Source organism: Narcine bancroftii, chromosome 6 (genome assembly GCF_036971445.1).
Source record: "Narcine bancroftii isolate sNarBan1 chromosome 6, sNarBan1.hap1, whole genome shotgun sequence".
Classification (NCBI taxonomy): domain Eukaryota; kingdom Metazoa; phylum Chordata; class Chondrichthyes; order Torpediniformes; family Narcinidae; genus Narcine; species Narcine bancroftii.
Genome location: NC_091474.1, coordinates 97,007,237 through 97,151,415, shown reverse-complemented (window position 1 = coordinate 97,151,415; position 144,179 = coordinate 97,007,237). Strand labels below are relative to the sequence as shown.

Here is a 144,179-nt window from a genome sequence, read left to right as displayed (position 1 = left end):
AACCAAATCTCGACACAACCCACCTGAACGCAACCAAATCTCGACACATCCCACCTGAACGCAACCAAATCTCGACACAACCCACCTGAACGCAACCAAATCTCGACACAACCCACCTGAACGCAACCAAATCTCGACACAACCCACCTGAACGCAACCAAATCTCGACACAACCCACCTGAACGCAACCAAATCTCGACACAACCCACCTGAACGCAACCAAATCTCGACACAACCCACCTGAACGCAACCAAATCTCGACACAACCCACCTGAACGCAACCAAATCTCGACACAACCCACCTGAACGCAACCAAATCTCGACACAACCACCTGAACGCAACCAAATCTCGACACAACCCACCTGAACGCAACCAAATCTCGACACAACCCACCTGAACGCAACCAAATCTCGACACAACCCACCTGAACGCAACCAAATCTCGACACAACCCACCAGAACGCAACCAAATCTCGACACAACCCACCAGAACGCAACCAAATCTCGACACAACCCACCAGAACGCAACCAAATCTCGACACAACCACCAGAACGCAACCAAATCTCGACACAACCCACCAGAACGCAACCAAATCTCGACACAACCCACCAGAACGCAACCAAATCTCGACACAACCCACCAGAACGCAACCAAATCTCGACACAACCCACCAGAACGCAACCAAATCTCGACACAACCCACCAGAACGCAACCAAATCTCGACACAACCCACCAGAACGCAACCAAATCTCGACACAACCCACCAGAACGCAACCAAATCTCGACACAACCCACCAGAACGCAACCAAATCTCGACACAACCCACCAGAACGCAACCAAATCTCGACACAACCCACCAGAACGCAACCAAATCTCGACACAACCCACCAGAACGCAACCAAATCTCGACACACAACCCACCAGAACGCAACCAAATCTCGACACAACCCACCAGAACGCAACCAAATCTCGACACAACCCACCAGAACGCAACCAAATCTCGACACAACCCACCAGAACGCAACCAAATCTCGACACAACCCACCAGAACGCAACCAAATCTCGACACAACCCACCAGAACGCAACCAAATCTCGACACAACCCACCAGAACGCAACCAAATCTCGACACAACCCACCAGAACGCAACCAAATCTCGACACAACCCACCAGAACGCAACCAAATCTCGACACATCCCACCAGAACGCAACCAAATCTCGACACAACCCACCAGAACCCAACCAAATCTCGACACAACCCACCAGAACCCAACCAAATCTCGACACAACCCACCAGAACCCAACCAAATCTCGACACAACCCACCAGAACCCAACCAAATCTCGACACAACCCACCAGAACGCAACCAAATCTCGACACAACCCACCAGAACGCAACCAAATCTCGACACAACCCACCAGAACGCAACCAAATCTCGACACAACCCACCAGAACGCAACCAAATCTCGACACAACCCACCAGAACGCAACCAAATCTCGACACAACCCACCAGAACGCAACCAAATCTCGACACAACCCACCAGAACGCAACCAATCTCGACACAACCCACCAGAACGCAACCAAATCTCGACACAACCCACCAGAACGCAACCAAATCTCGACACAACCCACCAGAACGCAACCAAATCTCGACACAACCCACCAGAACGCAACCAAATCTCGACACAACCCACCAGAACGCAACCAAATCTCGACACAACCCACCAGAACGCAACCAAATCTCGACACAACCCACCAGAACGCAACCAAATCTCGACACAACCCACCAGAACGCAACCAAATCTCGACACAACCCACCAGAACGCAACCAAATCTCGACACAACCCACCAGAACCCAACCAAATCTCGACACAACCCACCAGAACGCAACCAAATCTCGACACAACCCACCAGAACGCAACCAAATCTCGACACAACCCACCAGAACGCAACCAAATCTCGACACAACCCACCAGAACGCAACCAAATCTCGACACAACCCACCAGAACGCAACCAAATCTCGACACACCCACCAGAACGCAACCAAATCACGACACAACCCACCAGAACGCAACCAAATCTCGACACAACCCACCAGAACGCAACCAAATCTCGACACAACCCACCAGAACGCAACCAAATCTCGACACATCCCACCAGAACGCAACCAAATCTCGACACAACCCACCAGAACGCAACCAAATCTCGACACAACCCACCAGAACGCAACCAAATCTCGACACAACCCACCAGAACGCAACCAAATCTCGACACAACCCACCAGAACGCAACCAAATCTCGACACAACCACCAGAACGCAACCAAATCTCGACACAACCCACCAGAACGCAACCAAATCTCGACACAACCCACCAGAACGCAACCAAATCTCGACACAACCCACCAGAACGCAACCAAATCTCGACACAACCCACCAGAACGCAACCAAATCTCGACACAACCACCAGAACGCAACCAAATCTCGACACAACCCACCAGAACGCAACCAAATCTCGACACAACCCACCAGAACCCAACCAAATCTCGACACAACCCACCAGAACCAACCAAATCTCGACACAACCCACCAGAACCCAACCAAATCTCGACACAACCCACCAGAACCCAACCAAATCTCGACACAACCCACCAGAATCCCAACAATCTCGACACAACCCACCAGAACCCAACCAAATCTCGACACAACCCACCAGAACCCAACCAAATCTCGACACAACCCACCAGAACCCAACCAAATCTCGACACAACCCACCAGAACCCAACCAAATCTCGACACAACCCACCAGAACCCAACCAAATCTCGACACAACCCACCAGAACCCAACCAAATCTCGACACAACCCACCAGAACCCAACCAAATCTCGACACAACCCACCAGAACCCAACCAAATCTCGACACAACCCACCAGAACCCAACCAAATCTCGACACAACCCACCAGAACCCAACCAAATCTCGACACAACCCACCAGAACCCAACCAAATCTCGACACAACCCACCAGAACCCAACCAAATCTCGACACAACCCACCAGAACCCAACCAAATCTCGACACAACCCACCAGAACCCAACCAAATCTCGACACAACCCACCAGAACGCAACCAAATCTCGACACAACCCACCAGAACGCAACCAAATCTCGACACAACCCACCAGAACGCAACCAAATCTCGACACAACCCACCAGAACGCAACCAAATCTCGACACAACCCACCAGAACGCAACCAAATCTCGACACAACCCACCAGAACGCAACCAAATCTCGACACAACCCACCAGAACGCAACCAAATCTCGACACAACCCACCAGAACGCAACCAAATCTCGACACAACCCACCAGAACGCAACCAAATCTCGACACAACCCACCAGAACGCAACCAAATCTCGACACAACCCACCAGAACGCAACCAAATCTCGACACAACCCACCAGAACGCAACCAAATCTCGACACTACCCACCAGAACGCAACCAAATCTCGACACTACCCACCTGAACGCAACCAAATCTCGACACTACCCACCTGAACGCAACCAAATCTCGACACTACCCACCTGAACGCAACCAAATCTCGACACAACCCACCTGAACGCAACCAAATCTCGACACAACCCACCTGAACGCAACCAAATCTCGACACAACCCACCTGAACGCAACCAAATCTCGACACAACCCACCTGAACGCAACCAAATCTCGACACAACCCACCTGAACGCAACCAAATCTCGACACAACCCACCAGAACGCAACCAAATCTCGACACAACCCACCTGAACGCAACCAAATCTCGACACATCCCACCTGAACGCAACCAAATCTCGACACAACCCACCAGAACGCAACCAAATCTCGACACAACCCACATGACGCAACCAAATCTCGACACAACCCACCTGAACGCAACCAAATCTCGACACAACCCACCTGAACGCAACCAAATCTCGACACAACCCACCTGAACGCAACCAAATCTCGACACAACCCACCTGAACGCAACCAAATCTCGACACAACCCACCTGAACGCAACCAAATCTCGACACAACCCACCTGAACGCAACCAAATCTCGACACAACCCACCTGAACGCAACCAAATCTCGACACAACCCACCTGAACGCAACCAAATCTCGACACAACCCACCTGAACGCAACCAAATCTCGACACAACCCACCTGAACGCAACCAAATCTCGACACAACCCACCTGAACGCAACCAAATCTCGACACAACCCACCTGAACGCAACCAAATCTCGACACAACCCAACCACTGAACGCAACCAAATCTCTACACAACCCACCTGAACACAACCAAATCTCTACATAACCCACCTGAACACAACCAAATCTCTACATAACCCAACTTAACCCTCTATTCTTTCACAATTTGTCTCAATTTGACCTCACCACCCTGACCCCTTTCCTTGAGAAGCGGAAAGAGTCAGTGAGCCAGTAGCATAATGAGAAATGCTGGAGGAACAGTGTCCACAGGTGGTAAAGATATATTATCGACGTTTCGAGCCAGATCCTTTCTTCAAGGTCTCATCCACAGAGAGAAATGGTCAGTCAATATTTCGGACTGGAACTCTATATCGCGACTGAACTCAATAAAGAGTCCAATCCAAAGATTTGATCTTGGAGAGGACCCTCCAGCTTCTCTTTGCTCATCCAAGATTCCAGTGTCCACAATATATCTGCTCCTCTATCCTTTCCCACTCAAATAAAAACATCCCCATGCTACTTCCGCCAAGGCATTGATAGAATCTTTTAAATACCTGAAAATCTGGAATAAGACAAAATCCCGGAAACTAAGCACACCAGGCAGTAACAACAGAGAAAGGAACCTTCAACAGAATATCTCTCAAGAAAGTGCCTTTTTAAACCAGAGTGTAGTTTAATAATACTGTCAGAAATACACGTGCAAAAATCCTGTTCTTCAAAATAGTCCCATGGAAACAGACTCTACTAGAGGAGATGACAACTCTTCACACTCCTCTACTATGGCCCTGCACAGCCAATCAGATTATTTTTGAAACCAAATCTTTATTCACAATAAATAATTTACAAAAAAAAAATTCAAAGACTTTTTACCCCATAATCTCAATCATATCTATACATACTCATCGCTGTACATTGTTACACCCCATTCCACCACTGTGGCACTTTGCTGTTTCTGCCCCCTCTGTTGTTTGAGGGACTCCTCTTGGTCTGAGCCCCTTGATGCCCAGTAATGGGAAGACTCTAGATCCTTCCCCTCAGATTGGCTACACCAGGCCTCAGTGCATCCCTCAGCACATACTCCTGGAATGGGCCAGTTGGCAGCGTTCCCTCACTGACATCTCTGCGTGCTGAAGGACCAACAGGTTTCAGGCAGACCAAAGGGCGTCTTTCACTGAGTTGATGGTCTCCCAGCAGTTCTGGACGTTGGACTCTGTGGGCGTCCCTGGGAACAGCCCGTAGTCCTGTCACACTGCTGCTGGGGATGAACCGTGACAAAGCCCCCTGCATCCTTCGCCACACTCCTCACGAATCTGCATTCAGCGTAGAGGTGGGCGACTATTTCCTCTCCACCCCAGTCATCTCAAGGTCAACTCACGTGGAGGGTGATGTTCCAGGTGTACAGGAAGAATTTGACTGGGACAGCTCCTCCCACCACCAGCCAGGTCAAGTCCTGGCACTAGTTCATGAGCACTGGTGATGAGCCATTCTGCCAGATGACATAGTGGGGGGGGGGGGGGGGGGGTGGGGGTGGTCTGCTCAGGGAACCATCCCACCAGATCCAGCGATCAGAATCTTGCAAACCAACAAATAGATTAGCCAAAGCCAATGACAAACCTTCCCTCATCACTCCAGCCCAACACTGTCACCTCACTACAAACAGTCCTCAACCACTAGCCATGGCTCACAACGTGGACATCCTACTGTTGCACTCAGGACAGTCCTCAAGTTGACTCAAAATACTCTTAACTTCTAAAGATTCTGGCTTGAGCCCTTCCTCAAGGTATTTCTCTCTTTGCTACTGTTTGACCTGCTAACTTTGTCCAGCATCGTGCTTTTACTTCAACCACGGTATCTGCACTCTCGCGTTTAACCTCCGGGGTTTTGGGCTCCCCCAGCGGGCTCCGTGCCCACAGGGCCCCGTCTCACCCCCTTACCTGCCAGGGTTGCGCTCCAGGCTCCACACTCCGGCCGCTGCTGCCTCCCGCGCCTCGGATCGCCCCGCTGTCACCCGGTGTTCCTCCGGCCGCAAGGCCTCCTGACTCCACCGCTGGTCTCCGGTCCCTTGGCCCCGGCGTTGGTTCTCCCCTTGTCCCGCTGCTGGTCTCCGGTCCCCTGGCCCCGGCGTTGGTCCTCCCCTTGTCCCGCCGCTGGTCTCTGGTCTCCCGTCCTCTGGCCCCAGCGTTGGTCCTCCCCTTGTCCCGCCGCTGGTCTCCTGTCTCCTGGCCCCTGGCCCCGGCGTTAGTCCTCCCCTTGTCCCGCACTGATCCCCGACCTCTCGCCGTGGAAAGTCCCTGTAGTTATTTACAGAGCGTCAGCGCGGGGATTTCCCATGACGCCCCATCACGGACCGTGCGAACGCTCATTGGCTGCCCGGGGGAGACATCGCTGACGATTGGTCAACATCGCAAAAGGATACAAATAGACCCAATCCGCTCTCTGGGCTTTAAAGGGACAGGCGCCCGTGACCCAATTCCGTCACCCCGCAGGGAAACGGCCGGAGTTCCCCGTCTTGCCAGTCTGGAATGAGCGGGAATTGCTCCGTGAGCCGCCTGCGGAGGGAACGGGATGATTGGACAAAACTGATTGTCCCGGGCCGGCGACGCAGAGCCTTGTGCCTTTTGGAGGGTCTCTTGATACTTTTAAATCTTAAAAACAATGTAGCTACGCTAAAAAAAAGTAAACTGGGACATAACAACACCTCATCTGTGTGGGTATCAACACCGACTTCTCTCCTTTCCATTTGCACCCCCATCTTTCCCCTTCTCTCTCTCTCTCTCTCTCTCTCTCTCTCTGCCTCCTTTCACAGAGCCAAAATCTTTCCTCTTATCAGATCCACCTTTTGTCTGTGGGTCTGGTCCCCTCGCCCTCCCATCCTTCCCCTGGCCTTTTTAATTCACACGCCTGTGTATTTTTTGAGGAAGGGCTCTGGCCAGGCCAGGAGCCTGTGCTGCCCAATGACATCCAATTGACCTCCTCCTATGGAGGCCGTGAGCTGAGTTCCTCCAGCACTTGGGTCGATTTTTCTTTACTTAACTCTAATCTGTCCAGGCAGTTCCATCCAGCCCCAGCAAACACTCCAGCAGGTCAAACAGGCCCCTTGAACCCTTAGGTCAGAACAAAATTTCGGCAGGTACACAGGGATCCTCTTGAAATGAGTGATCATTGTTAACGATGAAACCCAAAATGTTGATCTTGTATCTTTGCTGTATAATGGATACTGCTTGACCTGCTGAGTTTTTCTAGCATTATGTTTTTATTCAGATGAGCAAAAAAATTGAAGATTTTTTTAGGGAACGGTTGAGTGACGGGAAGAGAAGAAACGTATGGGCAGATTGAGAGAGGGGATTCCCCAGGTTGCACTATTTGGGAGGGAGGGAGGGAGGGGCAGGAATTTAACTTTGACTGCTCTGGACATTGACTTGAAGCACATGAGCAGACATTCTAATTGGAGGAAATTCTGCCCATTCCCCTGTGCCTTTGTGGTTGAAGTCAAAATCTCTGAGGATGCCGGAAGAACTCAGCCACAGAAACCAGTTCTGCTCAGCATGAGAGGAACTGCAGCTTCATATGCGCTTGGCCCAGGCGCTGATGGGTGAAGCTGCTCCATCTGCCTCCCCCCTCCACAGCCGTGGGTCCAGCACTTCTCTTGTGTCTCTCATCTCAGCAAGTGCAGATTTATTTGTTTTCCACTCTGAAGGTAGGAGAATTAGATCCAGAATTGTGGGGTTTGTGGAGCTCATCAAGAAAACAAGGGCAAGGCCATGACCCCAAGGATGCTAATTTGGAATTTGGGGCACTCTTGGTCTGAACGTGGTTACAGAACCAGAGGGAGGAGGGGAGTGGGCAGTGAGAGAGGGACTGCTTTCTGTCTATCCAATGTTTCAGACTGAGATGACCCACATATTGGAGGAAAAACACCTTATATTCCATGTGGGCATTAACATCAACTTCTCTGGTTTCTGTTAACCCCGCCCCCCCCCCCCCATCTTTGTCCCCTGTTTCCTTTCCTCTAGTTTTTTCTCTCTCTCTCTCTCTCTCTCTCTCACTCACCCCTCCCCTTCCCTCTGAATCCTTTCACGGAGCCAAAATCATTTCTTCCTTTTCCTCTTATCCAATTAACATCTTTTGTCTGTTGGTCTGGACTCCACCCCCCCCACCCCCATTCCTTCCCTCTTTCTCTCTCAGTCTACACCTTGAAAAAGGGCTCAGGCCTGAACCATTGGTAGTGTACACAGGGATCCTCTTGAAACGAGTGATGTCCATGTTCGGACCAAACTCACTCCCACAGCCATGAGTCCTTCCTCAGTACATGTATGAAACTTCCTCTACCCCACCACTGATTTTGTCTCTGGCCTCTCTCTCTATTTCTGACACCTGCCAATCACCTTTGTATTGGTTTGTCACCCTTCACCCCTCCCTGATTCACCAAACTCCCACTGGTTCCTATCTAACCCCTCCCACCCTGTTCTCATTGTACTTCTTCTCCCTCCTCCACACTCTGGGTCTTTGTAGTGAACCAGGATTCACTAGAAGTGTGTTGTACTGACAACAGATCCTGCCTCCCGGCTCCTCCCCCGGGGCCCATATATAACCCTGGTTTCCCGCCTAAACCCAGAACCACCTCTGAAGCCTGTTCATGAACCCTACCTGTGTTGTAACCTAATAAAAGTGTTAGTTCTCCCTCCAGTCAAGTGTGAGCTTTTATCTATGCTACAATTTTATTAACTTACAAACAAGGATGGAGGCGTTACTCAAGCCTCGTATTCTGCTAATAGACCCCCAGTCCCCCAACGCGGCTGAAGAGTTTGGCTAGACTGCTTCCTTGTCTACCTGAGCGCGACCAGGGACGTCTTCCATACTGACGAGCTCCGGAGGTTGGCACTCATCACAAGGGTAGGGATGAAAGGGTACACAGTTGACTGACACTGCTCAATGTACGAGGCCACTGTCGAGATGCTGAAGGCCCGCTATATGAAGGCCCTGAACGAGGTCGCCCTACACCACCAATGGTCCGGAGAGTTGATTAACGACTACCTGCTAGACCTGGGGACACTGGGTAAGAAGTGCAGGTATGAGGTTGCTTCAGGCCACGTCCAGGAAGATGAATAGGTCTGGGATCCTAGTCGCAGGGATCCGCTCAAGGTACGTGAGGCAGTGACTGCTTGAGTTGGGAAGGAAGGACCTTGCTAGCCACGTCGAGCTGGCCAAATCACTAGAGAAGGCCAGGTCTCGAGAACGACGACCCGGAGGCCAGCGAACTTGTGCTAGCAAACTCACACTCTCAGGTGAGCACCTCCAAGGACCAGCTGCTCCCACTAAGGTGGTCCCCGCTCTAATGGCTGCCACTTCCAGAGACCAGGAGTGCTTTTTCTGTGGCAAGGGACATCACCCTCGTGCCCACTGCCCGGCCAAAGACTCAGCGTGCTCCAGCTGTGGGAAAAAGGGACATTGGATGAGGGTCTGCCACGCGAAGGGAGGTCCAGGGAAGTCCATGGTCTGTCCTCCTGGATCCGATTCCAACCCCAGGCTGTCTGCCCCGGACTCGCCCAAGATTGCCTGCTGTGCAACCCACTGCCTACAGAAACGGCGCAAAAAGGCTCAACGGCTATCTTGCAGTGACCTGATTTTGAATTCAGCACCATATCATCAGAGGAGGAGGAGGATGGAGGGCGGCCATCTTGCTGCGCCACAAGGTCGGCACCATCTTACCTGCACAGGTCGACTCAGGATGGAGGGGGCCACTTGAGGGAAGAACACGACAACCTGGCATCGTTGGTCCTCGACCAGAACAGACCTCACCAGCTCAACAACTCGATGGTGAAGGTAAATGGGCATTCAACCAAGAATCTGATTGACACAGGCTCCCCGGAAAGTTTCATAGACTCACGAACCGTGCAAAAATATACCTTAAAAAATGTACCCTTCTAATTACCGAATCTTGCTGGCGTCCCAGCCCCATTTGGCGCGTGTACAGAAACATTGTATAGTTTATCCATCGTTTGAAGGGGTGGGGGGGGGGGGTGGGGGGAAGTTTTGTAAATATCACATGTACATTTTAGATGAATTGTGTGCTCCAATATTGTTTGATCTGGACTTCCTGTGTCACCTTAAAAGCATGACATTAGAGTTTTCTGGTCCCCTTCTCCCAGTAACGGTTCAGAACGGAGGGCCCTCAAAACCAGGACCCACTTGCAGCCTCTCCACATTGAACATCGACCACCCCCCCCCCCCCCCCACCACCTCTGTTCCCAAACCTGATGACTGTAAGCCCATTGCCACCAAGTGCAGGAGGTACAGCACGGCAGACAGGGAGTTTATTAAGACAGAGACCAAGCACCTGCTGGAGGAGGAGAATCATTGAACCCAGCACCAGCCCGTGGAGAGAGGGCAAATGGTGGTGGTAAAGGGGGAAAACAAGTCCAGGTTAGTGATTGACTATAGCCAAATAATTAACAGATACACACTCCTGAACGCATACCCCTTCCCTCACATTTCGGATATGGTGAACAATATCGTGCATTATCAGGTCTATTCAACCATCGACCTGAAGCTGCCTATCACCAGCTGCCAATCCATTCCTATGACCGCCCGTACATGGCATTTGAGGCTAACGTTCGACTCTATCAGTTCCGGAGGGTCCCTTTCAGTATTACCAATGGGGTATCTATTAGAGTATAGGTTGAAGGCTACCTTCCCCTACCTCGATAATGTCACCATCTGTGGCCACACCTCGAAAAACCATGACGCCAGTCTCCAAAGCTTTCTCCATGCAGCGAGAGCCCTGAACCTCACTTAAAATTCTGACAAGTGTGCATTCAGGACTACACGACTGGCTATCCTTAGCTACGTGGTGGAGAATGGCATCATTGGCCCTGACTCTGATGGGATGCGCCCCCTGTTAGTGCTTCCCCTCCCAGGAACCACAAAGGCTTTGAGGAGATGCCTGTGGTTTTTCTCATATTACGCCCAGTGGGTCCCTCAATTCGCCAACAAGGTTCGTCCCCTCTTAGAGGCCACCATTTTCCCCCTTTTGGCCAAAGCCCAGACGGCTTTTAATTACCTCCGAAGTTACATTGCGAAAACTGCCGTGCACGTGGTGGATGAGTATGGAGGAGGGGAATCATTGAACCCAGCACCAGCCGGTGGAGAGAGGAAGTGGAAAGTGGCACTTCGGACATAGCCCACACCATTACCCTCAATCAGGTGGGTAGGCTGGTTGCCTTTTTCTCACGGATGCTTCAAGGCCATGAGCTCCGGAAACCATTTGTGAAAAAGGAGGCTGTTGGGTACTAGCAGTTGCCCCAATAATCACAAGGACGAAGACTGAGGGAAACAATAGGCTTTATTGTACATAAGACTTGAGCTGGCCTGGATCCAAGCTAGGGAAATGCAGAGAAGGGAGAGGTGGCCTGACCTTTATGGCCTGGGTCCCAGGCGAGGAGTCCAGGTGATAGTGTCATCAGGGGGTGGGCCAGCCCGAGCCTTTGCCGACCAATTAGTACATACAATCCATACCATTACATTCACCCCCTCTTTTTAAACAGAACCCCCCCCCCCCCTCCGCCTCTTGACACAAGAGAGAAAGAGAAAAATTATCAAACTAGAGGTTTAGCCGCGCCGGCGACTTCTTCCTTCTGCAGGACTGCCGGGGTTCAGACGTGTCCGTGCTCTGCTGTTTTGGAGGGGAAGCAGTCCTGGGAGGGGGGGCAGGGGAGGGAACAGTCTGGGTCAGGGTGATGCTTGAGGACACCTGGGAGGAAGGGGAATCTGATGCCTCCCGGAGAAGAGAGTTGGGTGGCTTGGCCTCCGGTATTGTGTTCCCGTGTAAGGTGGTCTACTCCGTGGGATGGACGGTGGCAGGCAGGGCGGTTTCAGGATCCCTGGCCCTCGCCAGGTCTTGGATAGGCACAGTGTCCTCATGCCCATCAGGGAACCTCACAAATGCGTATTGCGGGTTGGAGTGTATGAGGTATGAGGCGCTTTGGGCAAAATGTCCGGCATGTTTATGGATCTAAGGGCCAGGAGCACCGCCTTCCAGATGGTGGCATTCTCCCTTTCCACTTGGCCATTACCCCTGGGGTTATAGCTGGTCGTCCTGCTGGTGGCTATGCTTCTAGCCAAGAAATACTGTCGCAGTTCCTCATTCATGAACGAGGTCCCCTGATCACTGTGGATGTATTTGGTGTACCTGAACAGGGTGATGATACTGCCCAGAGCCTTGATTACCGTCGCCGAGGTCATATCTGGGCAGGGAATAGGAAAGGGTAACCTAGAGAACTCATCCACCAGTGTCAGGAAGTAGGCATTCCTATTAGCAGTGGGTAGGGGGCCCTTGAAATCGACACTGAGCCATTCAAAAGGGCATGTGGTCTTAATGAGATGTGCCTTTTTGGGCCGGTAGAACTGCGGCTTACATTCAGCGCAGATCTGGCAGCATCTGGTCATGGACCTGATGTCCTCAATGGAGGACGGAAGGTTCTGAGTCTTGATGAAGTGGTATAATCTTGTGACTCCGGGGTGGCACAGGCTGTCATGGAGGGTCTGGAAGCAGTCAAGATGTGTGCTGGCGCACGTTCCCTGGAGTAGGGCATCTGGGGGAATCATTGTGTTTACCTGGTCGGTACAAGATGTCATAATTATAAGTGGAGAGCTCAGTCCTCCACCTAAGAATCTTGTCATTCTTGATTTTACCCCGCTGTTTAGTATTAAACATGAAGGCCACGGCCGTCTGGTCTGTCAGCATGGTAAACCATTTACCGCCCAGGTAATGTCGCCAGTGGTGCACCGCCTCAACGATTGCTTGGGCTTCCTTCTCGACCGAGGAGTGATGTACCTCAGGACCGTGCAGGGTGTGGGAGAAAAATCCTACTGGCCTGCCTGCCTCGTTAAGAGTGGCGGTCATTGTGAAATCGGAGGCATTGCTCTCCACCTGAAAAGTGATGGACTCGTCCACGGCATGCATTGTGGCCCTTGCAATGTCTCCTCGGATCTGGTAGAATGCAGCTTGGGCTTCTGCCGATAACGGGAAAGTTGTGGACTTAATCAGGGGGTGAGCTTTATTGGCGTATTTGGTCAACCATTGTGCATAATAGGAAAACAGCCCCAGGCACCTCTTCAGTGCCTTTAGGGTGTTTGGGACTGGGAACTCCATAAGGGGTCGCATGCGGTTAGGGTCTGGGGCAATGACACCATGTGCCACGACGCATCCAAGAAGGGTCAGGCGACACGTATTGAACACACACTTGTCCTTATTGTACATCGAGTTGAGATACTTGGCCATACGTAAGAACTTGACAAGGTTTGTGTCGTGATCCCATTGGTTGTGGCCACAGATGGTGATATTGTCGAGATATGGGAACATCGCCATCAGCTTGTGTTCCTCCACCATCCGATCCATGACCCTCTGAAAATCAGAGACACCATGAGTAACACCAAGGGGCCCCCGCAGGAAGTGAAAAAGTCTGCATTGGCCTCGAAACCCATGCAGAGCCGGTCACTCGGGCAAAGGGGGAGTTGAGGCCGGTCACTCGGGCAAAGGGGGAGTTGAGGTCAGTGGTCAAGAAGGCTCTGTATTGTGTGACCTTATTGACCAAGCCGGCTATCCAGGATAGAGGGTACGCATCCAACTGGGTGAAGCGGTTGATGGTTTGACTATAATCAATCACCATCCGGGGCTTGCCCACACTTCTGACCACAAGGACCTGTGCCCTCCAGAGGCTGGAGCTAGGGGTTATGATCCCCTCCGCCAAGAAACGCTGAACCTTGGCCCGGATGGACGCCATATCCTCAGTGCTGTAACGAGTGCTTTTGGTGGCGATCAGCTTACAGTCCAGAATGAGGTTCGTGAATAGTGAGAGAGGGGCCACCCGCAGGGTGGTGAGGCTGCAGGTAACTGCTGGAAGCTGGGTGCTCAATTGGGTTGGGGAGTCTGTAAGCGGTGAGCGGTGGTTGGGGGCCCCCGAATGCCATCATCATGCTCCTGAACTGACTCTGGAAGTTGAGGCCCAGGAGGATCAACACACAGAGCTGGGGCTTGACCAACAATTTTTCTGCCATTGACACAGATCCGGTCATTGGCCAAATGGGTATCGAGAGTCTACGGGCCACCTCGGGGTGGATAAAACTTTTGGCACTGCCATTATCGAAGAGGCAGTTCAATTTGTGCCCATTCACCTCGATCTGCATCATGGAGTTCATGATCGGGTGAGGACTGGCTTGGTCCAAGGTGATCAATGCCAGGATGGGTGCATCATCTTCGTCATCAGTGGGGAGGCCCGATGCCCAAGATGGCAGCCTCCATGTTGACCACGCTGCCAATGCCGTTGAAGTAGACAGAAGTAACGTCATTGGGGGTGGAAGTGATGTCGCTGGTGAGAGTTGCCGCAGCATAGAGGATGGAGGTGGGAGCGGGTAAAATGGCACCCCCCTAACCATGCATGCAGCTAGCACTGGAAGGTCGTCGGCCATACACGCCACGCTGCTTTGGGATGGGGCTCTGGACCTGCAGACACATTGATAGTGGCACTTTTTCCTGCAGCCCGAACATGTAGCACCTTTCACAGGGCAGAGACGTTGTGGGTGACTTGCCTGCCCACAGAAGTTGTACCTCGAGGATCCTAGTGCCACTGCAGCCACAGTCAGGTCGGCTGTTCCCAATGCCAACTCCCAGGATGGTGGCCCTCATGGTGGCACGTACTGGATAGGCCCGTTTCTGCCCGTGATCAACTCTGCGTGGTGTTGGGCTGAGTCTAAGGTCCTGGCCAGTTGGATCACCCATTTCAATGAGAGTTGATCCTCCTCAAGGAGACATCATTGTCGGATATAGTCCGACCTCAACCCTAACACGCAAGCGTCCCGGACCAGGTCTTCCACGCACTGGACCCCTGGCACATAAACGGTCTTTTCCCAGTGTGATCAGGGCTTGGACAAACTCTTCCACCGACCCACCCAGGCTGCTGTTTTCTGGACGCCAGGAGGTAGCAGAAGTAGACCTCGTTGATCTTGGGCTTGTATAGCGCCAGTAGCTAAGCCATCGCCTCGGTGTAGGTCATGCAGCTTCTGATGGCCTGCAAATCCCTCTGGCCAACTCTTGCCTGTAGGACTTTCAGCCTCTTCTCATCTGAGTCGACCACTCCAGCAGCAGCCTCCAGGAAGTTGTTAAAACAACTGATCCACTGTTCAAAGAGTTCCAATGCACCCGGGACTTGGGGATCCACCTCTAGCCGATCGAGGTGTGGCAACTTCACCATTACTGGAGATGTTAAAATTTTATGTATAATAAATTGATGGGCACTACCAGTTGCCCCAATAATCTCAAAGACAAAGACTGAGGGGAACGATAGGCTTTATTGTACAGAAGACTTGAGCTGACCCGGATCCAAGCTAGGGAAGTGCAGAGAAGGGAGAGGTGGCCTGACCTTTATGGCCTGGGTCCCAGGGGAGGAGTCCAGGTGAGAGTATCATCAAGGGGCGGGCTAGCCCGAGCCTTTACCAGGCAATTAGTACATACAATCCATACCATTACAGAGGCTCAGGCCATTGTAGAAGCCGTAAGGCACTGGAGGCACTTCCTGGCTGGTAAAAAGATTTACGCTCCTCACAGATCAGTGCTTGGTCGCATTTACGTTCAGCAACACCAAGAGGGGCAAAATCAAGAATGACAAAATCGCTAGGTGGAGGATTGAACTCTCCACCTACAGTTTTGACATCGCCTACCGGCCAGGGGCCCTTAACGTCCCTCCAGATGCCTTGTCCAGGGGATGCTGTGCCTCTGTGCTCACTGGTCAACTGCGGACCACAAATGGCTCATTTTGTTCAATCCTGCAATTTTCCCTACTCAAAGGAAGACGTCAGAGAAATGATCAGGTCTTGCCAGGTCTGCATGGAGTGCAAACCGCACTTTTTTTGCCCTGTGAAAATGCACCTGATGAAGTCATCCAGGCCCTTCAAACAGCTCAGCGCCGATTTTAAGGGACCTCTCCCCTCTATGAATGGGAACATCCACTTTCTCTCAGTCATCGATGAGTACTCCTGCTTCCCAATCGCCATCCCATGCCCAGACGCGTCCGCCTCGTCCATTATAAAGGCCCTAGACTCCATTTTCACCCTGTTCGGGTAATCCCGGCTATATTCATAGCAATTGGGTGACGAGTTGCGTCAGTACCTGCTGGTGAGGGGCATCGCATCCAGCAGGATGACCAATTACAACCACTGGGGGAATGGGCAGGTTGAAAAAGAGAATGTCATGATCTAGAAGGGTGTCAAACTTGCCCTGAAGGAAAAAGGCCTTCCAGACTCACACTGGCAGGATGTCCTCCCCATCACTCTCCACTCAATATGGTCACTACTCTGCACTGCGATCAATGCTACTCCTGAGCTCATGTTTACATTCGACAGAACGTCGGCATCAGGGACTACACTCCCAGCATAGCTCACTAGTCCTGGTTCGGTCCCTCTCAAGAAACACGTGAGGAGAAGCAAGATCGATCACCTGGTGGAAAGGGTGAAATTACTCCATGCCAACCCCACATACGCCTACGTGGAGTACCCAGCAGGGAGGACACCATCTCCATCAGGGACCTGCCACCTGCCAGAACAGAGGGTCCATGGCCTCAGGTGCCCCATGAGCTATTGAGCTCTTTCTCCCACTCCTGCTCAGGGCCTCAGGGGACCCGGTTCAGGGGGAAAGTGAACCCCCCCAACCCACTACTCTTCCATCACAGGCAGACCAGGGGACTCAAGGAGCCCAAGGCTCCCTGGTGCTAAGGTGCTCCCCCTGGATCTCCAGACTCCCGGACTGCCTGAATCTATAAATAGTATTGTAAATATTTATCTTCTGTGTTGATTATCAGTTTCTGATCCTTGTTCTCTTCAACCACAGACCCTAAATTCTGAAGGAAAGGGTGAATGGATTCACTAGAAGGGTGATGTACTGACGACTGGTCCCGCCTCCCGGCTCCTCCTCCTGGTGCCCATATATAACACTGGTTTCCCGCCTAAACCCAGAACCCCTCTGAAACTGATTCGTGAATCCTACCTGTGTTGTAAGCGTTTGTTCTCCCTCCAGTTGAGTGTGAGCCTTTATCGACGCCACAAGTCTTGATGAAGGATTCCGACCCATTCTTTGTCTCCCACTGACACTGCTTAACCAGCTTTCGTTCCCAATTCCAGCATCTGCAGTCTTGGGCTTATTCACTGAACACTGCTCCCTGATGCCGGATCATTCAGCTCTGGATCTCACTGCTGCTGTGTGTTCAGCACAGACCAAAAGGCTGAATCCCAGAGGGAAACTGACAGTTACATCTGGTTTGAGTGAGGGTGACAGCAAGCAGGCCTGATCAACTGCATTCTCTATTAAACATATTCTATTACAGTAATATCTTATTCTGTAAAAAAAGATCTAAACCTACTACCAAAAATGAAGTTGTTTGGCAAGGAGAGGTGTTATGAGCCCAAAGGACCCCAAAACCCAGCAGCAATAGACATTCACCAAGACAAGTAGCTACTCAAACAAAAGTTGTTTTTAATTATCTTTAAACATGAAAACAGAATCAAACTTTAACTTATCTCTATTAACTTAACTAACCCAACTTAACCCCCTTCTAATTCTAAGTGCATGTGTATGATGTGTGTGTAAATTTAAGAAAAGTTATTTGGTTCACAGTTCAATCTCACTTCTCACTCCTCCAAGTTCACTGGTTGCAGGCAATTCCTATACTGTGCACACAATTTAACATGTATAAAGATCACTAGGCTTTGGTGCTCGAAAGGTAAATGTTTACCGCTCAGGAAGGTTTTTGTAGGTTTGCAGAGAGAGATTTGTTGTTCCAGGATTTCCACAACTGAGGTACCACCATTAGTCACCTCAATGTCTTGCTGATGAAACTTGGCCCGTCAGAGTTCTCCAGATAATAGTCTCTTTCTTTCAGGCTACTACAGAGATCCTTTCTGTTCCACTTATTCCAAGAGAAACATCAGACAGATAGCATTTCAAGCCATCTGCCACTCTGGAGCTTCTGTTTCAGTTCCAACAAGTTTTTCCTGGTTGTTTCAGCTTTGACTCTCTCTCCATCTCAGATTCCAACTGCCAGCCACATGTCCTTCTCTCTCTCACTTGCAAAACCCCCTCCTTCTACCGCAAACAATAGGAGTTAGTCTTCTGCTCCTATCTGTTGTTTTTAGGTAAACAAGAACCCAGGAGTGACCTTTGAGTGAGAACTTTGCAGAAAGGTCAAAAGTCTTGTAAAAATGTTCAACACAGATGACCTGTCTCCAGTCCATTAATTTCATGGCATCATTTCAATTAGCACCTATTTGGGAAATGTGCATAACCTTCTCCATAGTTCTGTAAAGTCACTGAATATGAATTCTTCAGTATTTCAAATAAGATCTGTTTTAAAATGTGTGTATAAGTATGTAACCTAATCTAATTTTACCAATTTATCTCCCAAATACATCAAATATTACATCACAAATGAAAAAGGAATTCCTTATCAAAGTGATAAATTACCTTATTAGTCAACAACTCTGCATTCATATCAAATCAGGGATTCTGAAAATAATTCATAAAAGGGTCCCCTCAGTGTTTGAAAATTTAAATTCAAATCGGAAATTGAGCATCTAATAGTTTCTAAGTTTAAACATGACATGACGTCATGTACACATTGAGTATGATTAGGTAGGGTAATGTCCCTCTGGCTAAGCAACAGCTCCTGCCTGGCCAGAAGAGAAGTAAAAACTAATACATGGTGATAGAGTTATGCCACTCTCTCCAACAATAACAAACAAGGCACTTAAAGGATCAGGCATAAAATTAACTTGAAAAAGTACAGAACATTTTTGAAATACTTTGATCCATTATTTCTCAAGGATCTAGGATGTCCAGATAATAGGAATTAATGAAGCATCTCCATTGTTGCATTTATCACAATGAGGAGTAACATCCATATAAAAATGAGATAGTTTGACTTGGACGTGTGAGCTCTATGGGCTGCTTTAAATTATAGGAGGGAGTGGTGGGCACATAAAGAATTTGAAAATTACATTCCAAGTTTCTTCAAAATTAAAAGTTCCAGGTCCTGTCCCCAGGTTTTTAAAAATTTTTATCTGAAGAAGCTTCTCTTAGTCTCAACAACATATCATAAGTGTTAGATATTGAACTGCTGTAAATTAAAAATTACATCTATTATTATCAGTGCTCTTAAGAAATGTTTATAATTGAGATCGTAAAAATTCTGTAAATAACAAAAAAATTAATATTTGTTAATTTATATTTAACTGACAGTTGTTCAAAGGAAGCAAGACATCTTTTGATAAATAAATCTTTAAAACATTTAATGTCTAATCTACATCATTCTTTAAAAGCGATGTCAAATTTAAATATTACCTTGTAGCGGCCCATGGCCTGTGCCTTGGGCCAACACAGGAAATGGCCGTCGAACATGGCAACCAGCAAACATCATGTGGGCTGAATTGCCCGTTTCCATAGGCCACTGGCAGAGTGGTGAAAATGGAAAAGTTTTGGGAAGATCTAAATCAGGAATTAAATAAAATCACAAAAAGCAACATACCAAAAAATCCAGAGATCTTTCTTCTAAGTAATATAAGAAGTAAAGAACTTGGACTCGATTTGGATGGAGCACAAAAAAGATTTATTATGATAGCCTTAGCTGTAGCAAAAAAAAATGTATTATGTCAACCTGGAAATTAGAAGATAGCCTGAGAATACAGCAATGGTAAATAGAAATGAATAAATGTATTCCATTGGGAAAAATAACATAATTTAAGAAACAACATTACAGTATTCGAACAAAGTTGGGAACCGTACATGGAACACAACAGAGAAGTCCTACCCCGGACCTTCACCACCTAAAATGACAGAAGGAGAAGAAGACGAAATGAACTGACCCAGTATGTAAAAGTAGATGACATAAATTTCTTGTTTATTTTCATTGTGTGATGACATTGTTTAATGGGTTTAATGTATCATATATGTTGAACGTTGAGTGGGTGGGGAGGGGGGGGGATGAAGGAGGGAGGGAAAGGAGGGGGGTAAAGGGAAGAAAATTACACTGTATATTCAAGAGGGAAATGTTTGTGTGCATTTTGGTCAGTATGGTTCATAGTGTGAAAAATAAAAAAAATTTTAAAAAAGATGTGGGTGAACATGAGAGATGTCCGAACAAGAGGGGGAAGAAGGGAGGGAGGGGGGTGGTGAGGGTGGGAGATGATAGATGGAGGGGAGGGGAGGACCATGTGGTGATATATAATTACATCACTAGGTCACCAGGGATCATCCCAGTGACCTTGTATATAAAGCAGTCCAGAGCTACAGTCTAGCCTTACAGGTTCATCTTGTAGAAAGATAAGATGTCTTGCGGCTGAGGCAAAACAGTTTTGGAGGGTTACTCTAGAAATCCAGGGTACAAAATACGAAGGGTTCAAATTACTAGTGCTCCCTCACCTCTGTGCCCTGGTACTATTGAGGTTAGATTTTCAGTACCAGTTAGAAAGCATTACAATAGTGCACAACGGGCCTCACCCCCCCACTACGCCTTACGAAGAAACAACACTGCAGCCTGTCTGTCCTGAACATAGAACCCCCTCCGCTGTTCACACACCTGACCCCAGAATGCACACCGATAGCCACAATGAGCAGGAGGTGCAGCCTGAGGGACAGAGCCTTCATTAGGACAGAGGTCCGCAGGCATCATAGAGCAGAGCACCAAGCCCCTGGAGAGCCCAGGTGGTTGTAATATAGTCAGGAGAAAAACTGCACATGGTAGTGGATTACAGCCAGACAATCAACAAATTTACACAACTAGATGCCTACCCCCTGCCACGCATTGCAGACATGGTCAACAACATTGCACAGTATAAGGTGTTTTCTACCATAGGCCTGAAGGCAGCAAACCACCAACTGCCCATTAGAAACACAAATGTACAGATGTCTACGGATCAACAAGGAGCGCAGCAGCAGTCACTAGAACAGTTGTCCATCGAGTCACCCCAGAGGACTAGACCACCCACCCCGGAAATCAGGACCCTGGGTACGCACGCCCCACAAAATATCACCACCCTAGACTTGCCGGCAGGACCTAATCCCATACAAGAGGATCCCCAGCCCACATGGCCATCTAGTACTTCCCACTCCCACACCTCCACCAAGAAAGGCCAAAAGGCAGACCGCACTCCCCACCCCTATACCACTACCGAAGAGGTAGTTTTGGACTTATGAACTTACAAACAAGGGAAGGGGGGGGTGGAGGTATAACAATTTTTTAAGGGGGTGGTGAATGTGGTGATATGTAATTACACCACTAGGTCACCAGGGGTCATCCCAGTGAGTCCAGAGCTGCAGTCTAGCCTTTCAGGTTCGTCTTGCAGAGAGACAAGACCTCTTAGTGTACATATTAGTTTATTAAAGCTGTCTTACACTTGCACTGCTGGTATGGTTATTGTCAGTACATACCACAGGAAGGTGGGGGGGGGGGGGGTGGAGTTTAGGCTAGGTGGAGAGAAAAAGGAAGTAGGAACTGGAATGACTAGTTAAAAGGGAGGAAAGAAGAAAAAGGCAAGCTGATTAGTGGAATGCAGTGAACTCAATGTTCATACCCTGGGGTTGGAGTGGGCCCAGACAAAAAATGAAGTGTTGTTCCTCCAGTCTGTGGGTGGTCAGGGTGGGGTAGTGTGAGCTTGAGAGTGTGACTCAGAATTGAAATGGTTGGCTGCGGGGTGGTCGCTTTTCCTGTGGACAGAGAGGAGGTGCTGGGCGAAGTGATCTCTCTGATGTAGAGAAGGCCACAGAGGGGGCACCGGATGAGTTCTTTGGAGGTACAGGTGAAGTGTTGCTTCACCTGAAAAGTCTGTTTTGGAACCTTGACCGTTGTGATGGAGGAGGTGTGAGTGCAGGTATTATAGCTCCTTACCACAGTGGAAGGTGCTGGATGGGTGGGGAGAGAAGAGTGCACACGATGAGTTACGGAGGAAGAGGACCCTCTGGAAGGCTGAGAGGGAAGTTGAAGGAAAAATGTGTCTGGTGGTGGGGTCCTGTCGTAAATTCTGGAAATCCAGCGGATAATGTGTTGGATGTGGAGGCTGGTGGGGTGGTAGGTGAGGATGAGGGGGATTTTGTGTTGATTGTTTCTGGGGGCGGGGGGGCTAGGGTAGATGAGCGGGGAATGGAGGACATGCGGGTGAGGGCCGAGTTAATAGTGGTGGAAGGGAAGCCTTCTTGGGAGCAGATGCTGCGGTGACGGAGAAATTGAGAGAAGGGGATGGAGTCCTTGCAGGGGACAGGTTGTGAGGACGTGTAGTCCAGGTAGTTGTGAGAGTTAGAAGGTTTGTAATGAATGTCAGTGGAGAGAAATGGAGAGAATGGCTGCAAAATTGACGAGCTCATCGCACTCTACTGGTGTGTGTGTGTCTTTCTTCTCCAGTGGATTCGAGCTACAGCCTGAGGGCTATAACAGAGCTATAACCCAGCTGTAGCCATAGCAACCTCACCACAGTGGTTACTCCGACTGGTCCAAATGGCGCCTTGGACCCAAAGATGGAAGAGCAACCTCCGATCAACACCATAGCGTTGAAGCTGCCTGGCTTCTGGACGTCGCAACCATGGGTGTGTTTCCAGCAGGCTGAGGCGCAGTTTGCCATTCACCGGATCTCCGCCAATGAAACGATGACACCACGTGGTCAGCGCCCTCGATCAGGACACCACAGCCTGCATCATCAACTTCCTCCAGCAACCCCTGGAGCAAGGAAGGTATGTGGCCATAAAAGAGGTGTTAACCCACACTTTCTGGCTTTCAAAGCACGAGCGCGCGGCCCAATTGCTGCACATCCATGGTTTGGGGGACAGGCCCCTTCCGTCCTCATGAGCGACATGCTCATTCTCAACGATGGCCACACCTCTTTCCCGCTGTTACAGCAGATCTTTGAGGACATCCGGCTGCTCATCGCGGAGGAAGACTTTGATGACCCAAGAAGGTGGTTGCCCGTGCAGACTTGCTATGGGCGTTGAAGAGGGATGCCTGCACATTGCTTGAGCAGGGCCCAGCCAGGAAGACCACCCAAATGCCATGCCTCACCGGTGAGCAGTACAGTTTCTATTATTGGCGGTGGGGTTCCGAGGCCTGTCGATGCTGCTCCCCACTGTGTTCAGTGAAACACTCAGGCCAGCCGTCATTAATGTCTGTTTCGACCAGCCAACTGCATAGCTTGCTACACATTCAAGACGTATCTTGGTGGACAATGGAGCACAATATAGTGTCATTCCCCCGACCAGCCTGGAGGCCCGCTGTGGCAAAGTAGGCTAGGACCTCCGAGTGGGAAATGGCTCCAACATCCGAACATTCAGCACCCATACCATTCCCCTACACTTTGGGGACAGACAATTCACATGGAGGTTTACGGTGGCATCCATGCAACAAACATTACTGGGTGCAGATTTCCTGTGGGCCAACTCACTCCTAGTGGATATTAAATGGCGCTGGCTGGTGCACATCCGGATATTTCAGTCAAGGGCACTGAACTCACCAGCCCCCACCTGCACTCAGTAAGTACTGCCGACAATGAATTCGCTCGGGTCCCAGCAGAATTCCCTTCCATCACCACACCTCACTTCCATTTGGGAGAACCCAAACATGGGGTGAGGCACCAAATTGTTACAGAGGACCTTCCCCTCCACATCAGGGCGTGGTGTTTTCCCCAAGAAACTCAACCTAGCCAGGGACTAGTTCAAAAAGATGGAGGAACTCGGCACTGTGCAGCACTCTGATAGTCCTTGGGCCTCCCCTCTCCTCAAGGCAGCGGGTGGTTGGAGGCCCTGTGGAGACTACCCACCTCAATGAGGCCACCATACCAGACAGATATTCCATGCCCCATATCCAAGACTCCACTGCTAACCTGTAAGGGGCACAGATATTCTCAAAGGTGGGCCTCATCAGGGGCACTCACCAGATCCCGGTTCACCCCGAAGACATTCTAAAAACTGCCATCATAACCCCCTTTGGATTGTTTGAATTTCTCCGCATGCCCTTTGGGTTAAAAAGCGTGGCTCAGACTTTCCAGAGGCTGGTGGATGCAGTGGGCCAGGATCTGCATTTTGCCTTTGTCTACCTTGACAACATTTTAATTGCCAGCCACATCCACACTGAGGATGCCGCCCACTTAAAACAATTATTCTCCAGGCTGAGCAATTTTGGCTCACCATCAACCCGGCCAAGTGCCAGTTTGGCTGAGAGACTATTGACTTCCTGGGCCATCGTATCAATTAACATGGAGCCAGACTGTTACTCGCTAAGGTGGACGCTCTTTCCCCAGGCCATTGATGGTGAAGGGACTACAAGAGTTTGCAAGTATGGTCAACTTTTATCACCACTTCATCCCTGCAATGGCCCTGCATCATGGGCAGGACCCAGTAAGGACATACAATGGACTCAGGAGGTGACCGAGGCCTTGCAGGCCTCCAAAAACGCCCTAGCCAATGTCACCCTCTTCATGCACCCGCGGACAGATGCCCCGACCGTCCTCATGACAAATGCCTCCAACAGAGTGGTCGGGGGATATACTTGAGCAGCTGGTGAATGGACAATGGGAACCGCTGGCCTTTTTCAGTAAATACCTCAGGCCACCAGAGCTCAAGTACAGGGCCTTTGATAGAGAACTGTTAGCCTTACACCTGCCAATCAGCACTCTTGTTACTTCCTGGAGGGCAGGAAGTTCAAAATTTACACAGACCACAAACCCCTTACCTTCGCCTTCAGTAAGGTGTCAGAACCGTGGTCAGCCAGGCAACAGTGGCACCTGTCCTACATTTCCAAATTTACGATCGACATTCAACACATAGCCAGCAAATCCAACATGGAGACTGACGCCCTATCCCATCTGGCTATCTTGACGGTGACCCTACCCCTGATATCGACTAGATGACCCTGGCTGATGTGCAGCAAGCAGACCCTGACATTCTGGCGTACTGGACAGCACTCACTGACTTACACCTGGAGGACATCCAGATCGCCCCTGGCAATTGCATGCTGCTCTGCGACACCTCGACGGGTAAGCCTTGCTTTGTCATTTCCACGGCAGGTTTTCAATTCAGTCCACAACTTGGCTCACCAGCCCATCAGGACTACAGTCAAAATGGTGGCGAACAGGTATGTCTGGCAGGTCCTCCGCAAAGAGGTCACCCTGTGGGCCAGGACTTGTACTCAGTGCCAGTCATCCAAAATCCAGATTCGTATCAAAGTTCCACCACAGATATTCGAGCCAGCACGTCATCGCTTCAACCACATGCACGTTGATATTGTGGGGCCTCTACCTGTATCCAGAGGTGCATGTTACCATCTCACGATGGTCGACCAGATGCCCAGAGGCGGTGACACTATCAGAGGCTTCCACAGAAGCATGCACACGGGCTTTACTCAACACTCGGGTAGTGCGTTTCATGGCCCCCGAACACCTTACATTGGACAAGGGGGCCCAATTTATTTCCAGTCTGTGTACCACACTGGGGACCCAACTCCACCACACCACGGCGTATCACCCACAGGCCAATGGGTTAGTGGAGAGGTTCCACAGACATCTTAAGGCAGCCTTAATGGCATGGCTCACTGGACCTAACTGGGCTGATGAACTCCCTTGGGTCCTGTTAGGCATCTGCACCACACCCAAGGAGGACCTCGAGGCATCCTCTGCCAAGTTAGGGCACAATAAGTGTGGATACTATGGCGCACCCTGACTTATACCTGTGAATTTGTGACGGTCCCTGAGGACTTAGGGGAGCCCCCGGTGACCCCATTGACCTGTCTACGTGAGTGCCTAGGCACCCTGGCCACTGCTAAACCTAAACCCCATGGCTAACCCTGCACTTATGTCCCAAAGAACTTTACTGACTGTAAATACGTGTTTGTTCAGCACGAGGCTCAACGGCCACCTCTACAGATGCCTTACGAGGAGCCATACCGTGTTCTCAGACACAATAGGTCCACCTGTGTTTTGGACATTGGCAGCAGGGAGGAGACTTTCACACTCGACCGGTTGAAACCGGCCTACTTGGACATTGACCAGCCCATCACTCACCCGACCCCTCGGCGCAGGGGTTGGCCTCCTAAAAACAGTGCCCTGATTATCTGTTCTGGGGGGGGGGGGAGTTGTGTAGCGCCCGTCAGCAAATGGCCGTCAAACGCAGCGACCGGCAAAACATCGCGTGGGCTGAAACGCCCGTTTCCATAGGCTGCAGGCCGAGCGGTGAAACTGGCCGATCACCACTGTTGGATTGCAGAGGGCCTGCTCAAGCCATGCCCCCGGTGGTGACATGGCCAAGCTGACTATAAAAGGCAGAGCTGCCAGTGAATAAACTCAGTGTCAAATACACTCCACTGGTGTGTGTGTGTCTTTCTTCCCCTGCGGATTCGAGCTACAGCCTTAGTGCTATGAGTTTCCCATCCAGATAGACAAGAGAATAATTTGAACTAAAACCACTATATTACAAGAGGATGAGGGAAAAGTTGTGGTGCCAATTGGGAACGTGGTGCAGATTGTGGACATAAGTGCAGATTGGGAATGTGGTGCAAATTGGAAATGTGGTGCAGATTGGTAGCGTGGTGTAGATTGGAAATGTGGTGCAAATTGGGAACACAGGTGCATATTGGGAATGTGGTGCAGATTGAGAACGCAGGTCCAGATTGGGAATACATTGCAGATTAGGAGCGTGGTGCAGATTGGAAATGAGGTGCAGATTGGGAACACAGGCTACATGCAACGACTGTTGAGGAACAGTGAAAGACTTTCAAAGAGCTTTCTCAGAGCTCAACAAAAGTATACAGTATTCCATTTAAAAGCAAGCACGGTGGGGGTGAGGGTGAGTAGTGCCAGCATTGGACAACAAAGGATTTAAAGGAAGGCAATATATTAAATTCACATGCATACAAAATCTCCTGGAAGATTCAGAAAAAAAAACACAGCAACAAAGAACCACAAAGATAGCAACAAAGGGCCGAAAGATCTGAAAGTAAACCAGCACAGAATATAAAAACGGATCGTAACATTTTTGTAATGATATGAAGTGGTAAAGCATGTCTCAAGTGAATGTAGACCAGAGGAAAATAAGGGTTGATTAATCTTGGGTAATGCAGAAAAAGCTAAGCTTGGAACAATGATTTGGTGTTCACGACGAGAACATCCAATGTACCTAAGGGTGATATAATGGATGTGAAGGGAAGTGAGGACCTTGGCCCCACACAAATACACATGAGGCAGTTCTAAGTAAATAGTGGGTCGAAAGGTGAAGTCCCCTGGACCTGAGAAGTTCGCTAACATTCATGAAACTGAAGGAAATGGCAGTTAAGGTTGTGGAAATGAGCTTTGGTCAACACCTGATTGAAGAAGGGAAGTAGAAAAATCAGAGGCAGAAGGTCACAGCATCTTCAACATGAGACCTCACAACATGAGACCTCCTGGCAGTGAATTGAAGTGAAAAATATAATCGTTTGGAGACCGCAGCAGAAACTCTCCCTCCGACATCAGCTGGTTCTCACTGCCTTTGTCCAGGGGTTTTGGGCTTTCATTCCTTCATGTTGATCTCCTGTGCAATGTACCTGACCTCTGTCTGGAACATTTTCTCTTTTCCCAGTCCAAGTTCCATTTCATTTGATATTGGAGGGAACAGACATCTCCCACATTCCCTCTCACAATTTCTCAGTGTCTGCTTGATTGGCTGCTCTTGTTTGATGCCCAGCAGGATGTTCACTGCGACAGTGGCAACTGCCTCTCGACTTCTTATCTTCAAATACGTCTGTACCTCAACTCTCAGTAACATCCATAGCTCAGTACAGCACAGTATGGGCCCTTTGGCCCTAACTGTTGGGTCTGTTCCTTGTCAATCTCACCCTTTCCTCCTTCCAACCTATCGCCCTTCATTTTCCAAATTCCACGATCTACCCCATTACCCAGTTCCATCTGTCCCTGCCAATCAGTCCCAGGCAGATTTCAGTTATGGCTATTTTTAATCACCACACACATGAAGATGCAATTTTGTATTCACGTAGGTCTTTCCAAGTTCCCTGCCCCCCAGAGCTTCTCGATTACTTTCTCAATACACTGCTTTCTTTCCTCGTACGGTGAAAGTGCTGGGGCTTTCCACCAATTTGTTCCGACATGGACAGTGGAAGTGGGAAACCCCAGATCCTAAAAGGTCCATCATGTAATGATTGTAAAGTGGGTACACGTCGCACGTGAAAGTTTCATGGTGCGGAAAAACAGACTATTCAGCTCTCCGCGCCTAGGCTGAACACCAAATCTCCATCAATGCCAACCCCATCTACCAGTACTTTGACCATAGCCTTTTCTGGTTGCCTTGTCAAAAGACTTTTTTAAATGTTGTGAGACCCTCACCACCCAGCACATGCTCTGTTCTCGCTGCTGCCATCAGGAAAGAGGTCTAGGGGTCACAGGACATGCACCATCAGGTTCAGGAACAGCTGCTATCCCTCCACCATTAGACTCCTCAACAACAAACTCAATCAGGAACTCGTTCAAGGGCTCTTACTTTTGCACTTCCTTGATTTTTCTCTCTGAATTGCACTGTGTGTTTACATTTCTGTATTTGTTTACACGCTGAGTCAGGTTGTTTTTGAACTACCAGTAAGTGGTAATTCTGCCTTGCCCACAGGAAAAGGAATCTCAGGGTTGTATGTGATGTCATGACAATAAATCTGAATCTGATACCTGCTTTCACCAGCCCCTAGAGAGTGTAACCTCTGTGCTCATTCTCAATCCATTCCCCCCAGTGTTGATATGTCTCTATGAGGGAGAGTTTCCTGTTCCTGAAGCCTCTCCACATACAAAGTCTGCCCACAGTTTTGTCCACTTCCAGGAGAACAAACTGAGACCGGCTACTCTCCTGGAATTGAAATGTTCCATTCGATGGAACATCAGAATCAAAATTGATGGTCATGAACATGCCACAAAATTTGTTGTTTTGCAGCAGCGTCACAGTGCAAAATATTTCTACAAATTGTGCGAGAAAAAGACAAAGTGGGGTCGTGTCTGTGGCTCATTCAGGAATCTGATGGTGGAGGGGAAGAAGCTGTCCTTGTATGACTGGGTCCTCAGGCTCCTGTACCCTTTATCTGATGGTAGCAGTGGGAAGAGGGCATGCCCTGCGTGGTGGGAGTCCTTGAGGAGAGAGGCTGCTTTTTTAAGACACCACCTCTTGCAGATCTGGTTGCCTCACCAGGATGTTCTCGACGGAGTGAAGGTCGACACCCGTGATGTCGCTGGCCGAGTGTTTTCTCTTGTCCTGAGTATTGCTAACTCAGTCTACGACATCACAGGCACCAGTCTTCACTTCATCGAGAACATCCTGGAGAGGCAACCGAAACTGCACACACTCTTCCAGATGTGGCCCTACTGTTACGAGCCCAGAGGACCCATAAACTCAGCAGAAGTAGATATTCACCAAGACAAATGATTACTTAAATAAAAGTTGCTTTTAATTATCCTTAAACATGAAAACAGAATCAAATTTTAACTTATCTCTATTGTCTTAACTAATGTAATTCTAAACGCATGTGTATGTAGTGTGTTTGAAAGTTCAGAAAAGTTCTTAGGTTCACAGTTCAATCTCTCTTCTCATTCCTCCAAGTTCACTGGTTGCAGGCAATTCTTATACTGTCCACAGAATTTAACATGTATAAAGTTCACCAGGATTTGGTGAATGGTAAATGGTTACCATTCAGGAAGGATCTTGTCAGTTTTCAGAGAGAGATTTGTTGTTCCAGGACATCCACAACTGATGTATGTCCATCAGTCACCTCAGTGTCTTGCTGGCAAAACTTGCCCCGTCAGGGTTCTCCAGATGATAACCTCTTTCTTTCTGGTCACCACAGAGTTCCTTTTTGTTTCCCTTATTCCAAGTGAAACATTAGACAGCCAGTCCTCTCCTCTTGCAATGACCACAAGGGCTTCGACCAGGCCATCTTCCATACGGGTTTGCCAGCTTGTCCTGTTCCAGTCCCAGCTACTTCTGCTGGCTGTTACATTGTACAAGTTGTTAGAGATAGAGAATTTAGGTTAAAATGGCTTAAGTTAAAATGTGATGATTAATCATAAAAAGGGAAGCCAGAACGGACAGGGAGCTTACTAGCAGCCAAAGACAAAAAGTTCAGCTGGATATGTTTTTTTTTAAACATATCTTTTCATGGTCATAGTGAGAGACATGCAGGAGACAAAAGATTGATAAGAAGGGTGAGAAACAGAATTTAGTGTATGTAGAGTTCGCAGCGTACGTAACGAATGTGATAATTAAAAATGCAGTTGTACTTAGAATGCTTTTGCAATACTAACCAATTAAAACAGTATTAATAAGAAGGGGAAGGGCAAACAACAAGGGTATAAAAATCAATGCACTGTATGTATCGGGGCTTAACTGGTGAGAAGCCAGTTGAGTCCAACTCTGCAGACTTGTAAATAAAGCTTGTCGTGTCATCAGTTTTAAAGAGACTCATGTGTGAGAAGTTTTATTTCTGACAAATGGGGGCTCGTCCGGGATCTACACTCCAGCCGTGAGGGGAGGCGAGAAGAGGGACATCGGAGGCGGTGCACCCCGCTGAGTTCAGCGGCTCCTAGTCCCTTGCTCGTCGCTTCGGGCGGCTTGAGCGAGTGGTATCCGGACAAGGTGACACGACAAGACGGAGAGGAGAAGGGTGACGGTTCAATCCCCGGGAAGACACCGGTAAGTGACGACTTACGATTGTGGTGTGGGGATTGGGTAACAGGTGTAACGGGATACACCTGTTTGGATAAAAAACCTAACGTAATAGATCAGGTATAGAGCTTTTGTCGTGGCGTGAGGACCCTGTCGTGGGACTCTAGGATAGACCCCAGGGAAACCTCGGCGGTAACCGAAGGAGGGACAGCACCTCCGACGAAGTGCCGAGAAGAGAGGGGTCAACCCCAGGGAAACCTCAGAGGTAACCGAAGGAGGGACAGTACCTCCGACGAGGCGTCTGAGAAGAAGGGAGTAGGGTCCAGAACAAGAGAGTCCTCAGCAACGATAAACAGATCTAAGTGGGAAAATGGGAGGATCAAAATCTAAGGGCTCATCTGAAAATTCAGGACAATTCCTGGGAGTTCCCCTTGACAGCCCTTTGGGGAGAATGTTTGAAAATTGGGATAGTAAAAGATATCGAGACAAAAACAAGAAAAAGATGGTTCAATATTGTCTCCTTTGGTCGAAACAACCTATTAAAGGTTCCTCGGTCTGGTGGCCGAAATTTGGATCTGATGAGGATTGGGTTAGACAAGCATTAAACATATATGTAAATTCGAGACCAAAGGTGAATCAAGAAGAGTCAGCATATGCATTTTGTTGGGTTCCCTGGCCAGGATCCTTAACAAAATGTTTTAAATTGAGGGTAGCGGGAGAAAAGAAGTGGGAACCTCTGGACAACCTTCCCCCTCCTTATATTCCCCCGGTGCCTACTGCGCCCGAGGAAAGCTCATTACCGGAGGGGAAAGGTGATGAATCTGATTGCCCCGAAAGGGGCCGGGAAAAAAAGAATGAATTAAGGGAGTCGGACCCTAAACTTCCACCGGTAAACCGACCCTGGACAAGATCCCAGACTGGTCCAGGACCATCAAAGTTTTCAGTAAGCCTAAATCCCCTGAGGGAAGTTCCTATGGGAGGACCGGGAGGGGGAACGGGATATGTGAATGTTCCCCTAACTAGTACAGAGGTGCGGGGATTTAAGAAAGAAATGAAAAAGTTATTGGAAGATCCTATAGGACTGGCCGAACAGCTCGACCAATTCCTGGGACCAAACACATACGTGGGAAGAGATGCAGGCAATAATGGGAACATTATTCTCACCCCAGGAGAGGCAGATGATTCGACGGGCTGCCCTCCTCATGTGGGAATATGAACAACCTGGGGACCCCAGACCCCATGAACAAAAATATCCCTTAAATGAACCCAGGTGGGACAAACGAACACCCGAGGGATTGGCAAGTATGAGACAATATAGAGAGTGGACAATTGAAGGGATACGGGAGGCTGTGCCAAAGGGTCACAATTTCACCAAGGCATTTGGGAACCACCAGGGGAAAGACGAGTCCCCTACTGATTTCTTGGAGAGGGTGAGAAAGAATGTCCAACAGTATGCGGGCGTGGACCCTAGTACACCAATGGGTGAACAGCTTATTCGAATTGAATTTGTTTCTAAATCATGGCAGGACATTAGAAAGAAACTAGAAAAGGAGGAGGACTGGAGCGAAAAACCCCTAAGCGACCTGTTAAAAAAGGCGCAAAAAGTATATGTGCAGAGAGAAGAAGAAGATCAAAAGAGGGCGACAAAGGTTATGGTACAGACTATCCGACAGATGAATGCCGAATCCAGAGGGGAAAGAAAACAAAACCTTCCTCTAAACAATCCAAGATATCCAAGAGAGGGAAGACCTCGGAGGTTCGTTAAGTGCTATTACTGCAATGAGGAAGGACACTTTAAGAGGGAATGCCCCCGATACAAGAGGGAATTGCGTGCCCTCGAACTTATGGAAGAAGATTAGGGGGGTCAGGGGTTCCAAATGTTGGGGACCAAGTATAAGAGGGAACCCCTGGTAAAACTAAAAATTGGTCCCAAGGGAGAAGAGGTGGTGTTTATGGTGGACACAGGAGCGGAACGAAGTAGTGTAATAACTGTGCCAATCGGAACTGAACCTGTAAAAAGTAATTTGACAATTTCTGGGATAGAAGGGGCTCCCAGAATGGTATCAATAATTCCCCAAGTAACAGTGAAACTGGAAGAAAGAGAAGGGGTACAAGACCTCTTGTTGTTACCGTCGGCTGGATTTAACCTCCTAGGAAGGGACTTACAGGCTCTCCTAGGTTTGGGTGCTCTCCCTGTGGACGGAGAAGTGCGAGTCCACCTCTGTGCTCTAAAGGAAGAGGATGAACGGCAGATTGACGAGAGAGTCTGGTATAAGGAGGGAAATCGAGGAGGTCTGGACATCCCACCTTTACATGTCACATTAATACCAGGTCATCAGCCGGTAAGGAAACGTCAGTATCCTATTTCTTTGGAAGGGAGAAAAGGGCTACAGCTGGTAATTGAGACTCTAATATGAGACGGACTATTAGAAGAATGCATGTCACCTTATAACACCCCTATACTCCCAGTGAAAAAGTCAGATGGATCCTATCGCCTAGTTCAGGATCTAAGAAGTTTGAATGCTATTGTTCAGACCCGCCACCCAGTGGTGCCTAATCCCTATACTATTATGAGTCGGATTCCCCCAGACCATGAGTGGTTTAGTGTTATCGACTTGAAGGATGCCTTCTGGACGTGTCCATTAGAAGAGGAAAGTAGAGATATGTTTGCGTTTGAATGGGAAAATCCATGGACAGGTAGACGGAGACAGCTTCGGTGGACTGTATTGCCCCAAGGGTTCACTGAATCTCCGAACCTGTTTGGACAAATGCTAGAACAAATCCTGGTGGACTATCCACAATCTGATGATTCCCAACTAATGCAGTATGTGGACGATTTACTATTATCAGGACCCAAGGAACAAGAAATGAGGGGAGATACAATTAGACTCTTGAATTATCTGGGGAAAAAGGGTCTACGGGTGTCCAGGAACAAGTTACAGTTCGTTGAGAGAACTGTGGTATATCTGGGACACCAGATAAGTAAAGGACAGAAACGGATTACCCCTGAACGGATTGCGGGAATCACTAGAATGCCGTTACCCCGTAATAAGAAGGAAATAAGACAATTCCTGGGACTCTTAGGTTACTGTAGGTTATGGATAGAGGACTACTCAGCGTTGGTGAAGTTTATGTATGAAAAACTGACAAATGAAAATGAATATCCATTGAAATGGACCCAGGAGGAGGAGGGATGGTTTGAGGACTTGAAGCATCGCCTGACACGAGCCCCGGTACTCACTCTGCCCTCTTTAAAACAGCCCTTCCAGCTATTTGTCACTCATAACCAAGGAACAGCTGTGGGAGTTTTAACACAGGAAAAAGGCGGTCAGCGACACCCAGTGGCTTTCCTTTCCAAAATGATGGACCCAGTGTCTCGCGGATGGCCGACATGTATCCAGGGAGTAGCGGCTGCTGCTCTGTTGGTAGAGGAAGCACGTAAACTTACTTTTGGAGGAAAGATGACTGTGTACACCTCCCATTCTGTGAGTGTTTTATTAACACAAACTGCCCATCGATGGCTGACTGATTCTCACATATTAAAGTATGAAACCATTTTAATGGTCGGAGAAGATCTACAGTTTGCAAAGATTAATAGCTGCAACCCAGCTCAGTTTTTATACGGCAGTGAAACAGAGAGAGAGGTGGAGCACGACTGTGTCGAGTTGACGGATCTTCAGACCAAGACCCGAGAAGATCTTTGCGATACTCCTCTGGGAGAAGGATATGAATTCTACATTGACGGCTCCGCCAGATGTGTTGACGGAATGAGAAGAAGTGGGTATGCTATAATAGAAGGAAATACTTGGAAAGTAGTAGAATCCACGAGACTACCCGGAAGCTGGTCAGCACAGTCCTGTGAACTATATGCCTTGCAGAGAGCCCTCAGAATACTGGCAGAGAAAACTGGAACGATTTACACTGATTCCAAATACGCATACGGGGTAGTGCATACCTTTGGTAAGATCTGGAAGGAGCGTGGTCTAATTACATCAAGAGGAAAGGAATTGGCACACAAACAGATGATTACTCTGACTTTAGAAGCCTTGACATTACCCCAGGAAATAGCAGTGGTCTACATACCAGGCCATCAGAGGGGAGATACCCCGACAGCAATTGGAAACAGACTGGCTGATGAAGAAGCTAAAAGGGCAGCCATGCAACAAGAAGTCCGTTTGCTGACCTTAATCCCAATAAGACAAGGCATAAAGAAGGCTCCCATTTTCACTGCTAAGGAAGAAAAGGACATGGCTCAGCTGGGCGCAAGCCAGCTGCCTGATGGAACATGGAAGACACCAGATGGAAGAATGGTTCTAAATAAAGAAATAACTCGCAATATTTTAAAACACCTGCATCATCAGAGCCACTGGGGCACCCAAGCCTTATGTGACACAGTGCTTCGAGAATATGTGTGTAAGGGAATCTACACCTTGGCCCAACAGGAGGTGCAGAACTGTCACCTATGCACAAAAATTAATAAGAAGATAATGAGGACAGGGACCATGGGAGGTCAACCATTAGCCATACGCCCCTTTCAAAGTATCCAGATCGACTTCACAGAGTTACCTCAAGTCCAAAGATGGAAGTATCTGTTGGTGGTAATAGATCACTTTACCCGATGGGTGGAAGCCTTCCCAACAGTAAATGCTACAGCCTCTACAGTAGCTCGCCTCCTCCTAGAGCAGATAATCCCCAGATATGGTATAATGGATTCTATAGACTCAGACAGGGGTCCACATTTTTGTTCAAAAATCCAGCAATTGATTTGTAATGCATTACAGGTCTCTTGGAAATTGCATACCCCTTGGCATCCACAAAGCTCAGGGAGGGTTGAACGTATGAATGGAACCCTAAAAATGCAATTGACAAAATTAATGGTGGAAACTAAAATGCCTTGGATAAAGTGTCTGCCCCTGGCTTTATTGAGAATTCGTACTGCCCCACGAAAAGATGTAGGGTTGTCCCCTTATGAAATGATGTTTGGACTTCCCTTCTGGAGTACAGTTGAGGGGTGTCCCACCTTGGGGGAAGGGGATATATTTGTTAGGAACTATTTACAGGCACTGTCACGCTCTCTTACAGATTTACGAAAGAGAGGACTATTGGCACAAACACCGCCTCTAGACTTTTCTTTACACAAAGTGGAACCAGGAGACTGGATTCTCATCAAGACCTGGAAAACTGAAAAACTCCAGCCCCAGTGGGAAGGTCCATACCAAGTTCTCTTAACTACAGAGGCTGCAGCACGAACAAGAGAGAAGGGGTGGACACACGCATCCAGATTTAAGGGACCTGTAGAGGCGCCTCAGGACCCTGATACGAACTCAGATTGGACTTGTGTTCCTGGAGAAAAACCTCTTACCTTGCGATTTCGCAGAAAGACTTGATTCACAATGTTATTGTTATGTTCTTTGATTTTTCTTAGTTTGCCTATGTCTTTATCAGGTGTGAAATGTAAGAAATGCAGAGACACAGTGGTCCTGTTTCAGGACCGCATTTGGGGAAGAAAGGAGGGTAATTTTATTTCCCATACCTCAGTTCCTGAGAAATGCTGGGCAGAAAATACCACCCAACATCTATATACCCCTTGTGTGGAAAAAGAAGGAAATAATATGGGTCATTATATACAGATTCCTAATACCACTCCTTTCCCTCTTAACGGTTGGAAGGGTGACTCAGATGGACTCTGGTTTTGCATACACCAGCGTACTGTTCCAATAAGAAATTCCACTCCACAGTCAAAAGTGCCTGCCCCTTTAAGATAGCCGGACTTAGTTCGAGTCCATCCAAATAACCATGAAAGTTTCGGTAATGCAGTTGGGGGAGATAACCTTTTTGTAGATCTTGCAACTAAAATTGCAGGAACTTTTAATGTAACCAATTGTTGGGTCTGCGGGGGAACGGGGATATGGAGTATCCCCAAATGGATTATTCTGGGTATGTGGTAATACTTGTTTTGCCCTGTATTATTCCCTGTCTACGCAGCCTGGTGATTTCCATGGTCCAACAGGCTATGCAACCAGGGGAACTGGGAGATCCCGTTAGAATTTTACTTCAGCACGAAATTAATTTATCATGAGACGTTTCTCTTCCCTGAGTTAAAATCCCCATTTATATATATATATATATATATAATACACACATTTTAAAGAGAGAAAGGGGTGGATTGTTAGAGATAGAGAATTTAGGTTAAAATGGCTTAAGTTAAAATGTGATGATTAATCATAAAAAGGGAAGCCAGAACGGACAGGGAGCTTACTAGCAGCCAAGGACAAAAAGTTCAGCTGGATATGTTTTTTTTTAAACATATCTTTTCATGGTCATAGTGAGAGACATGCAGGAGACAAAAGATTGATAAGAAGGGTGAGAAACAGAATTTAGTGTATGTAGAGTTCGCAGCGTACGTAACGAACGTGATAATTAAAAATGCAGTTGTACTTAGAATGCTTTTGCAATACTAACCAATTAAAACAGTATTAATAAGAAGGGGAAGGGCAAACAACAAGGGTATAAAAATCAATGCACTGTATGTATCGGGGCTTAACTGGTGAGAAGCCAGTTGAGTCCAACTCTGCAGACTTGTAAATAAAGCTTGTCGTGTCATCAGTTTTAAAGAGACTCATGTGTGAGAAGTTTTATTTCTGACACAAGTGATCTCTGTTTCTCTCTCTCTGAGAGAGAAAGACTGTTTGACTCTCTGTGTTTACAAAACCACATAACCCTCTTATAACAGCAAGTTCTCCTTCCAGACAGTAGCAGTTCCAGCCTTCTCTTTCATCTGTTGCTTTGGAAAACAACAATCCATTAGTTTTTTTTTAAACTTTATTTAAAATTTTATGACATGAATAAAATAAAAATTACATTTAAAGAATTAATAAAAAATAAGATAATAAAAATTAGAATACTACATCATTAAACTACACAAATTAACCCCCCCAATAATTATAACACAACAGTAATCATCTAATTTAAAATTAATCCAACCCTCCCCCCAAAATAAAGAGTGAAGAATTAATTAACAAGTTGTAAATAAAATAGAAAAAACCCCACTTACAAAAAAAGGATAAAACTTAACAACAAAAAAAATTACTAACAAAAAAATATCAATACTAAAATAATACCCTTAAACATATATTTAAATCAAACATAATTCATGTATTTAACAAATGAAATCCACTTTAAAACTAAATTCAAATATTAAAATCATATATCAAAATCATATATAAAAAATCATAATTAATAATACATAAATACAGAATTTCCATTAATACCAAGTTTCCTTTATAATTCATCAAGAGAACAAAAACATCCCTTAGAAAAACAATCAGATAAACTTTTTATTCCCTTATATAAAAAAAGAAAAAAAATGTTCAAACTCTTATAAAATTCTCCATATTCTTCATTTATAACATCTTCAAAATTCTCTATCGAAATTAACTTAATTTTATTAAACTCTTCTCCCTCAATGTATTTGTACTTAATTTTCTTCTTCTTCTTATCACCTTTCCCCTCATCTTCCTCTTCATCTAATTCAACATCCTCAATTTTTGACTTATTATCTTCTATGACATCATCCTCTTAAAAGAGAGAAAAAAGAGAACCCCCCCCAAAAAAAACAGAAAAAAAGAGAGAAAAAAACCTCCTAATTCCCTCTCAATTACAATCAGAAAACAAAAAGAGTTAAAAAAAAAATTATTTATTTTTAAAAAAATTTTAAAAACCCTTCACTTCTTAACCCAAAAATTAAAAAGAAAAAAAACAGGTCGGAGGTCACGACTACCTCCTCCTGTTTAAACCGCCCAAAGCGGTAACTCCCCCAAAATACTGGGTGTGAGATAACTCACAGGTAGCTGATAACTTCTGGAAACTAGTGCCCACCCAGTTCCCTCTCCCAACTCCCATTTCATTAAACTATCATCATTATTTAAACTATTTAAACTCTTCTCGAAAAAAAAGATAAAAGATTTATTTTTTTAAATCAACTTTACCACTTCGGTCACCATTGCTTCTATTTCTTTTAAAAATCTGGATCCCACCTTACATCTTTACTCTCTTTGGAGACCTTAAAGGACTACATTGTTCCTGAAACTGCATGATTGGTAAAGACTGAGCAAAGTCCATAACCTCTTTAGGATTGTCAAAGAACTTTGGCTGATTTCCATCCTGAAAAATCTTCAGTACCGCAGAATACCTGAATGTTGCCTTATGTCTTTTTTTCCCACAACCGTTCTTTCACAGAATTAAATTCGCGTCGTTGAAACATCATTTCTTGACTCAAATCTTGATAGAAGAAAACAGGATTATTCTGAACCATCAAAGGAGATCTATTTTGCTGGGCATTTCTAATAGCCGTACGTAAAATTGTCTCTCTGTCACAATAGTTTAAACAACGGATCAAAACAGATCTTGGATTCTGTCCTGAAAAAGATTTTCTTCTTAAAACTCTATGAGCACGTTCCAGTATTAAACCTTCAGGGAATTTATCCTGTCCTAACACTCGTGGAATCCATTCAGTAAAAAATTTTCTTGGATCTGGTCCTTCTATGCCTTCTGGCAAACCAACAATTTTCACGTTGTTCTGTCTAGATTGATTCTCCAAATAATCAACCTTTTTTGCTAAATTTTTATTTTGGATCTGCAATGTTTCAATTATTCTATTTTCATCTTGCAGTTGATCCTGTGCATCGACTAAACCTTGATCACACATTTCAAATCTTTCAATGGTTTCAAGCTTAAAAGCTCCATTAATGACTTCCACCATCGCATTAATCTTGGAAATAAACAGGTTCACAAAATTAGCTAAGTGACTCGATACAGAATATATCTTATCTTCAAGATCCTTAACAGACATTTCAACAGAAGTAGATTCAGGCATAATGAGGTCTTGCTGTTCCTTAGAGACCACGGGATCTTCTGTCCCTTCCCTTAATTGAGTATCTTTTCTAGCAGTTTAACTTCGTATAAAAATCCCTCACAAAGTCCCCCCAGCAATGCCAGGAGACTGAAGATCAGAGTTATCTTTAAGCCAAATCTCTTTAATCATCTTCACTGAATCGATGTCTGGAAAAACCGTTGTAATTGAAGATGCATTTTGCAGCGCCACCACTGTAGCAGTCGAATGACAGCTCTTTAACTCTCCAGCTGGTGGCGCCCCAGCTAATTCACTGTCAAAGACTGAGTAACAGCACTCACAGTGGCCGTTGTGTGAAATACTGGCACCCGTCCAGCTCCTTGGTCCGAAAGCTGTTGAATGCGACCTTCAAAGAGCCTCACCGGCTTAAAGCGGAGCTTCAATGCCGAACCCTGCACATCCTCCTCTGGATCCATTCTACGCTGAGTCCTGGCTTCTTGTAAACAAGTAGGCTCAGACAATTTCGGAAAATGTAGTTTTTTAACAGTCTGTTGATGTTTTCTTTTACCTCTTTTTTTGCATATAAACCATTAGGCACTAATCCAACACCTCTTATTATTTATAAACTTTTAAAAGAACTTTAACGGGCACTTAAAGACAAAGCAATAAATCAGAGTCAGGAGAGGTCTGGAAGGCATGTCTGTTCCCTACGCCATCTTGCCACGCCCCCCAACAATCCATTAGTGAAGTCTCTTGAGCACTCTTCAAAGCTCTTGCAAAAAGCTGTTGGTTCCGACATGTCTAGCATTGGGCAGAGGTCCAGTATTTCAAATAAGATCTGTTTAAAGTGTTTATACATGACCTACTCTAACAAACCTTTCCCAATTTAACTCCCAAAAACATATCTATATACTATGTCACACTACCAATGCTTTACAAAGTTGTACAGTAACCTTCCTGTTCTACTACAGAGCTGGAGAAACTCAGCAGGTCACACAGCATCCACAGAAAGTAAAAGGCGATCAACGTTTTGAGCCTGTGACCATCCTTAGGAATGCTGATGCCTGAATGAACGTGGAGAGAAGGGGATGACAATGGAAGAGCTAACAGACGGACAGTGGTGGGAGGGTAGAAGGGAAAGGAGTTGAGAAGTGATCATGGGAGAGGGCTAAGAAGGGTAATTCTCTGACAGGAGAACTATAGACCAGAGGACGGAAGAGAGAAGGGTGGGGAAGGAGAGAAACCAGGAATGGGGTGAATGGAAATTGGAAAAATTAATATCGATGCCATCTGGTTGGAGAGCGGTGAGAAGGGATGTGGGCTATTGTTCCTCTGATATGCAGTGGGCTGCAGTTGGGAGTTCATGGGGCCATGGATAGACATGTCATGGTGGGAATGGGGTGTGGAATTGAAGTCATCGTCTCCTGGGAGGTCCTTGCTGCTGCCACAGGCAATGCTCTCCTAGTCTGTCTCCGGTCTCCTTGATGGAGAGGAGACCACAGCGGAGCACCGGATGCAGTAGATGACCCCTGCAGATTCACAGGTGAAGTGTGGCCTCACTTAGGAGTGATTGGGGCCCTGTGTGTGGCTACATCAGGCTGTGTGTGGAACCAAAGTACGAGGAAATTAAGTGCTGCTATGTACCGAGGTTCTACCTGCCCCAGGTGTTGTAAAGGATGGGCCTGGTCCCATTGGCGTGCAAGGCCCCAGTCCACTGGACTTTGCCACACCACCTATCCTTCGTGGAAATATTTTTTCCAGGACAACACCTTTGACCACAAGGCCATCAGGCAGTGGTCAGCACAGAATGTCCTGCAGGAACTGAGAGATGAGCACTTGATGGATCCAGTGGGATGGTTTCCTGATCTGACCGTCCAAGTCATCTGGCAGAACGCCTCATTGCCAGGGCTCACAAACAAGCACCAGGACTGGCGGTGGGAGGAGCTGTCCCAGTCAGATCCTTGTACAACCGGAACATCACCCTCCATGCATGTTGACCTTGAGGTAACTATGGTGGAGAGGTGACAGTAGCCCTCCTCTTCACTGAATGCAGATTCATGAGGAGGATGGAGAAGGATACAGGGGGCTTTGTCATGGTTCATTCCCAGCAGCAGCGTGACAGGACTCTCTGATCTATGGGCTATTCCCAGGGATGCCCACGGAGTCCAACCCAGAACTGCTGGGAGACCATCAACTCAGTGAAAGACCGCCCTTTGGTCTGCCTGAAACCTGTTGGTCCTTCAATACAAGGAGACGTCGGTGAGTGAACGCTGCCGACAGGCACATTCCAGGCTGCAGGGGTCCGTGCTGAGGGACGCACTGAGGCTTGGTGTAGCCAAACTGAGGGGAAGGACCACAGTCTCGAGTCCTCCCATTAACAGACATTGAGGGGCTGAGACCAAGGGGAAGTCTCTCAACCAACAGGGGGAGAAATGACAAGGTGCCACAGTGGTGGGAACGGGATGTTACAATGTACACCTATTAGAGTATATAAGTTTTTAAATAATTTATTGCAAATAAAGTTTATTTTTGGGAAAAAAAGACTTTGGGGCCCCAAATGGTGCTGAGGAAGGAGGGGGGTAAGTTCATGTAGCATTTAACGTGGTACCAAGATGGGTGCATGAATTACAGAGGAAGCAGATGGTGGAGAGGGGAGGGAAGGGGAAGATGTGTCTGGTGGTGGGCTCCCATTGTAGGTGTGGATATATTGGATGAGGAGGCTAAAACATAGAACATTATAGCACTGTACAAGCCCTTCAGCTCACAATGTTGTGCTGACCTACAGGTAGATAAGGACAAGGGTAGGGACCTTGTTTCGTCTGTGGGAGGGGGGAGTGGTGGAGTAGGGGTCAGGGTAGATGTGCAGGAAATAGGGATGTGGGTGAGGGCTGAGTTAATGGTGTCTGAGAGCATCATCTAGTCTCGGCAAGTTGCCAGACCACACAGGACCATCCTTGTCTTCAAGTTTGATGTTGAGGGATATCAATAAAAGCTCCATTGTGTAAAAATGTTACTGCCTATGAACATGGGCAATAGAATATTAAATTTGTGGTTTGACCAAGATACGTTGAAGACTGCTACACAGAAGGAACTCTTGTCCTTTGCACAATTAAAACACAAATATGGAGTGGCCAATGGGACCTTCTTCTGTTTTCTCCAGCTTAGACCATTCTAAAGGGGAAGATGGGGACCAGCGTTGACCCCACTTGAAATTAGTAAAGGTGAATGAACGGTTTGAATGGGGAATACACCCTAATTTATAACAAAAATGTACTCTTCTCTCCAAGGTGAAAGTGCAAAACCAGGGTTGCAGAGGACAAGGGAAACATAGGAGTCAGACTTGGGGGTGGTGATTCTAGAAAGGAGCTGGTCAGATTGTCAACGATAGATGCAAGATGTGGACTGGTTCAGTATAATTTTTTTTTTACACCAATTATATCTTACCCCATTAAAGTTACACGGATCAAAAGCCGAAATTTCAGAGATGTGGGACTGAGACAGGAACTTTTCTACGTGCCACGTGGTCCTGCGTGAAGGTGAGGCTATTTTGACAAGAATCGCAGAAAAATTAACCAGGATAACAGGAGTGGCCTTCACGGGCAACCCGGAGTGATATCTATCAGGTCAATTCATGGAAATAAGTGACAAATTGACCAAATATCAAATCTCATTAATAAAAATAGCACCTGGCAGTAGCAAAAGATTAGATCGCAATAACTTGGACGTCCAACTCCCCTCTATGTATAACACGATGGACGTGGAAATGACACTTTTGTAAAAGTCTGGCAGCCATACCTGGACCACAGAGAAAGGAACAAAAAAGGGTACAAAATAACTATTATATATTCAAAAACTTAGTTTCCCCGACTGTACTCTATGTACTTAAAACATAAGTAATTTCTTATGGTGAATGGATCTGTACGTAGGGAAGGGGAGGAGGGAAGGAGGGACTGGTTTGTTTTTGTTTCTTGTGTTTGTGAGAAAAAGTTTAAAATATTGTATATTTAAAATGTCATTATTCATACATTTTGAAAAAATATTTATAAAATGATGTTGAGAATGGGATCAGATGGCCACCCCTTTCAATTCCACACCCCATTCCCACACTGACGTGTACTCAGGGGGACGATGCTAATTTTTTTAGATATCAGAGATAACCAAAAACAGCCACAAGGAACTGCCCCCTGAGATGCCAGAGTGCTGGTGCCACCACCTGACGTGCTGGAGCCACTCCCTGAGGTGCCGTGGCGATGATCCGGTGAACTCCAGCAACACTGTACCCCTGTGGGAACTGCCAAACTGAGGCCATCTGCAAATTTGAGGAATAACACCTTATCTCCTGTGTTGGCAGATCCAATTGGTCTCCAACCAGACTCCATGAATATTAACCTCCGATTTCCATGAACCCTCCCCTCACCTCTTTCTTTCTTCTGTCTTTTCTCCAGCTCCCCACCTCTTATGAGTGAGCTGCCCTCTCCCCCGTCACCTCTCTGCCTCTTTCTCTTCTTAACATAACATAACATAACAATTACAGCATGGAAACAGGCCATTAGGCCCTTCTTGTCCGCACCGAACCAAACACCTCTCTCTAATCCCACCTCCCTGCACAATGCCCATAACCCTCCATCTTCTTCTCATCCATATACCTGTCCAACCTTTTCTTAAATAATACAATTGACTCCGCCGCCACTATTTCTCCCGGAAGATCATTCCACACAGCTACCACTCTCTGAGTAAAGAAGTTCCCCCTCATGTTACCTCTAAACCTCTGCCCCTTAATTCTTAACTCATGTCCTCTTGTTTTAAACTTTCCTCCTCTTAACGGAAATAGTCTATCCACATCCATTCTGTCTATCCCTTTCATAATCTTAAATACTTCTATCAAATCCCCTCTCAACCTTCTACGCTCCAAAGAATAAAGACCCAATCTGTCCAATCTCTCCCCATACTCCAGATGCTTAAACCCAGGCAACATTCTGGTAAACCTTCTCTGCACTCTCTCCACTCTGTTTATATCCTTCCTATAATTAGGCGACCAGAACTGCACACAGAACTCCAAATTAGGCCGCACCAATGTCTTATACAATCTCAACATCACCTCCCAACTCCTATATTCCATGCAATGATTGATAAAGGCCAGCATACTAAAAGCCTTCTTCACCACCCTATTCACGTGAGTTTCTACCTTCAGGGAACGATGTACCGTCACTCCTAAATCTTTCTGCTCTTCTGTATTCCTCAATGCTCTCCCATTTACCACATATGTCCTATTCTGATTCTTCTTACCAAAATGAAGCACCTCACACTTATCAGCATTAAATTCCATCTGCCATTTTTCAGCCCACTTTTCTAAGCAGCCCAAATCCCTCTGCAATCCTTGAAAACCTTCTTCATTATCCACTATTCCACCTATCTTAGTATCGTCTGCATATTTACTAATCCAATTCACCACCTCATCATCTAGATCATTAATGTATATAATGAACAACAATGGGCCCAATACAGATCCTTGAGGCACACCACTGGTCACCGGCCTCCAACCTGACGGACAATTATCCACTACCACTCTCTGGCCTCTCCCTTTCAGCCAATGTTCAATCCATTTGACTATCTCAAAATTTATACCTAAAGGCTGCACCTTCCTAACTAACCTTCCATGTGGTACCTTATCGAAGGCCTTACTGAAGTCCATATGGACAACATCCACTGCGCTACCCTCATCCACATTCCTAGTCACCTCTTCAAAAAATTCAATCAGATTGGTCAAACATGACCTTCCTCCCACAAATCCATGTTGAGTGCTCCTGATCAGACCCTGTCTATCCAGATGTTTATAAGTACTATCTCTAAGAATTTTCTCCATTAATTTACCTACCACAGACGTCAAACTTACAGGCCGATAGTTGCCAGGCTTCCTCCTTGAACCCTTTTTAAATAACGGAACCACATGCGCAATGCGCCAATCCTCCGGCACTATCCCCATATCTAATGACATTTGAAAAATTACCGCCAGAGCCTCTGCTATTTCCTCCTTCACTTCTCTCAATGTCCTGGGGAAGATCCCGTCTGGTCCTGGAGACTTATCCACCTTTATATTCTTCAAAAGCCTTAAAACTACACCTTTTGTAATCTCTATATTCCCCATATTTACCCAATTTGCTTTTTTTATCCCACATCTCCCAATATCCTTCTCCTTAGTGAATACCGAAGAAAAGAAACTGTTCAATATCTCCCCCATTTCTCTAGGTTCCACACACAGTTTTCCACTCTGATTTTCTAAGGGACCAATTTTGTCTCTAGCTTTCCTCTTACCATTAACATATTTGTAGAACTCTTTTGGATTAGTTTTCACCCTGCTTGCCATAGTTTTCTCGTACCTTCTTTTAGCTTTCCTAATTCCTCTCTTAAGCTTCCCTCCCACCTCTATCCACCTAATGCATCTTACCCAATCCTCTCCATTCCCCGACCCCACCTTTTAATTCACACATCTACCTGTTTTGTGAGGAAGGGCTCAGACCCAAATCACCTGCTGAGTTTCCCCAGCACTTTTGTACACTGCACTAAACCCCAGCGTTTGCTGATTCTCTCATTTACCAGGGTCCTTTCAGCCTCCTTTACCAACGTATCTCCCTGTGCCGGCACTTTTCCAGATCGGTGGAGTCTCTGTTCCTCAATACTCCTTCCAGCTGCACCATTCCTGGTGCACGACCTCCTCGTAACAGGCCCTCCCACAATGAAAGGCCTGGCAAGTCTAGATTAAATCACATCTATCTCTGCTTTGCCAAATTTACCCGCTATTCAATATTGTTCTGTAACCGAACAGGAGGCCCTTCTTCAATAAACAAATTTCCCTTTCACAAAAACAAGTTGACTTTGATTGATTTCCTCAGATACTTGGAATAACACCTGAGCAACAGCTCCAATCTGAAACAGAGTGGAATTAGGCCATTTGGCCCATCGAGTCCACCCCACTATGGCTGTTTTACTATCCTTTTTAACCTCATTCTCCTGCCTTTATCCCTTACCCTTTTCCACCCTTCCCATCGCCCTCTGCTCCCACTCCTCCTCCCTTCCCCCTTACTTTCCTCCCTCCTCCATCATCTCCCTCGTCTACTTCCTCTCTGCCATTTCCTTCCCCCCTCCCCCACATCCTAACCCTCCTCTGGGCAACCCAACCCTCCCCTGACTCCATCCTAGATCCTTCTCTCTGACCCTTTCATCTTGTCCCTCCTACGTGACCATCTCACTCTCAGTAACAACTCCAAAAAACCCTCCCAAATATGACCACCCATGGATTGATCAGCCTCCACCCTGAACTACACTACTGCATCACCCCCCTCTCCTCATCCAACTTCCTCTTCCCTCCTTATGGCTCTCCGCTCACCATCTGCTCCCTCTCTCCCCACACTATTCCCTCCCTCTCTTTTTTCCCTCCTTCTCCCCCACACTATCCTCTTCCTCACTCACTATCCTCTCCCATCTTTTCTTCTCCCCTCACTATCCCCTCCCTCTCTCCCTCACTATTCCCTCCCTCTCTCCCTCACTATTCCCTCCCTCACTATTCCCTCCCTCTCTCCCTTCCTCTCTACCCTCTATCCCCTCACTAACCCCTCCCTCTCTCTCCCCCTCACTAACCCCTCCCCCTCTCTCCCCTCACTATCCCTCCCTCTCTCTCCCCTTACTATCTCCTCCCTCCTCTCTCCCTCTCTCTCCCCTCACTATCTCCTCACTCTCTCCTCACTCCTTCTCCCTCTCCCCTCACTATCCCCTCCCTCTCTTCTCCCCTCCCTCTCCCCTCCCCTCTCTCTCCTCACTAACCCCTCCCCCTCCCTCTCCCCCTTCCCTCCCCTCTCCTCCCTCTCCCCCTCCCCTTCCTTTCCTTCCCTCCCCTTCTCTCTTCCCCCCTCCCACTTCCCCCTCCCCAGCCCCAGACGAACCGGGAGTATCTGCACTCTTCGCCCCGGCTCTTGGATGAGTGTCGGCGCCGGATCGAGTTGAGTTGAAGGCGGGGCCGGGCTGTGAGCGGCCCAGGAGCCGCGGGCGGCGCTGAACGGGGCTTCGGGACCCTGTGTCCGGCATCCGGGCGGCGCTGGGAGCGGGTGTCAATGTGGGCGCCCCTCACTCCTCTTACCCCACACTCCCCCTCCCTATGCACCCCCCCGCTTCCCCTATCACTCCTCCACCCTTCCCCCGTCCCCATCTCCCTGTCCTCCGTCTCCCTTCTCCCTCTCCCCCCGTCTCCATCCTTCCCCCGTCTCCCTTCTCCCTGTCCCCCCCGTCTCCCTTCCCCCTGTTCTTCCCACCCCCGTCTCCTTTCCTCCTGTCCCCCGCCCCCGTCTGTCTCCCTCCTTCGCCCCGTCTCGCTCCTTCGCCCCGTCTCGCTCCTTCGCCCCGTCTCGCTCCTTCGCCCCGTCTCGCTCCTTCGCCCCGTCTCCCTCCTTCGCCCCGTCTCCCTCCTTCGCCCCGTCTCCCTCCTTCGCCCCGTCTCCCTCCTTCGCCCCGTCTCCCTCCTTCGCCCCGTCTCCCTCCTTCGCCCCGTCTCCCTCCTTCGCCCCGTCTCCCTCCTTCGCCCCGTCTCCCTCCTTCGCCCCGTCTCCCTCCTTCGCCCCGTCTCCCTCCTTCGCCCCGTCTCCCTCCTTCGCCCCGTCTCCCTCCTTCGCCCCGTCTCCCTCCTTCGCCCCGTCTCCCTCCTTCGCCCCGTCTCCCTCCTTCGCCCCGTCTCCCTCCTTCGCCCCGTCTCCCTCCTTCGCCCCGTCTCCCTCCTTCGCCCCGTCTCCCTCCTTCGCCCCGTCTCCCTCCTTCGCCCCGTCTCCCTCCTTCGCCCCGTCTCCCTCCTTCGCCCCGTCTCCCTCCTTCGCCCCGTCTCCCTCCTTCGCCCCGTCTCCCTCCTTCGCCCCGTCTCCCTCCTTCGCCCCGTCTCCCTCCTTCGCCCCGTCTCCCTCCTTCGCCCCGTCTCCCACCTTCGCCCCGTCTCCCTCCTTCCCCCCGTCTCCCTCCTTCCCCCCGTCTCCCTCCTTCCCCCGTCTCCCTCCTTCCCCCCGTCTCCCTCCTTCCCCCCGTCTCCCTCCTTCCCCCCGTCTCCCTCCTTCCCCCCGTCTCCCTCCTTCCCCCCGTCTCCCTCCTTCCCCCCGTCTCCCTCCTTCCCCCCGTCTCCCTCCTTCCCCCCGTCTCCCTCCTTCCCCCGTCTCCCTCCTTCCCCCGTCTCCCTCCTTCCCCCGTCTCCCTCCTTCCCCCGTCTCCCTCTGTTCCCCCCCCGTCTCCCTCTGTTCCCCCGTCTCCCTCTGTTCCCCCGTCTCCCTCTGTTCCCCCCGTCTCCCTCTGTTCCCCCCGTCTCCCTCTGTTCCCCCCGTCTCCCTCTGTTCCCCCCGTCTCCCTCTGTTCCCCCCGTCTCCCTCTGTTCCCCCCGTCTCCCTCTGTTCCCCCCGTCTCCCTCTGTTCCCCCGTCTCCCTCTGTTCCCCCGTCTCCCTCTGTTCCCCCCGTCTCCCTCTGTTCCCCCCGTCTCCCTCTGTTCCCCCCGTCTCCCTCTGTTCCCCCCGTCTCCCTCTGTTCCCCCCGTCTCCCTCTGTTCCCCCCGTCTCCCTCTGTTCCCCCCGTCTCCCTCTGTTCCCCCCGTCTCCCTCTGTTCCCCCCGTCTCCCTCTGTTCCCCCCGTCTCCCTCTGTTCCCCCCGTCTCCCTCTGTTCCCCCCGTCTCCCTCTGTTCCCCCCGTCTCCCTCTGTTCCCCCCGTCTCCCTCTGTTCCCCCCGTCTCCCTCTGTTCCCCCCGTCTCCCTCTGTTCCCCCCGTCTCCCTCTGTTCCCCCCGTCTCCCTCTGTTCCCCCCGTCTCCCTCTGTTCCCCCCGTCTCCCTCTGTTCCCCCCGTCTCCCTCTGTTCCCCCCGTCTCCCTCTGTTCCCCCCGTCTCCCTCTGTTCCCCCCGTCTCCCTCTGTTCCCCCCGTCTCCCTCTGTTCCCCCCGTCTCCCTCTGTTCCCCCCGTCTCCCTCTGTTCCCCCCGTCTCCCTCTGTTCCCCCCGTCTCCCTCTGTTCCCCCCGTCTCCCTCTGTTCCCCCCGTCTCCCTCTGTTCCCCCCGTCTCCCTCTGTTCCCCCCGTCTCCCTCTGTTCCCCCCGTCTCCCTCTGTTCCCCCCGTCTCCCTCTGTTCCCCCCGTCTCCCTCTGTTCCCCCCGTCTCCCTCTGTTCCCCCCGTCTCCCTCTGTTCCCCCCGTCTCCCTCTGTTCCCCCCGTCTCCCTCTGTTCCCCCCGTCTCCCTCTGTTCCCCCCGTCTCCCTCTGTTCCCCCCGTCTCCCTCTGTTCCCCCCGTCTCCCTCTGTTCCCCCCGTCTCCCTCTGTTCCCCCCGTCTCCCTCTGTTCCCCCCGTCTCCCTTCCCCCTGTTCTTCCCACCCCCGTCTCCTTTCCTCCTGACCCCCGCCCCCGTCTGTCTCCCTCCTTCGCCCCGTCTCGCTCCTTCGCCCCGTCTCGCTCCTTCGCCCCGTCTCGCTCCTTCGCCCCGTCTCCCTCCTTCGCCCCGTCTCCCTCCTTCGCCCCGTCTCCCTCCTTCGCCCCGTCTCCCTCCTTCGCCCCGTCTCCCTCCTTCGCCCCGTCTCCCTCCTTCGCCCCGTCTCCCTCCTTCGCCCCGTCTCCCTCCTTCGCCCCGTCTCCCTCCTTCGCCCCGTCTCCCTCCTTCGCCCCGTCTCCCTCCTTCGCCCCGTCTCCCTCCTTCGCCCCGTCTCCCTCCTTCGCCCCGTCTCCCTCCTTCGCCCCGTCTCCCTCCTTCGCCCCGTCTCCCTCCTTCGCCCCGTCTCCCTCCTTCGCCCCGTCTCCCTCCTTCGCCCCGTCTCCCTCCTTCGCCCCGTCTCCCTCCTTCGCCCCGTCTCCCTCCTTCGCCCCGTCTCCCTCCTTCGCCCCGTCTCCCTCCTTCGCCCCGTCTCCCTCCTTCGCCCCGTCTCCCTCCTTCGCCCCGTCTCCCACCTTCGCCCCGTCTCCCTCCTTCCCCCCGTCTCCCTCCTTCCCCCCGTCTCCCTCCTTCCCCCGTCTCCCTCCTTCCCCCCGTCTCCCTCCTTCCCCCCGTCTCCCTCCTTCCCCCGTCTCCCTCCTTCCCCCCGTCTCCCTCCTTCCCCCCGTCTCCCTCCTTCCCCCCGTCTCCCTCCTTCCCCCCGTCTCCCTCCTTCCCCCCGTCTCCCTCCTTCCCCCCGTCTCCCTCCTTCCCCCCGTCTCCCTCCTTCCCCCGTCTCCCTCCTTCCCCCGTCTCCCTCCTTCCCCCGTCTCCCTCTGTTCCCCCCGTCTCCCTCTGTTCCCCCGTCTCCCTCTGTTCCCCCGTCTCCCTCTGTTCCCCCCGTCTCCCTCTGTTCCCCCCGTCTCCCTCTGTTCCCCCGTCTCCCTCTGTTCCCCCCGTCTCCCTCTGTTCCCCCCGTCTCCCTCTGTTCCCCCCGTCTCCCTCTGTTCCCCCCGTCACCCTCTGTTCCCCCCGTCTCCCTCTGTTCCCCCGTCTCCCTCTGTTCCCCCGTCTCCCTCTGTTCCCCCGTCTCCCTCTGTTCCCCCCGTCTCCCTCTGTTCCCCCCGTCTCCCTCTGTTCCCCCCGTCTCCCTCTGTTCCCCCCGTCTCCCTCTGTTCCCCCCGTCTCCCTCTGTTCCCCCGTCTCCCTCTGTTCCCCCGTCTCCCTCTGTTCCCCCGTCTCCCTCTGTTCCCCCCGTCTCCCTCTGTTCCCCCCGTCTCCCTCTGTTCCCCCCGTCTCCCTCTGTTCCCCCCGTCTCCCTCTGTTCCCCCCGTCTCCCTCTGTTCCCCCCGTCTCCCTCTGTTCCCCCCGTCTCCCTCTGTTCCCCCGTCTCCCTCTGTTCCCCCCGTCTCCCTCTGTTCCCCCCGTCTCCCTCTGTTCCCCCCGTCTCCCTCTGTTCCCCCCGTCTCCCTCTGTTCCCCCCGTCTCCCTCTGTTCCCCCCGTCTCCCTCTGTTCCCCCCGTCTCCCTCTGTTCCCCCCGTCTCCCTCTGTTCCCCCCGTCTCCCTCTGTTCCCCCCGTCTCCCTCTGTTCCCCCCGTCTCCCTCTGTTCCCCCCGTCTCCCTCTGTTCCCCCCGTCTCCCTCTGTTCCCCCCGTCTCCCTCTGTTCCCCCCGTCTCCCTCTGTTCCCCCCGTCTCCCTCTGTTCCCCCCGTCTCCCTCTGTTCCCCCCGTCTCCCTCTGTTCCCCCCGTCTCCCTCTGTTCCCCCCGTCTCCCTCTGTTCCCCCCGTCTCCCTCTGTTCCCCCCGTCTCCCTCTGTTCCCCCCGTCTCCCTCTGTTCCCCCGTCTCCCTCTGTTCCCCCGTCTCCCTCTGTTCCCCCGTCTCCCTCTGTTCCCCCCGTCTCCCTCTGTTCCCCCCGTCTCCCTCTGTTCCCCCCGTCTCCCTCTGTTCCCCCCGTCTCCCTCTGTTCCCCCCGTCTCCCTCTGTTCCCCCCGTCTCCCTCTGTTCCCCCCGTCTCCCTCTGTTCCCCCCGTCTCCCTCTGTTCCCCCCGTCTCCCTCTGTTCCCCCGTCTCCCTCTGTTCCCCCCGTCTCCCTCTGTTCCCCCCGTCTCCCTCTGTTCCCCCCGTCTCCCTCTGTTCCCCCCGTCTCCCTCTGTTCCCCCCGTCTCCCTCTGTTCCCCCCGTCTCCCTCTGTTCCCCCCGTCTCCCTCTGTTCCCCCCGTCTCCCTCTGTTCCCCCCGTCTCCCTCTGTTCCCCCCGTCTCCCTCTGTTCCCCCCGTCTCCCTCTGTTCCCCCCGTCTCCCTCTGTTCCCCCCGTCTCCCTCTGTTCCCCCCGTCTCCCTCTGTTCCCCCCGTCTCCCTCTGTTCCCCCCGTCTCCCTCTGTTCCCCCCGTCTCCCTCTGTTCCCCCCGTCTCCCTCTGTTCCCCCCGTCTCCCTCTGTTCCCCCCGTCTCCCTCTGTTCCCCCCGTCTCCCTCCGTCCCCTGTTTCCCTCTATCCCCCCGTCTCCCTCTATTCCCCCCATCTACCTTGCAACCCCTTTCTCCACAATCCCCACTCCCTCCCCTCCTCCTCCTCTCCCCCATCTACCTTGCAACCCCCTTCACAATCCCTCTCTCCCCCCTCCCCACTCCCTCCATCTACCTTGCAACCCACATCTTCCTTGCAACCCCCATCTTCCTTGCAACCCCCATCTACCTTGCAACCCCCATCTACCTTGCAACCCCCATCTACCTTGCAACCCCCATCTACCTTGCAACCCCCATCTACCTTGCAACCCCCATCTACCTTGCAACCCCCATCTACCTTGCAACCCCCATCTACCTTGCAACCCCCATCTTCCTTGCAACCCCCATCTTCCTTGCAACCCCCATCTACCTTGCAACCCCCATCTACCTTGCAACCCCCATCTACCTTGCAACCCCCATCTACCTTGCAACCCCCATCTACCTTGCAACCCCCATCTACCTTGCAACCCCCATCTACCTTGCAACCCCCATCTACCTTGCAACCCCCATCTACCTTGCAACCCCCATCTACCTTGCAACCCCCATCTACCTTGCAACCCCCATCTACCTTGCAACCCCCATCTACCTTGCAACCCCCATCTACCTTGCAACCCTCATCTACCTTGCAACCCCCATCTCCCCCACAATCCCCGCCCCGTCTCCCCTGAATCCCCGCCCCATCTCCCCTGACTCCCCACTCCCCCGCTCTCCCCTTTCCTCCACCCCTACTCTCCTCGCAACCCCTTTCTCCCCTGCAACCCCCTCTCCAACTCCCTCTCCCCACACCCCTATTCCCCCACATCTCATGTTTCTCCCATCCACATCCCATCTCCCACTGCTCCCCCTCCACTCCTGCACCATTCTCCCCCACACCCTTTCCCCACACCCTGTCTCCCTTATTTCCCCAAACTCGTCCCATGCCACGTCTCGCCTCCGTGAAGTGGGAGGAGTTTTATTTTTGAGCCATTGATAAATGTTCTCCGGACCAAACCGCAACGGATGGTCGTTGTGAATTAATCATGTTTGCTTTGCGTTACAGTCTGACGTTGTGACAATGGCCAAGGATGCAGCTCGGGTTGCTCGGATCGTCAACGAGACCGTGGCAGAGCGCAGGAATCGGTTGGGTAAGTCCCTGAGGTGATGTGAGCTTCAGGACTCGTTGGGACACAGCTGATGTTCCCACTCTGGGATCGAGGGTCAGTTTGTCCCTGTAAATAGCAGTGTAAAATGACCTTGGTTTCAGCTGCCTTGGCCAGCTCTTGCTGGAAGCATGGCTCCACTTACAGCAACTGGTGCTACAGGGAACCTGAGGACAGTGAGCAGAAATGCCAAGCAGGAGGAACAGGTGAAATATGAGGATAAGCTAGCCAATAACAGAGGAGGAGAAAAGCTTTTTCAGATATCGTGTAGCTACGCTCCGCTCGAAAGAAGTCACACATGTAGTGTAGTCAGGTTAAGCTCTGAGTTTTATTAGGACTCAGGCCCAACTTTTATACTTGCACCGTTCTCGTCATGGCCCCCCTTGGCTGACGTCACCACATGCATAACCAAAGTGGGTACTTTTCTGCATAACAATACACTTCTTCCTCGTCCGCTCTCCCTGTTGGCTGTGCAGCAAGGCCAGCGCCAATTTGGGGTCGCTGGCCTTTAAGCTGCCCTTGCCGTTCACCCGCCGGTTCACTTGTTGGGGGCCAGTGCTGCTGCATGGGCTGTTGGCCTTTGGTTGCGGTCACCGCCCAAAGCGCTGGCTTGATCGCACGGCAGTGTGCCACCACATGACCCAACCCTCAGAACCGGTGGTATTGTCCTTGGTGCCTAGAGGGAAAGTCTCTGCGACCTTCGGTGGCCTGCCTCTTCGGCGTGGTGCTGGTGTCTCAACTGATCCAGGTGTGCTGACTTCAGCATGTCCGTGCTGAAAACCTCTGTCTTACATCCGACCTCCAGCTCGAACGTGGCTCCATTGTTACCGATGACCTGGAACGGACCCTCTACAGCAGTGGATGATGTGGACCCCTGTGAATGAAAACATACTCACAGTCTTGTAGGTCTTTGGGTACATTGGTCCTGGCGTGTCTGTGCCTGAAAGGTGGAGTCGGGGCCAGATTGCTGACTCTTTCCCTCAACCTGCAGAGGAAAGCTGCCAAGTCTTCCTACTGTCCGCCTGGGGTGGTACGAATTTCCCCGGAGCCACCAGTGGAGCTCTGTAGACGAGATTGGGGAAGAGATGTTGAGGTCCTTCTTGGGTGCTGTGCGGATACCCAACAGTGCTCATAGTAGTTCGTCTACCCAGTTAGGTCCTTGGAGTCTGGTCATGAGTCTGCTTTAAGGTGCCTGTAGAAGTGTACTGTGGGTGGTGGGCTGTTGTGTGATGTGGAACGGTAACCCGAACCGTGCCACCCAGGACGAGATGAGGGCCCTGGTGCACGAGGCAGGACTGCTTCTGGCGACCTGGTGAAGCAGCCGACTATTGTGAACAGGTAGCGGAAACCCTGGGTAAGGTCCTACTGTGTCCACGTGGATGTGGTTGAACCTTTGTTGGGGGTGAGGTGTGGTCTTGGATGTTTGGCACTGTGTGGATGCCTTCGCCCACACACTGACCTGTTTCTGAAATCCATGCCACACGTATTTGCTTACCACCAGCCAGACCATGGTCTTGATGGGTGGATGGAATTGAAAACCTGACACCTCCAAGCCTGACCGGTGGCCATGTCGCACAGGAAGGTGGGTGTTGCCTGTGCCGACTTGGATATCCTGGAGCTGCAGACCCGATATGGCAGTCCTGTATTGGGGCATCTCCTTGTCGCTCTGCAGCACCTCCGCCAGTGCCACGAAGTCCACTCCCCTTGATAGGGCGTGGATACATTGTCTGGACAGTGTGTCGACCACCACTTTGTCCTTGCTGGAGACGTGCCTTATATCTGTGGTGTAAGACAGGTGTTGTTGCTGGCGGGCCAACCAGGGGTCTGAGACCTCAGTCAAGGCGAAAGTCAGAGGCTTGTGGTCTGTGAAGGACCTGTCCTCTAGGAAGTACTTGAAGTGGCAGATGGCTAAGTACAGTGCCAGTAGCTCTCTGACGAAAGCACTGTTCTTCAGTTCTTGAGGCCGCTGAAGAAAGCCAGCGGCCGCCAACTTCCTTCGATCTGCTGCTCCAGAACTCTGCTGATCGCCATTCCTGAGGTATCCACTGTTAGGGCTGTTGGAGCGTCTGACCTGGGATGTGCCAGGAGACTTCATGAAGGCTTCTGCTGAGTCCTCATCCCATGTGATGTCCTTCGCCTTGCCTGCCATCTGGGTGAACAAGGGCTGCATGATGCAGGCAGCTGTAGGGATGAACCTGTGATAGAAATTGATCATCCCCATGAACTTGTGTAGTCCCTTAGTTGTGTTGGGTTTGGGAAACTTCAGGATGGCCTCCATTTTACTGGGTAGGTGTGGCTCCTTCCCTGGTTATCCTGTGGCTCAGGAAGTCGATGGCCTCCAACCCAAACTGACATTTGGCTGGGTTGATGGTCAGGCCGAACTTGCTCAGTTGGGTGTAGAGGTTGCAGAGGTGAGCCATGTGTTCTTGTTGGTTCCTGCTCGCCACGAGGATGTCGTCCAGGTACCTGAAGGTGCCATCCAGAACTCGGCCCACTGTGTCCATGAGCTGCTGAAAGATCCGTGCTGCGTTCTTCAACCCGAATGGCATTCGAAGAGGCTGAACTGGGTGACGATGGCGGTCTTGGTATATCATCGGGGTGCACTGATGATATCCCCGCACAAAATCCACCTTGGAGAAGATCTTTGCCCTGTGCAGGTGAGCTGCAAAGTCCTGGATGTGCAGCACGGGGTATCGATCTGGTATTGAGGCCTCGTTGAGCCAGCCCCCAGTTGCTTTGGGTACCATGTGCAGGGGAGAATCCCATGGGCTATCCGACCGCTGTATGATGTCGAGCTCCTCCAGCTTCCAGATCTCCTCCTTCGCCAGCTGGAGCTTCTCCAGAGGAAGGTTTCTTGCCCTTGGAGGAAGGTTTCTTGCCCTTGGAGGAAGGTTTCTTGCCCTTGGAGGAAGGTTTCTTGCCCTTGCATGAAGCGGAGTGTCCTGGGTCAGGATATGGTACTGCACTCCATGTTGGGGCAGCATCATGGTGAATTGGGGGGTGAATACTGCAGGGAACCTGGCCAGGACACTGATGTATTCGTTGTCCACTCGCTGTACAAGAGTCCAGGTGGAGTGCTGGGAGCCTGGTATCTTTGAGGGGGAAGGTTTGAAAAGTCTTGGCATGGACCAATCTCCTTCCCTTGAGGTCCACCAGCGGGCTGTGGGCGCGCAGGAATTCTGCTCTTAGGAGCGGCTGTTCCACTGTGCCCAGTGTGAACACCCATGAGAAGAGGCTGCCTCCCAACTGCAGTTGGGCCTTGTGGGTACCGTAGGTCCAAATCGTGCTGTTGTTGGAGGCCCTCAGCTTGGGTCCCAACTGGTGTCCTGTTCCGACAGAGGAAGGATGCTGACCTCCGCTCCTGTGACCACAAGGAAGTGTCGGTCCCAAATGTACAGGAGGCTGTCTTGGTGGCCAGCTCTCGTGGCCATTAGTGACGTCTGGCCCCAGCGTTTCCCTGAAACGTGCATGGCGGCCTTCATTGGCGGGCTCCGGCACCCCATCACTGGTGCCTGGGTTACCTCCCCTGGGTCGCTGCTGTTTTCTCAGCAGCTCTGCACGGTTCTGGCTGCGGGGTTTAGTGACGAACTCCACAGAAGCCAAGCACCCTCTCTTCTGTTTCCGCAGAACGTCCACTCATGAAATCCGCATCAGCCAGGAGCAGTTGGATACCCTTGGGCAGTTGCTCCAGGGATACCTGCTCGAACATGATGCAGGGCTCATGTTTGCCCAGGAGGGCCAGCATCTTGTTCATGAGGGCTGACGGAGGCCTGTCCCCTAGCCCGTCCAGGTGGAGCAGACATGTCCTTCTCTCATGCCATGAGAGCCCAAAAGTCTCGATCAGCAAGTCCTTGAAGGCAGTGTACGCACCTTCCAAAAGGGGCTCCTGGATGAAGTTGGCCACCTGGCCTGCTGTGTCCTGGTCTAGGGCGCTCACCATGTGGTAGTACTGAGTGGAATCTGCTGGATCTGGAACCGTGCCTCAGCCTGGTCAAGCCACACTCGTGGTTGATTAGGGGTTACAGAGAGAAGGCGGGGACGGGGTACTGAACTTTAAGATCAGCCATGATCTCATTGAATGGCGGAGCAAGCTCGAAGGGCCGAATGACCTACTCCTGCTCCTATCTTCTATGTTTCTGTGCTTCTATGTCCAGAAGGTTGGCAACCTGAGACCAACCGCGTTGACTGCAGCCTGTTCACTCATCGCTGGGTTTAGATGCCGTCTAAACCATCAGGGTCACCAATTGTAGCCACGTGCTACTCGAAAGTAGACACACACACACATAGTGTAGTCAGGTTAAGCTCTGAATTTTATTCGGGCTCAGGCCTGACGTTTATACTTGCACCGTTCTTGCCATGGCCCTCCTTGCCTGACATCACGACCCGCATAATAAAAGTAGGTTTCCTGCATGTGGGTACTTTCCTGCATGACAATGCCCTTTTTCCCTGCCTGCTCTCCCTGTCTATTGCCTGTGCAGCAAGACCAGCGCCATTTTGGTGTCGTTGGCCTTTAAGCTGCCCTTGCTGTTCACCTGCTGGTTGGCTTGTTGGGTCCAGTACCGCTCGGCGGGCTGCTGGCCATTGGCCGTGCACGCCGCCCGGAGCGCTGGCTCAATCGCCACGGAGGCGGGCTGCCTCAATAGAAAGAGCAAAAGAGGACGGTCATTTGGACTGCAGGAAAATTATGCTGGGAAGATAGTAATGAGGGACAAGGGAATGATAGCTAAACTTAGGGTGACACAGTTGGTGTAGTGTTTAGTGCAACACTGTTACAGCGCCAGCAATCGGGACCCGGGTTCGAATCCTGCGGTGTCTGTGAGGAGTTTGTACGTTCTCCCCATGTCTACCTGGGTTTTCCCCGGGGGCTCTGGTTCCCTCCCACCGTTTGAAAATGTACCGGGGGTTGTAGGTTAGTTGGGTGTAATTTGACGGCACGGATTCATGGGCTGAAATGGCCTGTTACCAGGCTGTAGGTCTAAATTAAAAATTAAATTAAAATTAAAACTCTATTTAGTGTTGGTTTTCACTTAGGAAGATGCCAGCAGTTCCAGAGGGTCATGGGGCAGAAATAGGTGTCGGTGCTGTTACTGAGGAGTAGGTGCTGGGGAAGTTATGTCTGACGGTGGATTAAAGACCCCACACCCCAGGGTTCCTAAAGAGGTAGCGGAGGAGATTGTGGAGGCTTTGGTAGAATCAAGGATTCTGGAGTGATTCCAGAGGAGTGGGAAGTTGCAAATGTCACTCAGGAAGGGAAAGAGGCTAAAGACAGGAAATTATCGGCCAGTTAGTCTGACTTCAGTGATTGGCAAGATGTTGGAATCTATTATCAAGGATGAGATTTTGGGGTATGTGGTGGCACAGGGTAAAATAGGCAGAAATCAGCAAGGTTTCCTTCAGGGGAAATCTTGCCTGACAACCCTGGTGGAATTCTTTGAGACAGATGAAGGAGAGTCAGTGGACGTTGTTTACTTGGATTTTCGGAAGGCCTTTAACAAGGTGCCACACATGAGGCTGATAAGCCAGGTATGAGCCCATAGGATTGTACGAAAGATATAAACATGGATAGATGTTTGGCTGACCAGCAGGAGGCAGAGTGGAATAAAAGTGCCCTTTTCTAGTTGGCCGCCAATGACCAGTGGTGTTCCACAGCGCTCAGGGCTTTTCTTCACGTGATATATGTCCATGGTGCACAGAGGTGCACCAAAGAAAAGGTACAAGGACTGCCTAAAGAAATCTCTTGGTGCCTGCCACATTGACCACCGCCAGTGGGCTGATAACGCCTCAAACCGTGCATCTTGGCGCCTCACAGTTTGGCGGGCAGCAACCTCCTTTGAAGAAGACCGCAGAGCCCACCTCACTGACAAAAGGCAAAGGAGGAAAAACCCAACACCCAACCCCAACCAACCAATTTTCCCTTGCAACCGCTGCAATCGTGTCTGCCTGTCCCGCATCGGACTTGTCAGCCACAAACGAGCCTGCAGCTGACGTGGACTTCTTACCCCCTCCATAAATCTTCGTCCGCGAAGCCAAGCCAAAGAAAAAAAAAGAAAAAAATATGTCCATGGATTTAGATCATGGAACTGATGGCTTTTAGGCTAAGGTTTTGTTTTAGACATGCAGCACGGCAACAGGCCCTTTCTGCCCACGAGTGCCGCCCAATTACAGCCGATTGATCTGTAGTCCCATGATCCTCTGATTCGTTGTTTTCCTCCTGACAGCTGATAACCTCTTTCAGGTCACCACAGAGTGCTTTTTTTTCTCTTATTCCAAATGAAACATTAGACAGCCAGTCCTCTCTTGCATGAACCACAAGGGCCTTGACCAGGCTGAACTAAGCACTTACAACCCATCTTCCAAATGGGGTTTTCCACAAGCTTGTCCTGTTCCAGTCCCAGCTGCTGTTACTGTCTGTAACACTGTAGAAGTGATCTGTGTGTGTGTGTGTGTCTCTCTCTCTCTCTCTCTCTCTCTCTCTCTCTGAAAGAAAGCCTAATTGACTCTCTCTGCTTGCAAAACCACATGATCCTCTCAGAACAGCAGTTCCCTCCAGACAGAAGGCGACTCCGATAAGCTCTTTCATCTGTTGCCTTTTTGTAAACAACAGTCCATTAGTGATGTCTCTTGGGCACTCTCCAAAGCATTTGCAAAGGCTCTGAGGCCCCGACATGTTTAGCATTAGCAGAGCTCCAGTATTTTAAATAAGATCTGTTTTAAAGTGTTTCTATGTGACCTACACTAACAAATCTTTCCCAATTTATCTCCCAAAAACATAACTATATACTCTGTCACACAGCATACATTTGTGACCGTTGTTTTCCCAGACCTCTCAAACTGCAAGCTGACCACTTTTCCAGTTGCGCTCTTCAAAGTCATGGAGGATGTGTTGGGGAACATTCAGTTCGTCTCTCTGGAAAACAACGAGCTGAACTCCATCACTGGAAGCTTTATGACCAACTTTAACCAGTTGCAGGGTAAGCTTTCTCCAGGTTACCGATGCTGTACAAATGACAACAAGAGTTGCAGCTGGTTGACGCTGAGTAAATGCCGTTATTTCCCATCAACTGAGAGCGTGTCACTATAAAATGATACAATTCCCTGGGAAGGGAGACCAAAACTGGACCCTGCATTCCAGCTGTGTTTCACTGAGGCCACGAAAACTTGTTTATTTTTGCACTCAAATAATCTTGCATTAAAATTGAAGAGAGGCAGTGTTTTGTTGGTGTGTTGACCATGCGTGAATCAGAACAAAAAAGATGTGATGAAGTGGCAAAATCATTTGTCACAGTGATGGGCCCCTCTGTCCCACCTCCCTCATCTGTGTCAACCGCACTGCGTTCTCCCACTTGCATGTGTCCATCTTGGCCTTTCCTATCTCAGCTTTCCAAATACCTTTCCAAGTTTTGCTAATGACCACCTCCACTGATGCCTCTGGCAGCCTGTTCCAGAGGCCTACCACCCTCTCGGTCACAAATACTCTTCAGAGTTCTTAAGTCTGCACCATTTAGTTTTAGATTCCTTGCTCTGGGGAACGACTGATTATCCTGTCTCGGCTCCTCGTAATTTTAAACAGTAAAGTCACCCCTCCAACCTCGTGTGTTCCAGTGAGACTAACCCAAGCTTATCGAATGTCTCCTTATAACCAGTCCTCCATTTCAGGCCGCGTCCTGGCAAATCACGTATACCCTCTCTACAACCTCTCCATCTTCTTGGAGTGATCAGAACTGTAATCCAAATGCGATCTAACCGATGTTTTGTATATCTGTAGCCTGAAATGTCAGTAATATATCTTTACCTTCCATGGACGCCTCAAGACCGGCTGGGTTCTTCCAGCATTTCTGGTTTTACTACAATCACAGCATCTGCGGATTTTTATGTATCACTTGCAACTCTTATACTCAGTGCCAATAAAGACAAGTGAACCTAATCTTTAGCCATCTTTGTCACCACTATCAGGGCCTTGGGCCTAAGGCCTCTGGACAACATCACTGCTTGGGGCTCTACCAATTACTCAATGCTTGACTCCCCCCCCCCAACATGCATCACCATGGACTTCTCTGACAAACCTTCGTATGTCACTGCTTCAGCCAATTTTCCTATTGCATCCTCGGAAATCCTTCCTCCCTCTCTGTTATGCCATTCATTTTTGTTTTACTGTCAGAGAAACACTCATTGCCCCGCCTTCCATCACCAATCAGTATTGGATCCAGCGATCCCGAGGAGCTTGATATAAAAGAGAAGCTTTGGGATGAAACACAAAAGTTCTGCAGATGTTGAGATTACAGTAAAAACACAAAAATGCTGGAGGAACTCAGCCGGTCTTGCAGCATCTGCGGGAGGTAAAGATATGTGACTGACCTTTTTGGCCTGAGCCCTTCTTGAAGGTATGAGTGAAAAGCAGGCAGGTGTCTGAATTAAAGACGGGAGAGAAATGGTGATAAATGGGAGGGGGAAGAGAACAGACCAACAAAAGGTGTTAATTTGATCTGATAAGAGGAAAGGTGAGAATTGATTTGGGCTCTGTGAAAGGAGACTGGTAAATGGGGAGAGAGATGGAGAGACCTAGAGGAAATGGGGAAAAAGATGGGGGGGGGGGAGAGGTTCAGTGGAAAGTGGAGGTCACTGTTAATGTCATCTGGTTGGAGCGTGCCCAGATGGAAGATGAAGTGTTGTTCCTCCAATTCACGGGTGGTCTCAGTCTGGCTGTGAATGAGCCCATGGACAGACGTGTCAGCGGGGAAAATGTGGGGGGGTTTCAGGTGGAAACCCTACATTGCTACAAATCTGCTTCCACAGATGATCATCGACCCACTAACTTCCTCCGTTTCAATATGGGGTTTTGATCTCTTCTGTTTCTATTTTCCTTTTTGGTAAATTTTCCAAAATCTTTGTCCTCAGAGCTAAACTTTGAAGGCAATTTCCTGAAACAGCTACCTGATGAAGTTAAGACTCTGAAACACTTGAAAACCATAAACCTTGCACGGAATAAGTTCTCTGTCTTCCCAGACCAGCTCACAGAGCTGACAACCTTGGAAAATATTAACCTGGAAGCAAATGAGATTAATGGTGAGTACTGATCAGAGTGGGGCGGGTGCTGATCAGGGTGGGGTGAGTGCGGATCACGGAGAGGTGGGCGTGGATCAGGGTGGGGTGGACATGGATCAGGGCAGGGTGGGTATGGATCAGGGTGGGGAGGGAACGGATCAGGGCAGGGTGAGGCAGGGTGGGTACAGATCAGGGCAGGGTGAGGCAGGGCAGGGCGGGTACAGATCAGAGCAGGATGAGGCAGGGTAGGGCGGGTACAGATCAGAGCGGGGCGGGTACAGATCAGAGCGGGGCGGGTACAGATCAGAGCGGGGCGGGTACAGATCAGAGCGGGGCGGGTACAGATCAGAGCGGGGCGGGTACAGATCAGAGCGGGGCGGGTACAGATCAGAGCGGGGCGGGTACAGATCAGAGCGGGGCGGGTACAGATCAGAGCGGGGCGGGTACAGATCAGAGCGGGGCGGGTACAGATCAGAGCGGGGCGGGTACAGATCAGAGCGGGGCGGGTACAGATCAGAGCGGGGCGGGTACAGATCAGAGCGGAGCGGGTACTGATCAGAGAGGAGTGAGTACTGGTCACGAGGGGTGGGCACTGATCACGGCAGGGTGAGACGTCTGGGTGGGCACTGATCAGGTTAGAGTGGGTACTGATTAGGGCAGGGTAAGTACTGATCAGGGCGGGTCAGGTACTGGCGGGTCAGGTGTGGCGGGCGCTGATCATGTCAGGGTGAGACAGGACAGGGCGGGTATGGATCATGTCAGAGTGAGACAGGACGGGGCAGGAATGGATCAGGGCGGAGCGTGTACGGATCAGGGCAGAGCATGTACGGATCAGGGCAGGGCGGGTCCAATCAGGGTTGAGCGGATACGGATCAGGGTCAGGCGGGAACAGATCAGGGTGGGTGGATGGGTCCAATCAGGGTGGGGCAGATACGGATCAGGGCGGGCATGTCTGATCAGACTGGAGCAGATACTAATCAGGGTGGGGTGGGTATGGATCAAGGCGGGCAGGTGGTTCCGATCTCCTTGGGGTGAGTCATTTGTTCATTTTCTTTTGAGGTTGACTTGTCTGGGTAGCACACAGACAGCAATTTTCACTGTGCCTTGTACATGTGGCAAGAAACAGCTTAATTCAATTCCAGCACTTGGGGCAAGACTTGCTGTTACATTGGCTGCTGGGCCAACATGGCCTGTTTCCGCTCCGTAAATGGTTATATGGTTTGGGGCAGATTTGCCTGTAATCCTCTCTTAGGTCATTCCATATAACCACTTACAGCACAGAACAGGCCAGTTCGGCCCTACTAGTCCATGCCATAACAAATTCCCACCCTCCTAGTCCCACTGACCAGCACCCGGTCCATACCCCTCTAGTCCTCTCCTCTCCATGTAACTATCCAGTCTATCCTTAAATGTAACCAATGATCCCGCCTCAACTACGTCTGCCGGAAGCTCATTCCACATCCCTACCACCCTTTGCGTAAAGAAATTTCCCCTCATGTTCCGCTTATAATTTTCCCCCTTCAATCTTAAACCATGCCCTCTAGTTTGAAGCTCCCCCACTCTTAATTGAAAAAGCCTATCCACATTTACTCTGTCTGTCCCTTTTAAAATCTTAAACACCTCTATCAAGTCCCCTCTCAATCTTCTATGCTCCAGAGAAAAAAGCCCTAGTCTGAACAATCTTTCCCTGTAAATCAAACCTTGAAATCCTGTCAACATAATGCATATGTTTTAGTCTTGCTCTGTTTTGGAGAAATATTGGACAGATATTTTCTGGACTTTGTCCATTCTACTGGGTGTTAGATTGCCACCTAATCCATTGACTTCTATTTTTGGAATGATAGTTGCAGGGGTGGATCGAGTTCCCACTTTTGTATATCTTACTACACCATTGGCCTGAAGAGCTATTCTCTTTAAATGGAAAGATCCTAATTCACCGGCTCTATTTTTGTATTTTGACTTCACTTTCCAGACTGTTGGTGGATTTGTGTTGTTTTTGTTATTGGCGAAGACCAGATAAATAGTTAACATTGATCTGTTGTGAATTCTTTGTTTAGGCTGCCCAGCCTATTTTTTTTGTTGCTTTCTTTTGTTTATTTTGTTTGGTTTGATGGGGCTTTAACAATGATTTCTTTTTTCTCTTTTTTTGAATATTCCAAATTGAGGAGAAAGGGACAATATTGTTCAACATGTTACATGTCATGTTATGTATTGCAATATTTTGATGTTTCTGTTTTACTATTCGATTCTGGACTCTATTCTCCTCAGATATTGTTTACTGATTAGGGATGTTTAATAAAAAGATTGAAAAAGAAAGAATAAGTTTGCAGTTGGCATGAAGGTTGGAGTTGAGGATAGTGTAGAAGGTTGTCACTGGTCCCAGCAGATTACAGGCAGGATGCAGGTGGAGTTCAATCCGGATAAATGTGAGGTGATGCATTTTGGAAAGTTGAAGGCAGAGTACAGGGTTAATTGTAGGATTCTTAACCATGTGGAAGAACAGAGGAAGGGACCTTGGGGTTTAAATCCACAGATCTCTCAAAGTTTCAGGGCAGGTTGATCGGGCATCATTAATCCAAGGATTGAGTTCAAAAGCCGAGAGGCAATGTTACAGCTTGAAAAAACTGTGGTAAGACCACACTTGGAATATTGTGTTCAGTTCTGCTGGCCTTATTACAGGAAGGATGTGGAAGCTGTGGAGAGGGAGCTGAGGAGATTTAGCAGGAGAATGGAGAATGTGTTTTATGAGACAAGGATAACAGAGCTGCTGGGGCTTTTATTCCCTTTGGAGTGAAGAAGGATGAGAGGTGACTTAATGTGAGGCATAGATAGGGTGGACAACCTTTTGTTGGGACGTCAATGGCAAATGCCAAAGGGCCTCTGTTTAAGGTGAAGGGAGGGAAGTTTCAGTGAGACACTGGGGGTACTTTTTTTTTTTACACAGAGAGTGGTGGGTGCCTGGAATGCATCGTCAGGGGTGCTGTTGGAGGCTGCAACAATAGGGGCGTTTAAAAGATACAAGAAGCATTTTCTGATGCACTAGTGCTGACCTCTTCATTCCCTCTCCTGACGTTCTTGAGTTTTGAATGAAGAGTGCAGAAGTGCTGGAGAAACTTAGCGGGTCACTACCTTCCATGGGAAGTAAAAGGTGGTTCACATTTTGGGCCTGAGCCCTTCATCAGGAATGTGGGCCCAAAACCGTTACTGCCCACGGACACTGCGTGACCTGCTGAGTTTCTCCAGCACTTTCGGGTGTTGCACTGGAATATTAATGCTGAATGCCTTCAATCATTTTGAAGTGCTCGACTTTGATCTTTGATGCCGTTATCATGAGCATTTGGTGGCACGGTTAGCCCAACACCATTACAGCGATCGGGACCTGGGTTCCCTCACTGACTGTAAGGAGTTTGTATGCTCTCCCCGTGTCTGCATGGGTTTCCCCCGGTGGCTTCAAATTGAACAGGTGTTGTAGGTTCATTGGGCGCCATGGGCTTTGTGGGCCGGAAGGGCTTGTTACCATGCTGTATGTTTAAATTAAAATTAAAACAGCAAAGTAACCAGTGATGGTGAATTATGAGGTACATTTGGGATGTGCAAGTTTATTCCAAGTAAAAGAAAGATTACCTTTTTATTTTCCAGAGGTGCCAATGGGGCGTCTGAACTCGATGCCATCCCTCAAGTTGCTGAATATGAAATTGAATCCTCTGAACATAGCAACCCAGGCTGCAGAGCAGATGGAATTAACATTTGAATTGCTGGTGACAGCTGAATAACTAGTTAACGTGGATTAGAATCTGAACTTTGATGCTTGAGGTGATCCTTGCTGTGCACCAAGCAACCATTTGGTTTGTGTGATGATGTGCCGGGATTTGGATGGTGTGCAGTGACATTCCCTGAGAGTGGGCGCGAGGAGACCAGGGAAGTGGATGTTTCAAACCAATGGTGAAATGCCCGAATGCATTGATCTCCAGTTTTAACCTGCTTACCAGGTTTGAGTCTCCTTGGACTGGATTTAGAGCAGAACATGAAAGTCTTCAGATGCTGCGATTGTAGTAAAAACACAGGTCTTGCAGCTCCAAGGAGGACAACTTCTTCAGGATAAGTGCCCCTCAAAGAGGTTTTGCAGTGGAATAGCGTGAAACTTGAAAGTCTGCAGACACTGACCTGCTGAGTTCCTCCCACGATTCTGTTTCATTTAATTCAGTTCCTCCACTCTTTGAGGGATGCCTACCCTGAAGAAGGTCTCCTCCTCCAAATGCTGCAAGACCTGCTGAGTTTCTCCAGCACCTCTGTGATTTTACTGGATTTATAATGAGCCTGATTATATCTGGATTACAAATTATTTTCACTGGAGAAGTAACTATACAATACAGAAATTAATAGTCCTGTCTGGGCATCCAATAGTTATCACCCTGTAAAATCCATTATTGAAGAACCTGGGGATAGCATGATTAGCACGATACTGTTACAGCGCCATCGATCGGGGTTCGAATCCCCCACTTGTACGTTCTCCCAGGGGATTCAGGTTTCCTCCCACCCTTCAAAACGTACCAGGGTTGTAGGCCAATTGGGTGTAATTGGGCAGCATGGGTTTAAATGGCCAGAATTGGCTTCTAAACCATGTCGTAAATAAAGAAAAAAACTTTCAATTAGAATAAATTCCCCACGAGTTGGATTGTTTTTGAAATTGTAGTGTTGCCTGGTTGATGAAAAATAACTGCATGGATTTACAATTTGAATTAAAGGACTGGGTGCGTTTGATTTGTGCTGTTCTGATTGTGCCCAGAAATTCTCCAGGGACCAGGCCGGCTGGAATTCAGAACGATGAGGGGATTTTGTGGAAAGATATAAAACTATGAAAGGGCTGGATAAGATAGAGGCAAGAAAGTTGCTTCCACGAGGTGAGACTGAAACTAGGGGCCATAGCCGCAAGATTCGCGGGATTAGATGCTTCATTAGAGAATGTCTGCTTAAATATATTTAAAACGTGGTTGAATTTTTGCATCGATTACAGGTTATGGGGAACAGAGTAGCCATGATTTTAATGACTGGAGGAGCAGGCTTGATGGGCCGGATGGCCAACCCCTGCTCCCATTCCTGATGTTCCTGTGCACAGAGTGGGGCCACCACACTGGCCGAACTCATCGTTAACCACTCAGACAGACTTGTGGGAGCAAGTGCAGTATATAAATGTGCTGGAAAACTCAGCAGGGCACGCAGCATCCATGGGGGTAATGTTTCGGGTCTGAGCCCTTTGTCAGGAATAAGAGAAAAAAATAGATGGTGAGTGGGAGAGGAGGGAGGAAGGGGCAAGGGGAAGAGCATAGGCTGGATACAGGTGGGAGGGTAGAAGAGCTGAGAAGTGATGGGGAGAGGACAGATGGTAAAAAAGGGTGGTTCTCTGATAGAAGGACGGGAGGGGGCACGTGGGTGGAATGGGGGGGATCTGGATGGGGGAAGGGGTGGGACAGAGTGGGGACATGGGTGAGAGGAGGGGATGGGTGGGAGAGGGGGATGTGGGTGGGATCAAGGTTGGGGAAGGGGTGGGACAGGGAGGGGGGACGTGGGTGGGACGGGAGATGGGGATGTGGAGGGGACAGGGTGGAGTGACGTGGGTGGGACGGGAGATGGGGGGGGTACGTAGGCAGGACGGGAGATGGGGGGATGTGCGGGGATGGGAGATGGGGGGACATGGGTGGGACAGGAGAACTCAACTTTCCCCATCCTGGCAACAACTGTAAACCTGTTCCCTTATAATATCCTTCCTATAGTTTAGTGACCAAACCTGCACACAATATTCCAAGAGTGGCCTCACCAACGCCTTGTAAAACTTCATCTTTAACGACCCATGTACCTGCACCCTCTGCTCTTTAGGGCCCTGCCATTTACCCACGTGCAACACCCTCGCAGTTCTCCAAGTTGAACTGTATCTGCCATTCCTTAGTCCATTTCCCCATTTGATCCAGGAAACCTTCCTCACTGTTCCCCTTAGCACATATTTTTGTGTCATTGGTAAATTTACTCACCTTGGCACAAACATCCTTGTTCAAATCGTCGATGTACATTACAAAAAGCAGGGGTCCCAGCACTGAACCCTGAGGCACTCCATTGGTCATTGTCCGAGAGTGTTCTAGAGTCCAGGTGGGGGGCTGGTAGCTTGGCTTCCCCTAGAGGCAGGATCTGAAAGGTCTTGGCGTGCACCAGGCGCTGTCCCTTGAGATCGACCAGCAGGCATTGGGCATGAAGGAAGTCGGCCCCTAGGAGCAGTTGCGCCACTGCCGCGAGGGTGAAGGTCCATGTAAAGCGGCTGTTGCTGGACCGAAGGGGGATGGTGTGGGTCCCAAAAGTTCGAATGTAGAACTGTTGGCTGCCCTCAGTGCTGGGCCCTGTTTGCCATTGTGGGTGTCGAGGCCTGGGGGGGGGGGGAGGGGTAGGATGGTCATTTTGGTGCCTATGTCAACCAGGAAACGCCTGCCTGACAAGGAGTCTCAGACGTGAAGGAGGCTATCACGTGGGCAACCGTCGCAGCCATCAACAACAGTTGGTCAGGGCATTTCCTGAAAACCTGCAAGGTGGGCAGCATCGATGTGCCTCCGCACTCCATCACTGATGGTGGAGCAGAACTGTCCCGGGGTGTTCCCTCTCCGCTGGCCTTGATCTCGTCAGGGGTTGTTCGTGGGACGCTGATGTGGTCTATGATGGTGCCAGTGTCCTCCTCTTTCCAGAACATGTCTGCTTGGTCTGCGACGCTCTGAGGGTCATTGAAGTCCTCGACTGTGAGCAACAGCCGTATATCCTTGGGCAGCTGCTCCAGAAAGATCTGCTCAAAGAGCAGGCAAGGCTTGTGGCCCTCGGTCAAAGTGAGCATCTCACTCATTAGGGTGGACGGAGCCCTGTTCCCCAATCTGTCCATATGGAGCAATCAGGTGGTGCGCTTGGGATGGGAAAGCCCAAAAGTGAGGGTTAGTAGCTCTTTGAGGGCCACGTATTTGCCTTGTTCCGGAGGCTGCCGTAGGAAGTCTACGACCCTTGCTGCTATGTTCTGATCGAGGGAGCTCATGATGTCGAAGTAGCGGGTGTCTGACAATGAAGTGGTGAAGCTGGTCAAACCACACGTGCAGCTGCAACACCAAAAACATTGGGAGCCTGAGAGAGACCATGTCGATGGTCGCTTGATCCATCATCTTCGGGTCCAACTGCCTGTTGGACCTGTCAGGGCCACCAATGTACCATTTGCACTATACAAATGTGGCGAAGAATCACACACACACACACACCAAATCCTTGGAATTGAGACTGGTTTATTGCTCTGGCCATCATGCTTATATGGGCCCCAGGCGCTGACATCAGAGCCGGCGTTCCTGCCACAGTTCCCCATCTTCCTGCTGTGCAGGAGGCCACCTGGAATGGTGTCACCCCCAAGTCTGCATGGTCGCCGCATTTGTTAGGGCATCTGCGTCTCCATGCGTGGGCTGCTTTTATGCGGCACCTTAGAACCATAGAACATTACAGCACAGAAACAGGCCTCTTCAGCCCTTCTAGTCTGTGCCAAACCATTTGTTTTTGCCTAGTCCCAGTCCATTAGCTCTTCATGCCTCTCCCATCCATATTCTTCTTAAATGTTGAAATTGAGCCTGCTTTAGCTGGAAGCTCATTCTACACTCCCACCACTCTGTTAAGTTCCATCTAAACTTTTCCTCTTCACTCTTAACCCATGTCCTTTGGTTTGTATCTCACCTACTCTCAGTGGAAAAAAGCCTATCTACATTTTCTCTGTCTATCCCCCTCGTAATTTTAAATACTCTATCAAATTTCCCCTCATTCTTCTATACTCCAGGGAAGTCCTAACCTTTCCCGTAACTCAGTTCTTGAGTCCGGGCAACATCATAGTAAATCTTCGCTGTGCTCTTTCTATCTTATTGATATCTTTCCTGTAGTTAAGTGACCAAAACTACACACAATAGTCCAAATCTGGCCTCATCAATGTCTTTTCCAACTTTAACAAAACATCCCAACTCCTGTACTCAATGCTTTGATTTATGGCATCCAACCCTATCCTCTTGTGACACCACTTTCAGGGAATTATGTATCTGTATTCCCTGACCCCTCTTCTACCGCACTCCTCAGTGTCTGACCATTTACTTTGTGTGTCCTTTCTTGGTTTGTCCTCCCAAAATGCAACACGTCACACCTGTCTGCATTAAATTCCATCTGCCATTTTGCCACCTCATGTCTTCTTTTACCTTCCTGATTTTCTTAAAGTTTTTCTTGCATTTTTGATACTCTTCAGGTAGTTCATTTGCTCCATGTTGCCTGTACCTGTTATACACTTCTCTCTTCCAAACCAGATCCCCAAGGTGAGTTCCAGTGCCACTAAAAGATAAACTCAAGCAGGAACTTGACCAAATGACATCACTGGGAAAGTGGAGGAGCCAATAGAATGGATGAATTCAATTATGTGTGTCAGAAAGAAGAACAGTGGCTGTTCTTGCACACCTACGCGTGTGCATGGACCCAAAAGACTTGACTGCCAATATCAGATTCCAACCAGGGATGAAATTAAAAGTGCAAAGTTTTTCACCAAATTAGATGCATCCCAAGGCTTCTGGCAATTAAACCTGCATGAAGATAGCACAAAATACTGTTCATTCAATGCACCATCTGGCTGATACTGCTGCTTAAGGATGCCTTTTGGAATTTCCTCAGCTCCTGAAGTGTTCCACAGGACAATGGAGCACACCATAGAAGGGATAAATGGGGTACTGAGGGAGTTGTTACATGACAAATGTGAATTCAAGTGGACGGCCAACCACAAGGAAGAATGGGGAGAACTGAAGACCATTCTAACTACATAATCAGCGCTTCTTACATTCTTTGACCAGAAGGACAAAAATATTTATGGACACTTCAAAAGATGGAATAGGTGCTGTACTACTTCAGTCTGTAGAAGAATAATCAAGGATGACGACTATATCTGAATGTTGATATGCGCGGATAGTGAAAGGATGCCTAGCTCTTGTCTATGGACTCAAGAAATTCCACAGTTATGTGTATGGTTGACCTACATTCATGGCAGAGACAGACCACAAGCCATTAATAGCAATAATCAAGAAATTCTCAGTGAGATGTCACCAAGAATCCAAAGACTGATGATGAAGCTACCATGTTATGACTTTGAATTGCTGTACACACCAGGGAAACTTATTGTGCTGGCTGATACAGTGTCCAGGGCAATGACACAGAGTGAAACACACAATGAGTTCCACAGAGAGAGATCTGAATCTCCACATGTGAACCTGATCACTGAATCTCTTCCCGTATCTAACATGAAATCCAAGCTGATCACAGCTGGAACAGAAAAGGACATAGTTCTACAGAAGGTTATCAAGAATCTGAATGAAGGTTGGTCCAGAGGTGAATGTCAGCAATACTACAACATCAGAGCAGAGCAGAGTGTTGCCAATGGGCTTCCACTCAGACAGAGCAGAATTATCATTCTTCAATCACTGCAACGTTATGCTGAAAAGGGTGCATGAGGGGTACCTTGTAATGGAAAAATGTACGAGGGCTAGAACTGCTGTTTACTGGCCAGGGATAAATGCTGACATCGACAGGATGGTTCCCAGCTGTGAGACCTGTCTGAAACATTGGGCAAAGCTGCCAAAGGAACCTGCTGACCAGAGGAGCCATGGCAGAAATTGGGACTGAACTGTTCCACCTGAATGGAAAGAATTACCTGCTGGTTATTCTATCGAACCTATCCTGAGATGGTGCTGCCTCCCAACATGTCTGCTGCCTGTGTGATCAGATATATGGTCGATCTTTGTAAGACATGGAATTCCTCAAATTGGAGTCTCCAGGTGGCGCTCATGGAGTAAACACGTTTTGGTTTTTGCTCCATAAAATATACTATTTTTAACCTGTATCCACCTTTGAACTAACTTCACAGAAGTCAGAAAGATCTTTATTATTTCTCTATTTATACTTGAGTCTGAAAATTTTGAAGAAATGACTGAAGGAAAAGCTACACGAGCTAAAACCCGGGCAAAAGAAGGTGACGGCCGAGAGAAGAAACAACCAGACATTAAACTAAGTGAGATGACCTTCAATGACTTTTTGAAATTTTTTCGCGATGAATTCAAAGATGTTTGTCGCAAAAAAGACCTAGCTGAACTTCGTACAGCTTTAATTGCCTCAGAAGCTGAAACCAAAAAACAACACATCTTAATTGCAGCTCTTCAGACTGAAGTACAACAAAAAGAGATTAGACTGGCTGAGGTCGAACAGAAACTTTCCAAAGCAATTAAACAGCTAGAAGCACTCCAGCTGAAAAGCATTGATTCAGAGAACCATTCCAGAAGACAAAATATTCGTTTGGTTGGAATTCCTGAAGGCATTGAGAAAGGAGATCTCCTGACGTTTTTTGCTGAGCTATTAAAAGAAGCATACCCATCCGAATTCCATGCTGATCCACCGCTACTCGATAGAGTACATCGTATCTGGAACCGAAATGCTGAAGCTTCTAAACCCAGAGTGGTGATGGTCCGTATGCACTACGTGAGTACAAAGGATAGATTGATTCGTACAGCCAGAAGACTTGGAAATGTGACTGTTCGTGGCTTTAGTCTAAGAGCCTATGAAGATTTTAGTCCGGAGGTAGTACGGGCTCGAAGACTGTTTAAAGATCTGATGTCCGAATGTTTTGAGAAGAAACTGAAACCTGCGCTCCTGTATCCTGCGAGGCTCAGAATTTCTCCGGAGAACCAAGCTCGTCAAATATTCGACTCCGTGTCTGCAGCACGAAACTACCTGTCGGCTAATTTCCCGTCTAGCGCGACCTCTCAGCCCGAGTGACCGATTAAAAAATGCGGTAGATATTGGTCTTTTTCAGGTTAATAGTCAGACTCTGATTTCTGACCATTTGAAAAGTAATAGATCATTGTAGCTCTAATTATCCTGTTCATCTCTATATTTTTTTTTCTCCTCTGTGAGAAATTTTTTTTAATATATAAGTGTATGTTTAATTTTATATTAATCTATACTAATATGATTATATTCTTTACTATTTTATTTCTGAGTTACTGAAAATGGCGATTTTTTATTTTTTGTTTATTAAAACTTTTCGCGGTTTTTTTTTTACATTCGCCATTTTCTCTTTGTCTTTCTCCATAAAATCCTTCTTATAAGTTTAGGTGGTGGATCTTACCTTAATATTAGGAGTTGCCGTCTGAAGACATGGGGGTAGGTTTAGTGTTATTTCTTCTTTTTTCTCTGATCGCTCTCTGGTCAGATGGGGGGCTTTTTGGGTGGGGGGTGGGTTTTGATTTTCTTTCAGGGGTTTTTATGTTTAATTTTCTTTCGTTTTTTCTTGATTTTTTTTAGAACTACAGATATGGCTGACACATCGTCATTTCCGGTCCTTCTTTATAGCTTAATTCTTCTTCCGGGTGCATGGGTCCCTGCTTTGGTTAACCCTTTATATACTGGAGGGTTGACCTAAGTAATGGATCAAAACATTAATTTTGTCTCTTGGAATGCTAATGGTTTAAACCACCTGTTTAAAAGGAGGAAGGTCTTTAAAGTATTCCAGAGACTGAAAGCACAGATTATTTTTTTACAGGAGACTCATGTGAGGAAGGAGGATAATCTGCGTTTTTTTAAATCTTGGAAAGGCCCACAATTTCATGCCAACTCATGCTCTAAGACTCGAGGTATATCTATTTTTATTGATCCCTCTATTACATTTGTTCAACATGACATCACTGTAGACCCTAACGGCAGATTTTTATTGGTTACTGGGTTATTATTCAATATTAAGGTTGTCATGGTTAATGTTTATGCCCCGAATGTAGATCACCCTGAGTTTTTTAGATCTTTGTTTACTATTTTACCCAATCTAAATGAATATCATTTAATAATGGGTGGGGATTTTAACTGTTGTTTGAATCCCCTGCTAGATAGGTCGAAACCTTCACAGTTCCTACCGAATAAATCGGCTACATATATTAACTCTTTCCTTACTAACTCCGGAGCTGTTGATATTTGGAGATTTCTTCACCCGACAGATAAAGAGTTTTCCTTTTTTTCTCATGTATACCACTCATACTCGAGAATTGATCACTTTTTTATTGATTCACGTTTTATTTCACTTGTAACTGCTTGTAAGTATGACATTATAGCCATTTCAGATCACTCTCCATTACAACTCTCTCTTAAATTCAAAGACTCTGTTTCTACTATTAAGCACTGGCGTTTTGATGTTACATTATTGCAAGATTTAGACTTTGTTAAATTTATGAAAGAACAAATTAACTTTTTTTTCAACAAATTACACTACGGAAATTTCTTATGGAATATTGTGGGATACATTCGTGGTCAAATTATTTCTTACTCAGTAGCTTTGAAGAAATGCATCAAAAACAAGACTCATCTATTGGTTGAGAAGATTAAAGACATTGACAAGAAATATGTGACTGATCCTACTGAAGAACTTTACAAACAAAGAATTGAACTGCAGATGGAATATAATTTGTTACTTACATCTTCGATTGAAAACCAGTTAATTAGATCTAAATCTGATTTTTATGTGCATAGTGAGAAATCGGGTAAACTGAAGAATATTTCAGTTAGACGCCAAATTGTGGAGATTCGCAAACAGAATGGAGAACTGACTGTTAACCAGGAAGAGATAAATCAATCTTTCCAAAATTTTTATACATCCTTATATAGTTCAGAATCCCCTCAAGACCTTAGTAATATGTTTAATTTTTTAGAACATTTGAAACTCCCAAAAGTATTACCTCAAGATAACTTAGAATTAAGTAAACCCATTACAGATTCTGAGATCAATAATACTATTTCCTCACTGAACTCGGGGAAAGCACCAGGTCCTGATGGATATTCTGTGGAATTTTATAAAGCTTTTTCTTCTACTCTCTCTCCCTGGCTTATTAAGATGTTTGATGAATCTATCACATTGGGTAAACTACCACAATCATTTTACAGAGCTACGATTTCTCTAATCTTGAAAAAAATAAAGACCCGACCGAATGTTCTTCTTATAGACCAATTTCTTTGTTGAATGTTGATTCTAAGATCTTCTCTAAAATTCTAGCGACAAGGCTAGAGAAGATATTACCATATATTATCTCTGAAGACCAGACTGGATTCATTAAAAATCGTTATTCCTCTTTTAATATTAGAAGATTGATGAATATTATTTACACCCCTTCACATAAGTCCTCAGAATGTGTTATTTCATTAGATGCTGAGAAGGCCTTCGATAGAGTAGAATGGCCTTATTTATTTACAGTTCTTGAAAAATTTAATTTTAGTCCAATATTTATATCTTGGATTAAACTTCTTCATAATTCCCCAGTTGCCTCGATTTTTACTAATACCCAAAGATCGCCATATTTTCGATTATTTTGGGGCACCAGGCAAGGGTGCCCCCTTAGCCCTTTATTATTTAACTTAGCTTTAGAACCTTTGGCAATTGCTATCAGAGAAGCACCCAATATTACTGGTATTATTCGTTGCAGGGATATTCATGAAGTATCACTATATGCAGGTGATTTATTGCTATATATTTCCAATCCTGAAAATTCTATTCCTGCAGATTTATCTTTATTAGCCCAATTTAGTAATTTTTAGGGATATAAACTGAACTTAAATAAAAGTGAATTATTCCCTTTTAATGGATGGGTTCCTATTTATGATAGTTTGCCTTTTAAAATAGCTAGAGACTATTTTATATATTTAGGGATTAAGATTACTAAAAAACATAAAGATTTGTTTAGGACTAATTTTTTCCCTCTATTGGACCTGATCGGTAGTTTACTTACTAATTGGTCACCATTATCCCTATCTATGATAGGCCGAATTAATGCTATTAAGATGATGATCTTACCTAAATTTTTATATATATTGCAAGCTATACCTATTTTTGTTCCTAAATCTTTTTTTGTTAAGGTCGATTCTAAATTGTCTTCATATATCTGGCAAAACAAGAATCCTAGATTGGGAAAAAAATATTTACAGAAATCTAAACTGGAGGGAGGATTGGCATTACCCAACTTTAGAATTTATTATTGGGCAATTAATATTAGTTACTTAAGGTATTGGTTGAATTATTCAGAATTATCTCTAAATCCCCATTGGGTAAATTTAGAAATTAAACTGGTACAAAATTTCTCAATTCGTTCTATTTTGGGAGCTGCTCTCCCTTTTACTCTTACTAAACTATATAAACTAATTGATAATCCAATGGTTAAACATACACTATGTATATGGTTTCAATTCCAGTGATTTTTTGGCCTAAGTCATTTTATCTTGGAAACCCCTATTGTACTAAATTTCTTTTTCATCCCTCTCTAATTGACCAAGCTTATTTACTCTGGAAAGTTAAAGGTATAACATGCTTTTCGGATTTATTCTTGGATAACTCTTTCATGTCATTTGAACAATTATCCATGAAATATGATTTACCTAGATCTCATTTCTTTCGATATTTGCAGATTAGGAGTTTCTTAGTTTCGACTTTACCCTCTTTTCCCAATCGGGAGACTACGACTGTTTTAGAGGATATACTATATTCAAAATTCCCTCCAAAAGGTTTGATATCTAAATTATATAATATAATTACAAAAATAAATTCTGGGACTTTTGGAAAGTTTAAAAATGATTGGGAAAGAGAACTCAACCTTCATATTTCCAATGAAAATTGGAATAAAATTCTGCGACTGGTAAACTCCTCTTCTCTATGTGCAAAATATTCACTGATACAGTTTAAAGTTGTTCATAGAGCTATGTCTAAAGATAAGCTCCATCGTTTTTATTTTCATATCGATCCTATATGTGATAAATTTCAATTGGAAATAGCTTCCCTTACACATATGTTTTGGTCCTGTCCCTCTTTACAGAATTATTGGAAGGAAATTTTTTCCATTATATCTACCGTTTTGAATATTGATTTACAACCACATCCCATTACTGCAATTTTTGGATTACCTATGATAGATTTGACTTATTTATCTCTTCCTGCGGATGATATGATTGCTTTTCTTACACTAATGGCTAGAAGATCTATACTATTGAATTGGAAAGAGGTTAATCCTCCCACTGTTTTCCAATGGTTTACCCAAACTATACTATGTTTAAATTTAGAGAAAATTAGAAACTCTGTCTATGAATCCCCTTCTAAGTTTGAGTTAACCTGGCGACCATTTATTCAATATTTTCATTTGTGGTGAGTTGATCTGGCTCTGTTTTCTTTTTATGATTATGTATGATAATTGGGCTGTTAGATGAGATCGGAGAGATCGGCGTGATTTAGCTATATCGGTAGGTATTTTGTTTTTAAGTTTTTAATTCAGATTTGTTTTTTCTTCCTTTTTGGTTTTTTTTTCTCTTTTTTTAATATATTTTTAATTATATCATTTTTTTAGAGATAGTTCATACTCTAAACTGATCTAAAAAATTTTTTATGATATATTTTTATTCTGCAATATTATTGTTTAATATCTCTGTATTAATTCGTTATTTACTATGTATTTTTCATATCTCTTTGAACTGTATGTGTTTATAAATTATAATAATAATAAAAAGATTGGAAAAGGAATTCCTCAAATTGTCTAGTGACAATGGGCCATACTATAGTTGTAGAGAATTCCAGAACTTTGAGAAGAGTATGATTTCTGACATGTGACTTCAAGTCTTCGGCATGTCACTCACTGAGCTCCTGATGGGACATAGATTATGCACACTTCCCTACACTGCTGTCTCAAATAAGAACAGAGATGTCAAATGGAAATGAAAACATCTGCAAAAAGCAAACTATTGAAAGTCAGTGAGAAGCTTAGGGCCACTGGCACAACACGACGCTGAGACTCCAAGATTTTGACACCTGGGACAAGAAGCCTCTGTTCGGGAGGAAGTAAATCCAAGATCCTACAGTGTCAAAGCAAAGGAAGGCCAAATACTGATGAGGAATCAAAAGAGCCTGCTGAAAATGCAAATGACACTGCAAGAACAAATGCAGAGGATCCAGCTGCACAGTGACAAACTTTTCTGAACTTACATATTACATACATGTGCACTAAGAATTAGAAGGGGGTTGTTAGTTAAGTTAATAGTGATAATTTAAAGTCTGATTCTATTTTCATGTTTAAAGATAATTAAAAGCAACTTTTGTTTAAATAACCATTTATATTGGTGAATATCTATTGCTGCCGGGTTTTGGGGTCCTCTGGGCTCGTAACACTACCGAGCGACCACCGCCGAGCGCCGTCCGACCCACAAGGCGGACCTGAGCGACCCCGACCCATCGGCCGGGAGTCGCCGGAAAGACCCAAGCACAGACAAGCGATCATGAGCCGCAGGAGGGAGCCGAGTGCCGCCGAACAATCCCCGACCCACCGGGGGTTGCCGGAAAGACCCGAGCGCCCCGAGCCGCCGGAAAGACCCGAGCGCCTCTCGGGCCCAGCGCCGCCGCCAACCTTTCTCCGCGATGGAGGCACACAGCCTGGAGACCGAGGGGGAGATCCTGCACAAGTCGCCGATGATCCACGGCAAGGAGCAGCTCCGGCACGGACACAAGGCCGCCGTCCTGCTGCCCGTGGTGAGTGTCCCCGTGGGGCGCAGGCCTTTGGCCGGACTTGCCTCCGCAGCAGCAGCTCGCCTCCCCCGGACTCAGGTTAGCACGGGAGCTGGATGGCCGCCTCTCCCGGGCCGGGGAGAGGGGGGAAGGGGGGAGGGGAAGGGAGGAGGAGGGGAAGGGAGGAGGAGGGGAGAGGAGGAGGGGGGGTGGGTATGGGGAAGGGGAGGGGGAGGGGGAGGGGAGGAGGAAGAGGGGAGAGGGAGAAAGGGGGAAGGGAGCCAGGGGCTAGTGGAGGGGAGGTAAGAGTGCTGGGGAGAGGGAGGCAGAGGGAAGGGAGGGGAGCTGCTGGAGGATGGTGGGGGGGGGGAATGGGGCAAATGGGCAAGGGGGAATAGGGAGGGTGGGGAGGTGGCTTGTGGAAGGGACTAGGATCGAAGCAGGGGCAAAAGGAAGGAGGAAAGGTCAGGGCAGCTGGGGTGGGAGGGGCAGCTTGGTGAAGGGTTGGCTTGGTGGGGAGGGGTGGTGGCTAGGAGGGGTAGCTCACGGGAGGGAGCGGCGGGGCTTGCGACATCATCCGCAATGGTGCCTTCCTGCCTCCCCCGCAAACCCCTCCCTGTGCATCCCCATCCCCCCACGCGTCCTCTTCTCCACTCTGAAAGCCCTGCAGATCCTTCTCCCCCACACATAATCCCCCCCACACACCCCTCCCATGGGCCTCTCACCCCCCTCCTGCAGACTCCTTTACTTACCACAGAACCCCCTCTCCCTCCCACAGAGTTCCTTCCCACCTCCCCCACCCCACAGACCCCTTGTACTTGTTCCCCATAAAGAACTGTTGCTTGGTTTGGGAGGTGTTGACCTGGTTTTGTTGGAAGGGGTTTTTGTATTTTCACCCAGCAACAAAAAGGGAATAGGAATTTTGTGTGTGAGACCGTGGGCTTGGAAGATGTCAGAGTACCTGCAAGGAACTATGGACCATATTTTGCTGGTCTGCACAGCAGCCTCAGGGTGTCAGTGATCAGCAGATGTGCCCACTCCATCTATGTGGCTGGTACGTGATGATCTCCTGGATATTGATGTTGGAGAGACTTAGTGATAAGTATTGCCATTGAAAGTCAAGTCTAGGTGGATAGACTCTTGTTGGAGATGGTGTTTGTCTGGCACTTTTGTGGTACAAATATTTGTTCTACTTTGCAGATCCTACTCTTGAACAAATGGTTGTGCAGCCCCAACCACTGAATTATCTTTCCCTTGGTGCCTAATGAAATCCTAACGCTGCCCAGCTGAATGCCATCTTTTAACAGGTACCTACCTGTTTCTGACAGGCATCAATGCCCAAGAAGCATGTGATAACCTGCTTTAATGACTATAGATTAGTGGCTCTCACATCAACAAGTGTTTTGAGAGGCTGGTGTTGAAGAGCATCGACTCTTGTCTGAGCGGCGACATGGATCTGTTCCACTTCCCCTCTCGTAGTAACAGGTCAACGGTGGATGCCATCTCACTGGCTCTTCACAAAGCCCTGGACACCTGGACAGCAAAGATGCAGACATCAGGATGCTCTTTATCGGCAACAATTCGTCATTTAACACCATCATCCTCTCAGAAAACTGATCAGCAAATGCCAAGATCTGGGACTCACCACCTTACCATCAGACTCCTCAACAATAAACTCAAACAGAGACTCGTTTAAGGACTGACTTTGGACAATATTTATTACAGAATTTTTTTTCTGAATTACGTTGATTTTCCTTTGTTTACAATTCTCTCTTTTGTGCACTTATCTTTTTCTCGAGTAGTGGGGAGGGGTGGTGGCTAGGAGGGGTAGCTCACGGGAGATGCCATCAGAGGATCCAGCTGCACAGTGACAAACTTTTCTGAACTTACATATTACATACATGTGCACTAAGAATTAGAAGGGGGTTGTTAGTTAAGTTAATAGTGATAATTTAAACCAGGGGATGCACAGGGAGGGGTTTGCGGGGGAGGCAGGAAGGCACCATTGCGGATGATGTCGCAAGCCCCGCCGCTCCCTCCCGTGAGCTACCCCTTGCCTGGGGTGGGGTTCCTGTGCGCTCCCGCACTATTTTACTTGGAAGCCTGCCTGCTTTTTGCTCATACCTTGATGAAGGGCTCAGGCCTGAAACTTTGGTTAAATACCTTTGCTACATAAGGACTTGCTGAGTTTCTCAAGCACTTTTGTGATTTGAGCGGCAATTGGTATCTGCAGACTTGTTTAAGTAAATCCAGGAAAGCAGTTCTAGCAGAGTGACATTAGCATGTGCCCGACCACTTGAAAAACTGTCCACGTTGTGTTCTGGTCACAAAAATGTTAATCTCAGTCTATCTGCTTTCATTCATTAACAACATGGTAAATGTTGTTAGACCCTTGTTGATTTTAGATTTGTTGTTAGAGTACATACATCACATTCAACCCTGAGATTCATTTTCCTGTGGGGAGACAGAAATGCCAATTATTGATCGTGCAAAACTGTACGCAATGTGCACATGTAGACAGATAAATGTAAATAAACTGACTGCAATACAGAGAGAATACAAAAAAATTTTTTTAAATGTGCGGGACTAAGAGTCCTTAATGGGTCCCTGATGGAGTTTGTCGTTGAGGAGTCTGATGGTGGAGGGGTGGCAGCTGTTCCTGAACCTGGTGGGGTGAGTCTTGTGGCACCTGTACCTCTTTCCTGATGGCAGCAGTGAGAACAGAGCGTGTGCTGGGTGATGTGGATCCCTGATGATTGCAGTGATGTGGATTCTCGATGATTGCTGCGTTCCCTGTAGATATTCTCGAAAGTTGAGAGTTTTACTTGTAATGTCCTGGGCGGTGTCTGCTACCTTTTGGAGGCTGTGATGCAGCCAGTCAGCACACTCTCCACCACACATCTGTAGAAATTTACCAGGGTTTCTGATGTCACACCAAACCTCCTCAAACTCCTGAGGAAATAGAGGTGCTGACATGCTTTCTTCACAATGCCAGTAGTGTATTGGGTCCAAGAAAGATCCTCTGAGATAGTGACTCCCAAGAATTTACATTTGCACACACTCTCTACCTCTTGAATCCTCAATGATCACTGGATCGCATACCTCTGGCTTTTCCTTCCTGAAGTGAACAAGCTCCTTGGTTCTGGAGACATTGAGTATGAGGTGGTTGTTGGTGCACCATTCAGCCAAGTTTTTAATCTCCCTCCTGTATGCTGACTCATCACCTTCTTGTATACAAGCCACTACCGTGGGATCGTTGACAAATTTGTAAAAGGTGTTATTATCGTACTGAGCCACCCTGCGTGAAGTGAGTAGAGCAGGGGGCCAAGAACGCAGCCCTGAGGTGCTGTGCTACTGATGGAGATTGTGGAGGAGATGTTCTTACCAATTTGCACTGATTATGGTCTATAGGTGAGGAAATCCAGGATCTAATTACATAATGAGGTGTTGAGTGCCAGGTCTTGGAGTTTGCTGATCAGTTTTGAGGGGATGACGGTGTTGAATGCATAACTGTAGTCAATAAAGAGCATCCTGATGCCTGCCCCTTTGCTGTCCAGATGTTCCAAGGCTTGTGCAGAGCCAATGAGATGGCATCCGCCATAGTCCTGTTGCTGAAATTGGCCAATTGGAACAAACCCATGTTGCCGCTCAGACAGGAGCTGATATGCTTCAATACCAGCCTTTCAAAACACTTCATCACTGTGGATGTGAGTGCCACTAGTCAGTAGTCATTTCGGGAGGTTACCACACTCTTGGCATCAGTGCGATTGAGGCCTGTTTGATACAGGTGAGTAGCACGTTGGATATTGAAGATATATTTGAATACATTGGCCAGTTGGTCAGCACAAGTTTTTGGTACTCGGCTGGGTACCTCGTCTGGATTGGATGCCTTCCTCGGACTCACTCTCCTGAAGGAAGCCCACACGTCATCCTTGGATACTGTTAGTATAGGATCATCAAAGTACAGTGGTTCTTCGTTATTCTGGTGTTCAAATTGGGTGTAGAAGGCATTGAGTTAATCTGGGAGTGAAGCTTTACTGACCTCCTTTTGCACCAGATTGGGTTTTAAAGTTGAAGTTTATTTGTCATCCAATTGTACCAGTACAACCTGACAAAACTGGTCCATGGTGCAGAACATTCCAAAACATGCTTACAGACATAACACACATACAGGCAAATGATACACATACACAGTACTTATATGCACATATTAAAATAAATATTCTTAATAAATAGTAGAGAAGCAGAGAATTGTTTTAAAGGTCATTCAAAAGTCTCATTGCCTGTGGGAAGAAGCTGTTCCTCAGCAGGTTATTGTCATTTAGGCCCTGCCAATGTCGTCAGGTAGCCTTAGTTGGCTTTCTGTAGGTCATACCTGGTCCTTGTGTAGTGATCTGGATTTTTAGACTTAAATGCCTATGATATGGCTCTCTGCAGGTCCTGGATTTCATTCTTCATCCAGGGCTTCTGGTGGGGAAAACACTGTTCAGTTTGTTGGGGGACGCACTCGTCCACAGCAGTTTTGATAAAGTCTGTAACAGTCCTATTGTAATTATTCCGATCCTCAGCTAAATCCTTCAACTCTACCCAGTCCGCTGAATCAAGGCAGTTTTGTAACCGTTCCTCAGTCTCCTGCAACCACCTTCTGGCTCTCCTCATCTTGTCTGTATGTAGGTAGAAGCAGCCCTGCTAGGTGATCTGACTTGCTAAAATGCTGTATTGGGAAAGGACGAGGTATAAAAGTAGTTCAGCACAGGTGACATAACTGAACCCAGGTTACCGTTGCTGTAATCGCACTGTACTAACCATGCTACCCAAAGGAGCTCATTGTTCATTTTAGATGGAGACACTGAGGGACCACATATCTGTTTGCGTTAGTTGTCTTCATCATCATCCGTAGCCCCTTCAAATCCTTAAAAGTCGGATAGTCCACTCTCCATTAAAAAACATTAGGACAACCTGCCACCGTTCTTCCGTTATTGTAGTTGATACTGACACGTCATCGCTGCCACTGCTTTCGTCATCGGTAGTGGAATTATCAGTATATACTATACTGGCTTTTCTAAATCCATTGAGGATAGTTTCTGGTGTTATTTTATCCCATGCTCTGGCATACTTCAGTGTAGGTTGCTCTTTTCAGCCGTCCGGTGGGATGAATTCACGAGTGCCGTTCTGAATCTTTTCCTCCCATTCTGATCTAATGAACGTATTGAATGAATGATTAATGGAAATATTGAATGGCTACAGAATACATATCAGCCCACCTGGAATTACTGCAATGTGGGTGCCAACAGAATTTATAGACTTTTGTGTTGAATGATCTTTGTGAGCTGCCATGAAATCAAATATGAGTAATGATTTCTTTGAAAAAAAAAACTGCCTGGTCTAGGCTTGCAACAGCTTTTCTCCCACAGTCTCATAACATTGGAGTCCTTCCAACCTTTCTTGTTACAGTGCGCAATCATTTTTTTAAATATGATCAATTTAGCGCCACTTGCAGTGCAACCAAGCACTACAGTAAAGTACAACCTTTCATGTCTGGTCATGGTAATGGCCACAGTTTTTGCTCCCAAAACAGCCACAGTTCTTGCGGCGGGGATGTCAAAGATTAGTGACGTCGGCAGATGTGATTTTTAAGTTCACAAATTTAATTAGCGACGAACCTGTGAAAATCAGTGGTTTTTTATTTCCAATCTTCTGGAAGTCACTGACCTCCAGTTGTTCTAGTTCTTAATGATAATCCATTTCGCTTCATAAACTTTGATATCCAGGGGAACCGCGCCTTGTAATCCAGGATGCCTCTCACGTGCCAATAGTCTTTCTTTCATCTGAATGGTGTCTGTAGATACAGCCTGATTTTGTTCTCTACGACTAAGAACCCACTCCTTCAAGTCAGAGTCTGACTGGGGCCATTTAGCTTTCTGACTACGACGTGCGTGTTTTCGTGGATTCATCCTGTCAAGTTCATCTTTCTCTTTCCTTCATTCACGAATGGGTGATCTACCGACCTCGAACTCTCTTGCTGCCGCTCTGTTGCCAGTTTCTTCTGCCCTGACAACAACTTTCAGTTTGAAATTAGCAGTGTAAGATTTGCGTTTGACTCCTCACATTGTGAAAACTACCCGTACTCTAGATCTCTTTTCTTTCTTTTCTTTGGCTTGGCTTCGCGGACGAAGATTTATGGAGGGGGTAAAAGTCCACGTCAGCTGCAGGCTCGTTTGTGGCTGACAAGTCCGATGCGGGACAGGCAGACACAGTTGCAGCGGCTGCAGGGGAAAATTGGTTGGTTGGGGTTGGGTGTTGGGATTTTCCTCCTTTGCCTTTTGTCAGTGAGGTGGGCTCTGCGGTCTTCTTCAAAGGAGGTTGCTGCCCGCCAAACTGTGAGGCGCCAAGATGCACGGTTTGAGGCGATATCAGCCCACTGGCGGTGGTCAATGTGGCAGGCACCAAGAGATTTCTTTAGGCAGTCCTTGAACCTTTTCTTTGGTGCACCTTTGTCACGGTGGCCAGTGGAGAGCTCGCCATATAACACGATCTTGGGAAGGCGATGGTCCTCCATTCTGGAGACGTGACCCATCCAGCGCAGCTGGATCTTCAGCAGCGTGGACTCGATGCTGTCGACCTCTGCCATCTCGAGTACTTCGACGTTAGGGATGAAAGCGCTCCAATGGATGTTGAGGATGGAGCGGAGACAACGCTGGTGGAAGCATTCTAGGAGCCGTAGGTGATGCCGGTAGAGGACCCATGATTCGGAGCCGAACAGGAGTGTGGGTATGACAATGGCTCTGTATACGCTTATCTTTGTGAGGTTTTTCAGTTGGTTGTTTTTCCAGACTCTTTTGTGTAGTCTTCCAAAGGCGCTATTTGCCTTGGCGAGTCTGTTGTCTATCTCGTTGTCGATCCTTGCATCTGATGAAATGGTGCAGCCGAGATAGGTAAACTGGTTGACCGTTTTGAGTTTTGTGTGCCCGATGGAGATGTGGTAGCCACTAAATGCAAGGGGGGCCTTTTATACTGATTAGGCCAGATCGAAGGCAGGTGATTGCTGACCAGGCTAATGTGATCTGAGCATGTATCACTTTGTTTTTTGTGATTTTTATTGGTCATTTTATGAAAGTGCTGGACATGACTAGTATGGTTCACCTGTGCGTTTTATGTGTGTGCGCATAGATGAAAATATTTTTACTTGGTTTAAGATTTGCTGTGTATTACATCCGTGTGTGTGTTATAGGAGTGAAAAGATGGTACAGCGTATATTCAACAGGAACTTCCCTGGGATAGAACAATTCAGTTATGAGAGAAGACGGAACAGTTTGGGTTTGTTTTCTTTGGAACAGAACGTAACAGAGGTATAGAAGATTGGAGGACAAGGATTGGGTAGATAGCAGGAATTTTTCATCCAAAGAAGTACACTTTTCACTTGGTGAGTGGTTGAAATCGGGTATGCATGGTCTGAGGGAGTGGTTGAGGCAGGTACACTATTCATGAAATAGATAGATGAGCACTTGGACCAATGTGGCATGGAAGACAATAGCCTGAGTGCTGAAATAAGATTAGTACAGAGAGGTTGGACAACCAAATGGAGTGAAACATGAAAATCTGCAGATGCTGGGGTTGATTGCAAAACACAAATGTGCCGGGGGAAACTCAGCAGGTCATGCAGCCTTTGCAGGAAGTAAAAGGCAATCACGGTTTCAGGCCTGAGCTCTTCGTTGGGAATGGGACACAGGACAGGACAGGCTCTGACCAAGTTGGCATTTGGGGCAAATCTCATTTGCCTGCATTTGGTCCATGTGCCTCGAGCTCCTCTTAACCATAAATTTGTCCAAATGTCTTGAATGTTGTTACAGTGCCCACCTCTACAGTTTGCTCTGGCAGTTCATTTCAGATACTGAGTTCCAATATGATTCTGCATCCTGCTACAGGTACACAATCCTTTATCAGGAACCCTTGTGTGTACCAAATTTCGGATTGTTTCGGATTTCGGAAAGCCAGATTTAAGTCCCCGGAATTTTGCTGTCGTATCCACCCCCACCCCCTTCCAATCCCGCTACCCGTCTCTCACCCGCCCGACTCGCGCTGCCCGTCTCTCTCCCCACTTGCCGGTTTTTGGAGCTTTACGGATTTTAGATGTTCGAATAAAGGATTGTATACCTGTACTTGATTCCCTCAATTCCTTAGTTTCCAGCCATTTATAATCCCTCCAATCTCCTGTGCTCTGCACAAAGTTGGCCCTGTTAAGCTTTAATTGGACCAATTCTCTCCCTAGCTCCCTCTTCATATATCTGTAAAATTGCTTGGGATTCTCCTTTTTCCTGCTGCTTGTCCTCCCAGTTCCAAGGCACAACTGCACTGATGATCCAGTTACACATCATGTGTTTGCCACTCATGCTCTTACCTGGAAATAGTTTTACCAGAAGAGTTGAAGAAAAAAGGATTTGTAACCATTGATTTTTTTTCTTTTGCTGGGTATCAATAGAAAGCATTCACCCTCATGTGTTAATGCCAGACACTGTTCATAATATTAATCGTTTGCTTGCATGTGGAGGAATTATTTTGAATTAATTGGGGTTGCATATATTTTTCCTTCGAATAGTCCACAAGCAGTCATTCTCCAGAGACCTCTCTATCTCCGATCGACACCATGAATTCTCTCTCCAACTTTGAATCAGAAATGGATCATGATGGTCAAGGAAGTTACTCTCTTTTCCCAGCCCTCGATAATGTGACCATTTTACCCGCAACCAGTGAAGCTCTGGAAACGTAAGTACCTTCGTGTTAATGGGGCGGGAGGAGGTTTGAATCTTCGATCTAATGGTAATTCTCAATTCAAGTTCTCATGGTGTGTGGGCAGGTAGGTGAGATATGAAATAGATTTATGAACCCAATAAGAATCAGCATCAGAATTTGTTGTCACGAACAAGTCATGAAATTCAGTGTTTTGTGGCAGCATCTTAGTGCAAACAATCATATTATAACCATCTTACAAAATTATTATATATTTTTTTAAAAAGTAAAAATAATAGTGCACAAAAAGTCAGGCAGTGTCTGTGGATCATTGATGATTCAGGAATCGGATGGGAGCGGGGAAAAAACTGTCCTTGTGCCGCTGAGAGCTCGTCTTTAGGCTCCTGTACCTTTTTCCTGTTGGTAGCAGAGCGGTGGGGGTCTTTGAGGATAGAGGCTGCTTTTTTTAAGACACCACCTTATGTTGATGTCCTCGATGGAGTGAAGTCTGGTGTCTGTGATGTCGCTGGCTGAGTTAATAACCCTCTGGAGTTTATTCTTGTCCTGAGAGTTGGTGCCTTCGTACCAGCCGGTGATGCAACCTGTCAGAATGCTCTCCACAGTACACCTATAGGTTTTTGAGCGTTTTTGGGGACATACCGAATCTCCTCAGCCACCTCACAATGTATACCCGCTGGCGATCCAATATGGAGGTTCCAGGACAGATCCTTGGAGATGTTGACACGCAGGAATTTGAAGTGCTTGACCCTCTTCACTACTGAGCCCTCGATGAGGACTGGGTTGTGTTCTCCTGACACGTTGAGCATAAGACTCTTGTCGTTACACCATTCAATGATCTATCTCCCTCCTGTACACTTCCACATTGCCATTTGCGATTCTGCCGACAACTGTTATGCATTCAGCAAACTTATAGATGGCATTGGAGGAATTGTGCCTGACCACACAATCATGGGTGTATAATGAGTAGAGCAGTGGGCTAAGCACACTTCATTGGGGTGCGCCTGTGTTGATAATCAGTGAGGAGGAGACGTTGTTTCCAACTTGTACTGACCTTGGTCTTCTGATGAGAAAGTCAAGGATCCAGATGCTTGGGGGGGGTGGGGGGGAGGCGGTGTACAGAGGCCAAGAATTCATTGCTTCTTGACCAGTACAGAGGGAATAATGGTATTGAAGGCCAAGCTGTAGTTGATGAAGATCAGCTGTGTATATAAATTGCTGTTGTCGAGGTGATCCAGAGCCAAGTGGCGAGCCAGTGATATTGCATCTGCTGTGGAGCAATTGTGATGGTAGACGAATTGCAGTGGGTTCAGATCTTTACTTGGGTCCGTGTTAACTCTGGCCATGACCAGCCTCTCAAAGCATTTCATCGCAGTAGAAGTTAGTGCTACTGTGCCGTTAATCGTCTACTCTTCTTGGATATTGGGATGATTGATGTCTTTTTGAAGCTGGTGGGAACCACTGACTGCCGCAATGAGAGGTTGAAATTGTCCATGAACACTCTGGCTAGTTGGTTGGTGCAGATTTTCAGTATCCTGGCTGGTGCACCATCAGGGCTCGATGCCTTGTTCCACTCTGCACCCTCCTAGTGACCTCAACACAGCCAACCCCGCTACCCAACTTTGTGTTGTCTGCAAATTTTGAGATATTGCTACCTATTCCCACATCTAAGTCGTTGATATATATTGTAAACAACTGTGGCCCCAGCATGGAGCCTTACGGTACCCCACTAATCACTGGCTGCCATTCTGAAAAGAACCCATTTATTCCTACTCTTTGCTTCCTGTCCATCAACCAATTCTCTATCCACCTTAATACCATACCTCCTATACTGTGCTTTTTAAGTTTGTACACTCGTCTTCTGTGCGGAAACTTATCAAATGCTTTACTAAAGTCCAGATATACCACATCCACTGATTTCCCCCCATCCACTCTATTGGTTACATCCTCAAAAACTCTATCAGATTCGTCAAATATGATTTTCCCTTCACAAAACCATGCTGACTCTGTCCGATGATACCACTACTCTCCAAATGTACTGCGATTGCATCTTTAATAACTGATTCTAGTACCTTCTCTACGACCAAAGAGTGGGGTTATGTTGGCCACCCTCCAATCCTCAGGAACTCATCCAGTATCTAAAGAGGTTTGAAAAATTATCACAAATGCATCCACTATTTCCTTCAGCACTCTTGGATGCAGACCATTCGGCTCTGGGGATTTATCCGCCTTTAATCCCTGCAATTTAACTAATACAACCTCTCGACTTACAATTATTTCTTTTATTCCCTCCCTCATATTAGATCCCTGATCCTCAAAAATCTCCTGAAGGTTAGTTATGTCTTCCTTGGTGAAGACAGAACTAAAGTAGACATTCAAACATTCTGCCATACCCTTGTTCTCCATGATTATCTCACCCGCAATGGACCCATATTTGTCTTAACTAACCTCTTTCTCTTAACGTATCTATAAAAGCTTTTAGTCATTTTTTACGTTCCTTTCCAGCTTCCTCTCATTATCTCTTTTATCTTTCCTAATTAATCCTTTTGTCCTCTGCAGAACTCTGAATTTCTCCCAATCATCAGGAATATATTTTTATGGCTAATTTATATACTGCTTCTTTGGATTTGATACTCTCTCTGATTTCCTTTGTTAGCCACGGATGTACTACCCTCCTTGATTTATTCCTCAGCCTTTTCAGGGATTCTACTTTGTTCTCAAAGTGAGCATAAGTGTTCAGCTCATCGGGTAATGAAGCATCACAAACATCAATAGTGTTCGCCCTCGTTTTGTAGCCTGTATTGTCCTGCATTCCCTGCCATAGCTCTATCTGTCTCCAGCTCCCTCTGGAATTGCCACTTCGCTTCAGAGATGGTTGAACCTGGACTCTATGTAAGATTTCGATCTCTTGCCTTGAAAGCCCTTGTTCTCATCCTCAGCAGGTCGCGAATCCTCTGATTCATCCAGGGCTTCTGGTTGGGGAACACCCGGTATTTGTGCGTGGGCACACACTCATCCACGCAGGTCTTGATGAAGTCGGTGACGCCTGTTGCATATTCATTCAAGACTATGGATGAGTTCTTGAATATGTTCCAGTCCACTGATTCAAACCAGTCCCGCAGATGCTCCTTCACCTCCCTCAACCATCCTATCACCGTCTTCACCACTGGTGCTGTGGTCCTCAGTCTCTGCTTGTTCGCTGGGAGTAGAAGTACAGCCAGATGATCAGTGCGGTCGAGGTATGGCTCAGTGTTTTTTCTCAGTACTTTTTTCATGGTGGTGTAGCAGTGCTCGAGTGTGTTGGTTCCCCTGGTCTCACATGTGACGTGTTGGTGGTAGTTTGTCAGAGTGTTCTTCAGGTTGGCCTGGTTGAAGTCCCCCCCCACAATGATCGTGAAGGCATCAGGATGTGTCGTCTCATTGCTGTTTATCACAGTGCTCAGTCCCTCCAGTGCCCTGGGACCAGGATGATGGTGGTGAACTCCCTCGGCAGGTAGAATGGGCAACACTTGATCACCAGATGTTCCAGGTCAGGGGAACAGGATTGGGACATGACATGGGTCTGTGCACCATGATGAATTGATGATAACACAAACGCTGCCTCCCCTGGGTTTTCCAGATGCTGGTGTTCGGTCAGCGCGATGGAAGGTGTAGCTCTTGAGCTGCAGCGCCTTGTCCGGAATGTCCGTGTTTAGCCATGTTTTTGTAAAGCACGTCACGCAGCACTCCCTGATGTTGAAGTCTGGCTTGGAGTTCATCAGGTTTGTTCACCAAGAACTGTACATTGGCCAGGAGGATGGTAGGGAGCAGAAATCTCAGGGCCCGGCCTGACCTGTAGCCCCACACCACTCTGTGTCCACATGGTCAGGTCTTCTTTACCTGGCCTGAGGTTCCGCTGCTGGTAGTTCCCGTGGTGTTTAAATGGTCTGTGTGCTGTCCCTTTAAATCCTCCGCAATGTTTAAATGTACTGCGCATCTGTTGTTAGCGACTTCCGTGAAGTTTGAATGGCCCGATTGCTGGCTGTTTAAAACTCCCACGATGCTGATACAATTAGATATAAATAGAACAGTACAGCACAGAGACAGGCCCTGTCTTGTCTGTGCTTAACTGTTATTGTGCTTAGTTCTATTGACCTGTAGCCGAGTGCTACAAAGAAACGCACACACGCACACGCACACACACACGCACGCACACACACACACACACACACACACACACATGTTAAGCTCTCTTTTATTTGGGCTGGAAAGGCTGCTTTTATACTGTTTAAGTTCCCCCTGTTTTTGCTGATTGAGCCACCATGTGAATAACAATAGCAGGCGGGAACATCCATGCATATGGAACATCCATGCATAACAGCCATTTTAGGGCTGTTGGTCTGATGCTGCCCCAGCTTCTACTCCCGCCGGTTCGTTGACCTGGGAATCGCTTTAGTGATCTCTGTCCGCGTCTGCTGCCACGCAATGTACCGGCCCTATCTCCGGATTGCAGGCCGCCACATGATCCCCCCCCCCCCACCCAGAACCGGCGTTACAGTCTATAGTGTCTGTAGGTATAGTCCCCAAAGTCTTTTGAGGTCTGCCTCTGCGTCGAGGTGTTGGTGTCTCCACAGGTTCTGCTGGGTCTGTGTGAGCAACCTTGAGTCTATCTGTAGTGAAGACCTTTGTTTTATCACCGATGTCCAGCTCGAAGGTGGCTCTGTTGTTCCGGATGACTTGAAAGGGACCTTCGTATGGCTTCTGCAGTGGTGAACGATGGGGTCCTCTGCGTACAAACACATACTCACAGTCATTGAATTCTTTGGGGATGTTGGACTTGTCCGTGTCTGGAGGGTGGGATCGGAGCCAGGTTACTGACCTTTCTGTGCAGCCTGTCCAGGAAGATGGTTGTCTCCTCCTGCTGTCCTCTATCCTGTGGAACGAAATCCCTGGGAACCGTGAGTGGGGCTCCGTAGATGAGTTCCTCAGTGATGTGTGGAGGTCTTCTTTCGGCACTGTTCGGATGCCCAGTAGTGCCCATGATAGCTCATCCACCCAGTTGGGGCCCTTGAGTCTGGTCATGAGGGCGGTCTTGAGGTGCCTGTGTAAACACTCCATCATGCTGTTGGTATGCCATTGCATGGTGTAGCTCAGCGCACCACAGGTTGGCAATGTCGGTCCACAAACTGGAAGTGAACTGTGTGCCTCGATCAGAAGTGATGTGCTGTGGCAGTCCGAATCTTGCAATCTAGGATGAGAGGAGTGCTTTGGCACAGGACTTGGTGGATGTGTCGACCAGGGGGATTGCTTCTGGCCACCTGGTGAAGCAGTTGACCACTGTGAACAGGTAGCGGAAACCCTGAGAGTCTGGCAAGGGTCCCAGTATGTCCTCGTGAATGTGGCCAAACCTGCGTTCTGTTGGCTAAAAAGGCTGTGGGGGGACCTTTGGGTGTCGCTGCTCTTTGGCTGTTTGGCACTACGTACATGCCTTGGCCCACCCCCGGACTTGTTTCTGCAATCCATGCCACATGTACTTGATGGCCACCAGCTGGATCATAGTCCTGATGGATGGGTGTGCCAACCCGTGGATGGAGTCAAAAACTCATCGCCTCCATGCTGTTGGGACAATAGATCGAACCTGCCTGGTGGCCACGTAACACAGGAGGGTGATAGTACCTGTGCAGACTGGGACGTCCTGAAGCCAAAGGCCTGTGATAGTGGTCCTGTACTGCAGGATATCGTCGTCCTGCTGCTGGGCCTCTGCACATTCGTCTACCTCGACGATATCCTCGTGGCAAGTAGAACCTGACAGGAACATCTTCACCTGACAGAAAGCCCTTCCATTAAGAAAGTACGGGAAGTGGCGGATGACTAAGTACAGCGCTAGCAGCTCTCTATCGAAACCACTGTACTTTAGTTCAGGGCCCGCAGATGTTTGCTGAAGAAAGCTAGTGGGTTTCCTTCTATCTGCTGCTCCAGGACTCCACCATTTGCTGTTCCTGAGGCATTGACTGTGAGGGCCATGGGTGCATCTGGTCTGGGGTGGGTCAGGAGTGCAGCTTTGGTCAGGGCTTCTTTGGTTTCCTCAAACGCACGTGCAGATTCGTCGTCCCAGGTCAGGTCCTTCAGGCCATCAGGATGAACAGAGGGCGCATTACTTGAACAGCTGCTTGGATAAACCTGTGGTAAAAGTTTATCATCCCCACGAACTCAAGCAGACCTTTGGTTGTACTGGGCTTCGGGAAGCTCCTGATGGCCTCTACCTTTATGGGCAGTGGTGTGGCCCCATCCTTTGTAATCCTGTGGCCCAGGAAGTCGATAGTCTTCAGGCCAAACTAGAATTTGGCCAGGTTGATGATGAGGCCGAACTCCTGCAGACAACTAAAGAGAGGTGCTGAAGATATTCCTGTCAGGTTCTACTTGCCACGAGGATATTGTCGAGGTAGACGAATGTGCAGTCCAGGTCTTGGCCCACTGCATCCATCAGTCTTTGGCCGCATTTTTTGAGCCCGAATGGCATCCTCAGGAACTCGAACAGCCCAAATGGAGTGATGATGGCCATCTTAGGGATGTCATCAGGATGCTCCGCAATCTGGTGATATCCTCGCACGAGGTCCACTTTTGAGAATATTTTTGCCCCGTGCAGGCTTGCTGCAAAATACTGGATGTGTGGCCATTGGTGAACATGGATAAGAGGGCAGGAGAGAAAAGCTGAGAATTGATCGGGGGAGGGGAGTAGCTCTGTGAATTCAGAGCTGGAGGAAAGGAGACAGAGGGGTAGAGAAAGAGTGACGGGGTGGGGGGGGGGGGTTTGCTAAGTTGATGTTAATGCTATCTGGTTGGAGGGTGCCCAGACAGAAGATGAGGTGTTGTTCCTCCAATTTGTGGGTGGTCTCAGTCTGGCAGTGCATAAGACCATGGACAGACCTGTCGGCAAGGAAATGGAATGGGGAATTGAAATGGGCAGCCACTGGCAGATCCACACGACTGCAGCCGGCAGAGCCGAGGTGCTCAGCAAAGCGATCTCCCAGTCTGCGCCCAGTATCTCTGATGTAGGGGAGGTCATAATGGGAGCTCCAGATGTAGTGGTGACCCATGTAGATTCAGAAGTGCAGCGTTTGGAGCCCCAAGTGGTGGTGAGAGGAGGTGCAGGTGTAAGTATAGCAATTCCACCTGGAACAACACGAGGGGATATGCTGTCAGCCTGTGCTCCTCACCCTGTCCCTTCCCTTCCCACTCCACCTTTTTATTCAGGTGCCTGCCTGCTTTTTGCTCATACCTTGATGAAGGGTTCAGGCCTGAAACTTTGTCTCCTAGGAACACTGTGTTCTTCGAGTACTTTTATATTAACTACAATGCAGACTTTGTTGTTTCACCAAATCTCTCTAAACCTTTTCTATCATGGATGAAGTAATGAAAATAATATTTTAAAATTTCTTCTCCCTAGTGAACCCACACCTGATGTGAGTGACAAGCCAAATATGACATGGTTGGATGCTGCTCAGGTAAGTGCTGCTCAGCTTTTCATCTATATTCTTTGATGTTCTTTATGCTGAACTATATCTAAAGCTGCATACAAGTCTAAATATCTTGTGTCATACCAGTACTACTTGCTCCCTGATCCAATCTGGCTCTCATTTGGATGTAAAATACTGCTTTGACCCACCTCGTTAATACTAGAATAGATCCAAGTGCTTAATTACCTCCTAATCAGCTTCCCATCATTTACTGATGTAAATTCAGTGATGGAAGAGGCCATCAGAATGGGCACTAGGCAGCAGTTGGATAATAACAGTTAGAGGCTTCTATAGGGGTTTTGAATTTACAGGCAGTCCACGGGTTAAAAATGTCCAATTTCCGAACAACTCACTTACGAACAAACAAGATAGCCGGAGGGAGAATGCCATCAACCTCCGGTTCGAGCATGGTTGAGGCAGCATCACGAGAGAGTATTCTGTATGATACTCTTTCCCAGCATCACGAGAGAGTAGTGTACCACATATCGCAAGTGCGGGAACAGATTGAAAAGTACGGGTTGGAACGTCGCACCTGATCAATACTGTATACTTTTATTTCATCTGGTTTACAAGGGACTCGTGAACCAACAGTCTTTACTGCCTCCTTGGGTTAAAGGCAGCCGGAAATGAACAGATGCTTCTTTGCAGCTGATTCCACCTCCCAAGTTTCACGTGGCAAAAATCCTAATACACCTGCACTTAATTTGTATTGTACCAAATCTACCAGTGGATTTAAGGCCACTTATGACAAGAAAAAGAAAATCTCTGTATACATCTCTCTTGATGCCCACTTCAAGAAATTGACTCCAGTAGTAACTTCTTCCCCCCCCCCCCCCGCCCACCCAGCAGCAGAATCAAACCCTGACCCTCCAGCACCAGTTCCATCCTCCCCAACAGTAGCCACCTCTCCATCATCCCCTACATCATCCAATATTATTATGTTTAAGATGTTGTAGTGTATTTGGAAGTGTTTCTTAGAAAGGTGAGATGTATAAACATTTGACTAACTGACGTTAAATAAGGACCATATGTACTTGTTCCAACTTAAATACAAATTCGAGTTAAAGACAGACCTAGGTAATGGAACTTGATTTTAACCCGGGGACTGCCTGAACTCACTTCATAGTTATCTTTCACAGCACTTGTTTCGAAATGAGAGATGGCTGATTGGGTGATGCGCCCTCATTGTTTCCCCATGGAAGTACCATTGCAGTCTTTAATTGTTGGATATCCACTGTCCTTGCCAGTGGTGACTAAACATAGTGCTTGCTGCTCCCATGGTGTCCTCAAGCTTGCTCCCTTCACCATAAAGAGCAATGCAGAGTTAGTTGTAGGGAAGAGAGGAGGGGGAGATGCATTTGTGTTTGAGGGGGACATCACAACAGCACTTCAGGGGGATATAGTACAGCATGGGAACAGATACCTCAATAGTCATTGACGATTGCAGATAGGTGTAAAAATAATAGTAGGAGAGTTTAACTTCCCTCGTATTGACTGGGGATCCCGTGGTGCAAAGAGAGTTGAATTTCTTAAGTGTATCCAGGAAAGTTTTCTTAAACAATAAATAGAGAGTGAATAGCACAAGATGTCCTGCTGGAGAACAAGATGGGGCAAGTGAGTGAGGTATTAAAAGGGGAACACTTTGGACCAGTGACCACTTTCTAATATTTAAAAATAGCTTTGGAATAAGATTGGCCATGAGTTAAAATTTGAATTGGTTCGAGGCCAATTTTGACATCCCGAGACAGGAACTTGAAGCGGTTGATTGGGGGAACATTTTCACAGGTGAAGGGATGTCTGGTAGGTGGGAGGCTTTTAAAAGTGATATAGGGAGGGTTAAGGGACAGCATGTTCCTGTTTGAGTGAAGGGCAGGGCTGGCAGGAGTTGAGAACCCTGGATGTTGAGGCTCTGCTCAGGAAAAAAGAAAGAGGTGTGCGTTAAGAATTGGATCAAGCAATACTTCAAATGCAGGAATATGGAAATTACGAGGGCAAAAAGAGACATTAGAGGGGGAGGGGGAGTGATATGGAGGGGGCGGGTGAGTGATATGGAGGGGGCAGGTGTGTGATATAGAGGGGGCGGGTGTGTGATATAGAGGGGGCGGGTGTGTGATATAGAGGGGGCGGGTGTGTGATATAGAGGGGGCGGGTGTGTGATACAGAGGGAGGCGGGTGTGTGATACAGAGGGTGGCGGATGTGTGATACAGATGGGGCTGGATGTGTGATACAGAGGGGGGTGGGTGTGATACAGATGGGGTGGGTATGTGATATGAGTTGTCAGAGAGCATGAAATTGCAACATTTAAAAAAACATTTGGACAAATGAACTGATGACTCTTGGCCTGTATGTGTTGGAATTTAGGAGAATGAGGTAGAAGCATTTCGAAAATTGAAAGGCATGGACAAAGTAGATGTAGAAAGGTTGTTTCCCAAGGTGGGAAAGTCTAGGAGAAGAGGCCACAACTTCAGGATTGAAGGGCGTCCACTGAGATGCAGAGGAATTTCTTGCTACAGGCAGTTGTGGAGCCCAAGATATTGGGTGTATTTAAGGCAGAGATTGATAGGTTCTTGATTAGTCAGGGCATCAGGGGTTATGGGGAGAAGTTCAGGCAGTGGGGCTGAGTGGAAAAATGGATCAGCTCATGATTAAATGGCACAGACTCGATGGGCTGAATGGGCTATTTCTGCTCCACTCTCTTATATTAGGAAAGGTTCAGAGGATTATGGGCCAAATGCAGGTCAATGGAATAAGCTTAAGTAGACAAGTTGGCATGGACTACTCCAGGTCTCTGGAATCCAATACTTCGTAGAATCTACTTTTCTCCAGGTATCCCCTAATTTCCTTACATGTGATAGTTACTCAGCTGGTCTACTCCCTTCTGTTTCCTCTTACAGAGTGATGGATCTCAGCCACAGAATTTTCTGGGCATCCACTCTCCTTCCGAACATTCCAAAACAGGCAAAGACCTTGAGGTTTCTTGAATAGGCTGCTGGGACACTGGAGAACAGCTGACATGGTAGCATTGCTTGGAAAGGGAGAAAATGATAACTAAGTCAGTACAGTACAGGCCGTCCAGCTTGCATTGTAGTGACCCATATAACCCTACTCCATGATCATTCTAACCCTTCCCTCCCTCAGTCCAGAATCCCCTATTACTATTGCATCATTGTGCCAGTCGGAGGAGTCACGTGATGGAGTAGTGGCTGGTTGGAGAATACCAGCCCTCTCCAGAAAAGAAGGAAAAAAGTAAAGAAAAAGCAAAGCCACAGACACACAAATCACAACAAAGAAAAAATAAAGGTGTGGAGGAAATGGCACCAAAGAAAGAAAAGCCAAAAACAACGGGAAGGAAAGACGTCGGAAGAGAAAGGTGAAGGCCTTACCTGTACGAAGAAGCAGGGACCCACCGTGGAGAGAGGAGTCCACTCCCTGAGGTCAGTGGAAACCCTGAAGGGTCGCGACCCACCGAGCGCAGGACTACAAGGCTGGCTCATGGAGCCAAACAGAGGTGCGCAACCGCGCATACGCGAGGAATCGCGCGTGCGCGATGTGCACGACAAAGACAACACCGACGGGAGGGGGAACCAGCTGTGGAGTGGAACTCCATAGCTTGAACAGCTGAATAAGACCCTGGGAGCAGGGCTCCCAGCTGGAAGATACAGAAAATAATGGGAACGAGAGGGAGGAGAATGAAAAAAGGAAATCAGAGACTCAGCAGGTGACCAGCCCAGAGGAAGAGGACCAACATCAAGACACTTTTAATAAAAAAACCCCCAGCAAACTGAGATAAACAGTCCAACAAGAAAGTCAGAAGAGACACAGATACAAGGAAGAGAGTGAGAGGACACAGGTCCTGGAGTGAACTCAGGGAAAGAGGAGTGAGAACATCAAGCTCTGCACAGAGAAATAGAAGATAAAGGGAATGGACTGTACATAGATAGGAAATTTTTTGAAGAATATATGGAAGCAGTAAAAGAATGGCAGAAATGAGAATTTAATGAAATAAAAAGAAGAATAAAAGGTACAGAAGAAAAAGTGAGTAGATTAGAGATGGTAATGACAGAAATAGGGAAAAGAGTAGACAAGGTGGAAGAACGAGAAACAGCCATAGAAATGGAAGTGGATGACTTAAAAAAGAAATTGGAAGAATCTGATTAAAAAAGTTAAAGAAACACAGGAGTTGTTAGCTCAGAAGATGGATATAATAGGAGAAACAATACAAAGATAGTGGGCCTTAAGGAAGATGAAGAAGGCAAAGATATGAAAGAATTTATAAAAGAATGGATCTCCAGGGTCCTAGGAATTCCAGAATTACAGGAAAGAATGGAAATAGAAAGGGCACAACATTAGCCCATAAACCACAGCCACAACAAAAACCAAGATCCATTCTAGCAAAATTCCTGAGATATACAACAAGAGAAAAAATATTGGAGAAGGCAATGAAAAAAATAAGAGAAGACAAAAAGCCACTGGAATACAAAGGTCAACATTTTTTTTTTCTACCCTGACACAAGTTTTGAGATGCTGAAGAAATGGAAGAAGTTTAACGCAGCAAAATTGATCCTATGGAAGAAAGGCTATAAATTTATGTTAAGATATCCAGCGGTGCTTAAAATAGTTATCCCGGGTCAGCAAAGCAGACTGTTCTCGGATCCAGAGAAAGCACGGGAATTTGCAGAACACCTGCAAAACAGACAGAGAGATGAAGAGATATAACAAGAACAAGAATGATGACAAACTTCATATAAAGAAGAAGAATAAAGTATAAGAACTAAGAAGGGGAAGAAAGGAAGTGGGGGGGGGGGAATTAAGAGAGTGAGTCTTGTTATATGTGAAGATAAAAGTCTTTTCTGGAGGGGGCTGGGTGGGAGAGAATAACAGTCACTGCGAAATCAGTTGACGCTTGCGAACGGGTTCGCAATCCAAATGGAGAGGGGAGATGTGGTTGCCCGACAAGGGATAAGGGGCAACTCAGAGAGGGGGGGGGAACACATGGGGTTCAGGGAATTTTAGATGTGGGAATAGTTGAAATATTTTATGTTTTAGAAGTGTTGTTTTACAGAGGAGGAGGAACTTACTGAAAGTGAGTCAGAGGAGGAGGAGCTTGCTGAAAGTGAGTCAGAGGAGGAGGAGCTTGCTGAAAGTGAGGAGAAGGTAAACTATTAAAGTCAGGGGCTTACTGGGGCTTGGGCCTACTTGGTTCGGCTGGGAGTCGGAGGAGGAGCTTGGAGAGAGTCGGGCTGTGAATCAGAGGAGGAGGAGCTTGCTGAATGTGACAGGGTTAATTGGTCAAGGGGCCAATAAAAGGAGTGAAAAGGGAGGGAGAGGCCAGCGAGGAGTGGCTCTGAGTGAGTGGAGCAGTGAAGGAGTGAGACTTGCTGGCTTTGGCTTATCAGGCTTCAGCAAAAGCAGGCAAGGAGAAAAGGTAAGCTGAGTTATTTGCCTTCATATTCAGAGTCATGCCAATAGGGTTAGTGCTCTGTACTGGGTGTCAGATGTGGGAACAATGAGTGACCTCCACCCTCCCAAATGGCCACATCTGTACCAGGTGTACCAAGATGCAGTTACTAAGGGAGCGAATTAGGGATATTGAGTTGCAGATTGATGACCTGCGGCTTGTCAGGGAGAGTGAGGAGTTAATCGACTCAACTTTCAGGGCGATAAATACTCCAGAACCCGTGTCAGGTAAGTGGGAAACCATCAGGGGGGGAAGAAAAAAGCGAGAAAAACGGAGAGCACACCAGTGACTATCCCACTCAGCAACAGTTATGTTGTGTTGGATTCTGTTGAGGGAGATGACCGGACAGAAGATGGCCACGGGCACCAGGTCAATGGCAATGAGCCTGGCAGAGTGGTGCAAAAGAAAAGGAAAAGGAGAAATGCAGTAGATATTGGGGACTCTATTGTCAGGGGTACAGACAGGAGGTTCTGTGAGCCAAATTATACCCTCATGGTGTGCTGCCTCCCTGGTGCAAGGGTACGAGATCTCACAAATCAGGTCCAAAATATTCAGAGGGAGCCTGATGTCTTGGTACATGTGGGTACAAACGACATTGACAAGAAAAGGGAGGAGGTAATGAAAAGGGATTACAGTGAGCTGGGATGAAAACTGAAAGACAGGAATGCTAGGGTTACTACCTGTTCCAAATGCAAGTGATGAAAAGAATGTAAGGATAAGAAAAATGAACATGTGGCTGAGGTGCTGGTGTACAAGGCATCATTGGGATCATTGGGATCTCTTTTGGGGAAGGCATGATCTTTACAAGAGGGGCGGGTTGCACCAAATCCAAAAGGTGTCAACATTTTGGCAAGTATGTTTGGTACAGCAGTGGGGCAAGGTTTAAACTAATTTGGCAGGGGTATGGGAACCAGAGTGATAGGGAAAAGGGTAGGGAAGATAAAGTAATGGGCAGGAAAAGTAAAATAGGAAAAGTAATGTTGGGAGGAGAAAGTAAAAAATCAGCTGGTGCAGTGAGTTTTCGGGTCAATGATAGTGTTAAGAAAATTACAAAGAAAAATAGTGGGCAGAAAAATCAAAAGAAAAAGTTACAGAAGTCACTAGATATTAAAAGGACAAAGAGCATAAGGGCACTTTATCTGAATGCCCACAGTATTAGAAATAAGGTTAGTGAACTTGAGGCGGAAATCGGTATCCATGCATATGATTTGGTAGCCATCACGGAAACATGGCTACAAGGTGACCCTAAATGGGAATTAAACTTTCAAGGGTATCAGGTGGTGCAAAGAGCTAGGCAGGATGGTAAGGGAGGTGGAGTTGCACTCTTAATCAAAGATGAGCTCCAGGCAGTAGTGAAGAATGATGTAAGATCTAAAGAGCATAATGTTGAGTCCATTTGGGTAGAGATAAAGAATAACAAAGGGAAAAAATTATTGGTGGGTGTTATCTATCGCCCACCAAATAACAATAGTTTAGTGGCACAGGAAATAAATACAGAGACAAGTGAGGCATATAATAATGATACGGCAGTAGTCAAGGGGGACTTTAACTTCCACATAGATTGGGAAAATCAAGTTGGCCGTGGGAGTCTGGAAGAGGACTTCATAGAATGCATCCGCGATAGCTTTCTTGAGCAGCATGTTAAGGAACCCACAAGAGAAAATGCTCTCCTGGATCTAGTGTTGTGCAATGAGATAGGTAGAGTAAATGATGTAATAGTCAGAGACCATCTGGGAAATAGCGATCATAGTATGATTGAATTTCTCATTCAGATGGAAGAGGAAATAGTTAGATCTAAAACTAATATATTATGCTTAAACAGGGGTGACTACCATAGGATGAGGGAGGAATTGGGCAGAGTGGACTGGGAGCACAGGCTAATTGATGAAACAGTTGAGGAACAGTGGAAGATTTTCAAAGAAATATTTTGTAATGCTTAACAAAAATATATTCTGGTCAGGAAAAAGGGTAGCAAGGGAGGGGAAAATCAACCGTGGTTAATAAAGGAGAGTATAAAATTGAAGGCGCAGGTGTACAAAGTTGCAAAGAGCAGTGGGAAACTAGAAGATTGGGAACATTTTAAGAGACAACAAAGGGTTACAAAGCGATAAGAAGAAATGGGGAAAAGGATTATGAAAGTAAATTGGCACAAAATATAAAAACAGAAAGCAAAAAATTTTATAAATATATAAAATGGAAGAGGGTGGCCAGAGTTAACATAGGACGCTTGGAGGATGAGAAAGGAAACCTGGTAGCAAAAAATGAGGAAATGGCCGAGGCATTAAACAAATATTTTGTGTCAGTCTTCATGGTGGAAGACACGTCCAGCATACCCAAGTGCGGAGTTAAGGATGCGAATTTTGGGGAGGGCCTTGATAAAATAGTTGTTACAAAGGAAGTAGTGATGGAGAAACTAATGGGACTAAAGCCAGACAAATCACCTGGTCCTGATGATATGCATCCAAGGGTTCTGAAGGAAATGGCAGAAGTTATAGTTAATGCATTGGTGGTCATATACCAAAATACCCTGGATTCTGGGCAGGTCGCGGCAGACTGGAAGACAGCAAATGTCACGCCACTTTTTAAGAAGGGATGTAGGCAGAAGACTGGAAATTATCGGCCAATTAGCTTGACGTCTGTAGTTGGAATAATGCTTGAAGCCGTCATTAAAGATGAAATAGTGAAACTTTTGGAACGTAAGGGTTCAATCAGGCAGACGCAGCATGGTTTTAGAAAGGGAAGATCTTGTTTGACAAACTTGTTAGGATTGTTTGAGGATATAATGGGTGCGGTGGATAGAGGGGAACAGGTTGATGTTGTATATTTGGATTTCCAGAAAGCATTTGATAAGGTGCCGCACAAGAGACTTATCAGTAAGTTACAGGAAAGTGGAGTCCGGGGAAGTATATTGGCCTAGATTGAAAATTGGTTGTCTGACAGGAGGCAGAGAGTCAGAATAAATGGGAGCTTTTCAGGTTGGCAGAGAGTGGTAAATGGGGTGCTGCATGGGTCAGTGTGAGGCCCACAACTGTTCATCATTTACATTGATGACTTGGAGGAGGGGACAAAATGTGGTGTAGCCAAGTTTGCGGATGATACCAAATTGAGTGGAAGAGCAAATTATAATGAGGATGTGGAGAGTCTGCAGAGGGATATAGTTAAGCTGGACGAGTGGGCAAAGGTCTGGCAGATGGAGTACAATGTTAGTAAGTGTGAGGTTATCCACTTTGGCAAGAAAAATAAAAGAGCTGAATATTATTTAAAGGGTGAAAAACTACAGCATGCTGTTGTGCAGAGGGACTTGGGAGTGCTTGTGCATGAATCGCAAAAAGTTAGGTTGCAGGTGAGGCAGGTTATTAAGAAGGCAAATGGAATGTTGGCCTTCATCGCTAGAGGAATTGAATTCAGGAGTAGGGAGGTAATGTTGCAACTGTATAAGGTACTGGTGAGACCGCACCTGGAGTACTGAGTCCAGTTCTGGTCTCCATATTTGAGGAAGGATATACTGGCTTTGGAGACGGTCCAGAGGAGGTTTACTAGGTTGATCCCTGGGATGAAGGGGTTGACTTATGATGAAAGATTAAATCATCTAGGATTGTATTCGCTCGAGTTCAGAAGAATGAGAGGAGATCTTGTAGAAACATATAGGATTATGAAGGGTATGGATTGGATAGATGTAGGAAGGTTTTTTGAGCTGGCTGGGGAAACTAAAATGAGAGGACACAGTCCCAAGATTCGGGGGAGTAGATTTAGGACAGAAATGAGGAAAAATAGTTTTTCCCAGAGAGTAGTGAATATTTGCAATTCTCTAACCAGGGAAATGGTTGAGGGTGCCTCATTAAGCATATTTAAAATTCGGTTAGATAAATTTTTACATGATAGAGGAATTAGGGGATATGGGGAGAAGGCAGGTAGGTGGAGTTAGATCATAAATTAGATCAGCCATGATCGTATTGAATGGCAGAGCAGGCTCGATGGGCCATTTTTGGCCTACTCCTGTTCTTACTTCCTATGTTCCGATGTAAACAAAGTATGAAATGGCCATGTTGAACTATATGACTATAAATATTAACGGAATACATAACCAAATCAAAAGGAAGAGGCTGTTAAATTTACTAAAGAAAGAAAAAATTGATATAGCATTCATGCAAGAAACACATCTAACTGAAGTGGAATACAAGAAATTAAGCAGAGATTGGGTAGGGCACGTAACGGCAGCATCATATAATTCAAAAGCCAGAGGAGTAGCTATATTAATCAATAAAAATGTACCTATCAAAATAGAGGAGGAAATAATAGATCCAGCAGGGAGGTATGTAATGATAAAGTGTCAGATATATTCAGAATTTTGGAATTTACTCAATGTATATGCACTTAATGAAGAAGATCAAAAATTTATGCAAGATATTTTTTGAAGATTGCAGATACACAGGGGTTTATACTGATAGGAGTGGACTTTAACCTTAATTTGGACTCAAAGATGGATAAAACTGGAAAAAAGACTAGCAGAAAGAACAAAGTAACCAAATTTATGGTTAAATCGATGCAGGAAATGCAACTTTTGGATATATGGAGGAGACAACACCCAAAGGAGAAGGAATACTCATACTATTCGGGTAGACATAAAACATACTCGAGGATAGACCTGTTCCTGTTGTCAGCCCACATCCAAGGGAGAGTTGGGAAAACGGAAGATAAAGCTAGATTGTTATCGGATCGCTCACCCCTGTTATTGGCAATAGAGCTGGAGGACATCTCACCGAAAACGTATAGATGGAGATTAAACTCCATGCTACTTAAAAGACAGGATTTTGGAGAATTCATTGAGCGCCAAATTAAAATGTAATTTGAAATAAATACGGAATCAGTGAAAGATAAGTTTATACTATGGGTCGCAATGAAAGCGTTTATCAGAGGCCAGATAATAAGTTATGTAACTAAGATGAAGAAGAACTACAATCGGGAAATAGAACAGCTGGAAAGGGAAATAGCAAGTATAGAAAAAGAATTAGCAATAAGGGAAGATATAACAAAAAGAAGAGAATTGGCGGACAAAAAATAAAATATGAAACTCTACAAACATATAAGGTGGAGAAGAACATAATGAAGATAAAACAGAAGTATTATGAGCTAGGAGAAAAAACCCACAAAATACTAGCTTGGCAACTTGAGACAGAACAAACTAAAAGAACGGTATTGGCATCAAGGAAAAAGGACAAACAAATTACATATAACCCAACGGAGATCAATGAAAATTTCAAGGAATTCTACGAGCAACTATATCGAACTGAGAATGAAGGGAAAGAAGACAAAATAGATGAATTTCTAGCTAAAATTGAACTACGGAAATTGCAAGAAGAGGAGCAAAACAAATTAATAAAATCATTTGAAATAGAGGAAATACAGGATATATTAAAAAAAGCTACCAAACAATAAAATGCCGGGAGAGGATGGACTCCCAATAGAATTCTATAAAACATTTAAAGACCTATTAATTTCTCCTCTCCTGGAAGTAATGAACCAGATTGAAGAAACTCAAAACATGCCAGATTCATGTAAAACAGCAATAATTACAGTAATACCAAAGACGGGGAAAGATCCACTATCACCAGCATCGTATTGACCAATATCTCTACTTAATTCAGATTATAAGATAATAGCTAAACTATTAGTAAACAGATTGGCCGACTATGTACCAAAAATAGTAAAACTAGATCAAACTGGATTTATTAAAAAAAGACGAACAAAGGACAATATCTGTAAGTTTATTAACTTAATCCATGCAGTACAAGGAAACAAAACGCCAACAGTGGCAGTTGCCTTAGACGCAGAGAAAGCCTTTGACAGAGTAGAATGGAATTATTTATTCAAAGTACTACAGAGGTTCAACCTACCATAGAAATATGTTAATTGGATTAAAGCATTATATACGGGACCATTGGCATAGGTGACAGTAAATGGATATATATCAAACCAATTTAAATTAAGCAGATCAACTCAGCAGGGATGTCCACTATCTCCCTCACTCTTCGCATTAACTATAGAACCACTGGCAGAACTGATAAGAACAGAAAATAAGATAAGAGGGATAAAAATAAAAGAGAAGGAATATAAAATCAGTCTATTTGCAGATGACATCATAGTATACTTAACAGAACCAGAAATATCAATAAAAGAATTACATAAGAAATTAAAGGAATATGGATAAGTATCAGGGTACAAGATCAACGCAAATAAAATTTAAGCAATGCCAATGAATAATGCAGATTTCACAAAGTTTAAGAAAGAATCACCATTTAGATGGCAAACACAAGCAATTCGATACCTAGGTATACAACTCGATAATAATCTCGGCCATCTATACAAACTAAATTATAAGCCATTAATGAAGAAATTACAAGACGACTTAGAGCATTGGAAAGACTTACCACTAACACTGATAGGAAGGGTAAATTGTATTAAAATGAATATCTTCCCAAGGATACAATACCTAATTCAATCATTACCAATTCACCTAACAGAGAAATTCTTCAAGGAGCTAAAGAAAATAATAAGGAAATTTTTATGGAAAGGGGGGAAACTGAGGATAGCGCTAGATAAATTAACAGAATGGTACAAACAAGGGGGCTTACAGCTACCAAACTTTACAAATTATTATAGAGCAGCACAATTAAGTTACCTGTCAGATTTTTATCAAACAAGGGAAAAACCAAATTGGACCAGATTAGAGCTAGATAAAATAGGGGAGGAAGTACCTGAACATATACTATATAAATGGGATGAAAAGTTGGTGCAACGTAGGAATTCACCAGTACTGCACCATCTGCTCAACATTTGGAAGAAGATTCACGTATAAAGGAATAAAACAAATTATCAACTACCAAAATTAATCCCTTTCACAATAGATAACCTTTCCTTTAGAGAATGAGAAAGAAAAGGGATCAAAAGAATAGAAAATTGTTTTTCGGGAAATAAATTATTATGTTTTGAACAAATGAAGGACAAATATAAATATCCACCAACTGAAAAACTACTTGAGGGCTAAATTTGGAAGCAGACTGAGGTTACCAGAAGGAAGCAATTTTGAATATGTGATTACAGACACAATGATAATTAAAAGATTTATAACAAACATGTACATCAAACTGCAAGAGAAAGAGAACAAGGAAACAAGCTGTAAACCCAAACAAAAATGGGAACAAGATAAAGATAAAGAATGAAACATGGGAAAAGCTATGCTCCGGAACTATGAGAAATACAATAAACACGAGGTTACGCATGATACAATATAATTGTTGCACAGGCTATACACCACGCCCCAAAAGTTAAATAAATGGGACCCAACAGTATCAGACAGATGTTTTCGCTGTAAGAAGGAAACGGGAACAACAGTACATGCAATTTGGACATGTGAGAAAATTTAAAATTTTTGGGAAGATCTAAATCAGGTATTAAATAAAATCACAAAAAACAACATACCAAAAAATCCAGAGATCTTTCTTCTAAGTAATATAAGAAGTAAAGAACTTGGACTCGATTTGGATGGAGCACAAAAAAGATTTATTATGATAGCCTTAGCTGTAGCAAAAAGATGTATTATGTCAACCTGGAAATTAGAAGATAGCCTGAGAATACTGGAATGGTACATAGAAATGAATAAATGTATTCCACTGGAAAAAATAACGTATAATTTAAGAAATAACATCACAGTATTCGAACAAATTTGGGAACCTTACATGGAACTCAACAGAGAAGTCCTACCGTGGACCTCCACCGCCTAAAATGACAGAAGGAGAAGAAGACGAAATGAACTGACCCAGTTTGTAAAAGTAGATGACACAAGTTTCTTGTTTATTTTCATTATGTGACAACATTGTTTAATGGGTTTAATGTATCATATATGTTGAATGTTGAGTGAGTGAGGGGGGGGAGGAAGGGGAGAAAATGACAGTGTATATTCAAGAGGGAAATATTTGTGTGTATTTTGGTCATTATGGTTCATAGTGTGAAAAATAAAAATTAAAAAAAAATGTGCCAGTCTCAGAGTCTTTTCAATGCCCTTGCTTGCTCAACCTTTCCTCATAACACATGCTCTCTAATCCAGGTTATGTCTCGATGAATCTCCTCTGGAACTTTTCTAAAGCTTTCCTATCCTTGCCATGAGGCGACCAGAACTGAACCAATCCAGAGTTTTACGGAGCTACAACATTGCCTCTCTGCTCTTGAACTCAATTTCTCGACAAAGGAAGGGCAGCATACCATATGCCTTCGTAACTACCCTGTCAATTTGCGTGGCTACCCTGTAGGATCCCTCTGTTCTGCCACACTGCTAAGAATCCTGCAATTAACCATGTTCTCGGCCTTCAGGTTCAGTCTTTCAAAGTGCTTCACTTCACACTTTTTCTGGATTGAATTCCATCTGCCACTTTGCCCAACTCTGCATCCTGTCCAGATCTGTTGGAACCTATGAAAACCTTATATATATGTCCACAGCACTCCCGACCTTTTTGTCATCTGCAAACTTACTCACCTACCCCTTTATGAGCCCAAGTCATTTCTAAAGATCACAGAGCAGGCATCCCTGCAGAACACCACTCCTCCCTGATCTACCTCTCCCACCTTCTGTCCAGGATCCTGAAATCTCAGCCCCTCCCTGCCTGTCCCATGCTTGCTTTCTCCCCTTCCCATTTTAGCCTGAATAAAGGGTCCCAACCTGAAATGTTCAATGTGCTCTCCGTGGATACCGCCTGACCCACTGAGTGCTTCGAGCTTCTCGTCATCTCCTCAAGACTCCAGTGTTTACAATTTTTTTCTGTTTACTGGGAATGCACCTTCCTGAAGATTTATCTGTCATTTTTTACTGTTTTCTTATTTATGAATTTTGCCACTGCTGAAAAGTGTTGAAATATTTTGCCACAGATCGTTCTGGAGGAAGTTGGGAGACCGCTGCACATCAAGGAAATCAAACAGCGGATACTGGACCGAGGCCTGGTACAGTCAAAGTGAGATTATTTCTGTGTTGGAGCAGCCAGCAGCCACATCTCCGGTGGATGCGGGGCAGAAAACTGTTGAAGGACTTAGAGCCGATTGGTAGTCACAGTGAAGCTGGACATTGAGCAGAGCTATGTCTGCTGGGCTAATGATGAGAAAATCAGCCAATTTTCTTCCTTATGTTGAGATGTTAGTGGGAATGCAGGTGATGTGGTAGATAGTAGATTAGAGTGAAAGCACAATGCTGGAGAAACTCAGCAGGTCAAACAGTGTACTTAATATTGCAAAGATAAAGATACATAACCAACACTTTGGGCTTGAGCCCTTCATCAAGGTCTGATTCGGATCATGGATTAGCATCAGTCTGGCTTTCAAGCAGAGAGAATGGGAGATTGTCAAAGTTCCAGGGAGCTGCTGGCATCCACAGTTCTGTTGGTGATGTACCTTCACACCGATTGCAAGATCCCACTCTTGTCATTTTGCAAAGATATTCAGCAAGGGCCATTGGAGATGGGCAGAATATTGTCAAAGGAGACTTCCAAAGGAAAGGGGTGTGGTGATAGTGTGGTGGGCTGTCAGAGGTTACAGTGGAACATTGATAGGATGCCAAACTGGGCTGAGAAGTGGCAGATGGAGTTCAACCCAGATAAATGTGAAGTGGTTAATTTTGATAGGTCATATATGATGATAAAATATATTAATGGTAAGATTATTGGCCGTGTGGAGGATCAAAGAGATTTTGGAGTTTGAGTTTCGGATTTTCAAAGCAGCTGTGCAGGTTGATTCCGTGGTTAAGAAGGCAACGATGTATTGGCCTTCATTAATTGTGGAATTGAATTTAGGAGCCGGGAGGTAATGTTGCAGCTCTATAGGACCCTGGTCAGACCCCACTAGGAGTACTGTACACAGTTCTGGTTGCCTCACTACCAGAAGGATGTGGAGGCCATAGAAACGGTGTAGAAGAGATTTACAAAGTTGTTGCCTGGTTTACGGAGCATGGTTTATGAAAGCAAGTTGAATGAGCTCGGCCTTTTCTCCTTGGAGCAGCAGAGAATGAGAGGTGACCTGAGGGAGGTGTTTAAGAGAGGCATTGATCATGTAGTCTAAAGGATTTTTCCCCAGGGCTGAAACGGAGGCTACGAGAGGACACTGTTTTAAGGTGCTGGAGAGTAGGTACAGAGGAGATGTCAGGGGTAAGTGTTTTACACAGAGAGTGGTGGGTACGTGGAATGGGCTGCCGGTAGTAGAGGTGGATATGTTAGGGACCTTTAATGAACTTTTGGATAGGTACGTGAAGCTTAGAAAAATAATGGGCTAGTAATTTCTACAGTTGGGAATAGTCCGTCACAACTTTATGGGCTGAAGGGCCTGTATTGTGCTGTAGGTTTTCTATGTCACTGCTGCTGTGAATGAGCACAAATTTGCTTGGGGAAGTAGTGCTATCACCATCACACATCACGGGGACTGTCTGAGTTTACCGACAGCTCCCTCGGGTTGTAGTTTGGGTGGATGATTGAGTGCTATCACTCCACTGGAGCCACCTCTTCAGTTTCTGGTTTATCTGAGTGATCAGTGCCTTGCTATGGGAAGACACCACCGTAATGCAGCTCTATATACAGCTTGTCTCTCCCTAAAATACACTCTAGATGAGAATACCCTAGAAGCTGTTCAAATTTCTCAGCCCCTCCAAGCCCTTCCCTACACTCAGCCATTACACTCGTTATCTTCCCCTTCATATTCCTTAACTCAGAAGGGTTCCGACCCGAAGCATTGATTGTCCTTTTCCCTCCATGGATGCTGCCTGACCTGCTGTGGCTTCAAGATGCAAGCATCTACAGCTCTGGTGTTTCCTTGTAGTTGCTGGCAATGTGGTGAAGGGATTAAGCACGAATGGAGGGGTCGGGAATGTAAGCAGGCGATGAGGGAAGAAGAGACAAAGACAAACCTCGTGTTTTGCACCGAGGATTGGAGAAAGCTGTTTTGTCAGGTTGTCCCTGTGTAATCAGATGACTTGAGAAATGAAGTAAAATAAAAACAGTAGAATGCAAAAGCAAAACTTTGGTAAATTGAGGGCAAGAACCAAGGAAGCAGGGCTGAAGCAACACAAGAACCACAGATGGATGCAGCCTGACCCACTGAGTGCCTCCAACGTCTTGTTTGAGGCAGAGGGTATAGTCGAGTAACAAAAACATTCTAAGGAGATTAAAGTGGAAGAAGGGCAAGTCTAGACACACATTAATAGCACACAGGTAAAAATATTGTTCAATAATTATGGGGACATAGTTATAAAGGGATGTAAACTGTGAACTTCATGTACTGATATATTTAGCTTTATTGATGAATGGTTTTCGACTGAGGTGCTAAGAAATTCAGGGAAGTAAATAGTGAGCCAACATTCCAGAGGTCTTAAAACGCCTAAAGGTGGATGAATCCCTAGGATTTGGCCATATATTGTTGGGCATTGTTGTGGGAAGCTAGTGCAGAAATTGCAGTCTGGCAAGAGTACTTGTATTATCATTAGCCATGGGTAAGGTGCTGCAAGATTGGAGGATGGTAAATGTGCCTATATTTTAAGAAAGGCTGCAAGGACAAACCAGTCAAGGATAAGATAGGGAAAGGGGATTCTGAGAGGATCTGCGTGCGTTTGGAAAGGCAACAACTTGATGAAGGAAAGTCGGAGTGGCTTTGTGCATGGGGAATTGTTTCACAGGAATTTGATAAGAGTTTTTGGAAGAGGTGATGAAGATTGAGAGCGGGGCTGTAAGCCCTTTGACAAGGTTCCGCAGGGTGGTTGGTCCAGTAGGCTGGATCGCATGTGATGCAGGTTTAGCTGGCCAATTGGATACAGTAGGATGAAGTAGGAAAGTGGGTCAAGGAATGGCAGGTGGAATTTAAGTGCAAAGTGTTGCTGTTTGGTTGGTGAGGCCAGGGCTAGATTTGCACAGTGAATAGAACAGGGAGATTTAGGGGTACAGGTTCATAACTGAAGGAAGTGGCGACAGGGAGGGGTTTGGCAGGTGGAAATCAGGGCACTGAGTCCAACAGATGGGATGTCATGTTCGAATTGTGCAGAATGTTGGTGTAACCACCCTTGAAATATTGGGTGTATTTCTAACCATCCAGGTATAGGAAAGGCAGACCCAGGCTGGAAAGGATGCTGGAAATCCTCGAGTCCTTTACGTCGTGTACTAAGTCACAAAATGTAATGCAGGGATACCCTGCTTTACGAGTACTCGAATTACGAAAATTCGCTGTAAGGTAGAAAGCCGTGTTCGCTTTACGAAAGGGTATGAATGGGTTTTCGCTTTTATGAAAATAGCCTCCGATATTAGTGAATGGGTCTTCGCTTTACCCCATTTCGGCTTAAGAAAGGGTTCCTAGGTACGCTGTAGTTTCATAAAGTGGGGTACAGCTGTAATGCACAAACTTGGTCAAATTTTGCATGTCGTTAAGTGTCCGTTGATTCGTCTCCAAATGCAATGGGACTGGTGGACCTGAGTTATAAGGAGAGGCTTGATTGGCTGTGATGTTTCTTCCTGGAGAGTAGAAGGCTGTGGTGGGACCTTATAAAGGAATATAAAATCATGAACGACATAGATAATGAAAATACAGCAAAATCAAGAATTAAAGCAGCCGGCAGAAAATAAATACCTGTAGATAAAAAAGTATGAGAAGTTTAAAATTTGGCGTCCCCTAGTGGCTAGTTTGCCAATCATGCAATCTCAAGCAACTGACAAATACATTTATTTGGCCGGCATCTACCAATCTTCATAGGTCCGGATACTGTGATCAAATATATTCCCCAGAGTAGGGGAGTCTGGAATTAGAAGGCCTAGATTCAAAAGTGAGAGGGGAAAATTAAAAAAAAACCTAAGGGGGCACCTTTTCAACAAAGATGATGGGTTTATGGAACAAGTTGTCAGAGGAAGTGGAAAAGGTTTAAAAGATATTTAGTCAGGTACATGGATAGGAAAGGTTTTGAGGGATATGGGCTAAAGGTAGGCAAGTGGGACTTGCATTGGTAGACAAATTCTGTGATGATGGGCCAAAGGGCCTTTTTTGCACTATAAAACTAACTATATGGCTGAGGAAAGATGGGCAGAAAGGTGCAGGGAAGTACTGTTAATAAGAGATGAAATAGGTATAGTGTGAGATCATGTAGAATCAGAAGGTTTTAAGTGAAATCTTTAAGGTGAATTTTTTCATAGTTTATTCAACCAATGAACAAACTGTCTCAGATCTGGCAATGTGTAATGAATCAGCTTTAATAAATGACTTCAGAGTAAAAGATGTTGTGAAAGTAAAAGATCATTGCATTATAGGATTGCGTATTCTGTTTGAGTATGAGACATTTGCATCGGAAACAATTGTGCTTAACATAAATATAGGATTGTACAAGTGAATGGAGGTTGAGTTGGCTAAAGTGGACAACACCACGGGCAAGCAGGAGTTTGTGAACACATCCCAGTAAGGAGGAAGGATTCTGGGGGATTGGTGCTGATACCGCAACTGCTTAGTGTTTAACAACAACTTAGCAAATGGAGTGAATGCGTGAGAGCTGGATTTGCTGATAGCACAGAAATGTGGGAATGTGAGTTACAAGGAGTTTATGGAAGGGTAATGATGAACGAGCAAAATGCTCGCAAATGCCATAAAATGCTAGATATTATGAGGTGATAATCCTGCGGTACGGAAACAGGCTGACAGGCCCAGCTTGTCTGTGCCAAACCACGTACCCTCCTGGTATATAGTTATGCCCTATCGTCTTAGATTCTCCTACTCCAGAAGACAGACTGTCACTATTCACCTTGTGATTATGTAGATCCTCTCTCGATCTCTTGCGCTCCAAGGATTGTTCTTTAGAAGGAAGAATAAAATAACATTTAAATGGAGAAAAACCAAGCTATTGTACAGGGATTTGGGGTGAAATAAGGAATGGAATGGAATGCTGACCATTATTTAAAGGCAGTTGGAGAATTTAAAATAGCTATTATTGAAGCTGTGGAAAGCGGTCATGATACCATGTCCAGAATATTGCAAACAGATTTAGCCCCTTCCCCCACATTTAAGGAAAGATATTATTGCATTATGTAGTTCACTACAGTGAACTACCATCCTGGAAAAATTAAACAGGTGGAGTTTAGAAGAATGAGGGACAATCTTGTTAGACCATACACAGTTCTTGGGACTCGGCAGGATAAATCCAGAGAGAGGAGGTCTATCATGGCGTAATCCAGAAAAAGAGCTTACGGGGACATCTACTTTAGGCTGAGGTGAGGAAGGACTGTATCTTTCAGAGGTTTGAATCATCAGAACTTCTTGCCACTGATAGCAATGGGATAGATTTTTGGGTATATTTAAGGCTCAGTTAAATTCTCATTGGTAAGGGCATCAGGATTATGGGGTAAGGTCAGGAGAGCGGTTTTGAGGAATGTTGGAAATCACTTCTATTTTCCTGCTAAAATGTAACCATCTTTACCAAGGCACAGTTAGTGTAGCGGTTAGCGCAGGCTTGAACCCTGCATTGTCTGTAAGGAGTTTGTACGTTCTCCCTATGTGTCTGCATGTGTTTCCTCTGGGTGCTCTCTCTTCCTCCCACGCTTCAAAAAATGTCTGGTGGTTGTAGATTAAATGGGATATTTGGGGGTACAGGCTCATTGGCCAGAAGGGCCTGTTACTGTGCTGAATGTATGTATGTCTAAATGTTGAAGTGCCTTACATTATTATGACTGTCGTATTTTCCATCCTCACAGCTCTAAATCCAGCCTGGAAGCTGTTCTCTATAGAGAGGTAAGTGTTTTCTTGCTATTTGTTTCTATTTGAATTTGCCTTTGAGTTGTTCTTCATTTTCCTGATGAATGCTGGTGCTCTGACCATGGTGAGATAACGTCAGGCCCATACAGTTGCTGCTGGTCTCCTGGGGCTGGAGAAATTATGAGATTTCTCTTGACACTGGGCAGGACTGAGGCACCAATTGTTGAGTATCAGAACAAAGTTACAGAAGTGCAGTGATACCTCGCAATTTTGTGATCAGATGAAATACTTCCAGATAATGAGAGGAAATGGAATAATTGATCAACCATTTTCCCTGCAAATTTAAGGAGAATTCAGGAGGAAATTTTTCTCACAAAGCGTCAAATAAAAATGTTGTCTCATAAATGATTAGCAGTGCAAAAATGCCAGGCAGTGATCATCCAAAAGAAAGCATCTGATCACCCGTCTTGACATTCAGCAATGTAAACATCACCAATTCTCCCATTACCAACAGCGAGCTGGAGAGACTCCGTGGGTCGGGCAGAGACTGTGGACTGCAATATTGGTGATCCCGTCTCTACAAATGCAGCCTGACTCACTGAGTTCCTGTTTCAGAACGCCAGCATCTTCAGCCTTTTGTGTCTCCCAGTAATCAACGTCCTTATTGCCAAGCTGTTTTGCTGTTTTGTCTTGATCCCCGTGGCCAGTCCACCAAGCGGGACCTTGTCCAAGGCCTTGTAAATCAGATTCCAGAGGCAAAAGTTGTTCATCACTGGAGTAAGGAAACAGATGACACACTATATGACAGCTCTGAGTCAGTAGACTAGTTCATATTCAGGGACTCAGCAACCACCCTCTGCAAAGCCATCCCTGCTGTTCTCACTGACTTCATCAGCGAGTATGTAGAAGACTGCAAGCTGAAGTGTCCCCCACTACTGCTGAAGGCAAGGTGTACAAGTCGAGTGAAATCCAGGGACGACCGAGGCAAGACCATTGAGGCAGTACTGAAGCAGTCAAGAACCTCAGACACCAGGCACTCGTGGCAGAGGAGAATGCATCGCAGGCTATAAAGTGAAACTGAGCAGAGTAGCCAACAGTAGAGTGACCCTCCTGGACAAGCTCAGTGCATCTCCACTTGTTTCGAGCAGAAGGCCAGTGGCATGCTCCACTTCAACCACAGACACACACGCATCCACGGACACTGCTGCAGATATCAGAATTGTCTTCCGGATCGTGAACATATGGAATGTGACTGGCCCAGAGAGAACCCCCTGGATGTGTCCACCTGGTGGGATTATTCACGGACATCGTCCACCTCTCTGCTACAGGCTGAAGTACTGACCTGCTTCAAGAAGGCCACTGTCATCATGTTGCTGAAGAAGATCGTGGTTTCAGACTTAAATGACTCTCGGCTGGTGGCTCCGATATCCACCATCATAAAGGGCTTCACGAGGTCGGCCATGGCTCACGTGAACTCCAGGCTCCCAGCCACTCTCGACCCACTCTAGTTCACCTATCACTGGAACAGGTCCACGGCAGATGCCATCTCCCTGGCCCTACACTTAGACCTGAAAAATCTGGACAACAAGGACAGCCACATAATTGGCTGTAACTCTGCCTTCAACATAATAGTGCTGAACAAACTCATCCCCAGACCCTGTGACCGTGGCCTGGATACCCTCCCTAGATCCATGATTTCCTGTCCTGCTCACCACAATCAAGTCAAGTCGTTCAAATTTACTGACATGACATTGCATATAACCCTGAGTAGCTTTTTCCAGCAAGCTAGGCAGAATTTCTACTGTACTCAAGAAAGAGATAGAGTGAAATGTAAACAAACTGTACAATACAAAACAAAATATTCAGTAATAAATATTGTGCAAAGTAAGAGCCTTTAAATGAGTCTCTGATTGTCTTTTGTTGAGGAGTCTGGTGGTGGAGGGGTAACAGCTGTTCCTGAACCTGGTGGTGCGAGTCATGTGACACCGAGACCTGTTTCCTGATGGCAGCAGCGAGAACAGAGTGTGTCTGGGGTGGTGGGGGTCCTTGATGATTGCTGTTGCTCTCCAATAGCAGCATCCCATATAGATTTTCTCTATAGATGGTGGGGAGTGTGTTGCCTGTAATGTGACCACTATCTTTTGGTGGGGTTTGCGCTCAGGGGCATTGGTGTCCCCATACCAGACCATTGGCCGACATTTTCCAATGTTCTTTAGATTCAGGAGAGGGGACTGTGGTTTGGTTCTTTTCAAGAAGGGATGGAGGAAGAAAATGGGCAATTGCAGACTGGTTAGCCTGACGTCAGTAGTGGGGAAGTTATTAGAATCTATTATAAAAGAAGAAATAGACAGAAATAATAGTATCATTACAAGTATGAATGGATTTCTGAAGGGAAAATCATGCTTGACTAATCTGAAATTTTTTTGAGGATGTGATGAGGATGGTGGACATGAGAGAGCCAGTAGATGAGGTGTACTCGGAAGGCTTTTCATAAGGTCCCGCATAGGAGATTAGTAGGCAAAATCAGAGAGCATGGTATTGAGGGATAGGGTGCTGACATGGATAGAAAATTGGTTGTCAAACATGAAAACAGTGTTGGGGTTAACGGGTCACTTTCGGGATGGCAGGATGTGTCAAGTGGAGTCCCGCAGGGCTCGTTGCTGGGTCCTCAGTTGTTTATCATATATATTAATGATTTAGATAAGGGGATTATAAATAACATTAGCAAATTTGCAGATGACACGAAACTGGGTGACAGTGTGAAGTGTGGGGAGGATGTTAGGAAAATGCAGGACTTGGACATGCTAGGTGAGTGGGCGGATGCATGGAAGATGCAGTTTAATGTGGATAAATTTTGATGGCAGGAACAGGAAGGCAGATTATTTTTTAAATGGAATCAAGTTAGGGAGTGGGGAAGTGCAATGTGATCTAGGTATACTTGTACATCAGTCACTAAAAGCTAGTATGCAGGTTCAACAAGCTGCGAGAAAGGCAAATGGCATGTTGGCCTTCATAAAAAGGAGAATAGAGTTTAGAAGTAGAGATGTCCCTCTGCAGTTGTACAGGGCCCTGGTGAGACCACACCTGGAGTACTGTGTCCAGTTCTGGCCTCCTAATTTGAGGAAGGATGTTCTCGCTATTGAGGGAGGGCAGCGTAGATTCACAAGGTTAGTTGTGGGGATGGTGGGATTGATGTATGCTGAACAGTTGGATAAACTGGGGTTGTATGCGTTGGAATTTAGAAGGATGGGGGAGATATGATGAGGTATATAAGATTATTAAGGGATTGGACATGATAGAAACTGATTACATGTTCCCGATGTTGGGGACTAGTGGCCATAGTTTAAGAATATGGGGAAGGCCCTTTAGGACAGAGATGAGAATTTATTTTTTTTTTACATAGAGAGTTGTTGGTCTGTGGAATGCTTTGCCACAGAGGGTTCTCTGGATAAGTTCAAGAGGGAATTAGATAAAGTTTTTGTGGACAGAGGAATCAAGGGTATGGGGAGAAGGCATGGACAGGGTACTGATAGTGGAAGGTCAGCCATGATCTAAATGAATAGCAGTGCTGGCTCAATGGGCTGAATGGCCTACTCCAGCACCTATTGTCTATTGTCATGATGCAGCTGGTCATCACATTTTCCACCACACCTCTGTAGAGACTTGCCAGGGTTTCTGATGTCATACCTAATCTCCACAAATGTCTGAAGAAGTAGAGGCGCTGACGTGCTTTCTTCATGATGACATTAGCATGTTGGGTCCAGGAAAGATCCTCCGAGATGGCGACTCCCAGGAATTTAAATTTGCTCACTCTCTCCATGTCTGATCCCCCAACGATTACTGGATCGTACACCTCTGGTTTTCCCTTCCTACTCAACAATCAGGGCTCCTTGGTTTTGGTGAGGTTGGTGTTAGTGCACCATTCAGCCAAGTTTTCACTCTCCCTCCTGCATGTTGACTCATTGCCCCTTTTTATACAGCCCACTACCGTGGTATCGTCAGCAAATTTGTGAATGATGTACCGAGCCACACAGTGAGTGAAGCAGGGGGTACGCAACTCTGCAGTTCTCCTGTGCTGATGGAGATTGCATTCAATGAGGATTGGTGACAAAACCTCTTCCACGATCACGCTCAAAACTACGGCCCTGAAAGGCTGTGTACTGAACCCTCCTTCTACACTCACGGGTCTGTGACTACGCTCCACTCCAACTCCATCAGTTGCAGATGACCCCGACTGTCACAGCTCTAATATCGACAAGTCAGAGAATAGAAGGGAGATAGAGAGAGAGTAGTGGCTTGGCGCTAGGGCAACAACATCTCCCTTAATGCCTTCCAGACCCAGGAGCTGGGCATAGATTTCTGGAAGAGAGGAAGAGCTCTCTACCATGTCTGATCAACAGTGATGAGATGAGGTGAAGGTTGTGTCTGAGGGTAAACATCTCCAGTGACCTGTCGTGGTTCACCCAAGTTGTTGCATTGGCTAAAAAAAAGTGCACCAGCGACTTGACTTCCTCAGTTCTCTGTGGTGATTTTGCATGTCACCTGCATCTTTTGAGCTCTCCTGCCTCTCTCTCTCTCCCTCTCTCTCTCTCTTTCCTGCTGCCTTGCAAAAAGCAGCCAACATATTATAAGACTCTGCTCAGCCCAGCCATTCTCTCTTTACCTTCCTCTCATCTGGAAGAAGATTCATGAGTGTGCGGTCACGCACCACCAGATTCAAGGACAGTTTCTTCGCTGCTGTTGTCAGACTCCTGAATGAACAGTAAAATTATTTTGCCTTTCCCTTGGATTAACTAATCTCTCTCTATAGCTTCACTTCTGTACTGGTTCTTACTTACTGTACTATGGCTGAGGTATCTAGCTGGACTGCTTGGAAAACAAACTTTGATGTTTTGATTCTTGGCTGCCTTCTTGATCCAAGGTGTAGGTAGCAATTAGTAGAAAGGATTTGAAAGTCCCTGATTTGGGTTGGGAAGGGTAGGGGCAGATGTGCTGAACGTGGGTCTATAATGTAATATTGTGCACCTGTTTTGGATGGCCGTCAGTGGCATCTTCTAAATGTGACCATCTCTTCTCTGCTACTCTATTGCAGACTCAGAAAGGGAGTAGACGATTCAAGAGGCTGGAGAATAAAAATGGGGTGTTTGCTCTGCAGGTAAGTCTGTGCCCCGGTTTTATTTTCATTGCTATGGATTATTTGCTGTCCCGTCCTCCTCTCTTGGGGGCAATGGTGAATGATTTCCTTACTTAATTTCCTTAAATGCAATTAATCTGCATCAATGGAGAGAGGAAATGGTAACGTTTCACTGTTTTAAACATGCTGTGGTTTTGCAATTGAGGGCACTGTTCACATCTGAGATCAGTGACCAAAGTAAGGTGGTCACCCATCCTTGTTTGGTGAAGGAAGACCGACTTGCCAGAATCCAGATTTGGCCCCATGTGAACTGACTTCAGGACCATGCAATTCCTGCAATTTGTAGTGGGGGGGGGGGTGGTATATGCATGATTGCCCCGTCCAGAGTTGACTCATGGAAAGCCCCTTTTATCTTCTGTGGCGTGATTCTGTCATGTGGGACGAAGCAGAAGGCACCCCGTACACAGCTGCTAACACCTCTTCTGGCTCTGGTGAAGCCATGAAGAAATCCTGGTCCCTGGTCTCCCTATGATGTAAGTTTCACCCAGGTGCTTCCATTTCCTACTTGGTCTGAAAGATGTGTGGATCAGTAAGTGAATTGGCTGTTGTAGATTGCCCCTAGCTTGGAGGTGAGTGGTGGAATATGAAGGGCATTGATGGGAGTCCAGGGAAGATAAAATAGCTTGGGTAGATTAATGTGAAGTGGACACTCGAGATTGGCATGGGCTGAGTGGCTGAAGGGCCTGTTTCTGTCCCGCTTCTTTCTGTGGCTTTCTGTGGTTCAGCATTTAAATGTACTCAATTTAAAAAGAACAAATCTGCATTGTTCACTATCTTAGTCTCACAGACCTGCTTCCCTCCATTGAATGTAAGAGTGTGAGAGAGAAAGGATGGAATGTTCCGTCCAGTCCCTCCCTTGTACGTGTACTGTCAGTGAGGAAAAATAAAAGATAATAAATTATTTCCCAAAAAACAATTTTCTATTATTTTCTCTCCAATTCTCTAAAGGAAAGGTTATCTATTGTGAAAGGGATTAGTTGATTTTGCGTCAGTAATAATTTTGGTAATTTGTTTTTTTCCTTTCTACGTGAATTCTCTTCCATATGTTGAGCAGATGGTGCAATACTGGTGAACTTCCATGTTGCATCAGTTTTTCATCCCACTTATAAAGTATATGTTCTGGTACCTTCTCCCAGCTCTAACCTGGTCCAATCTGTTTTTTCCCTTGTTTGATAAAAATCTGATAGGTATCTTAATTGTGCTAATATGATAATTTTTAAAGTTTGGTAGCTGTAAGCCCCTTTGTTTGTACCATTCTGTTAATTTATCTAACGCTATCCTTGGTTTCCCTCCTTTCCATAAGAATTTCCTTATTATTTTCTTTCGCTCATTGAAGACTTTCTCTGTTAAGGGAATTGGTAACGTTTGAAATAGGTATTGTATCCTTGGGAAGGTATTAATTTTAATGCAATTTACCCTTCCTATCAGTGTTAGTGGTAATTCTTTCCAATGTTCTGCCATTGTAATTTCTTCATTAATGGCTGATAACTTAATTTGTATAGATGGCCTAGATTATTATCTAGTCTAATACCTAGGTATCGGATTGCTTGTGTTTGGCATTTAAATGGTGATTCTTTCTTAAACTTTGTGAAATCCGAATTATTTATTGGCAAAGCTTCACTTTTATTTGCGTTGACCTTGTACCCCGATATTTCTCCATATTCCTTCAATTTCTTATGTAATTCTTTTATTGATAATTCTGGTTCTATTAAGTATACTATGATGTCATCTGCAAATAAACTGATTTTATATTCCTTCCCTTTTATTTTTATCCTTTTTATTTTATTTTCTGTTCTTATCAGTTCTGCCAAGGGTTCTATTGCTAAAGCGAACAGTGAGGGAGATAGTGGACATCCCTGCATAGTTGACCTGCTTAATTTAAATTGGTTCGATATATATCCATTTGCCAATGGTCCCTTATCTAATGCTTTAATCCAATTAATATATTTCTCTGGTAGGTTGAACCTCTGCAGTACTTTGAATAAATAATTCTATTCTACCCTGTCAAAGGCTTTCTCTGCATCTAAAGCAACCACCACTGTTGGCGTCTTATTTCCTTGTACTGCATGGATTAAGTTAATGAACTTACAGATATTGTTCATTGTTCATCTTTTCTTAATAAATCCAGTTTGATCCAGTTTTACTATTTTTAGTACACAGTCGTCCAATCTATTTGCTAATAGTTTTGTTATTATCTTATAATCTGAATTAAGTAGAGATATTGGTCTATAAGATGCTGGTGTTAGTGGATCTTTCCCCATCTTTAGTATTACTGTAATTATTGCTGTTTTACATGAATCTGGCATGTTTTGTGTTTCTTCAATCTGGTTCATTACTTCCAGGAGAGGAGGAATTAATAAATCTTTAAATGTTTTATAGAAGCCTATTGGGAGTCTGTCCTCTCCAGGTGTTTTATTGTTCGGTAGCTTTTTTAATATATCCTGTATTTCCTCTATTTCAAATGGTTTTATGAATTTGTTTTGCTCTTCCTCTTGCAATTTCGGTAGTTCAATTTTAGCTAGAAACTCATCTATTTTTTCTTTCCCTTCATTCTCAGTTCAGTATAATTGCTCGAAGAAATCCTCCAAGTTTTCATTGATCTCTGTGGTTTATATGTAATTTGTTTGTCCTTTTTCCTTGATGCCAATACTGTTCTTTTAGTTTGTTCTGTTTTAAGCTGCCAAACTAGTATTTTGTGTGTTTTTTCTCCTAGCTCATAATACTTCTGCTTTGTCTTCACGTGAATGTTGACAGGATTTCAAGTTTTGAGTTACAGGGAAAGGTTGTGCAGACTAGGGCTTTTTTCTCTGGAGTGTAGAAGATTGAGGGGGGGACTTGATAGAGGTGATTAAGATTTTAAAAGGGACAGCCAGAGTAAATGTGGATAGGCTTTTTCAATTAAGAGTGGGGGAGATTCAAACTAGAGGGCATGGTTTAAGATTGAAGGGGGAAAATTATAAGGGGAACATGAGGGGAAATTTCTTTATGCAAAGGGTGGTAGGGATGTGGAATGAGCTTCCGGCAGACGTGGTTGAGGCGGGATCATTGGTTACATTTAAGGATAGACTGGATCGTTACATGGAGAGGAGAGGACTGGAGGGGTATGGACCGGGTGCTGGTCAGTGGGACTAGGAGGGTGGGGATTTGTTACGGCATGGACTAGTAGGGCCGAATTTGCCTGTTCTGTGCTGTAAATGGTTATATGGTTATATGTTCTTCACCTTGTACATTTGTAGTGTTTCGTATTTTATATTTTTGTCCGCTAATTCTCTTTTCTTTGTTGTATCTTCCCTTGTTGCTAGTTCTTTTTCTGTACTTACTATTTCCCTTTCCAGCTGTTCTATTTCCCAATTGTAGTCCTTCTTCATCTTAGATACATAACTTATTATCTGCCCTCTGATGAAGGCTTTCTTTGCATCCCATAATATAAATTGATCTTTCACTGATTCTGTATTTATTTCAAATTACATTTTAATTTGGCGCTTAATTAATTCTCTAAAATCCTGTTTTTTAAGTAGCATGGAGTTTAATCTCCATCTAAACGTTCTTGGTGAGATGTCTTCCAGCTCTATTGCTAATAACAGGGATGAGTGATCCGATAACAATCTAGCTTTATATTCAGTTTTCCTAACTCTCCCTTGGATATTGGCCTGCAACAGGAACAGGTCAATCCTTGAGTATGTTTTATGTCTACTTGAATAATATGAGTATTCCTTCTCCTTTGGGTGTTGTCTCCTCCATATATCCAGAAGTTGCATTTCCTGCATTGATTTAACCATAAATTTGGCTACTTTGTTCTTTCTGCTAGTCTTTTTCCACTTTTATCCATCTTTGAATCCAAATTAAGGTTTAATTCCATTCCTATCAGTATAATCCCCTGCGTATCTGCAATCTTCAAAAAGATAACTTGCATAGATTTTTGATCCTCTTCATATATTTGCATATATATTGAGCAAATTCCAACATTCTGAATATATCTTATCATTTACATGCCTCCCTGCTGGATCTATTATTTCCTCCTCTATTTTTATTGATTAATATAGCTACACCTCTGGTTTTGAGTTATATGATGCTGCCATTACATGTGCTACCCAGTCTCTCCTTAATTTCTTGTGTTCCACTTCAGTTAGATGTGTTTCCTGCATGAATGCTATATCAATTTTTTCTGTTTTCAGTAAATTTAATAGCCTCTTCCTTTTGATTTGGTTATGCATTCTGTTAATATTTATAGTCATATAGTTCAACATGGCCATTTCATACTTTGTTTACATCTCATTTCCACTTCCTCACCACCACCTTTCCCCTTTTCCCCATTTCCATTTCTCAGTTTTCTTTTTTTGAACACACTTCTAAAGCATAAAATATTTCAACCATTCCCACATCTAAAATTCCCTTAACCCCATGTGTCCCCCCCCCCTCTCTGATTCGCCCCTTGTTCCTTGCTGGGCAACCACAACTCCCCTCTCCATTTGGACTGCGAACCCGTTCGCAAGTGTCAACTGATTTCTCAGTGACTGTTATTCTCTCTCACCCAACCCCCTCTAGAAAAGACTTTTATCTTCACATTACAACAAAGCTCCCCCTCATTTCTTCTTGTGTTTTATTGATTTATTATTAATTTTTTTAAACCCCTCCTCTTTTTTCCACCCTTCTCCCTTACTTCCCTTTTCTTCCCTCCTTTAGTTCTTACTTATACATTATTTTTACTTCTCTAGTTTGTCATTGTTCTTTGTTCTTGTTACATCTCTTCATCTCTCTTTCTGTCTTGCAGGCATTCTGCAAATTCTCATGCTTTCTCTGGATCCGAGAACAGTCTGCTTTGCTGACCCGGGATAACTATTTTAAGCACCGCTGGATATCTTAACATAAATTTATAGCCTTTCTTCCATAGGATTGATTTTGTTGCGTTAAACTCCTTCTTCTTCAGGAGCTCAAAACTTATGTCTGGGTAGAAAAAAAATTTTAGACCTTTGTATTCCAGTGGTTTTTTGTCTTCTTTCATTTTATTCCTTGCTTTCTCCAATATATTTTCTCTTGTCGTGTATCTCAGGAATTTTACTAAAACGGATCTTGGTTTTTGTTGTGACTGTGGTTTTGGGGCTAATGTTCTTTGTGCTCTTTCTATTTCCATTTCTTCCTGCATTTCTGGCATTCCCAGGACTTTTGGGATCCATTCTTTTATAAATTCTTTCATATCTTTGATTTCTTCATCTTCCTTAAGGCCCACTATCTTTATATTGTTTCACTCCACAACTGGTCCCCCCTCCCATCGGTGTTGTCCTTGTCATGTGCAGTTGCGCACCCCTGTTTGGCTCCGTGAGCCATTTTTGCAGTTCTGCAGTTAGTGGGTCGTGACCCTGCGGGGTCTCCACTAAACTTGGGGAGTGGGCTCCTCTTTCCACGGTGGTTCCCTGCTTTTTCGTGCAGGTAAGGCATTCACCTTTCTCTTCCGGCGTCTTTCTTTCTTCTTTTCTTCCCATTGTTTTTGGCTTTTCTCTCTTAGGTGCCATTTTCTCCATACCTTTATTTTTTATTTGTTGTGATTTGTGTGTCTGGGACTTTGCTTTTTCTTCATTTTTTTCCTTCTTTTCTGGAGAGAGCTGATATTCTCCTACCGGCCACTACTCCATCACGTGACTGGGCACATTGCTGTTGAAGGTAGTTTATTTCAGTTTCACTGCTTGAAGCTGTCAATCATACCACTCTACAAATCAGCTCGACTTGCTCCACGCCACACACTGAGGTGCTACAGGAACATAATTGTCTGCTACTCTCAGTGTAATCCGGTTTTACTTTGTCTTCCAGATGGAGAAAGATCATCATCAGCTTCTGCAGACCTACACGGCACAGCCTTTCCTTGTGCCTGTGACACACCCGACTGAGTTTCCTCGCCCACCATTAATGGACCATCTCTCCGACTTTCCCTCCCCCTCCATGTTCCAGGACTCCAAGCCTAAACTCAAGAAAATTCTGAAGAAAGCCCTGAACGAAAAGTACCGGGTTAAGTACCTCAGATTGCGGAAATCTGTGAAAGCCCTGATCTTCGTGAGTGCTGTATTTTCAATAACTTCTGCTGCATGGATTGTTCTGCTTTCGTTTGTCAATTTCATGAGGTTTCAAAGAATTGGTAACTATAGAAAGGAGGACAGTGTAGCAGTTAGCGCAACATTGTTACAGTGCCAGTGATCGAGACCTGGGTTCGAATCCCATGCTGTCTGTAAGGAGTTTGCATGCTCTCCCTATGTCTGTGTGCTCGGGGTGGGGGGGGGGGTTCCGGCTTCCTCCCACTTTTTGAAAAGTACTGGGGATGTAGGTTAATTGGGTGGCATGGATGCGTGGGCTGAAATGACCTGGTACTGTGCTTTATGTTTAAATTTAAATTTAAAATGGAACAAGAAGACTAACTCCAATAAAATCATCTAAATGCAGGAAAATTCCAAAAAGTGCAAGTTTACTTCAGGCTAATTTCATGGGCTCTCACAGAGCCTGTCCTTCAGGCCTCCCACAACAGACAGTTTTGGGGGTTTTCTTTGCTCTGTTTTATTCCAGATAGGCCTGGCCTTTCAATCCGCTAGTGGCTTTCCCATGATCACCTGGTCCTTCTGTATGTCAGAGCCAAATGGCTGCTGCAGTTCATATATTGTGCATTCAGTTTATGGGTGGGAGGAAAGGCTGAACGGTGTGATAAATATGTTAATTTGTGTACAGTAAAACCCCTGGTATCCAGCACCTATGGCGGCATGAACTCATAGGGCTGAATTGGACTGTTACAGTGCTATATGTCTAAATTTAAAAAAAATTAAAAACATATGTTAATAAAGACTTACTAAGCAGGGATAGGGTGACTTTAAGAGAGTCACCCAAATGGCGATCAGTATCAACCAGCTCTTCATCCTGGGTGACGCCATTGCTGTTTCACACAACTTTATTTAAATAGCTGCTATGAGCAAACCACAACCAAGACCCTCCGCCGGCTGAATATTTGCTCCCATCTCACAATTACAATTTTAAGCTTGTGTATTTTTTACTTTTTATTTTATTCTTATTTATTTAAATTTTTAAATAACTTGATACTTTTGCCGGTTGCTTGAATTCTGGATACCAGGGATTTTTCTTTAGTTGTTGAACATGTAAATAGGATTTTGTGTCTTGAGGGAGTACAGGAAGAAAGAACTTTGCGTAAAAAGTAAGAGGTCTGTTTGGCTTTTCAAAATTCTCAAGACAGGCTGGGCTGAATGCTCTTTGTGTCCTGTGTCTGTATAGGATATTTCAGCACAAGAGAGGAGGTGGGTTTCAGAATGGGCGATGCTAAACCAGTCAGAAGAATGTTATTTGGTCATTAACAACTACTTTAATTACAGTTTGCCTGCTTTTTTGAATATATCCAATATGTCGGCAACAAAATCTTTACAAAAGTCAGGCAGCTACTCTGAAGTGACTGAGAACAGTCAAGTACTGAGGAGTTGGATTGTTTTTTTTCCCTTTGACAAACATTGGAGACCAGAATTGTCTTTAACGCTTCAGGATCAATCAAGCAGTCCATTGCAGAGCTCTGCAGGGTTCTCGATTAGCTAGGCATAAATCTGTCAGGCATGTAATAGATACAAAAGCTGTAATGGGCATCAGTCTCCCCAGGAATGAAATGAGAGGACAGTTGGGGTTGCTGTTCTGACTAGATTCCACTAAGTTTGGTCATGGACAATCCCACTCATGCTTCACTGTACCCACCTGTGTATTCCTCAGCACAGCAGTACAATTTGTCCACAGATATCTGATGAGATGGAGCCTTTTCAGTGGAGGACGGTGAAAGAAGTAGCCCACATTACTGCATGGGATAGTTGGCTGCATCTGAACACCAACCCTTCTCTACCTTCTTGTAGTCATTTACACAAGGCAATCCTGACCCCCATCTATCCAGGCCTCATTACTTGCATTCTGTCCACGATGCCCCCATTGCACAAGTTAAGAACTAGATGAGACAGACTAGATCAGCCATTCTCAACAGAAGTCATACGGCTCTCCTGAGGGCCACAGTGCATTTGAGGTGGGGGGGGCACAGAATGAAATCAGAAAATGTTTTTTATGTGGTTGGTAGGAGAGAATTTGGGAAAAAAACAACTAAACTTGATTGCTTCACAGTCAAGGGGCCCCATAAACTTTGAGCAGAGGCCAAAGGTTGAGAATGACTGCACTAGAGAGTAGGATCAAAGCAACGCCTTTACAGCACCAGCGATCGGGACCGGACTGGGGTTCGAATTCCGTGGTGTCTGTAAGGAGTTTGTATGTTCTCCCCGTGTCTGTGCGAGTTTTATGGCTCCGGTTTCCTCCCACTGTTTGAAATGTACTGGGGGTGTAGGTTAATGGGGTGTAAATTGTGCAGCATGGAGACGTGGGCCAAGGTGGCCTGTAACCATGCTGTACATCTAAATTTTAAAATGATGAATTTTATGAGGACATCCATGTGTACCAAGTGCCAAGACAGTTCAGTCTTCCATTTTGCAGTGTCCTAGAATGGGACTTCAGCCTATCGTGTCCATGTCGACCATTGAATATTCTTATCCCATTACCAACACTTCCATCACTTGACAATTTAAATTGTCCTCTAAATACCATGCCAATCTTGGTTTGAGAAATTGAACATTGTTATTATGGTATTCACAGATCACTCCCAAAAATTTTGGATGTGCAATAAAAATAAGTCCTTCAAGAATTTGTCAGAAAATAATAAACTAAAAACAAATTGTGAAAGAAACAACAAATATTTTTCAACGATTTGCACTGTGGAAAATCACCAAACAGGTGTTTTCCTCAAAAGGCTAATGTGGCAGAGAACAAGACTTAATTGGAGTGCGTGCCCTACCGTGTACTTGGGGACCCTCTGGTGAACAAATTCCTCCTCCGATCCCCTCAAAACCTCTTGTTCCTTACCCTCCAGTATTAGACCTCTCTCTATTTTAATTTTGGCTTATAGCACAGTGACAGGCCCTTCCACCCAGTGCCAATGCTTCTGAAATACTCCAATCCCTGTTCGTTTTGAAGGGTGCGAGGCCTGTGACTGGTGGTGTTCCTCAAGGATCGGTGCTGGATCCATGGTTGTGTGTCATCTTTATTAATAATCTGCATGTTATTATGGTGTTCACAAATCACTCCCAAAAATCAGCATGGTTTTGTCAGGCTTTGTAGATCATGCTTGACAAACCTGACTGAGTTCTTGGAGGGGGTTACAAAAAAGGTTGATGAAGGGAAAGCTGTGGATGTTGTCTATTTGGACTTTAGTAAAGCTTTTGACAAAGTTCCCCACAGGAGGTTAGGAAAAAAGGTGGAGGCATTAGGTATAAATGAGGAGGTAGTGAAATGGATTCAGCAGTGGTTGGATGGGAGGTGTCAGAGAGTACTGGTAGAAAATTGTTTGTCCAATTGGAGGCCGGTGACTAGTGGAGTTCCTCAGGGTTCGGTCCTGGGTCCACTATTATTTGTTATATATATTAACGATCTGGAAGTAGGGGTGGAGAATTGAATAAGCAAGTTTGCGGATGATACAAAGATTGATGGTGTTGTGGACAGTGAGGAAGATTACCGTAGATTAAAAGGTGATTTAGGAAGGCTGGAGGTGTGGGCTGAGAAATGGCTGATGGAATTTAATACAGATAAATGTGAGGTGCTACATTTTGGAAAGGCAAATTTAAATAGGTCATATACATTGAATGGTAGACAATTGAGGAGTGCAGAGCAACAAAGGGATTTAGGAGTGATGGTAAATAGTACCCTCAAGGCTGATACTCAGGTGAAGAAGGCATTTGGAATGTTGGCCTTCATAAATCGGAGTATTGAATTCAAGAGTAGGGAGGTTATGATGAAATTGTACAAGGCATTGGTGAGGCCAAATTTGGAGTACTGTGTACAGTTTTGGTCACCAAATTATAGGAAAGATATAAACAAAATAGAGAGAGTGCAGAGAAGGTTCACAAGAATGTTGACAGGATTTCAGGGTCTGAGTTACAGGGAAAGGTTGTGCAGACTGGGGCTTTTTTCTCTGGAGCGTAGAAGATTGAGAGGGGACTTGATAGAGGTGTTTAAGATTTTAAAAGGGACAGACAGAGTAAATGTGGATAGGCTTTTTCAATTAAGAAAGGGGGAGATTCAAACTAGAGGACATGGTTTAAAATTGAAGGGGGAAAATTATAAGGGGAACATGAGGGGAAATTTCTTCATGCAGAGGGTGGTGGGGATGTGGAATGAGCTTCCGGCAGACGTGGTTGAGGCGGGATCATTGGTTACATTTAAGGAAAGACTGGATCGTTACATGGATAGGAGGGGACTAGAGGGGTATGGACCGGGTGCTGGTCAGTGGGACTAGGAGGGTGGGGATTTGCTACGGCATGGACTAGTAGGGCCAAACTGGCCTGTTCTGTGCTGTAAGTGGTTATATGGTTATATGGATGATAATGTGGTCAATTGAATCAGCGAATGTGTAGATGACGCAAAGATTGGAGGCATTGTGGACAGTAAGGAAGGCTTTCAAAGCTTGCAGAGGGACCTGGACCAACAGGAAAAATGGGCTGTAAATTGGCAGATGGAATTTGCCTTTGAATTTTGGGAAGACACACCAAGGTAGGACATACACGGTAAATGGTAAGGCACTAAGGAGAGTGATAGAACAGGGCGAATCTGGGAATACAGATACGTAATTCCCTAAAAGTTGTGTCAAAGATGGATAGGATCGTAAAGAGAGCCTTTGGCACATTGGCCTTCCTAAATCATTGAGTACAGGAGTTGGGATGTTATGGTAAAGTTAGATAAGACATTGGTGAGGCTAGATGTGTTCATCATTTATCTTACAGGAAAGATGCCAAGAAAATTGAAAGAGGGCAGCGAAGAGTTACCAGGATGTTGCGGGACTTCAGGAACTGAGTTACAGGGAAAGGTTAATAGGTTAGGTCTGGAGCGCAGGAGAATGAGGGGAGTTTTGATAGAGGTTTACAAAATTATGAGGGGTATAGACAGAGTAAATGCACATCGGTTTTTTTCCACTGAGATTAGGTGAGAAACAGAGCAGAGGATTTGGGTTAAGGGTGAAAGGGGGAATTTCTTTACGCTGGGAGTGTGGAACAAGCTGCCAGCTGAAGTGGTGAATGCGGACTCAATTTTAACAGTTAAGAAGAATTTGGACAGATACATGGATAGGAAAGATATGCATTGGGTGCAGGTCAGCGGAATAATAGTTCGGCACAGACTAGAAGGGCCCAAGGTCCTGTTTTATGTGCTGTGATGATCTATGAAACCGGAGCGTCCGGAGGAAACTCATGCAGACATGGGGAGAATGCACAAACACCTTACAGGGCAGCGCCAAATTCAAACCCGGGTCTCTGGTGCTGTAAAGGTGTTGCACTAACCCCACTGTGCTGCCCTGATAATCGTTTGCAAGAGTTAAGCAAGGAATCGAGTGCTCTGTCTGCTTATTGTGTTTCAGGAGAATGCAGCTCTGTGTGATGAAATTGCTTACATGGAATTGAAGTTTTTCAGAACCAAAGAAGAAAGAAGGTAGGGAGTATTGTTACCAAGATATCGCTGAAAGCCCGCTGTCACATACACAAGTACAATGTACAATGCACCAGCCACACAAGTACATTCAACACAATAATATACATTAATGAGCACAATATCACAACAGGAAAAAAAAAGTGATGTTTCAGAAGTGCAGACAGATCTTTTGAGAATAATTTATGGATAGGGTTAAAGGAGGTTTTGGGAGGTTTAACAGCTGATAGCTGTTGGATTAAAAATTGTTCTTAAACCTAGAGGTGCAGGACTTTAAACTTATGCACCTTCTGCTTGAAGGTAGGAGGGAGAAGAAGTGGTGACCAGGGTGATGGCGACCCTTCTTAAGGCAGTGCTCATAATGGACTAGGCAAGGTTTACCACTTTCTGCAGCCCTGTGTGTTCCTGGGCACAGGCTGTGTCAGTCTGTGTTGAAAACTCGATAGAACCTAAACATTGTATTACAGGTGACTGGTCTTGTGTCCGCTGTTCAGTTATGTTTTATACTGCGCTGCTTCTGCTTTTCCAGCTTGCTCTTGCAGTCTTGTTCTTTTCATATTTCCTCACAATAAATTCAACCCATCAAGTCTGCACTCTCTCTGAGAACATTCCAACAATTTCTTTCTTCCATTTATTTGGTTTATATTTTAACAAAATTAAGTTCCAAAATTACCAAAAGTTGATAATATCATGCCATCAGATTCGAGGATTGTTCTTTCCTGTGGTAATTAGTTGTGAATGAACCTCACACTAGCAGATCTCTCCCTCTAACTCTGCATGTCTGTGTTGTGTTTTACTTGATGTACGATGAATCAGATGCCAAGTTGGATTGCTAACAAAACAAACTTTCTCACTGCACCTTGGTACAATGAATTTGAACAATAGTTTCAGATCTACATTATTCGGTTTTGGAATTGGCACCCACTTTCACACTTCAATGCGGTTCCATACTTGGTTTGGATTTGCTATGGAGCTCATATTTGGAAACTTGAGGCACTACAGGATCTTTAAAAGAAAACTCATACCTACTTTGATAAAATATAACGAATAACATTGATCACGAAGTAGCAGATGAGCGCATGGCAAGATGGCGTAGAAATCAGACGTGTAATCCCTGCCCTTTCTGGTCAGACTTTTAAGTGCCTGTTTTTTAACCCTTTAGTTTTAATCTTAAAACTTTAATTTTCAGTTTGATATTTTGGTGAGCCATTATGGCTGCTAATGTTAAAAAAAACTAAGTCTCAGTTACAAAAGAAAATACAGTTTCAAAGTGCAGAAGAATTGGGGCCTAAACAACCTGGAACAGCCTTGGATCCGTTTTCAGCGATCCCCAAGCTTCAACGATCGCCGGTGGGGACAAAAGTTAAGGGAACAGCTACTCACCAGACTCAAGATAGCGCTGGTTCGATCCGTTCTGCGGAGGAAGGAGTGCGCTCCCGAGAGGTCGGGCACAAGCCTGGAGGCTTGTACAGCGAACACTCCGTTGGAAGAGACGGGAGCGCGGAGGAAGAGGATTCTGATGGCAGACACGCAGTCTGCAGTGATTATGTGCTTGGGTGGTGCTGTTAATTACAGAGAACTCCGTAATTTTATTAAAAAATGGTCTGCGGGGGGACAGCAGCGACGACCCCCTGAGGAAATCGGGAGGGTCGTTGTTGGGTGTCCAAACTTGCAGTAAAACGACTAGAATGCTGCCTTTTGAAGAACAACAAGAAGAGGATTTACCTTACTCTACCACTGCATAGGAAATGGAAGAAGAGCTGGAAGAAAGTGAGTTACAATTTATGGAACCGGATCCTGCATTTCACATTGCATCTCAGCCTGTGTATATGATGTTTGAAGGTATTGCTTCTTATTTGGATGTTATTACTGGTCAGTTGAACCACCTGGTTCAAATGAATACTAATATAATTTCAGACCTAACTGTGGTTAAGGCAGAAGTTAAAGAAAATCAGGAAAACTTAAAAAAATTTGAAGCTTATTTTTCTGAATGTAAACAACAGGTACAATCCAATACAGAAACAATAGTAAAGGTGGAAAAATCATTTAAAGATTTAGGAGCCCGGGAAAAAGAGTTAACAAAAAAATAGACTATTTGGAAAATCAAAGCAGAAGAAATAATGTGAAAATTGTGGGTTTGCCAGAAGGTATAGAAGGTCAAGATCCTGTCAAATTTTAAAAAAATTGGATTTCCCAGATGTTGGGGGAAGAGTCTTTTCTTGACGGATTGGTATTGGAAAGAGCACATAGAGCTTTAAGAAAACCACCCCTACTTGGTCAACCACCAAGAGCTGTGTTAGTTCGTTGTTTGAATTGTTTGGACAGAGAGACAATTCTTCGACTTGCAGTTCAAAACGCAAGATGGTTCAGAATAGTAGAGTTTTCTTCTATCCTGATTTGAGTCAAGATATCATCAGACACTGACATGAATTTAATCCAGTTAAAGATGTTTTATGGTGTAAAGGATACAAATTTGCTTTTCATTATCCTGCTGTGTTGAAAGTGTTTTATGGAAACTATCAGTCTCAATTCTTTGAGAGTGAGCATGAAACAATGGTTTTTGCTAATTCGTTACCGGATGTCAGAGGAGAAAGAAGAAATTCACCATTATCTCCTAAAAGGAAATCTGATGGACTCTGAAATGGGCAAAATCGTTCACCATCTGGACTGGAATCTCAAGGCTGGTTTTTTTTTTGGTAATATGTTAATATTTTTGATTGGCTGGCTGGGGAGGAGGGGATTGCACTAACTTCTTTGTTAGTCATCAGTCACTAGTGGGTAATCCACAGCCAGCTTTTTTAGGGAGTTACCTTTTGGTAGTTTTTTTGTTTTTTTTCTTTCTTATTAACGAATATTATTTTTATTTGGAGGGTCTATATATTTTAATTTGAGGGTTCTATCTAAAAAAAATTCTCTTTTTTTTTCTTTGTTATTATTAATTTTGTGATTATTTTTGGTATTTAGCAATTGTACTAGATATGTCAAATTTGAAATTTGCTACTTTTAATGTTCAGGGATTAAACAACCCAATCAAGTGTAAGCGAGTTTTGGCTTACATTAAAAAGATGAAGATTGATATTGCTTTTTTTTACAGGAGACACATTTGAATGAAAGAGAAAGTATGAAATTGAAGAGGGACTGGGTTGGACATGTTTTTTCTTCTTCATTTAGCTCCAAAGCTAAGGGAGTAGCAATTTTGATACATAAAAATTTATCTTTTGAATTACAATCAATGGAAATGCATGCAGGACGTATTCTTAAGTTGAATTGTAAGATTTTTAATGAATTTTGGACTTTACTTAACATTTATGCACTGTGGATGACGAAGCATTTATTTCGGATGCATTTCTGCTTTTGGGGCAAGCTAATGAAAATGTTCTGGTTGGAGGAGATTTTAACTTTGTTTTGGAACCTTTATTAGATAAATCTCCAAAAAATGTTAAAAAATCTAAAATGGCAATTCAAATTCGAGCTTTAGTGAAAGATTTGAATTTAGTGGACATTTGGCAACATCTTAACCCATCAGAGAAGGATTTCTCTTTTTATTCATTTAGATATGAATCTTTTTCTAATATTGAATTTTTTTTTAGTATCGGCACATTTACAGGGGAAAATACGGCAAACAGAATATAAAAGTCGGGTAATTTCGGATCATTGTTGAATTTTACTTATGGGAGTTCTGAAAAAGTTCGTGCAGCTTCTCGTTGGAGATTCAATAAGATGTTAAAAAAAGTGGAATTTATTAAATTTTTTAAAAAACAAATTAATCTCTTTTTGGAAGAAAATGTTAACTCCGTTCAGAGTAAATTTATATTGTGGGATGCTATGAAAGCTTACTTGAGAGGTCAAATAATTAGTTATACCTCTATGGTTAAAAAGAATTATCTGACTGAGAGCCTTGAATTAGAGAAACAGATTGATGAATTAGAAAAGGAATTTCAGAGAGATGATACAGAAAACCAGAAGATAGAGTCGTCAAGATTGAAACTGAAATACAATACGTTGCAATCTTATCAATTTGAATGCTTGATTAATAGATCTAAACAATGGTATTATGAATGGGGTGAGAAAGCACATAAGGTACTTGCATGGCAGTTAAAGAAAGAAAAGGTATCAAGGGTTATTAATGCAGTTAGACAAAATTCGACTATTACTTACAAACCTCGTGAGATTAATGATGAGTTTCATTCATTTTATAAGAAATTATATATGTCTGAGGAAAAACAGGAGAGCAGATTGATTGACTTTTTTTTTATCAGTGTTGAAATTACTGGTACAAGGAAAAGAAGACATATTGGAGCTGGAGGCCCCTTTTACTGATTTAGAAATTAAATCGGCTATGTTGGAAATGCCGAATGGAAAATCACCTGGTGATGACAGGTTTTCGGTTGAATTTTATAAGGTATTTTATGATGATTTATCTACAGTGTTTGGAGATGTGTTACGACAGATTAATGAACATTATGATCTACCTGAATCATGCTTTAGTGCCTTAATTACTGTAATTCCTAAGAAGGATAGAGATCCATTAAAGGTGTCTTCATGTAGACCAATTTCTTTGTTAAATGTAGACTATAAAATAATAGCTAAAGTATTAGCGAATCGTTGGCTAAATTTTTACCTAAGTTGATACATGTTGATCAAACAGGTTTCATAAAGAATAGGTATGCTTCAGATAATATTCTTCGAGTTTGATTAATAAATATCAACAGTGCCCTGACCATCCGATGGTGATATCTCTTGAATGGAACTTTTTATTTAAAGTCTTAGAGAAATTTAAGTTTGGTCCTTCTTTTATTGGTTGGATTAAAGCTTTATACAATAAACCAATAGCCAGGTTATTGACAAATGGTCAGATCTCAGAACCTTTTAAATTAACTCATTCAAATCGACAAGGTTGTCCTTTGTCTCCAGCTTTGTTTGCATTAGTAATTGAACCTTTAGCACAATTGATACGACAAAATACACAGATATAAGGTCTGAGAGTTTTATATGAGGAGTATAAAATTAATCTATTTGCTGATGACGTATTGGAGTATTTAACAAACCCAGCTCAGTCACTTTTACACTTGAAGGAATGTTTAATACAATATGGATCTTTGTCTGGATATAAAGTTAATAGGGAAATAAGTGAAATTTTACCAATAGGTGAAAGAGATTATTCAGTTTATAAGAATATTACTAATTTGAAGTGGACTGATCGAATTAAATATTTGGGTATAAATGTGGATGTTGATTATCAATCTTTATATAAATCAAATTATGTACCGTTAATGAAAAAGATCAAAGCTGATTTGATTAAGTGGAAGGATCTTCCTATAAATTTAATTGGAAGAATAAATACAATCAAAATGAATATTTTTTCACGTATACAATATTTTTTTCAGTCCATTCTGTGTTTACTTAATAAGAATTTTTTTCGAGATTTAAATAAAATAGTTAGGGAATTTTTATGAAAGGGTAAGTTTCCGAGAGTAGCTTTGAATAAGCTAACCTGGAAATATGCATTAGGGGGATTACGCTTACCCCAAAGTTCCTCAACATGGTTATCCAACTGCACGAAAACCAACAAGGTCGGGTCAGCAATGAGCTCTCTGAACCCTTCTCCATTAACAATGGCGTGAAGCAAGGCTGTGTTCTCGCACCAACCCTCTTTTCAATCTTCTTCAGCATGATGCTGAACCAAGCCGTGAAAGACCTCAACAATGAAGACGCTGTTTACATCCGGTACCGCACGGATGGCAGTCTCTTCAATCTGAGGCACCTACAAGCTCACACCAAGACACAAGAGAAACTTGTCCGCGAACTACTCTTTGCAGACGATGCCGCTTTAGTTGCCCATTCAGAGCCAGCTCTTCAGCGCTTGACGTCCTGTTTTGCAGAAACTGCCAAAATGTTTGGCCTGGAAGTCAGCCTGAAGAAAACTGAGGTCCTCCATCAGCCAGCTCCTCACTATGACTACCAGCCCCCCCACATCTCCATCGGGCACACAAAACTCAAAACGGTCAACCAGTTTACCAATCTCAGCTGCACCATTTCATCAGATGCAAGGATCGACAACGAGATAGACAACAGACTCGCCAAGGCAAATAGCGCCTTTGGAAGACTACACAAAAGAGTCTGGAAAAACAACCAACTGAAAAACCTCACAAAGATAAGCGTATACAGAGCCGTTGTCATACCCACACTCCTGTTCGGCTCCGAATCATGGGTCCTCTACCGGCATCACCTACGGCTCCTAGAACGCTTCCACCAGTGTTGTCTCTGCTCCATCCTCAACATTCATTGGAGCGCCTTCATCCCTAACGTCGAAGTACCCGAGATGGCAGAGGTCGACAGCATCGAGTCCACACTGCTGAAGATCCAGCTGCGCTGGGTGGGTCACGTCTCCTGAATGGAGGACCATCGCCTTCCCAAGATCGTGTTATATGGCGAGCTCTCCACTGGCCACCGTGACAGAGGTGCACCAAAGAAGAGGTACAAGGACTGCCTAAAGAAATCTCTTGGTGCCTGCCACATTGACCACCGCCAGTGGGCTGATATCGCCTCAAACCGTGCATCTTGGCGCCTCACAGTTCGGCGGGCAGCAACCTCCTTTGAAGAAGACCGCAGAACCCACCTCACTGACAAAAGGCAAAGGAGGAAAAACCCAACACCCAACCCCAACCAACCAATTTTCCTCTGCAACCGTGTCTGCCTGTCGCGCATCGGACTTGTCAGCCACAAACGAGCCTGCAGCTGACGTGGACATTTACCCCCTCCATAAATCTTCATCCGCGAAGCCAAGCCAAAGAGATTTTCAAAATTATGATGAGGCAGCTCAATTTAAATTTATTAGTTCATTAATGGATTTGGAACGGCCCCCTAGTTGGGCTAAAATTGAGTTGGCGAATATTTCTGAATATTTCAGAAATTTTTGTTTCTGTGGAATTTAAATTTATTACAACAATATAATGTGCCTATACTAAAACATTTAATGAAGTTATGGATGAAGAAAAATAGAACAATAGGTTCTAAGGGTAAATTATTGACTTTAACACCGTTATATGATAACCAACTTATTCCTTTTTCAATGCATAATCAATGTTTATTATATTGGAAATCTAAAGGAATAAAAAACTTGGGGGATTGTTTTAAAGAAGGTCAATTTTTATCCTTTAATCAAATGAGGGAAGATTTTCGTATTAATGAGAATTCTTTATTCATTTATTATCAACTTTGATCCCTAGTAAAACAAAAATTTGGTAGAGATATGATTTTACCTAAATTGACTAAATTTGAATCTTTTCTTGTGACTGTACCAGAAAAGGGATATATTTCATTGATGTACCAAATATTACAGGAAAGTATGGAAAAAAAAGGGCTGGGATAGATCTAAGATTAAATGGGAAAAGGATATTAACTTTACTTTTTCTGAGGATGATTGGTTAGATATCTGTCATGTTAGTGTTACTAGATTGATAAATGTTCGTTATGCAATGATTAATTACAATTTTTTACGTCAATTGTATTTAACATCTGAAAAGTTTAAATAAATATGGTTTTAGTGAATCAGATTCTTGTTTTACATGTGGTAATTCGGTTGGAATTTTTTTTCATGCTGTTTGGTTATATGTACATATACAATCTTTTTGGAAAGCAGTTCAATTGTTTTGGAACATTTGTATAAGATCAAAATACTTTTGGATCTGAAAATAATTTTGTTGGGTGAGTTGAATCCTTTGAAAAATTTGGGATTAGACAAATTTCAGATTGCTTTTGTATATTTAGCTTTATCTGTTGCAAAAAAAATGTATAGCAAGTACATGGAAAAATGCTAATGTGATTGATATTAATAGATGGCATAATGAGATGGAAAACTCGTTTGGTAATGGAAAAAATCACATATGTTTTACATGATAATTATTCTTTTTTTCTTAATAAGTAGTCTTTATATTCAGAATATTTACATTTAGATTTACCTTGATTAGATTTTAGTAAATATATTTCACATTTTTTTCCTTTCTTTAGCTCTCCTAAAGGGAGCTGGCTGAGATGGGGGGGGGGTCTTTTTTTTTCTTCTTTTTTTATTAAAAAAAAGTTTATCATTCATAATATGTACTTTTTTTTACTGGATGTAATAACTCTGTTGAACGAATAAATAAAGTTATGAAAAAAAATGAAGTGTAGCAGATATTTTATAAGATTTCAGATTTATTATCAGAGTACATACATGACATCACATACAACCCCGAGATTACTCTTTTCTGGGGGCCAGGCAGAATTGCAAAAAATAGACTGTAGACAGTTATAGACAAAATATATGCAAAATTCTATCAATATGGTAATTAACAGTTTATCCCTTGTAATATAGTTCTGGATAGAAAATAGGTAAGACTAAATTAAACAAACAAAGAGTGCATTCTATTGTAATTAATGATATGATCTATGTCTACCATATTAAACCCATGTTTAAATAATTCATCTTAAAAAAAAGAGAAAACAAAAATCCTGTCTAATATAAACCCCTCCCTCTGAACAAGGTTAATTTGTTAAATTGTAAAGATACAAATCGAATAGCAACCTTCAGGCACCAGACAGAGTCTCCAGAGCATCCATATTTCTTAAATCTTCCAATTATGATAGTAATCTCTCACTCTCTCACGCTCACTCTCATTCTTTCACACTCAGTCACTCGTGCTCTCTCTCTCACGCTCTCGGGCCCTCTCCCGCGCGCCCTCACCATCTCTCAAATTCACATTCCCTTACACACTCCAGAGAGTAGGGGCAGGAATTCAACCCCCTCAAGCTTGTCCTGCATTCAATATGATCATGGCCAATCTGTATTCGCCTCAGCTCTTCTTCTGTGTTAGTTTCCATTACCCTCAATTCCTTGATCTTTCAAATATTGATATATATATTTCAAATATCCACTTTGTCTATCTAATAATTCACCACTCTTGGAGGCATAGAATTCCAGATATTCACCCCTCTCTGAGAAAAGAAATTAGTATACTTTGTAACAATGGACATGGTGAAGCAAAGAAGCCTCTTTCTGTTCTGCGTAGATCTATTACTGTATAAAACGGGCCACTTGCCATTGACTATTATCTTGGGGCTTGTTCGAGTTTGAAGTCTTAAAGTGCATTGATTTTTACTGTACAGGTTTTTTATTTTGCACAATCAAAATGCCAGAATTAAAAGAAACATTTATTCTTGGTGAATTAAAATTGGAAACTAGAAACCTGTTCAAGGAGGTTGCTTGAATGCTTCGACCTCTACTCTTAACAGATATGTACTTTACAATTTATTTTGGCTTTTTAAGCTTGAATCAGATTTAATTACTGTACCTATTATCATGTTATTGTCCCTGTTTCTTTGCCTTAGGTTCCTGTTAAAGAGGCTATTGCAACATCAAAGCATATCTGATGGCACTGAGCTGACAGGAAGTGCTGGCGTCATACTTGCCCCCACAGTGCACAGTGCACCTGCTGGAGGTAGCCAAGTGGCAGGAGTTCCAAGCCTTCCTGCAACACCAGTTGCCAGTACTTCGGCTGGAGAGGAGGCTTTGGGAAAAAAGTCAAAGAAGGACAAGAGGGACAAAGGAAAAGATGATGGTAAGCATTTGCCTATGTTGTAGGCACTGCAGGGATGACCAGTGGGCTTGTTTGATGCCCAACAATAACAAGTCGATGTCAGAGCGGACTCCCATTTGATGCAAAAGTGCTGATTGCAGTTATTAACTTCCATCATGGGTCACCGAACTTCATGTGGCTTGAACTATTAGACACCAATCTATTCAGTTTGCTACATTAAAGGTGGTACAGCTTCAAGGAGGTTGTGATGAAAAGTCTCCGACCTGAAGTGTTAACTCTGTTTCTCTCTCCACAGATGCTGCCTTACCTGCTGAGTATCTCCAGCATTATCTGTTATTCAAGGAGGGAGATGTAGCTGCAGGGCAGGGGAGAGTTTGGGCCCGAGATACGCGGATGATGGAAAGGAGATTTGAAAGTGGTCATCGTAGCAAAGGCCAAGAATTTCAAGGAAAGGATGCTGTAAATCTGTAAAAAAAGAAAAACCTATTTGCAGAACTAGAGCCTGCTTTCACGTTTCCTCAGTCTTTAGGCACTGGGACAGTCTTGTTATGGGTAGCAATGGAGAAGCCAAGCAGGGCAGGTGTTCAGCATTCAGCAGGGGGGAGGAGGGGTGGCATGATTGGTGTAGTGGTCAGTGCAACACCTTTACAGAGGCAGCAGTTGGGACCAGGTTTGAATCTGGCACTGTCTATAAGGAGTTCTCCCCATGTCTGTGTGGGTTTCCTCCAGGTGCTGCAGTTTCCTCTCACTGTTCAAAAGGTATTGGGTGGCACGGACTGGTGGGTTGGAAGGGCCTGTTATGCTGTATGTCCATATTTTTAAAAAAAATTAGATTACAATATCTGATACCTGGCCCACATGGTTCCCAGTTCTCCCCATTTCCCTCCTGCAGTGAATATACTCACCACTGTTTTAGAGGCAGACACATGAACAGGCCGGGGATGGAGGGATACAGACCTTGTGCAGGCAGATGGGATGAGCTCGTGGCTGACACACAAACATGGTGGGTTGAAGGGCCTGTTCCTGTGATAATCTTGGATATGTGCTGAAGTATAGCATCGTTCCCCAGAAATGTGGAAACAGGCCCTTCAACTATCGAGCACCCATTTTTTGTACAAAACAGCATAGTGACAGCACCCGAGATCATGGTTGAACTCTGGTCACTCTGCTGTGTCACCCTTGGGCAATGTGGGGATCATCCCAACTATTCTTGACCCGATGGGCCTATTTTTCAGTTTTTGTACAGTAATCAGGTGTGTGAAAAGACAATTTGTGGTGTCCTAGATGCTGCCGTGCCTGAGTTCATCTCACACTGTATTGTGAGCTTTGTGGTCTGACAGAATCATTGTCCAAGTGGGCAGTGCATTATTGGTCACAAGGCAAGGTTTAATCTTGTTTGTAATTCATATCACGAGAAGTCTCTTCATAGTATTGTTGTAAACCACCAGTTTGGCATTCTGCATGAATTCAGTGCATTGCCGCTCTGTCCTGAAACAACAAGAGGCCACACCTTTATGCAAAGAAAGAGCAGGAGGAAACTGGGATTTGATGCTGGCAACTACAGTGCCCTCAATGTTTGAGACAAAGAGACTTTTTTTTCCCTTTATTTAACCCCTGTGTTTCACAGTTTTAAAATTGTAAACAAATAATTCACGTGTGATTAAAGTGCACATTCCAGATTTTTTGTATGAATTTTGATTTGACCATGTAGAAATTACTGCACTCATTTCAGGGCACGATAATGTTTGGGACATTTGGCTTCACAGGTGTTTGTGAGGACTCAGGTATGTTTAATTGCTTCATTGATGCAGGTATAAGATAGCTGGGATTGCTTCGAAGATTTTGATCACCTTTAGAGTCTGTAGCTGCCAGTTTTCAACATGAGGACCAGAGTTGTGCCATTGAAAGTGAAAGAAGCCATTATGTGGCT

The 144,179-nt window shown here is 45.8% G+C and overlaps 3 protein-coding genes across 9 annotated transcripts; 2 read left to right on the top strand and 1 right to left on the bottom strand.

The window, feature by feature from the left end:
* Positions 1-47,511: 47,511 nt before the first annotated feature.
* LOC138736388 (leucine-rich repeat-containing protein 20-like) lies at positions 47,512-67,664 on the top strand. 2 transcript variants are annotated; one of them, XM_069885853.1, is made up of 5 exons: positions 47,512-47,799; positions 53,762-53,846; positions 60,683-60,832; positions 62,757-62,924; positions 66,543-67,664. In XM_069885853.1, exons 2-5 carry the CDS (start codon positions 53,777-53,779, stop codon positions 66,674-66,676), a joined length of 522 nt encoding a protein of 173 aa, XP_069741954.1. In that variant the 5' UTR covers positions 47,512-47,799; positions 53,762-53,776; the 3' UTR covers positions 66,677-67,664. The 2 variants fall into 2 exon arrangements, with proteins under 2 accessions (XP_069741954.1, XP_069741955.1); XM_069885854.1 differs by lacking the exon at positions 47,512-47,799 and adding an exon at positions 47,815-47,913.
* On the bottom strand, positions 47,978-53,743 carry LOC138737326 (uncharacterized). Its single transcript, XM_069888081.1, has 3 exons — positions 53,714-53,743; positions 50,186-50,806; positions 47,978-48,820 (listed from the first exon to the last, which is right to left on the bottom strand). The coding sequence occupies exons 1-3, from the start codon at positions 53,741-53,743 to the stop codon at positions 47,978-47,980; spliced, it is 1,494 nt and encodes a 497-aa protein (XP_069744182.1).
* Positions 67,665-79,275: 11,611 nt separating the features above from the next.
* On the top strand, positions 79,276-143,928 carry tbrg1 (transforming growth factor beta regulator 1). 6 transcript variants are annotated; one of them, XR_011340251.1, is made up of 11 exons: positions 79,276-79,596; positions 88,094-88,260; positions 95,669-95,726; positions 110,117-110,199; positions 115,942-115,978; positions 121,035-121,097; positions 126,942-127,181; positions 132,607-132,677; positions 135,769-135,943; positions 136,934-137,076; positions 142,041-142,126. XR_011340251.1 is itself a non-coding variant. In XM_069885851.1 (10 exons), exons 1-10 carry the CDS (start codon positions 79,411-79,413, stop codon positions 142,718-142,720), a joined length of 1,173 nt encoding a protein of 390 aa, XP_069741952.1. In that variant the 5' UTR covers positions 79,282-79,410; the 3' UTR covers positions 142,721-143,928. The 6 variants fall into 6 exon arrangements, 3 of the variants coding, with proteins under 3 accessions (XP_069741952.1, XP_069741951.1, XP_069741950.1); XR_011340250.1 differs by having other exon boundaries at positions 135,769-137,076; XR_011340252.1 differs by lacking the exon at positions 142,041-142,126 and adding an exon at positions 141,819-142,031 and having other exon boundaries at positions 135,769-137,076.
* Positions 143,929-144,179: the final 251 nt, after the last annotated feature.

What these genes read in the sequence shown, in the direction of transcription:
- LOC138737326 (XM_069888081.1), bottom strand. Translation starts at nt 53,743, where the DNA reads ATGATTAATTCACAACGACCATCCGTTGCG. An exon ending in CACAACGACCATCCGTTGCG is followed by an intron (nt 50,807 to 53,713) that starts GTTTGGTCCGGA and finishes AGACGGGGGAAG; the next exon opens with GAGGGAGACGGGGGGAAGGA. An exon ending in CAGGAGGAAAGGAGACGGGG is followed by an intron (nt 48,821 to 50,185) that starts GTGGGAAGAACA and finishes AGACGGGGGAAG; the next exon opens with GAGGGAGACGGGGGGAAGGA.
- tbrg1 (XM_069885849.1), top strand. Translation starts at nt 79,411, where the DNA reads ATGGAGGCACACAGCCTGGAGACCGAGGGGGAGATCCTGCACAAGTCG. An exon ending in ACCAGTGAAGCTCTGGAAAC is followed by an intron (nt 88,261 to 95,668) that starts GTAAGTACCTTC and finishes TCTTCTCCCTAG; the next exon opens with TGAACCCACACCTGATGTGA. An exon ending in CATGGTTGGATGCTGCTCAG is followed by an intron (nt 95,727 to 110,116) that starts GTAAGTGCTGCT and finishes ATTTTGCCACAG; the next exon opens with ATCGTTCTGGAGGAAGTTGG.
- LOC138736388 (XM_069885853.1), top strand. Translation starts at nt 53,777, where the DNA reads ATGGCCAAGGATGCAGCTCGGGTTGCTCGGATCGTCAACGAGACCGTG. An exon ending in AGAGCGCAGGAATCGGTTGG is followed by an intron (nt 53,847 to 60,682) that starts GTAAGTCCCTGA and finishes TTGTTTTCCCAG; the next exon opens with ACCTCTCAAACTGCAAGCTG. An exon ending in GGAAGCAAATGAGATTAATG is followed by an intron (nt 62,925 to 66,542) that starts GTGAGTACTGAT and finishes TTTATTTTCCAG; the next exon opens with AGGTGCCAATGGGGCGTCTG.